This window comes from Dermacentor variabilis, chromosome 9 (genome assembly GCF_050947875.1).
Source record: "Dermacentor variabilis isolate Ectoservices chromosome 9, ASM5094787v1, whole genome shotgun sequence".
Taxonomy (NCBI): Eukaryota; Metazoa; Arthropoda; class Arachnida; order Ixodida; family Ixodidae; genus Dermacentor; species Dermacentor variabilis.
Genome location: NC_134576.1, coordinates 95,935,331 through 96,079,509, shown reverse-complemented (window position 1 = coordinate 96,079,509; position 144,179 = coordinate 95,935,331). Strand labels below are relative to the sequence as shown.

At 46.0% G+C, this 144,179-nt stretch overlaps 1 protein-coding gene across 1 annotated transcript; it reads left to right on the top strand.

Moving 5' to 3' along the window:
* Positions 1-38,947: 38,947 nt before the first annotated feature.
* Positions 38,948-143,726, top strand: LOC142557167 (glycine receptor subunit alpha-3-like). The gene is made up of 9 exons (XM_075668831.1): positions 38,948-39,450; positions 121,141-121,289; positions 129,273-129,379; positions 131,863-131,930; positions 132,634-132,860; positions 133,316-133,398; positions 137,022-137,156; positions 139,254-139,630; positions 141,142-143,726. Exons 2-9 carry the CDS (start codon positions 121,198-121,200, stop codon positions 141,322-141,324), a joined length of 1,272 nt encoding a protein of 423 aa, XP_075524946.1. The 5' UTR covers positions 38,948-39,450; positions 121,141-121,197; the 3' UTR covers positions 141,325-143,726.
* Positions 143,727-144,179: the final 453 nt, after the last annotated feature.

The window sequence follows — 144,179 nt, the reverse complement described above, 5'->3', positions numbered from 1 at the left end:
AGCTGTGGCCGCACTTGTGGTCGAGGAATTCTCTCTTAAACAGTCCATCGGCGACCCGTCGACGTCCTTGCTCGGCCTCGTACTCTCGAAGTTGGAGGCTAGCTTGCCTCTGCTGGCACTTGGCTTGGGTTGCCTTTTCTTCAAAGTGGGAGTTCGCTTTCCTCCACTGGCGCTTGGCTCTCGCTTCCCGTTCTCGATCCTCGGCGGTAGCGGCTTCCCTCCGCCGGCACTTTGCTTGTGCTGCTCGCTCTCGAAGCTCGGGATTTGCGTGATGTCGGCGCTGCCGCTCGCGCCGAGTGGAATCCATGGGGCGAAAATGCGCGAGCCGGCGAAACACCTGCTCCTATACCTCTCTTCTTCCCCCTCCCCCTGACCGCGCTCTGACCCCTGACCCCCTCCGCGACACGGGACGTGACACCAGTTTTAGCACCTCCTTCTCTCTTATGGGCGAAGAATACTGGCTTTGAAAAAGAGCGATAATAGCAGTAGCTGATATGCTCAGCGAAGTCAATAGTAGGATATACCTTAGGGTAGGTCATGTCACTAAACGGATTAGATAACCATTGGTCTACCAGAGTAACAAAATGCCGCCAATGGAAGAGATCTGACGCCAAGAATGGTACAGGATTCGGAGGTGTAATGAGAAGCGGAAGCTTTCAGCAATACGATGGAGTGGGCTCACGAGAAATAGGACTAAATAAAAAAGCGCGGACGAAAGTCTCCGTTCAGCAGTGCACATGAAATAAGCTAAGAGTGACGTGAACAGTTCCTTCAGTTCCGCGTTCTTCAAAGAATTGACGCACTTGAGGCTCGCATAGCACATGTTCTCCTGCGGCAAACCTTCACAGCGTTATGCACCGCCCCCTGTCGACCAACCTATGGGCGAAGAAAATTTCCGTAAGAACAAAAACAAACATGAGCCAAATTTTCATAGTATCACGCATCCAGTCACGTCGGTTGGCGTGGCTTCGAAATCTGACGTGCGTGGCTTCCAGGCGCCCATCCAGCGATCAATATAGGCTGGTCCCCATAGCAAATCCAATTTCAGAGTCGATGGTGCATGTATGAGCCCGGTAGTATGCGGTAGAATAGGCACTCAGTATTTGATTATCTTTTGCCTTACGTAGCCATTTTTTAACTTGCTTTTCGCCCGGTAACTTCATTTGCATTTCCTACGTTCGTTGTAGATGTTTCAGTGGCATTGCTTTTGCACACTTTCATTTTCTGTAACACGTACTGCATTGGCCGGGTTCAATTCTCTAGGTGGTTCGAAAATATTTTTCAATATTTCATTTGTTTATTTTTGTCATTATTGTACCTCCGGAACGCCCTTACTTTCCCATATAAGCGTTTGAGCATGTGCCACCAAAACAACGTTCGGAATTGCCGAATTAGCGGAAAAAGAAAGTGGCCTAACTGAAACGAATCACGTCAAGGGAATGCATAACAAAGTGAATAATAGACGCTGAACTAATTCAAATGTTTGCCGCTTCCCTTAAAGCAAATCAATTCGCAAAGTTATATTGGCATTCGTTCACAGTATGCCATTGTATTGTTTCACAGCATCGTTGAGATGAAGATACCTAGTGTGAGGCGACACAACCTTATGAAATGACACTTGCGCAATTGTTGTGCCGAGGTAGCTAATAACAGACATAAAACCGGGTTGAGTTATTGAGAATTATTTCACACCAAATGTACGTGTTTCTATTATTAGAGGCTTCATTTGATCGATGAGTGTCAACTCCACAGAAAGAAAGGAACTTTGCGTCCCAGTTCCTAAGGATGGCTTTGTGATAAATTTACATGTAAAACGATTATGGTAGAAAGCAGAATTCGAAATCGCTTTTAGTTGGTTTCTTAGTAGGTTGGCTCGATTTAAACAATGACCTAATTAGTTACATAAAGAAAATTCACGTAATGTGAATTGTAGCAACAGGCGGGTTTAGCCTGGCGATCAACGTCGGCTATTGCTCTGCCCGAGCGTCTCGCACAATACCGCTGAAGGATTTCACCTTATGTCCATCAAACCAGTCTCTCTTAAGAATTCGATGAGGAGACGTGAAGTTTCTTTGCGGGCTATAACTGATCCCTCGGGAAATATAAGGTGTTGCGCGCATGCGGAAGGTCCTTGTTTTGCAGATTCTTCAGGAGAGTGTCTCTTTCATCTTGGAATTGCAGGCAGGACCACAAAAAGTGCTCAATGTCTCCTGTCTCGTTGCATGCTGTACAGTTCGGAGAATTAATTCACCCCGTTTTAAATAACCAGGCCGGTGTATTAGCAGATCCTGTCCTTGTTCAAAATAGAAGTGAGGCTTCCTCTCGGTGCAATCTCTTGGTTACGCAGGGCATATGCGGTGGAGCCCAAAACGACGGAAAGTGATTTCGAATGTCAGATTTTTGCACTTGATTACTCTTTGGAGCCTTGATTTTGGGAGGATGATAGAGCGCTGCGTAAGCAAGCGCATCAGCTTTTTCGTTTCCTGAGATACCAATGTGGGAGGGAATCCACTGAAACTTTACTGTGAAGCCTTTGTTGTTGAGTTCTTTCACCATGGCTAGTGATTGGCGTGGGAACTTGAGGGATGGTAAAACACGGTGTACTTGTTGTAATGCGGCCTTTGAGTGCGTAAGGACAACGACATTTTGCGGAGGTAAAATCTTTAGTTTGCGCAGAGCAGAAGCTGTTGCTACGCCTTCCACAACTGTCGACGAGGCTATAGAGTCCAGACGACCACACCACGTATATCTTAGAGGGGGAATATAGAATGCAGCTGCGCAGCGGGTCTTAATCTGCCTTGACAGAGCCATCTGTGTATGCTTGTAGGCGATTCGGGTAAGTCGTGTTCACGTGCTCCAGGACTAATTACTTGGTTTCTGCAGATGGAATGAAGCTCTTTGATTGCAATCGTGCTATACTTAAGTTGCATGTGATGTCCTCGAATGTCCAGGGTGGTTCTATCCTTTCCCTCTGTCTCGAGCAGCGCAATCCTAATACGCGAAGTGTGTTCAATGCTGCATAAAAATGTGAGCGCGGCCTGTTACCTATAAGTCGTAAGAGGGCTCTACCGGGCGTAGACTCACTCAATCGTAGTAGCTGGATCATGAGATCCTGGGAAGCCTGAAGTCGTAGAGGGCGTGACTCAGCTTCGTAGAGCACTTTCTTGTTTGACGCTGGCTGAGGGACTCCAAGGCAAAGTCGGATACCTTTTCTGTGGATGGCTTCTAAGCGCTCGTATTGGCCGTCTGAGGGTGACATCAGAGGTAGCTGATACAGGATTCGACTGGTAACCAACGCTGTATGTAGACGTAGCATCGACGTCGGGTGGTTGCCCAAGCGTATGCCTGCGACTCGCTTGAGCACATGTAGCCTGGGTGACGATGACGCCACAACGTGGTCAATACCGCGGCACCAGAGTAGCCTGTGGTCTAAGGTAACGCCCAGAAATCGGACGTTGGTGACTTGTAGAATCTGGTATCCTTCCAAATTCAGCGTCAAGCGTGTAGATTTTCTTTTCACTCCAAGAAATAGTACGAATGATGATCTCTCTGCTGATAGTGATAATCCAATCGTTGCCAAGTGGCTCTGAATGGCTTTTACTGCTCCCTGGGCTATTCGTGCGAGGCGGCGATGCTGGTAGCTGGAGACCCATATGCAGATATCATCGGCATATATAGATATCTTCACTCGTGTTCGATGGTTTAGCACTCTTGGGAGGCTACTCATGGAAATGTTAAATAATAAGGGAGATAAAACACTCCCCTGTGGCACGCCGCGAAATATACGTATTTCATCGCTCAAAGTGTCGCCAATACAAACTCCGATGCGACGATCATTGAGGAACGTATGTATGAACTGCAAGAGATTACCCGTGACGCCTATAACTTGTAACTGGCTGATGATGGCTCTTTGAGACACGTAGTCGTAAGCCTTAAAAACATCCATGAAAACAGCAATTGTCGACAGGCCATCCGCACTGTAATGTTCTATGTGGCTTAGCAGGTCCAGCACATTGTCTTGAGCGCTTAGACGCTGCCGAAACCCAGTCATGCACGATGGTAGTTTTCGACCCTGCTCGACATACCAAGTGAGTCTTGTGCACGCCATCTTCTCCATTAGCTTCGCTGCACACGAGGTCAGTGATACCGGTCTGTATGAGTCTAGAGCTGCAGGATTCTTTCCAGGCTTCAGAACCGGTACCACCCATGCTACCTTCCATAAATGTGGGATAGCCCCACTGGCCCAGACTTGTTAAAAATGCCAGCAAATCACGTCCTCTTTCAACCAGTAGGTTAGTCAGCATCTGATTACTGATAAGGTCAGGTCTCACCACACAGCGACGTCGGAGGCTGCTCACAGCTAGTACCAGCTCTCTGAGTGTGAAAGGAGCATCCATTAGAGACGAAGATAGCAGCGGAGGCGGGTTGGTTGTGCCGGCTGACCTGCCTGAAGAGTAAATTTCAACGAAGGCAGTCGCAAGACAAGCGAGTGTCTTGCCTAACTTCAATGCTCGGGCTTCAAATGGCTTGTTTGGTCGAAAGTTTCCAGCAAGGTTGTTAACGACCAACCATATCCTTGGAATTGGCGTGAAGACTGATAGGCTTGCACAAAATGATGCCCATTGATCTCTTCTTAGTTTCCTTGTATAACGTCTGGAATCACTGCGTTAATCGTGTTATATATAGCCTTCATTGGTGGGTCGCCCTTCGTCCTCATCAGCCTCCGTTCCGCTCTTCTACGGGCAGCACATGGATTTTTGAGCTTTAGATCCGGAGCGGGGAAGTGGTCGGGTAGCTTCAGCTCAGCGGTAGCCAATCTCTTGCTACATAGCATGTCCGCGAACAGGTCTCCAGATAATTCGCTTAGGGCGTCCCTGTACGTATACCAATGCGTTCCAGGACAGGACCTTCGGCCGTTGGTTCTATATCCAGCAATGTTAACGAAGACAGGAAAATGATCACTGCCCATTCTACCTTTGCTAGTCGTTGACGATGCTAGGATGTCCGTTGAATGTAACGTCAAGTGAATGACACTGTGAGAGGCCGGTGGTCGAAAAATACGTTGGCTGTTTGTCATCTGCCACGCAGAGTCCCTCGGTGTTTAAAGCAATAACAATTTGCTTTCCACGTGCATCAGTCGCCTTGTCGCCCCAGAGAGTATGGTGCGCGTTAAAGTCCCCACATATAATCCTCGGAGCTGGGCAGCGGCTGCAGAGGTCTCCTATAATTTCTCCCTTTGAGACCTTCCGGCGAGAGCTCACATATACTGAGGCCACGCTTAGGCTTCTGTTCCCCAGCCGCACTTTTTACAGCAGTGACATCCAAAGCACTGCTGCAAAGGTCTTGAATTGGTAGAACGTAATGTGGTATTTCACGTCTCACATATAGCATGGCGCTTACGTTCTAAAATGTCGGAATACTTTGCTTTCCATGTGCAGCACAACCAGCAATTGATCTGGAACTTGGAAGACCAGCTTCAGACAGGGCCAATATTGGCACAGGCATGTTGGGTAAGAAAAGCGACAGTTCAGGTAAATGGCACGCAAGACCCGCACAGTTCCAAGTGATTGTTAAGCCCCTTTTTCTCGTTTTCTCGTGCATAGACTGCATCAAGATTTTTTACAACAATTTGAATTTAACCATGTCTCCTCGCTCGATATAACTGGCGATTCACATTGAATGCTATAGAAGGGTGTGCCATATGATGATGGCAATGCCATACGTCATGTCATGTTGTTGTTATCCTCGTAATTTCGCGTCGCCCATTTATTATTTTGGATTGTGTTCTTATATACACTTAAAATTATGGCTGCCTTTTTCATATCTTCAAGTGACTTGCGTCAGTAAAAAAAAAGTCATATTTGCTTTCACTACACACTTTCGGTGCGCTATTCGTTTATGTTGGCTGTTACCGTACGCTATTGGGCAAATTAAAGGTAGGTTACAAGATATCAGTTAAGAACTTTCTGTCACATATGGCGGTAACCGTGGATCCAACTTTAGTGCGAAGGTGCTTGATGGCTGTGCTTTTATTCTCCTTAACTTAAAAGAAGCTACTCCAAACTTTGGCTTGCTTCAAGCTCACCCGACTTCCAAGGAAATAGCGGCTAGCACTGCCAACTTTTTAGATCTTCCGGCGACTGCCGGATGAGATCTGCTGGCTTGATGACGGAAGTCGGCAAGGATACGGCAGGAGCTGTGTTAATTGACTCTCCTGGCTTGGGCATGTTTGACACCATGCACCAGGAAGCACCCTGTTTCATCATGTTTTCATAACGTTGGCGGCCACGTATGTACACGAAAAGCCTTCAAGCAACTCGCAATCAGTTATTTATCGTACAGTGTACTTGTGTTGAACGTTCTTAAGGCGCCGAATGTTAGGGCGAACTAATAAACTTTTATCAAATTGTACCAATGTGTATTGTGCCAATTTTGTGGTAAAGTTAGGTTCTTGCGGGGTAGGCGCAGTCCGAGGCATTTTCCCCTTTTCGCCAGCTGCCTAGGCACATGTACATGTTTTTTCCTAGTTGCCTGACATAAACTTCAACTCCAACTTCAAACTGGGGACTCTGTTAGCACGTGAAATGTGGAATTCAATGTGAAGCATTCTTATCCGAGTCAAGCCAGATTTTGGTGCGCATCTCAGTGTCATCCTGAACAGATAATGCAGTCTCGAAAACGCTTTTCATTGGGGCCACGGGGTATGTGCCCCTGTAGCCACTACTTAAGTGTCGTTGTGTATGTGCAACTAGACCAACTCCAGAAGCTGCGGCGTATGCTTCGGATTACGTACTTGTCTATTGGAGTTGAGCTTGATTACGTTTTGAAAGCGATTGCACTCTTAGGTTACTTCACGCACTTCTCTGGGCCTAACTATCTCATTATGTATTTATGTGTCTATTAATGCTTGCAATCCAGACATTTTCGCCCCTACATCGGGCACTGGGTCATCTACATTAGAAATGGTACCGCATCGGGCTGCTATGCGTAGGCAACAGGACTCCAAAACAACCATCGGACCAACCAGCGTCACCGAATATGCCGTAATGTGTACATATGTGCAGCTCTACAACGAGCCTCTTTCACGCCGACGTGACTCACTTAGATGGCGGGCTGGGTAGGTAGCGTTATTCAATGATACTTGTGATACTTGGGATTGTGATAGTAACTATATGTACACTCCAGGCGCACTTCTGCCGTCGCCGTGAGGTTCCGTATAATGTCCAAGACCGATAAAATCGTCGCCGCGCGCCGTATGCTGTATAGTTGTTAGTTAGTTTGGGTTTAGTGGCACAAAGGCAATTAAGGCCATGCTGCGCCAGTCACAAGACAAAATAAAGAGAACCGTTAGGGCAGGTAAACCTGCATTACATTATAGTTGGTGTAAATAACCAGTTTTTTCTAAAAACTCGAAGAGGTTAGGAAATGGCACTAGGGGGTCATCTGCTAGTAATAGGGTAGGGTGTAATGGGATGTGCAATTTATACAGGCTGTGTAAGAACCTCCGTCTCAGTGTATCGATGTGTGGACATGTTATTAAGATGTGCATGACTGTAAGAGCTTCATTACATTTTTCGCAAGTTGGCGGGCTTTCTTTTCGGAGAAGGAAATTGTGCGTCAGATGTGTATGTCCAATTCGAAGTCGACACAAGATCACCTCGTAGAATCGTTGCCGGTGGCTGCATGATTTCCACTCTCCAATGACAGGTTTAATTAGATGAAGCTTGTTGCTTAAACAAGTGTCCCAATCGCGTTGCCATTTTGACATCAAGGCCTTCCGAATCGCATTGACACTGTCTTTATATGGAAGTGCTGTATTTTGAATGTTTTTGTACGCTGCCATTGATGCGCATCTATCCGCCGCTTCGTTACCCAATATTCCAACATGGCTTGGTACCCACCATAACTTAATTGATCTGCCATATTTGTTTGACGTTAATGCATTCAAAATATCGCCTAACAAGGGTTCACTTTGGGATTTCATGTGTAGAGCCTTCAGTACGCTTAATGAATCTGTGTATATGACAGTGTTTTCAAGTTTGTCAGCAATGATCTTTTGAACTACCGTCCATATCGCATACACTTCGGCTGTGTAGACAGAGGCATGCTGAGGTAATCGAATACATGTTTCCCAATTTTCTGTTACAGCCCCTACACCCACGTGTTTTTCCGTTTTAGAGCCATCAGTATAAAATTCTATGTAGTTTATGTACTTGTCTTGAAGAGAGCGGAAATCTTGTATAATGTGTTGATGTGGTGTGTCTCTTTTCTTTAGATGTGTTAGTGTCCAATCACATAACGCTGTGAAATCACGCCACGGGGGTAAACGTTCTGGCTTTCTGGCAACCTGGAGGACTTCCCGAGGGATGTCATAATCCCGACAGTATTCCTCGTATCGCAAGATAAGCGGCCTAATCATGTTTGGTTTATTTGTGTAATGTAAGCGTGAGCTGCACTTTGTGACGATGTTGTAGCATATGTATTGTGGTGAGGATCGGATTCTGAGTATGTAGGAAAAAGTTAGTAGCGCTCTGCGATGCTGTAAAGGAGGTTCATTACATTCAACATGTAAGCTCTGTATAGGTGATGTTCTGTAAGCACCGCATGCTAGTCGTAGTCCTAAGTTGTGGACTGGATCAAGTCGTCGGACGTAAGATAGTCTGGCTGAACCATATGTAATGCTACCATAGTCTAATATGCTACGCACCAAAGTGCGGTAGATGTGTAGCAGGCATTTACGGTCAGAGCCCCACCGTTTCCGGGAGAGGATTTTTAGAATGTTAAGTGCATTGTTCGCTTTGATTTTAATACTATTGATGTGTGCGAGAAAGTTCAACTTTTTATCAAACAGAACACCCAGAAACTTGTGCTCTTGTTTCACGGGTAGTGTGGCATCCTGTAGTTTAAGGATAGGATCTGGTTGTAGCCCTCTTTTTTGTGTGAAGACAACACTAATCGTTTTTTCACTTGAGAAGCGAAAGCCGTTTTCAGATGCCCACTGCGTTAGTTTGTTTAGTGTAATTTGAATTTGTCGTTCGCAGGTTGCCATGTTCGATGCACGACATGCAATTTGAAGATCATCCACATATAGTGAATGCATTATAGAAGATGGAATTACATTATTGAGCGAGTTCATTTTTACCACAAACAGTGTTGTGCTCAATACGCATCCCTGAGGTACTCCGTTTTCCTGAATAAATACGCTGGACAGCACCGTTCCTAAACGCACCTGGAATGTTCGATCGGACATGAAATCAGCTAGACATTTAAGCATTCTGCCGCGGATCCCTAAATCCGCTAAATCCCTTAAAATACCGAACCTCCATGTTGTGTCGTACGCTTTTTCAAGATCAAAGAAAACTGTGAGACAATATTGCTTTTGTAGAAAGGCCGCACGTATCTCGTGTTCTAACCGAACTAGATGATCTGTTGTGGAGCAGCCTTTCTTGTACCCACACTGATCATTATCGAGCAGGTTCTCAGTTTCGAGGACGTATGCCAATCTGATGTTTATAATGGATTCATATGACTTGGCGAGACAGCTTGTGAGTGCTATAGGTCGGTAGCTGGTAGCTGTTGTAGGATGCTTTCCAGCTTTCAAGAAAGGGATTATAATGGCTTTTTTCCACGCATTCGGCATTTTTCCTGTTTCCCAGATTATGTTAAAAAAGCGGAGCAATGTCTTAACTGCTTTTGAAGATAGGTGTGCGAGCATTTGTGTAATGTATTCTGTCCGGACCTGGCGCTGTTTTTTTGCCAGTAGTGAGTACTCTGTTAATTTCGGAAAGTGGTAGGGGGGCATTATATGGTTTCTCGGAACTTCCTGCTGTCGGAAGCTTTTGTTTTTCTGCTGATTGTTTGTACTTTTGAAATTCAGTGGAGTAGTTAAGTGAGCTTCATATGTTATGGAAATGCTGCCCTAATATGTCTGCTTGTTCTTTTAAATTCTTCTGTGTACCTGGAGGTGAGAGAATGGGGATTGTATAAGGAGCGTACTCGCTTCTAAATTTACGAAGCTGATCCCACGTTCTTTTGGATGTTATTGAGCTATTGATGGTGGATACATATGCTTGCCATGACTGTCTTTCGGCTTGCCTACGCGTGTACCTGGCTTTCGCCTTTGCTTTTTTGAAGTACAGGAGGTTATCTTGTGTTGGGTATCGCCGAAAGATACCCCACGCTTTGTTTTGTGCTTTTTTAGTTTGTGTACATTCATTCGTCCACCAGGGTTTTAGTTTTTTCCTTAAGAAACCGGAGGATTGCGGGATCGTCTGTTCTGCTGCAGCAAGTATGGAGGCAATAATCTTTTCATTCATTTCGTCTATTGTTTGCTCATCTGATATGTCATCGAGACTGGCCTTCTCGCTGAAGAGAGGCCAGTCTGCTAGATGGAGCTTCCAATGGGGTGATCTTAATGGTACTGTAGGGAAAGGAGATGTTCTTTTAATAATGCCGGGCATATGATCGCTACCATAAGGATTGTTAATAACACTCCATTTAAAATCTATCAACAGAGATGGAGTGCACAGCGCCAGATCAAGACAGCTCATAGCTCCTGTGCTTGGGGAGCAGTACGTTGCCGAACCAGTGTTTAAAAGGCTTATTTCGTTAGTCAGGATAAATTCTTCAACTGTTTGTCCCCTGGTGTCAGTTGTTTTGCTACACCATAATATGTTATGAACGTTAAAATCACCTGCTATTAAAAAAGGTTTAGGTAGCTGGTTTGAAATTAACTCCAGATCTCTTACAGTAAAATGTGAATGTGGTGGAATGTACATTGAACAAATGGTAATGGTTTTATGTGCTAAAACCGTGACTGCAACGGCTTCTAAGTGAGTATTAATGGCAACTTCTCTAGCTGCAATGCCACTCTGTAAGACTATAGCTACACCACCCGAAAGCCTGTTCGCCTGAGTACGATCGCGCCGCACAACAGTGAAGCCTTTTAAGAAGTTTTTGTGCTTTTCGCCTAAGTTTGTTTCTTGTACGCACAAGGCCACAGGCGAGAAGTTACTTAACAAGTCTTTGATGTCACCTAAGTTGTGTAAAAGCCCTCTACAATTCCAATGAATAATAAAAGCCATCTTGAAATTGAAAGGTAAAAAATGGCACTACGAAAAACTAAGAGGTAGGGTTATAGGTGACATGGATAAAAAGGCTAATACAAATGAGCGATAACCTTCAGGTTATCGCTTTCTTATTTTGGGTGGTTATTGGGATCTTGTCCGTCTTACCGCGCTCAAGAGAGCGCTTGTCCTTCGGTGTCAATGACACCCGGTTTTTGGCGTCGACCTCCATCGCTCTCTCTGAGGCGCTGGAGGATCGAGAGTTAGGCGCCGAGACACGCGTCTCGAGCCTTTGGGTTCGCTTGATCTTAGGGCCCTGCGGGACTGGTGTCTGCAGGGCCGTCGAAGAGGGTGGAGCAGTACTGACTGCTTCCACCACGGGGGCGGGAGGAGTCACTGCGGCACCACTGCGCGTGGGCTCGGAGGACTCCGGAGGCCTCTGTGACGCTGCCCCCGCCTGCGTCACTTCGGCATAACTTCTTCGCGGAAGATACGAAAGCCGCTTTCGGGCTTCAAAGAACGAAATTTTTTTCTTTTACAGTTAGAGCAATGACTTCTTTTTCTTTTTTCCAGCAAGGGCAGGACCGTGAATAAGCTGCGTGATCTCCCTTGCAGTTAACACAATGTGGGGAAGAAGTGCAATTCTCAGATTGGTGTTCGTTGGAGCTGCATTTAGCACAAGTTGTTTGTCCTCGACATGCATGTGAAGCGTGTCCAAACCTTTGGCACTTGAAACATCGTCTGGGGTTTGGAATATATGGTCTTACATTGACTTTAACATAACCTGCATCTAGCGAGGTAGGCATTACGCTTGTTCCGAAGGTGAGTATAACGTGTTTGGTGGGGATTTCTTGATCGTTTCTGCGGATTACTATTCTCTGTACTTTGGTAACATTTTGTTCCTGGAAACCTTCCAGCAGTTCCTCGTCGCTTAATCCAATAAAATCTTCTTCAGATATTACTCCCCTACTTGTATTGAGTGTTCTGTGGGCGGAAACAGTCACTGTCGCCTCGCCAATACTGGTAAGTTCAGACAGCTTATCTGCTTGACCTTTACTATTCAATTCTAGGAGGAGGTCCCCGCTAGACATTTTGGAGGCTTTGTATGTCTGTCCGATTTTATCTTTCAGGCATTTGGCGACCATGAATGGAGAAAGCTTTCTAATAGGCGTGTTACTTTCACTGTGGACTACATAGTATTTGGGGAAGGATGGAACGTTGGTTCGAAAGGAGAATTGAAACGGTACTTCGGTGCGGCATCTTTTGAGACGCCGATCATGGACAACAGAGATTTGAGCTGCCATAGGAAAGTGTGTGTGTTCGGCAACAGCGCCGACCGCCCACCACGGAGCCCAACGAGGGGACGCGGCAGGGTTTGTGTCCAAGCCTGCACGACGCCAGCCGTACGCCGTCACTATAACCAAATATGGTGTACCCAAGGTAGGATATCCACACAAGGTTAACCCTTGCCGCCGTAGAGAAAGGAAGTAAATGGAAAAGAGAAGAAGACAGGAAAGGTAAAAAAGTGAGAGATAAAGACGAAGGTTTGAGGAGAGAGAGATAGGAAGAGGCGACTACCGATTTCCCCCGGGTGGGTCAGTCCGGGGGTGCGGTCTACGGGAAGCAGAGGCCAAAGAGGTGTGTTGCCTCCGCCGGGGGGCCTTAAAGGTCCGATCACCCAGCATCGGCTCAACCTCCAGGATCCCCCTTTCGCCGGACACGGCTAAGCCGCGCACGACTACACGTGGGAGGGTCCAACCCTCGTGTGCTCGGGTCCGTGGTGTCGCAACACACCAAACGCCTGCTGACGCAGACGCCCCTGCGGGGCCGTATGCTGTATGTACGAGTGCAAACGTGGGATGGTGAGCCTGCGATCACTGCTCAATCTCGCACACGCAAGGGAGGGAAATATGAAGGAAGCAGCTCCTTGGGGGAGGGGAGGCAGGGGGAGGGCACGTTCTACTCCGGGAGGCCCGGGCGGCCGCGCGCACCCTGCCGGGCTGCTGTATCCTGGTAGCCATCTGCGCTGGGGACAAAGTCCGCCACGCCCTGTCTTTCCGCGGCTCAGTAAGCATTGATGCCAGACGCGGCACGAAGGTCGGTCGCTGCTGCTGCCGCGCTTCCTCACTCCCACGCTTTGACAGCGAGTTTCTGCGGCGGTCATAGAGTGAGATGTGTTCATGTTTGCTTGTGCGCCCGCGACACCATGCTTGTTAATTTAGTTAGTATGGCAATCTTAACAACTTCACTCGGCCGATGAATCTAATCCACCTATTTGCTATCGCAATCGATGCTTCGCCTTTCGGGCGAAACTGCGACTGTTCTTGAGGCCACTGGGTATGTGCCGGTATGTATGCGCAGCTCTTCAATAAATACCTTTGAAGCCAACTACGGTAACTAGGTATATGCGACTGGAAATGTGCCGCTCTAGCTATACAATGACAAAAAAAGATGCTTTAAACTGATCGGTGGCTCGGAAGAATACAACTCACGTCAGAACGGTTCCTCGAGGACAGCAACCCGATGCTTTAGGAGACTGCACCAAAAGTTCACTGGGTATGTGCTTTTCATTGACTTCAAGCCAACGCTTTAGCGAGCTGTGCAATACATGGGCTAGGTATGCGCCACTCTTCAATTAACTTCTCGCTAACTTGGGTCACTCAGTATGTACCACTGGGTGTGCTCAAAATGGCACAGTGTCTCCAGAAAGAAGCGAGAGAAAGAAGCCCGGTGGCCGCATGACGCGTTTCTCACCGTCGGCAAGCACCGGCGTGCCATGCATTTCAGAGGTCACGCGCAAGCTTCACGGCGCCGGCGCTAGATGGCGGCGAGTGTTCTTAGGGAAACGCGAAGGAGAAATCTTTCCGCACTACTCGCCTCATACATAACGCTTGTCTATGGAGGCAATAAGTTCTGTCTCTACATTAATTCAAAGCTGAACGCATTGTCGTCGAGAGTCATCGTTTGATGAGGTGTGCGGAATTTTTTAGGTCTATGTAGTCTCAGTGACGCAGGCAGTTCAGTAATATGATGGGCGTGGAGCCAGAACACGCAAGTGATCTATTACAACACTAATTCAGCTACGCTAGGAATGTCAATTGAAGGTATCGTGAAAATTGTGGGAGGTGGAGAAAGGATAAGGAGAACGAGTGAGAGATATTAGCTTAATCGTCGAAATTAAAGTTTTTAAATTAACACCCCAACACACAACGAAAATTTTTTTGAACCTTGGCCAATCCCACTGAGTGCGTAGGTGCCAATAGCTTTAGGGACATTATCATCCTCAGCTACAAATTCATCTACCCTTACAGTTACATGCTAGCAACTGCTCCACCCGAGAGCGTTCTTATAAACTTGCGAAGGCAAACACACAGAATTAGCTGCGACGTCAGCATTTCACCTATCATGAATGCCGTCGCGAAGAATTAACAAGTCAACTGTAGGCGAGGTTCAGGCGTGTTACGCTGAGTTTATTATTTATTTGTTTGTACATACTGCAGCCCCATAGGAGGCCTCTTGCAGGAGTGAGTAAAACAGTGGTAAACAAAAAATGAAGCGAAATCAACAATGACTCTTACAACACTTGTACAACAGTCAAAGAACTGGAAAATTGTTTTCTTTAATTTTTAAAGGCAGCGAAACTGCGAAATGCATACACATCAAGGATAAACTAAGCCTAATTTAAGTAGTTACACATACTGGTTTTCATAGAGAGCACTTTCGAATTCGCTTATCGGGAATGAACGAAGGCAACCAGATAAGGAATCCCATACTTCTACAGCGCGGGGAAAAAAAGCTGTACGTGAAAGTATTTGTACGGGCATAGAAAGGGTTACGATTAAGCTCGTGGAAGTTACTTTCAACAAGCGGAAGTGACGTTTACGTCCAACAAGTCCACTCCATTACCGCTACTCAGTCAACTACTAGTACATTAGGCTATTGCTGACAATTTGCGAGCACTGTTAAAAGTCATTCTTCGTTAGACAGGCTGGCGTTTCTGAAGATTTAAGAAGCAACCACAAGGACGCAAGCGGCTTCATTTTAGGGAGTTTGTGTTTCAAGGTTGAAAGTTTCCAACGAGAACATAAAGTGTTGAGCACAAATAGCAAAACGACAAAAACAGGCTCCGTGTGTACCTTGTACTCGTCTGACAGATTCCTGCGTATTCACATTTATTCGCTGCTATAACTTTATTATGTCAAGTTTGAAACAAGACGTAGCCGAGCAGCGGCTTCTTACAATTGAATTAACACCATTCAAGTTTCAAATCACATTTCGAGAGCCCACTGCATTACTGGCAATGAGCCGGCATAGTGTAAATGAAAGCTTCTTAGTATTCCACATGTCGCAGCGCGCTGGTGCAGGAGGTAGAAGGCTTTCAATACGTGACCGGGAAGAGAATAGGCGCTTATTCAATCAACAATCGTATCAACCTTGTCCGACGACTGAAAATCCTGATGACCGCAAGCAGCATGAAACGACATTTGGGGTTGGAAGAACACGTCTTTGATTAATCTGGTTACGCGTTCTGGTGACAAACGAAGTTCCTGGAATGGAATTAGCTACCTCTTTTTTTTTTATTCCCCCATCGCTTTGTGGTGGATGAGAACAGAATAAGACAAGTGGAATATGTTGCTGGCCGACTTGTGTACTCCGCAATTCGTGCAACATGGATGGCCTGGACAAGTCAAAGTGGACACTGCCTTCCAAAAATACACCCTAATGGCCCAGTAACGCGTGCGTCAGTATGTGTTTAAAAGCAGTGGCAAATGGCGGTGCATACTATACTATCCTATTTAATACTATACTGTCCTTTTTTTGAATAAAATGATAAACCGTCACGCAACGGGAAGCAATTATTTCAGGTGAACATAACGCAATGTGCGCATCTCAAAGTTGAGGCTCTTTGAAATAAGAATGGTGTTTGCAGTGACAAGCCACGGCATACATCAAATGAGTTCACTGCCAATGGAATCAAAGAAGCTCGCTTATGTTTTTCGTTTCATGAGAACTTCATATGGCGCTGGTGAACATACCGTTACTGGGTCGCTTGTCTTTAATGCAATCTTAATAGGTGGTCATGCAGCAACTTTCGCGCCGTAGCCATGTCGTTATGATGAACTCCCTATATTTTCTTCGTCGGTATGGACTTTTAATTAGCTGGTGGTCTTCCGTATGTGATTAATAATCCAGAATTCTTTTTCCTTCTATTGCACGCCTGATGGCATGGTGAAGGCGCACATTTAGGCTCATTAGCATGGATTCGTATTACAGGGGTAGAACTTTTACTGGAGCAGCTTAGCATTGTTGAAAGCTACCGCAGCAATAAATTCCAAAACTGTTCAAAAACACCACTCCACTTTCGCTCCCTGACATTATGTTTGATACTGTGAGCACTTCCAAAAGAATAAAAAAGGCGCCATTTAACGAATGCTAAAACACTACAACGATCAGTAGTACTTGTAGAGGCAAGAGTGGTGCGCAGCAAACCCATATTTGCTAGAATATAGCTACCAAAAAAATTTACGCTGCCTCATGACCTTTCCCATTTGTCATGAATTGAATAGCCAAATTACCAAACTATCTTTCGCATTCCTCCGAATCAATCATCATTGGCTCTATCATCCTTACTTGGTACCTTTAATAGCAGTCCAGAAGCTTTCCATTTTACTTTCTCATGACTTCCTAAAAGTGGAAACACATATGACTGTATAACTGCAAAAAAAAATAAAGAATTCACAGAAGGGCACTGTTGCGCCCAGAACTATATGGTATTTATTTCTGAGAAACTTTTAACATCTTAACGTGCCTTCTACCCATCCAGCGTCAATCCACATATCCCAAAGCAAACAAGAACTAAGAAGCCTGCACTCAGTGTGGATTGCAAGGTAAGTTGTGCCAGACGAAATTGAAAAGTTGTATACGTGGATAGGCTACGTTCTGTGAGAGCCCCCCTGCTGAGCACGCACAGATGCCGCTGCAGGTTTTCAATGAGTTTCCCGAGTCAGACGGAAGCTAGGAGGCGTATACGCACTGCGTTCAAGCCACGTTTCAATCTCAGAAACTCGGAATTGCGGAATGGATGGGGTAAACAAGAAAGCTACGCCAACTTAGCAGCTCGTTTCAACAGAACGCCACCAGAAAGCCCGTCAAGGTTCACTGATGTTGTGCACAACTGGCGGGCGTGCTCTTGATTGAAAAGAGATAGTTCTAAACACCGTACAAAGCAATGAATTTTGTGCGCGGAAACTTGTGGCACAAACTAAACGCCCTGGCTCAAAACAACTGCGCTTGATGTCAAAAGACAGAAACGTCAATATTTCCTGGATATTTTCATTTCGGGAACATTTCTCAGTTATCCCTTCCCTTGTTGTTAGTTCAGTATACGCTGTAGTCCCCTGAAAGGAAATAAACTTGAACCAGTAGCGTCGCATTGACCACAGCAGCAAAGTTTAGCGCTCCGTTTGAACTCCTAGGCCAGTATTGACGTTACTTGGAGTGGACAGGTTGGCTCTTCATCAACCGAGAGAAACTGCAGTTCGCAGAAAAAAAAATGGCATCCTGGCGGGTACTGCGAGTCTGCCAGCGCTCGGCTAACGAGGAACGCCGTCAGCGCATAGCAGCGTCGCACTTGGATGGCGCATGCGTAAACGGTGGATCGGGGGCGGGGTAAGAAGCTATCCAGGAGTGCGCCGCGTGTTTGGCTGCATCAGCACCATCATCATCAGCCTGGCTACGCCCACTGCAGGGCAAAGGCCTCTCCCATACTTCTCCAACTACCCCGGTCATGTGTTAATTGTGGCCATGTAGTCCCTGCAGACTTCTTAATCACATCCGTCCGCCTAACTTTCTGCCGCCTCCTGATACGCTTCCATTCTCTTGAAATCCAGTCCGTAACCTTTAATGACCATTGGTTTTATTTCCTTTTCATGACATGTCCTGCCCATGCCCATTTATTTGCTTGATTTCAACTAAGATGCCATTAACTCACGTTTGTTCCCTCACCCAACCAGCTCTCTTCTTATCCCCCCCCCCCTCAATGTTCCACCCATCATTCTTTTTTCCATAGCTCGGTGCGTCGTCCTCAATTTCAGTAAAACCATTTTCGTAAGCCTCCAGATTTCTGGCCCGTAGGTGAGTACTTCTAAGACACAGCTGTTATACACTTTTCTCTTGAGGGATAATGATGGCAACTCGCTGTTCATGCCTGCCAAACGCACCCCAGCCCATTCTTATTCTGATTATTTCAATCCGGATCCGCGGTCACTACCTGCCCTAAGTAGATGTATTCCCTTACCACTTCCAGTGTCTCGCTGCCTATCATAAACTGTTGTTCTCTTCCGAGACTGTTAAACATTACTTTAGTTTTCTGCATTACTTTAATTCGGCTGCATTACTGCATTACTTTAGTTCGGCTGCATGGAAGTGTTATAACCAACTGTAAAGAAAAATCTCCGCGTCACGTACATGCATTGAGATTGGCAACCACGAGGACACTGCCATGTTGCAACTCATTGCAAGGGCGCAGGCGCAAACGGTGATAGGTGATTCAGACGAAACTTACAATCAACGTGATCGCGAGCCTCGTTCAGTACGGTTGCGCTTCAGCTGCCTGAACCAGAGTTCAGGCAGCTGCAAACGCATAATTTCAGGCAACGTTACAATAATTAGTCATAGCAACATGGCGGTGCCTTTGCGATTGCCACTTCCTTTCACCCAGCCTTTTCTCTGGAAGCCCGATATTAAAATTCACGCAGAAACTCCTTTGAGAGTGGTGGAAGTACGCGTCAGTACTGTGCCACTTGCTCATCGCCACGGAGCCCGGTGCCATTATCGATGCTATGAACCTTGATTCCACCAGTGTAATCGACAGGTTGCGGCGATAAGCACTGCAGCGGACGGCGACGCATGGTTAATAAACGGGGCACGCAAACTACTGCAGGCGACGGTGCCAGGTGCGCTGATGACATTCCGATCTATAGAAGCAGTGATCGTTCTTTAGCGTGTGATCTTTGCGCATCGAACAATTACTGAACGTGACCAACCGTACTACGGCGGCTGCGTAAGGCTGGCCCTATCTTGGCGGGCCCACCTTACGGATAGATAGGGGCCCGCGTAAGGCGGGCCCCTATCTTGAAAGCGATCTGCGATGGGGAGAGGGTCCGGTAAGCGCTGATAGCTTCGTGTCATTCGTTCGCGCTGTGTTCTCGCCACTAAGTTGGCGTTAAAGCGACAGAGAGCGCGAAGGTCAATTAGCTCGTTGCTGCAGGCATTCTCTTTAACGCGATCGTCTTACGTGACCAACGTACGCTTTTCTTCGTTGGGTAGACAGAAATGCTTGCGCATTTAAAACCATTAGGCCACGGACGTAGGCATCGACAAAAGGCACAGAAAACCCTCTCTAATTTCTCGAAGACAAGCAAGCGCGTTGACGCGCTTGGCGCGTTTCGGTTTGGCCTTCATCATTACCAGCCTGTTTTATGTCACCGAGGCAGAGAGAAGACGACGACGAGGACGGAGGGCGGACGCGCTCCGCATCGCCTCCGCACACAGACCTGTTCAACGGTCAGCGAAACCACCGTGGAACTCCACTGCCTATACCTCAATAAACGCAGCAAGGTGAGAGCTTCCCGAGGACCCCACATTTTTGGAGATCCGACGCTCTCGGGCTGAGCCGACAGCCTTCCTTTCTGGTAACGGCACAGCCGCCGCACTAGGCTTCGCGCGGCCACTTCCCAGACTCCAGCATGCAGGTCACACAGTGTCCGCAGAATACTTGAACCCGTCCGAAAAAACCCCCGGGACCGGAATTATGTCTTGTCCATGCACGCGTCCCGTCGGAACACGACGGGAGCCTCCAAATTGTCTCCCGCATGCCCAGGATCCAGCATGGGGACGCCACAGAACGCAAAGGCCACGACGCCATCCCTGCCCGCGTTCCAGCCTCGCCGAAAACAGCTGCGCGCTGCGACAGCAGTAGCGTTCAAAGGTCGCCAACTCGCGCCGTTGCCTGCCGACGCTTACAAAATTGTCTGCAGATCACAGGGAGGGCTCGCGCTTCTCGACATCCCACCGCGCTCGCTACGCGCCACAATCATGCAAGCAGCGCACCTACAAGGTCAACAAGACATCCAGATCCGAGTACATCCCACAAACAACACGTGTACCATCGCCACCACGTGCCAAGAGACCGCCCTCAAACTCGTCAATCTCAAGGAAATTACACTTCGCGACCAAAACATGCTATCACAGCCTACATCGCCTCACCAGCCGGGACGGTGCGCGTAGTGATCACGAACACATTTTGGGATGAAACCCCCAGCGAGGTCATCGCAGACCTTCAGGCCCGAAATTCCGAAGTCCCCATCATTGATGCCCGACGTATGGGGAAAACACGCTCAATCCTTATCACCTTCGCCTACGGACCAGTTCCGAGGAAAATCATCTACGGCGGCGGTGTTCATTTATGCACGGTCTACCAGGGACACATCGACGCCTGTGTGAACTGCAGAAAACCAGGACTTCGAGCAGATGTATGTACCCTGCCGCGCTCCCACCGATGCCCAAGATGTGGCGAAACACATGAAAGAATGGACCCCCCAACCTGCGCTCCACAATGCATTTTCTGCGGCGGAGGACACCGGAACAAGTGGATGCGAAACAAATCGAAGACGGCCTACTACACGCCAGCCGCTGCTCACTCAAAACAAGACAGAACATCGTCAACACCATCGATCCTGTCCCAGCCCGCGTCGACGCTCGGGCAGCACAGCTTCTCGCCCTTCGGACGCTCGACATCTCACATGGGCCGACCTGGCCGCCGGAAGACGTACCCCCCCCCGCTCACCCGGCCTCCCCAGGCGCTACAACAGGAACAGGAGATCTGGGCCCTCAAGGAAGAGGTAAGTCGCCTTGCTTCCCTCGTCCATACGCAACCCCCGGCACAATCAGGCCTCCCTAACTCCACTCCACCCCCCCCCCCCCGAGACCGAATCTCCCAGCTCACCTCCCACGAAAAAACAGCGATCCACACAGGAAATGCCACCCCCTCAGTTGACAGACATAGATGCCAAACTCGCAGCGCTTGAGCCTAAATTCGATCGTAAACTACAAGAACTCGAAAAACGCCTCGAGACTAAACTCACTCACCTCGCAGAAACCCTCACGGAGAAATTAGAGCAACGCATGGATGTTATGCTTAAGAAGATGCTCGAAAACATAGAACACCGCTTCACACAAATGCGCCCTTCCATACCCTCGCAACCGACCCTTCAGCCTAAACAATTCACCCCTCCTGACCAACACATTAAAATGGACACGCACTAACTCCCCCTCTCCGCCCCCCCCCACGCTCCAGTACGGCAGCGCGGGAAAATAATAACCTACAAATTCTAACTTGGAATTGCCATGACTTCCGCGGCAAGCATGCATCTCTGCAGCTTTTACTTCCTACACTCACTGCTCAGCCCCAAATACTTTTACTCCAAGACGCTGCACATTGCGCAACACTTCCCAGCTACACCTCGGTACGTTCGGACGCCACAGACAAATCCAGGGCGTCCACACTCATACACCGTAGAAGACAATGAAGACACAGAGCGACCTCCAACACGGGTGTTACACAAATGCTAAGATAAACGCTCAAGACTACTCAGGCAATGGAAACTACCCATGGAAAGAAACAAATGTTCTGAGAGACAGCAACTGACGGTGAGCTAACGCAATCACCATCCTTAAACAGTCACATGGCCACTGCCTCTACGATCTCTCTTTCCAGATGAGCATTTTTTCAGTCAATATTCTCAGTCTTTGATAAAAAGGTGAGCAACCCAAGCAGCTACGGCAATGAATATAGCCAATTTCGACCCGCCAGCAGCCCCCAGGAAACGCTCATGCTCACGCAAGCGATTGCTAATGCACCTACCGGTTTGTCCAATATAGTACCTGCCGCACTTAAGTGGAATCTCATATTTGTCATGTGTCGTGCAGGGCACACAGGAATTTGCACGCTTTATTTTTACAGGAGGCCGTGCCTGTGGCTCCCCTTACCACCATTGCAGCACAACGTCGAAAGTTTACAAGATGCTGAAAGGACATCAACCCAATAGCTTTCTTTGTGTCGTGTGTTCCTTGCGGTGACTTCCCAATTCAAAAATAAAATTAGAACTAGGTCAACTTGCATTTAAGTTTAGGACTCTTTCGTCTTGAGCTACAAATGTGGCGCAATGTTTTGTTTTAGCTGTTCTAAACTACGTGTACAAACTGCAAACATATATTTATTGTAGCCGCTAGACTAGTTTTGAAAAGGAGTATATATTCTCATGTGAATGTTTTGATTGCAGGTCAGCGGAGAAATATGTACCACAAACATCATAAGTTGCGTCGAGCAACTTTTCACAGATTTTCAACGTGCAAGTTCATTTACCTTTTCCTCCCCCCCCCCCCGCTGCAGGTGTTGGCTGCTGGCTCCTGCTATATTGCCGACTGTACAACTACTTGGACCACACAGTAAACGTCAAGCTAACTCTGTATAATCATTTCACTGGGCTCTGACATACGCTGTCGGTTGTCCGACGGTTTCATTTTCACACGAGATCGTTAAGGGCCCCGTGCCGAAGAAAATCCGGCGTCGGCGTCCCGCATCCAGCGTCGACTATCTTGCGAGCGGAATATCACTCTGAACCAAGCATGCCCAATCACGAATGCCTTCGGTGAAGCTCAAAGACGTTATTGAACTAATTGAATCGCGCAAGGTACTGTGCATCAGAAAAATCGAGAAATATGACCTACACGCAACCTACACATATGATAGCGTCGGGTTATAAAACAAACCTAATTATGTTACGCGGAAACTGAAACACAAACCCCTTTCCCAGTGTTTCTACCATTCATGCAGCGGCGCGCCTGGTTCCTTGCAACACCTCCAGATTGGGATCGCCTCCACGCATCGAGGCCATGTTGTGACTTCAGGGTGGAGGACGAAGGACAGACGCTTTCAGTAGATGAAGAAGAAACGAAAAGCTTCATACAGTATTTACAGATAGTGTATGATGGCGTACAGGTAGCAGTAAGAGCGCATCACACCGACTGGGTGGTGTTGCAATCGGATTGCAAGCCCCAAGGGTAGCGTTGACCTGGCGGCCTGGGGCACAACTGGAAGCATCCGAAGGTCCTGGCAAAGCATGAGTCGACTGCTAACAGAACAACTTGTTTATTCTAGCATCGCAAAAGAGCGGCCGGTCAGGTCGACCGAAGTGGAGAGACGGGAGACTACGTTACTCGACGGAAGAAATCGTAGCCTCTCTCTTGGCGTCCGGGGGCAGCTGATTTTATACTCTCGGAGTTGAGGGCGAGAAGGAACGCCTCGATAGAGGCGCACGTGACGGCGCCGCTCGGGCACGTTGAGACGATTAGGTGACGCATCCGCCGGGCCGGCGCCGGTCAGACCTCCTCGCTTCACAGTTGGGGGAGCTCCTCTCCCCGGCTGCCGCGCTTTGACAAGCGTGGGCACCAACATGCACACACACACACATACGCGCACATGAAGACACGTGGCATTGAAACATGCCTGGACGCGCTTGGCGGGGAGGCGTTGCGGCAGCGCTGAACGGGCCAAAAATGTCCGCCGCTTTGAACGAAGCCCCGGCGTCCGTTGCATCCGCGCCGGCTATACCACGCGTCGTTGGCGAAACGTAACAGTGGCTGGAAGCGACTCTTCTCACAGTAGGCCGGTTCTCCCTTAAATCCCGTCGGCGACCCCTCGTCGCCGAAGGAACCTGGCGGTGCAGGGTGATGACGTCGCCCGCGTCGGATTCTTGATTCGTCGCGGAGATGGCTGGGCGCTTCCTGAAGTCGCCTCCCGTGTCGAATTCTTGATTTGTCACGGAGAAGTGGGAGCTCCCGTCGCCTCGTGGTAGCCACGTGGTGCTTGTAGTATGGCACAACAGCACCCCCACCGCCAGATAATACAACCAGAAGGTGAGCTGTTCTATGCGGCTCGACGTATGCCATGTGCTGAGTGAGTGACGTCCTTAATGGGGCCAAGTAAATGGCTTTGCCACCCTTTCATCCGCAGCTCTTTCCTTTGCTTGGATCTGAGAAAGCTCACGGAGTAACCGAAAATCAACGCCAATCACTTCGGTGAAAGTGAGCAGCCTCCCAATGCTCTTCGCAACGCCTGACCAAACTCCATAAAAACATACGCTCTAACCTCATCTGTGCTCTCAAAGCACCATTGCGGTTATCGTACTAAACACGAAACACGCACCCGATAAAGAGCGCGGGATACAGACCTCCGCAAATAGTGCTTTCAAAGACGCCACATTAAAAGAGAATAAACAGCTAAAAGATAGATTGCAAAGCAATTCCTAACAGTCATTCGGGAAGGCAAGACACAGCTGAGGCGATCGAAGAAAGTTCATATTTTGCCGTGTCTCGCTCCGAGTGAGATTCTGTCACTTTTAATTGGAGTTACCAACTTCCTGATATGTGTCGCATGACCTAACAAGTGTTTCAACCTCTTTCCAGCATCCTGGCCAATAGGAATCTTGCGCTAGCCTAGCCTTTGTCTTCTTGATACCGAATTGACCCGCCCAAGCATTCCTATTCGCTAACTCTAAAAGCTGTGGTCGGTACTTTGCTGGCACGAGTAGTTGGTTGTATGTCCGACCCTTGGAATCCTGCTGATATTTCCGGTACTTGATACCTAACCTAGTGTAGAACAAGACGTCCTTTCGGGTCACTCCTTCATTCCCATTAGCCTGCAGCGCAGTTAACGAAGGGTCACTTTGCGGTGCCGCGATAAGCGCCTCTCGTTCAACCCTACTAAGCTACTCCGAGAAAAAAAATGCGGGACAGTGAACCTTTCACTTCAGCCCTAAACACCCGTTTCCCGAAGTCCCGAAAGGCTCATCACCCAGTTTCACTGATCCGGTAATTGATCCGTCCCAAGTCTGAGTCCTCTGCTTTTCATCAGCCGTATCTCCCGGCCTAGACTGCCGCTGTGAGGACGTTACATTGTCAGTAATTTGCTCGTTTGAAGATGAGCTTTCACGTTTCTTTGAGAGGGTGCGTGACCGCGATCGCGTTAATGCCATGTAAGCGACACTGGCAGAGAACGACCGGCCGTTCTCATCTAAAAGCTGATCCGATTTGAAAACATATGAAAAGCGTTCGGGTAAACTTGTACTCACGGCTGCTTCCGTTTGCAACCTTCCAAACGCGCCCTCGAGGATTACCCTGGCAACTGGCAAGCACGCGCTCTGCTCTTCTGTGACTTGTTCGATCCAGGCGCGTCCCACTGTATAGTCTCCGGGAGAAACACAGGACGGATGAGTAACAGTCATGGTAGCGGCGGAATCGCGCAGTTCCCGGCACATTTTCCCGTTTACCACGACCTCCTCGATATATGGCTCGAGCAGCCTCAGATTTTCGTCTGAGTGGCTAATTCTGCCAAACGCGGTTTGCTCCTTGCACTTTAAGGAAATACGGCTTGCCTTGTTGCAACGGAAGCAGGCAATTGGTCTCCGGGCGTCGAACGCGCGCTCTATATCTGCATTAGCTTTAGCGGCCCCAGCCGACTGGGCTATCTCTGCTAGCCCTTCCCTCGCCACCTCAGCCTTAGTCGATACTCCCTTGCTGAACTCGTCGTTCGTGGATTATTTCTTATTAGGTAAAACTGGGTTGCGAGGGGAAAGCCGCTTTACAGAATAGTATTTTTTTTTCTAGCCTATCTTCCCGAGTCGGTTTTCTTGGAAGTTTCGGCGCGTGCAATATTCCTCCGCGAGCTGCGCTGCCTTCTCTAGCTCTACCTCTGGGAGCCTGTCCTGCAGCCAAAGTTTAAGTTTTTCTGGAAGAACAACGTAAAACTGCTGCAGTGCTATGCATTCAAGCATCTAGTCATGTTTGGCATACACTTCTGCACTTTTGAGCTACTCATTTAAGTTAGACTTTAACTCGTACGCGAACTGAGTGTGCGAATCACTGCCCCTTTTTTCCTGTCCAAACAACTGTCAAAGTGATTCGGCAGAGAGGCGGTATTTGCGAAGAAGCCCGGCTTTTACCTTTCCGTAGTTCTAGTAGTCTTCTTTAGACAAGCGTGCGAGAACTTTCGCGGCCTCCCCTGAGTCAACTGAAAGGAGTTTTTGAGACCAAAGGCTTTCGTCCAACCCTATCTTTTCACACGTACGTTCGACATTCACGAGAAAATGTGCTATATGACCGCCTATCGTGTACGGTAGCATCAGGTCCTGCATTCTCAGTTTAGGCGTGTCGTCTCCACCGGAAAGGAGACTTGAACGCGCCGAGCTGATTCGAATTTGCTGTGTTTCAAGTTCTCTCATTTTAAGAGCATAATCTCGCTCTTCGCACCTTTCCTTTCTCCTTTGCCTCCTCGCTCCTTTTTCTCTCCTCTGCCTCTTCGCGCCTTTCCTTTTCTTCTGCCTCGTCGCGCAGTTCTTTCTCGCTTCTCCTCTCAAGAATTTCTCCCCAAACCTCTGCGACTTCCTCCTCAGTTACCTCTTGTGCCCTCATAACGTCCAGAATGGCTTTCTTTCGCCTTGCCGCGGCAGCCGAAATGCCCATCTGCTGACAAACATCAACAAGGTCCTGTATCCTGAGCTTCTCCATCGCGATATGACATCACGATCTTTTGCCTCTAAATTAGCTTTGCTTCCGAAACCGGAAATCTATGCAAGGCCTGAAGCGAACTAAGGCAAAACCACTACAACCCTTTCAGAATACTGGAGCAATGCCAATGGTCCTTTGCAATTACGTGTGCGACGAAGGTCTGGCGATGCGAAAGGCAAACGTCGGGAACTCACCCCCTCCAAGGTAGCTGACGCCGGTGGTCCTCGTGGCTGTCTTTGAGCGGTGTAGCGGGCGTTATCTGGCTTCGAATCCCACAGCTTGCCATCCACTGTTGTGACTTTGGAGTAGAGGACGAACGACGGACTCTTTCCGCATAGGAAGAAGAAACGAAAGACTTTATACAATATTTACAGATAGTGGATGATAGCGTACAGGTAGCAGTAAGAGCGCATCAGACCGACTGGGCGGCTGGAAGCGACTCTCACTCCTCACAATGCGCCAGTTCTCCCTTAAATCCCTTCGCCGACCACTCGTCGGCAGGAACCAGTTTGGGCTAGTTCTCGTCAGCAGAAACCAGACGGGGCAGGGTGATGTCGTCGCCCGCGTCGAATTCTTGATTCGTCGTGGAGATGGCTGGGCGCTTCTTGAAGTCGCCTCCGGTTTTCAATTCTTGATTTGTCGCGGAGAAGTGGGAGCTCCCATCGCCTCGTGCTAGCCACGTGGTGCATGTAGTAGGGCAGCACCCGTCGCCTCGTGGTAGCCACGTGGTGCATGTAGTAGGGCAGCACCCGTCGCCTCGTGGTAGCCACGTGGTGCATGTAGTATGGCAGCACCCGTCGCCTCATGGTAGCCACGTGGTGCATGTAGTATGGCAGCACCCGTCACCTCGTGGTAGCCACGTGGTGCATGTAGTATGGCAGCACCCGTCACCTCGTGGTAGCCACATGGTGCTTGTAGTATGGCAGCACCCGTCGCCTCATGGTAGCCACGTGGTGCATGTAGTATGGCAGCACCCGTCGCCTCATGGTAGCCACGTGGTGCATGTAGTATGGCAGCACCCGTTGCCTCGTGGTAGCCACGTGGTGCTTGTAGTATGGCAGCACCCGTCGCCTCATGGTAGCCACGTGGTGCATGTAGTATGGCAGCACCCGTCGCCTCATGGTAGCCACGTGGTGCATGTAGTATGGCAGCACCCGTCGCCTCGTGGTAGCCACGTGGTGCTTGGAGTATGGCATAAGAGCCCACGCAAGAGGCCGCGTTTCTACCAGCAAGCTCGCTTTCGTGCATTTCGTTCGCCGCCCAGCTTCCCGGTAAACATTACGGTTACATAAGCTGAAGTTGCCGGAAAACTTGAGAAACAGTCCGGGATCTCTGAATGCTATGGTGCTCGACTCAGAAAGGCGAAGCTTGATCGTGCTCCAAATTCTTGTGTACGTTCTAGGTCAAAGTGGCTTTGTCTGGGTGCGAAGACGGAACGTCGTTGACAGCGTTCGTGATCGCGCTTGTGCCGTCACGCGCCTGTTCCTGCTCTTCGAGAGTGCTGTTGCTGCAGCAGTTGTATCGAGTGCCGCGTTGCACCATGACGCATCCACGTATTGTTTAACGCCGGTTTTAGGAACCCGAACGTGACGCTTAAGCTTACAATCACTTTCGGTGCTTCGCCTACGGACGAAGCTGCAATTTCGTGCGCTTGCTTTGGTTTTTTTATCTTTTAACTTGGGTGAGTATTTGCCTCCGTGAGATGAAGATTTACAATTTAGGATGCGTAAGTCAACTCTCGAATTTCTGTTCTTTATGCTTTACGCGTAGTCTTTGTCAAATATAAAGGGATATATATATATATATATATATATATATATATATATATATATATATAAACGCACGGAGGTGTATATACGGGAAACGCTGGCAGCGAATGCTATGGCCAAAGGCAAGTTTTCTGTAGAAACGCGGCCTCTTGCGTAGGTCAATCTCCTGTTATTGTTTCGCACTTTTAGTATTTCACTCTCAGAAGAGATAACCTTAGAGATACGCGCTGTCGGTGTTTTATTTTTGTATTGCATTTGTTTGTGGCCTACCGTTCTCGAAACTCCGAGGAATAACTTTGTAAAGAACGAGAGACAACGTGTGAGCAACTTTGGTGGCAGAAGAGTGGTTGGGCATGCGTGGTTCGCAAATTTGGATAGTACTTCTTTTTGCCGTGGCGACATCGACGTTGGACGCCGGACGCGGGATTCCGTCGCCATATTTGGATCGCTATATATTGACTCAATACTAACGCATTGCTGTCGACAGTACTCGTGACACGGATTCTGCCGCAATTTCTTCTTACTCTTTGGCCACACACTGCATCTAGGAGACCATAATAACGGCCAGCGTCTGCAGGACCGCGTCGCCAATGATTTATTATATACGACGACTTCCATCGCAGAATCAAACATTTGTAATCTCACGTCAGCAAAGAATGGGTAACCTATCTGCGACGTAAAGACCGAGTGTCCGACGTGAATGAGTGCACGCGAACCCCCAAAGTGTTGAAAACGAACTCATCTGTCTTTTCATTTTCATTTCTGCTCGCACGCCCTCGTTCGCCGAGGCCGGAGCTAGGTGACGCACCTGAAGTTGCGCCTGCCGGCCGCTTTTCAGCAAACGCACGCGCATGCTTCTCTGAAAGTGTGTCGCCAGCAGCGTTTTAACGTCACACTAATGTACTCGCAGTAATGAAATTTTCATGATGGCCGGCCATCGCAAGGACTCCGGAAAAGGGATCCGCGTTTCTTTTGAATACTTTGAAATGGAAATACCAATTTTCGTGCGTTCGAGTGCTGTAATAAACTCTGTCCTAGTCAAACCTGCTTTATTAGGTTCGCCATGGAACTTGATGAGAGAACGACCGATGACGGTTGATAAGGATTTACACTGGTCGAATGAAGATCCGTAACATTGATAATGATACCGGGCTGCGTGGAAATGAGCAAGTGGCACAATGCTCACGAATACTTAGAGAACTGCCAGAGAAGATTCTGCACGAATATTTCTTTTATTTTCCCATCTGACCTAAACGCCCTTCAAGCCATATATTTTATATAAATATCCAACAATACCGTTTTCTAATATCTGAGGTGCTTATTTGTTTTGTGTTTGTGCCTTTAGCATAGATCTTTCTACGCTCAAACCTCCTAACGCTGTCCTGTGTCTTCGATGGTTCAGTTTTATTTAGTCACTTTATGCTGGCAGAGAGAATGCCTACGAGCGTCCTCTGCTGGCCTATACAATTTTCCTGGCTCTGACTTTCTTTAAGCTCGAGCTTTGCACTTTTATGTCTAGAGTCCACTCTCTTACAGACTGGTACAAATATGAACATTCATGATCTGGTGAAGCGGTGTTCCCCCTGAATTCTATGACATTAAACACAGTGCATTTCTTTGTGTTCATTTTCACCTCATGCTTCATATGGCTGTCAAACGTGTAAGATGTAATAGAATAACATGTTTACGCGCTACACGTCACTGCTATATTTTTTACACAGGGTTTATGCTGAGCATTACAGGTTCAAGAGCTATGTAAGCACGCAAACTTCGAATGAAGTGGATGCACAATGCGAGATGTAAACGCAACGATGTCACTAAATTGAAGATGCATCATGCTTGACAAAGGAGTTATTGTGACGAGAGGTGTATTCACGGACAAGTATGCGAACTAAGTAAACGCGTTTAAGGAATGTTCACACTTTGCGGCACAGTGCCATGCACGACTTCAAGAGGATTGGCGAAGGATTTGGGAACACATAATAGTCCAAGTATGGAGCGCTGAGGTATAAAAATTATGAGGCAATTAAAAAATCCGCTCAAACATATGCGTTACTGCATTAAGAGCGCGTGCAAACTCTGTAAACGTAGACTTAGGTAAACGAGAACAACTGCGTAAGCGATACCAAAACGACCCCCGATCATTCTGAATAAGCGAAGAGCGCTCCCTAGTGGGAAGTGGAGAAACGAAATGGATCCGCAATCAATACTTCCAAAGTACACTTCTCCCGTTGATATCGGCGGTTCATCATGGCGCAGATTATCGCAGCCACGTATTCGTAAGTGGCATGACGGCGTGACGAGGCAATTTACACTGCGGCGAGCGAACGCGCACATGGCAACCGTTTTTTTTTTAATTGTGAGGTTTTATGTGCTAAAACCACTTTCTGATTATGAGGCACGCCGTAGTGGAGGACTCCGGAAATTTCGACCACCTGCGGTTCCTTAACGTGCACCTCATGGCAACCGTCCGCTCAGCCGTCGCACAAGTGCGACCGGCCGACCCATAGCATATAAACATACAGACGCCAGAAAGCTCTCCCGTGACAACACGCTGGCATTTAATAGCTACTATATGGCGTTCGCCGGTGAACGTGTCCCACAACTTGGTTGCGCGGAAGCACGTTCCGTGCCTTTCGAATCGCCACCTTAGCATCCGCAGGGAAGCACCAGTCGCCGACCACGAAAACGCGCGGACACTTCAATGAAACTGGTTCGCTTTATAGATAAAGGGATTTTCTCAAAGGACACTCTGCGACGGCCGCGGCGTCCTCACGGAACGAGCTAATTCAGTGCAGGCAAGGCCGGAAGTTGACGCCCCTTGACAGTGTAGCGCTACCAGGAAACCCCACCTAGACAGCACAAGGCCTGTTCACTCCGATCCATGACGTCATGCTAGTGGCCCGAAATTTCCATTGCCGAGGCTGGCGCGACGAAAGCGGTGACGTCCAAATCCCTGTCGCTTACTCGGGAGCACCCGCATTAGATTCTATGGCAGTCGGAGCATGACGTCATGGATCGGAGTGGACAGGCCTTGCGTTATATAGGTGGTGTTGTATCAGGCCGAATCGGAGGAGCTCCCTGAGCAGCTCGCTGCTCGTTGCCGGCGACTCGATCCCGCCTTGGAGCGGCTGATCGTTCATCGGTGGATAGGAGAAAAACAATACAGAGGAAGAGAACGAGGACGACTAGTTCAGCAAAAGCGAAATAAATGACAGTATGGAAGCGGCTGGCTTTCATCCTATCGATGCGCTGGAAAGTAAAGCACGCGTAAGTAAACGAACGATCGGCGCGGCGAAGAGCGGCTATAGATTTTTTTTTCACGCTTTTCCCCGGACCTCTGCGTTCGCGTTCACAGCCTTAGAGAATAACTACCGCAGTTTGGCACATAACATACATGTGATATGCAGAGAGCAGAAGGGCGATAGTCTTGAGAGAGAGTGAGAGAGAGAGACGGAGCTCGTCATTCAAAAGCTGAGAGGTTAGCCGAGGTAGCAAGACTCGCCCCCACGGTGCCCTCAAATGGTGGCGAAGAGGGGCGGTGGAGGCCATAGAAAAGAGCCGAGGAAAGTGAAAAGCAAAATCCACAACAAACGCGAATGAAATTGCAACGTGTTATCTTGACTTCGTTTTCACATTTTCAGCGTTCAACATTCGCATCCGTGTTTCTCTATTTTTCAATTTCGACTTTTTTATATATTTAACGTCAGTATCCAAATGACAGGTAATGTCTTACAAAGCAGCCAACTTATTAAAATTAAGGACACAAGATATCCAAGCAAACCACAAATATCTATTAGACGTACCAGAAAAAAAATCCAATACATTTAGCGACGTATAGTTCACACCTATGAAATGTTCCCCTATTATACATGGCTGTTAAGGGTCATCCAAACGACGTCGAATTTCTTCGTGATTTGGACATCTCTTGCACATCCAAGCTATCGCGCATTAAACTTTCATTTTAATTATGCATTTTCCATCCTCTTCATCAGAGCGAAAAAAGAGATTAAAAATGTGCAAGGGCAAGGAGCCGAAAGCTGCACAACAGACGCTTGACAGGATTCCTGCCATTTTCTTTGGCAGTCAGTTGCAGCGAATAAATAATAGAAAATCGATTACAGGTGTACAAGACATATTCACATCTATAGATATACAAACATATATATTTAAAAAAATACATTTACCCTCGCTATATAAGGCAGTTTCATGCAGATTGAATAAACAAATGTAGATAGATGCGTTAATATTTACGCTATATGGGTATTTACTGTGAAATATCGGCATTATCCCGCGATACTTCAAAAAATTAATAAATGCCAAAAAAGGGAAAATAGAAAAAAGGTGCGAGATATGGTAAGCAGAATTGCGCATTTCTTATTTATAGAAATTTTTCATTATTCAATAAATTTGTTTTGGGTGTCTTTATTGCGTAGTGCTCAGCTTAGTATGCTTAGCATATAACAAGTTTAATATTCTCGGTACTTGGTTCTGGAATCGCATGAAACCATATTTAGTCCTTGAGAAAGGCAACACCCACTGATTTCGGTTTCTAAATTCATACGACAATCCTGGCAATTCAGTTACGTTACACAAATTTCTGAAAGCCGTACTTTTAGACCAAGAATATGCGTATATTTTATAGTCTTTAGTGCTTGGTTTTCTTCATTAAAGTGCTGAATAGACCAAACATAAGGAGCGCGAATTATTTCTAGTGTAAATGCATCAAATGGATCATTAATAATTTGCCGGACGGCTTACTGTTGTATTGTTTTTAAACTGTGAAAGTTTGTTTACTCGTACATTGATCGTATGTTGATCGTACATCGCGCGTTGTGGCTCGTTGAATGAACCATGCCGCAGAAATTTATTTATTTATTTATTTATTTATTTATTTATTTATTTATTTATTTATTTATTTATTTACTTATACATACTGCAGCCTCAATGATGCTATTGCAGGAGTGGGATGAGGAACAAACATACAAACATTTATAAAACAAACTTCCGTGAGTTGTTTCAGCGGTAGTGAACGGATGTTGCGCGGTAATGAATTCAAGACTTTAATTGTTGATGGGAAAAAACTATTTAAAGAAATCAGTGCAGCCAAAAAGGTTCCCATATTTAGAGCACGGCGACTCCTCGTACATAAAGGTATGGAAGAAAGTCAAGAAGTTATCTAGAGAGGAGAGGCGAGGAGAATCGATTAACGCGTGAAGGAATTTTAGGCATTCAAGTTTGCGAAGCTCTCCAAGAAGAGTGAGAGCAAGTAGGGGAAGAGAGGTAGACGGCGAAAATTCCTTGTCATATCTCCTACAAACAAAATGCACTACCTTTTTTTTTGCACTGATTCTAGTTTTTTGACGTCACAGTGTTCGTATGGATTCCATACAACGCAGCCATATTGTAGGATGGGGCGAATGAGGGTTTTATATGTAAGAAGTTTAGTTTCTTGAGGAGCAAGACGCAGCGTACGATGTAAGTAACCCAGTCGTTTAAGGGCCTTGTTACAGGTGACATCATTGTCGTGTGTTTGTAGAATACTTAAACATTAGAATGCGAAGACGCTATTTAAAGCAATATTGTTAAAGGCACAGGCAAAGAAGGAAGGGCATGAGCATCGTGTAAAAGACATGGAGACAGTTTTGGAGATGTTGATATTGCCACGTGGTAGTGACGATTAAGAAGGCAGCAAAACTGTGATTAACGAAACTAGCCTTTCATTGGGCGAATTTGTGCCCCCAAGAACAAGCTACACTCAAAGAACAACGGTAGCGGAACACGATCGGCGGTCGTCGAAATCTGATCAACGGGTCAAGCGCGTCGGCTTTTATAGATCAATCGTCGAATGTTCCAGACTAATCGCTGGGACCCGCGCGCCTTCCACAAAGTTCTACATTATTCGCCTCGCGCACACATGCAATCAGATTACACAAGGTTCGGTCACAGATAGTGGATGGAACGATCGATAACATTCCAAAAACTTCCGACACATGCAAGCGCGTCCTGCGCTGTGCGATAACATTTGTTAGGCGGTGAAACGTGTCGCCCGATGAAGACAAGTACACGTGTCAATATTCATGTGCCATGCTTTGGGCCAGTGACAGAAGTCAGCAAACTAATTGTTAAGGACCACATGACAAGTAGGAGATTTATTTGTATGATATAAAACGCAATCATCTGCAAAAAGGCGTACTTTAACTGAAATGTGCACGGCGAGATCACTAATATTAAGCAGAAAGAAAAGAGGACCCAGTACTGAGCCTTGGGGAACCCCTGATGAAACAGGCATCAAGGGTGAGTTAGTAGAGTTGAAACATATATATTGCGAACGCTGGGAAAAAAAGTCCGATATCCAGCCAACCAAATATGCATTTTTCAGTATAGCGAACAGCTTGTGCATAAGCTTAGGGTGTGAGACAGTGTCGAAGACCTTTGAAAAATCTATAAAAATAGCATCAATATGGTTACCTATGTGGAAGCAGCTGCCGATGACATGAACGAATTCTGTCAGTTGTGTTATAGTGCTAAGGCCACGTCTAAAACCATGCTGCAAAGCGCATAAAATTTTGTTAGTTTCAAGAAATTCCATAATATGTTTAAAGATAATGTGTCCTAGTAATTTACAGGAGTGTGCTGTTTAGGAGATTGGCCTATAGTTAGATAACAATTAAATGTTACGGACTTAAATACGGTCAGAATTGAAGCAAGTTTCCACGAGGGAGGAAGGGTAGCATTTGAGAGAGATTTTCAAAAGCAAATACAAGCAAATCGTTTTAAATCATAGCAATGAGACGCTGGGAGAGGAAAAGTCGCGCTGTTGCCTGTTCCGGCGCAGTGCCGGGACATTTCCTTAGTTTTTTACCCATCTCACGTGCATGTTCGCGATCCTGCGAGAGGTAGCATGTGTTCCTAAATGACGAAATGTTGAAATCTTCATTTTGAAAACATCCAATTTAGAGTATTAAAGCCGCGACTTTGAGGTATGACCACATTAACTCTTTGCAACGTGGTTATGGGCACCAATATTGCACGACCTCTGCATGCACTGGTAGACACCGCGTGTCAAAAGCCAAAACTCTCGCTTTCGCTCACGTCATTTTCTTCTGTTATGTGCATGCAAACTCTTTCTGTTTCAGTTATGTCTATTAGTACACTGCTAAAAATGCGTAATCTTGAACTTGCCGATATATTACGGTACATTATAAAGATAAATGAATCTTGGAATCGCAATTCTTTGACTTGACGTCGCCATTGATATCGATGTAGCGCGCCCCTCGACACAAGTGCAGGGTCATTTTCCGTGCGCCAGCAGCAGGAAATGTGCTTCATCGGCGTGTCTTTTTGAGTGTTGTCGGTTCACCATGGTCCAAGTACGTATATACAAGGCAGGAGTATAAGGTTGCGTCGACAAATTTAGAGCTGTGCTTCTGACCGATTTTTTATGTTTCTTCGTGATGCGAAGCGCTTATAAAAGTGTCCTGAGGGCAACGTTTCGGTGGTTCATTTTCAGACGTGTTTGTAACGCTTGGTTTCCGGAGATCCTCTCCAAATGTCAGGGATATGTCTCGTTTACGATGCTTACTTCTACGTACCTGGCAGCGCCGTGTGTTTGGCACTTTCGTGGTGTGAGAAGCTGACTGAGCAAGTTGTCTATCAAGATTGACATATCATCTCGGGATTCTGCTTGTTCAAGTTCAATTGTTTATTCACATTTCTCATGCGTAGACGATAACAGGATTAGTGATGTTATTACATTCAGTGGTTCCATAGTTATGAAACTGTCAGGGCGACCACCTAATACTATACACATCAAGTATGGATTGCCGCATGCTGAAAAAGGGATACGTGAGCAATAAATATTAACCGAAATGATAGGGGAAACGCAATTGCACAAAATTAAGAGCAAACGAATAGAATAAAACATTATATATAATTTTGAGACAATATACAACAATTAACATAAGCTAGAGAACGTACGGACCTGAAAAATGGCACAGACCATGAAATTATTTAATATAATGAATCCAATACCCGAATAAGAATATCACTGTACAAAGCGGTGCTGCAATCAGTTAAAGGAACATTGATGCTTCCAGGAACAATAGAAACACATTGATTTTACACGATTAACAGACTTATACGGAAGCAACAAGTAATGTAAATAAAACAAGCATATCAAAAATAATTACTGCAATTAGTGTTGCTTTTCTTTTAGTACATAGTGTTAGAAATAGGTAGAAAGAACTGCATTTCTATCTTGAATCTCGTGGCACCACAAGCATCTGCTGGCATGAAAGCCATGCAGTTCTGGTCAGTCTTTAGTATGTGATTTCATTACCTCATACTAATCTGTTCCAATGTTTTTAATATGATTGTAGCATTGTGATTGCTAGTCATTTTCTGAGCGTTAACACTTTTTCTCAATACTTTTGTTTTAGTGGAGTTTAATTTTCAAGAACATTTGTTGTTGAACTTCTTCACTTTTGATTACATCCACGTTTAACCTGTTCGTATAAAGTTAGAAATTGCAATCAATATCTTCATACATGTGATTGGTCTCGTTCCAGTCACTTTTGTAATGTAGCTTTATGAATTCTATAAATAAAAAAGTAACGTGCACGTGACATTGTGAGTCTTACTTGTGTTCTTTGCCAGGGGTAGCTTGCACGAACATTTCATAACGAAAATAATAACGAATTTAAGATAGTGTTCTTGTGCGGACAGGCGTTATGAATGGAACATTTAAGAACACGTTCTTAAGTTCGTTATTATTTTCGTTGTTAAATGTTCGTGCAAGCCTCCTCTGGTGCTTACTGAACTCCCTTGTTTCATGTAGCCATTACAGGAATTGTAATAATTCATAATGACCAAAATGCAGATTTACGATGTAGTCAGCTCCGTTTTCACATATTGATGACCGCTAGCAGTGTATATATAGTAAGATACATAATGAATGCTCCAATTTATGTTCGGAAATTTATATGTTCGCACGTTCACAAAACATCTCAAACAAGCTCACCAGCTACTTGCCGACAACGGTGGCAACTGCGGCATTAATGTGCCTCAGCAGGTGTACCACTGAGGACAAATGAAATGCGAACCGCGGATTGTGTGGCCTAAGTAGAACTAAAGGTAGAGTGCATGCCATCGGCCAGTCATTGTGCGCATGCGCGGGCATGTAGTTCTCGCGCAGAATGTGGTGCTGCTCGCACAAGTGCAATAAACGTGACCCGTACTTTGAGCGAAAGTAATTTTCTCATCCCCCCGCGGCAGTGCCTTTCCTACCTGGCAGTAAGCTGTTACGGTAGCTAGCACCACCGCCGCATCCGTAGTACAATACACCTTTCGAAGGCCCAGTTTCCTAACGCGCGTTGCTTTACTTTTGTTTCCGCCTTTTAAGCTGCCAGTGCCTAATCGTAACTTGAATAGCACGAAAATGTATTACACTGCAGGAGAAACAACAGCGCTAGTTACCTTAACGGCAACCACTGGTAGGAATGGCACTTGGCGGGGTGAAAATACATATTTCGAACAAAATACAGGTGACGTAATTTGAGTAGGACAAGCAGCCTAGCACTCTGCGTTCAAATCAAATGCGCGTGCATGTGTACTTACAACGATGGCTGCCCGACGCCGCGCACTGTGCTTTCAGTTGTGCTTCGGCCACACGCTCTCCTGCTTGCATTTGATTTCACACGCTCTCCTATTTGCGTTTCAACACGACACTGGCGCTGTCATTTTTCAAAACACGAATTACCACCAACCCTCCCGCATCTCCCTACTACACATCACAACACCCGTCCGACGTCATTCTTTATTCGGGACACCTAAACGCGACCGTGAGCCTTGCACGAAGAGGAGGGGAAAATTACTGCCGCTCACAACCGCGCCCTGCATTCGTACTTAAACGCGCGCTTTACCTCCCAGGCTCGCCGATACGACGGAAGCGAGCCGCTTCCCTACCGGCATTCCCAACCGGCATTCCTTTCCCTTTTGCCGAACACTTTCCCCCGCTCTCTCTTTCACCCTCTCTCTCTCCCTTTTCTCCTTTCCATCGCTGAGTGGAGCGCCGCTCCGAGGCGCGACCCAGTCGGCGGCACCGAGCGACGGACCGCTCAGATTCGTCCCGGTGGCGCAACAGTGTGGAGCGGCGTCGACTTACTCCGCGCGCAGCTATCCTTTGGATTGGCTCCATTCGTGAAGCCACCGGGCATTGTCGAGTGCCCCCTCATTGAACCGCGCTGCCTTTTTTCGGTATGCTTAAGTCTGCTTTCGCCGCTGCTCTTTGTTTCCGTCTAGTTTGAAAGTGGGCAGTGTAATTTCTCTTTCTTTTCTTCTCTTTCGTAGCCATCTAAATGTCGCGTAGTGTGAACAGTGGTACGTGTTGCCGTCCCTTCGTCAGACGTCTGAAAAACGTCTCCGCTCGCTATGTGACCTGCCAAGAATAGACGAACTGTCGTCATCCGGTCTCCACCGAGACTGTCTGCTCGCCGTGATTCTGTAAGCGATGAAGTCGCGCGCGTCGTGTTGCCACCCCCTGGACTCAACCTAGTTCCCCAAACTTCCCATTTCGTTCTCCGTGTGTCCCGAATAGGAACGAAAAAGTTCCTCCCGATCTGTCGTACATACTCTGTGGATACTCAACCGGCATTCGATAACGACTACGGAAGTAAATCCTGCTCGGAAGTGCTTGACTAAGGAAAGGTGTTAAGCCACCCGGTATCACCGCGGCACTGGGTTTGAATTTATTCGTCAATTACGTGAAAAACGTTACGGTCTCTGGAACTTCAAGTGCGTACTTGGATGCTGCTAGGGTTGTCGAGTGCCACGTGACGGGCACAACTCTAAGCTTTGTTTGAGGAGTGGACTGGGATATTGAAGACCCCTGGATTCACTGACGACGTTGTCTATGCGGATAAAAACCGGAACGCACAACTCGAACTCGGTGCGAAGGGAAGGTCCATCTTGCAAGCGTCTTTAAAAGGGTGAGCAACGAATTTATTTTTCTTGTTCGCAGGTTTCGGATGCGACAAGCAAAATGGTTTTTTGAAGGAGAAAGAACTGATAGCTTGCAGGGGCGTTCATGGTCCATATCTACAGGAAAAAAAAATATAAAGGAATCAGGACGATAATAAAGCTCCTGTACATTGTTCACTAAAAGAAGGCATCTATAATCTTAATGTTATTCTTTCCATACCCTCCATAAAGAGTCTATAGACAGGCGCTTAGCATTCGGTACTCTATGATTTGTGCGTTGCAATTACACATCGCCAGAGGCTCTTATCATCAGCAGCTGTGATGCCCCATGTATTTGCTACAATTTAGTACCTCCGCGCTCATACTTCCCAAATGTATGTTATTCGTTGTGGCGAATGTATGTGGCTCAAATGAATATTATTTTGGATGAGAGATACGGAATATGGAGAGAATGACGCAAAAACAAAAGCGGCGCTTTCACTTTTCGGCATTTTCAGTTGAGTCGAGTTACCAACTAAACTCGGAGAAAAATCAGCTTTGGCCTCTAAATTGGCAACCGCAAACAGCAAGATAACAGACGAAAATCTGAAACAATTTGTATGTTTATTTTCATAGAACTATCCACAACAAATCACGTTTGTTATTTATGCGTGGATTATATGAACATGAGGACACTTGCTACTTTTAAAGTTGTTGCTCGTGTTAATGCCGCAATTCAAAATTTTTTTCTTGGCTTCTTTTTTGTGACTTGCTGGCTGTAGGCAGGCAGTCTTGAACTAAATGTTTATCTCCGCTGATATAGCCTAGGTTGCGGAAAGAGTTGATAATTTGTCTTTGTTTTAGTTGTCAAATACGAACTTTAATATTTGCTAAGTGTAATAAGAACTATAAAAACAATTGCACTTAACTGCCGGAATGACTTCTTCGAATTAGAAATGATGGCGAATATTTGTCAACATTTATGCAGCATTAGGTTGCTCTGAGCGAATTCAGAGGACATCTAGCACAGCCAAAAACGATAATAAAGAACAAGTACAATTAAGAGCGTCCCAGTGACAACACGCTTGAAACAACCGAATGTACCGGAGGTTTTCCGACACTTCCTACAATAAAGACCATTTGTCATGAACAGAATGGGCACTAGAAGGACCAACAGAAAATGATGACGACACCAGGTCAACTAGACAAAACCAAAGAAAACGAATCAAGTGTATTTTTGTTTTTTATTGGGGAGACAATTGGCTTTTTTGGCGTAGCAGTATTCCACGTGACTTTTTAGTCGAAAAAAATATTTTACCTCGTCAGGTTTGACAACGCTCAACCATTAGTTTTGTTGGGCTTCCATGACTATTGCGTTTCGCTTTATATAATTTCTAAACACGTGCAGTATATCTTTCTATTCTGTAGACCACACACGGGTGATCTTTGTTCGAAAATGGATACTAGACTGCGTCGCCAGGCAACATAGTCAGCTTCTTAAGGGTAAACATACAAACGTTGCAGGAAAGTGAGCAGTACACCCATACAATTCGGTGCAGCTAAGCTTACGATCAAGTTTAAAAGTGGTACAACAGTCTCAGAATTCGTTCGGAAAGTCCATACTTCGAGCCCTTAATCGGTTGATCTGCGAAATCGCAATACGTTGGTTGCCACAATTAATTGAAAAAATATATTGGGCCAAATGGCTTAATCACCTTATTGCACATTGACAGTTCTTTCGTGGCTTTTTTATTGAAGGAATTTGGCACAAATGGCGAAACGCTGCAATTCGCAAAAGGCAATAATTTAAGAATCCTGTAAAACTTCTAACACACGCAGTATAATTAGAGGGAATGCGAAAACACTATGTGGGGGAAAATGAAGAGAAATGACGCGTTGACGTACAGTTTCGCACCCTTTTCGAACTACGAAAAAGAGAACTCGGCGTAATCAGTAACCACGTTAGTGATCGACGCCCACATGCAGTAAACTGTAGTAGCCAGGAGGCACAGGTGCTGTTAAAAAAGGTTGTTTCTAACCAACATTTTTTTTCCGAGCAGGTAACAAGGTCAGATTATTTACAGAATACAATCAATGCGGCAAAAGCTATCTGTTTCTGCAGGGTTTTTTACGATATACAGTGCGGAATATTGTAATAATGTCAGGAAAGTCCCAAATAGTTTATGCACCTTCACAAAGAAAAAAAAATGATTCGCGAAGCACGAACAGGAGATATTTCAGTTTGCCGGAGAAGACAAAGAGTTTAGGGACTCGACTTCGATCGGTTTTATATTATGTGTATGGAAATTAAAAATAATACTGCTACAAAAATAACACAACTTTATGCACATGTGGATGAAAAATTAGGTTAAATAATGTACGTAGAAACTTCTACGTTAACAACCACTTGAAGCACTCATGGATCAAGAAATCGAACATATTACTTCGTGCGAACCTTAAGCCATAAACTACAAATTTGTGAATTTCGTTTCTGTCCATACCTGTTCGAAGCATACCCATCACACATATATTCATTTCTTGCATATTGCACGTGCACATTTTTTAATGTCGTTTTTAATTACTGATCTTACTACTGTTCATTTTACCAGCGTAACAGTGTATATTTCCTTCGCGGTTATGTTATTTAGCCGTATTTCAATGTGCTCGCAATGCGTATACATGCATGTAGATGTATTGATGCCCAAGATAGTGCATGTATACTACGTGTTGCATTAACGAAGCCACCATTACGAAAAGCTTGATGTTTGTATTGCGGATGAGTGCACTGCTGTTATCAGGTGGTGCCCCCCACCCCCAGCTTTGTCAAGCTGCATGCTTACAGCTTTCTTGCTAAGGTGGCCTTCAGCACTGTACTTTGTGCTTGTAAATAAATCTTGACTTGACTGAAGCATCAAGTCAAGCATTAATTTAAGATACAAACATCAATTATCTGCAGGCATTAAGGCTCATGTGTATTGATGGACTCTGCTTGGCTAATTATTTTTTTTTTCAATATGTATCAAAGCGAACAACAGCAATAATTTGTGTTTTTGTGAACGTTTCATGCCCCGGCTTAGTACTAGTGCCACGGTGGCGAAGCGTGTTAATAATAGAAGACATTCCCAAAGCCAAGCGCACTCATTCCAAATTTCATCTTCGCTAGTATTTCCGGTTAAACAACCTCGACAGCATACGTAGTTTCCAGAGTGTAGGGCTTTAAGAAATAAACTGTCAAGATCCCATTGCAGCGCATAATAGTCTTCAATTCCTCAATTTGTCATGCTAGGAATCGCCACCAGGGGTGGAGTACAACTCGACGACCTTGCTGTCACTAGAAACATTTTCCCGTTTCCTTGAGAACATTTTTGAGCAAGATTGCCAACCCGGAGACGTTTCGAAGTGCATCTCCTCGAGATTCGGAATGGAACCCCTCTATTTTTAAAGTAAAAAAAAACAATAACAAGTGATTCTGGTCTAAGGGATGTTGTACTTTAAATGTACTATATGATGTCAAGAATATTTGGGTACCTCAGGGGCTTAAATTGATAACGAACAAAAAAATGTGTCGGATCCACACAATACGCAATCGTGACTAGTCGTCGCACCTTTCAACGAAATAGAATTGAAGATTTCTTCGGTATGTTATCACTCAATCAATATATCAATCATTAGAAAATGAGCCTTAAACAATTCAAAATAGTTGGACCAATAGCCTATGTGGCCATTCCCTGGTTCAATACAGAAAAGAACATATATAGCTCAACGACGTACATATTTGATAAACGAGTAAGAACACTGTATACACGAACAAGTATTAGTTTGATAAGGGAGGGTTATTACGTTTGACTAGACAAAAAGAAGTGTTTATATGCCTGGTAAAAGTTTTTCGTTACTTTTATGTCCACATGCACAATTTTCCAAGTTATACCGCCTAATAACTCTAATATAATCGTTCACCGTACACATTGCTGCAGTAAGGAATGTTTAAATTAAATTCAGTTGTTTGACCGTAGGAAGTTGAATATGGTGCTGGGTAAGGGGAAGTTGGTGTTGAGTATTTTGTGAACTAAGAAAGTGATCTTATATCTCCCTAACGCCTTATAAGAAAGGATATGAATGTCAATAAACACAGTGTGACGGGGGTAATGAAACTGAGATAATGTTATTCTTAGGCTGCGCATTTACAATTGCAGTATACGCGCTAACTAAATTTTATTTGTTAGGCCTTATATTACGCAACGATAACCCAGGTGGATATGAAATAAACGAAGATACATGCAACGAAGCAAAGCACGAGGAGAATATCGCCAGGCATGGGCCAGGGTGTAACGGCTGAAGGCTAGTTTCCTACAGACAACGTTAATTTGTTCTCTCCACTGCAAGTGAGTCTAAAGGAACCCCTAAATATTGAAATGTATCAGCACGGCCCAGAGATCGGTTCGCTAGGGTCAAATTGAAGTCACTGTAATCTGTAATCCAGGTTGGAGTTAAAGATGATACATTTAGTTTTATCAGCATTTAGAGCTATCTATTTTCTCGAAATCATTTACCTACCTTTAGCTGTTCGCCAGATATAATGTCTTGCAATGACGAGAGTGAGTCGCCCGTATACATTAACACCTTTGACAACTCAAGTGCGTGCGGTAAACCGTGCCTGGCGGTACACTTGTCGCCTCCGTGGTTTAATATAACTGTGGATGAACTGAAGCTTGTTTTCAAGAATACCGTAGGATTCCACTTCTTCTAAAACTATGAGGTGACAGATTTATCGAACATTTCGCCATTATTTTGACGATTGCATTTCTTTAAAATAAAGCCCAGCCAGTCCCTCAAGCAACTTCTCAGCTCATCTTCTAGTTTCAGTTGATAGAATTAGTGAATTTCCCCCCAACGTCCGTCTAAGCGAATAGCCGAAGTTGACTTAAGAAACAGAGTCGCCCTTTTAGCATTAACAACTTAAAGAAAGGAAAACCTTGGTACGCATCAAATAAGTGAGTCAAAGGATCATTCTAAGCTACGATCACAGCGGACCCTGTACTCTTAAAGTTTGTTTCATCGCACAAAGGGACGTCCTCGTACGCCGATTGCTATGACCTCAATCTTGTTATTTATGAAATGCATGACCTGCCATTTAACCTGCTCATGTAATTCACTAATCCACAGGTGTCAACGAAAAAGGGGTATCTGAAGTTTTAATAAGTCAAGCGATACTACGACCACATTGCAATGGTATTCAGATGAGAGGCTTTATTCCGGCTAGCACACATGCTGTGACGAGAGTTTAGGCCTGGTTATTGGCAAGCGTTGAAAGAAGGGTCAAGCTCCTCAGCCCGTTATTACCAGCTTAATCCAGTGATTTGTCAGCTTAGGAAATTTTAAGCAGTTTTCTTAGTTCAGCCACCTTTCTAGGCTTCAAAAGGTTTGTTTTTCTGTCTTCTACGTTTCTCAGCGTTCAGACGTATTCTTATACCACCGCTGCCTCTTTCTCAATTTTTATAAAGGAGATCATATAAATAGAATTCCCAAACGTTGTGGCCTTCCAGAAAATGGACGCACTTGATAGTGCGCTTTGTCGAGCATCATTGAGTGCTCGGAAACAACCCTGTGCGTGTGACAGTCTCGAAATATAGCAAAGACCACTCCAAACTTCCCCGAAAGATTTTGCGTCGACCATTATGGAAGCGCTTTATGTCAAATACAACCAGGGGGCGGGGGGATATTCTGTAAATATCCCCCTAGATGCCCGTTTCGTCGGCTGCTGAACTTCTGATTGACTGGGCTGGGGTACGCGTGAGAAGGAGACAGACGCCTTCAGCCAACCAGCACTTTAGCAGCAGTGGAAATATACGTGTCCACAAGGTTGACACTAACAGAGTGTCCCCCCTGGTTTTTGATCAAATGAAGTGGTTCACTGTCTCGTTGCAAGGCAGCAGCAGTGCAAAGAAAAAAAAACCCAAAACAATGAGACAGCTGAGAGGCTAGCTGCTACGCAAGTGGCAGCATTGGAGAACGCGTACCGGGCGTGTAGAAGGACTTGGTTAGAAACAACTTACTTGGACGGGTAGTAGCCGGCACACTTAATGAAGGAAACTTATTGATGTTTAAGCCCCGCTCAAAAGGCATGCAGCACAAACTTCCAAAGTTTTGGAAGCAACGTTACATACCGAACACTCATAAACAAACCATTCACCGAATTTTCAATGCATTGCAGAAGAAAAGTGTCTTGCATAAGTGTATATGAAAGTAGCAAAACATTTATCACAATATTGCCACCTGGTGTTATGAGCCAGCGACCATTCAGCATTGCGTGCCCAGCAAAACGGCGAAGACGACGACGAGGTCAAGGATCCCGCGCCAGCTGGAGAACCGTCGCTTAGTGCTTGGCATTTTTTTGTCTCTGGCTGCTCGTACTGTCACTTACTCCTGCGTTAGCACGTGACAAACTGGTGGAGGTGCGGGGTAATCTAATCTATGCACAACACCCCTCCGAGCAGCAGGAGCTCCAGCCCCGTACCGGTGGTTACGCCTGTACACCGCGCCAGCAGAAGGATCCGTGGACAATCCCCTGAGTTTGGACTCCTCGCAGAGAAAATGGCAGCTCCGACCACGCCAACAGGTATGGAAGGCCCAACGCCGATTCAGTGTACGCTACTGAATCCGCGAACGCCAAATCCCTTCCACGGCGCCATACATGAGGATGTTGAAGATTGGCTGGTCCACTATGAACGTGTTGCCGCGTTCAACAAGTGGGATGACGCAGAGAAACTGAAAAACGTATATTTCAGCCTGAACGATGGTGCACGTGTTTGGTACGAGAACCGCGCAGATGCCCTAAATTCATGGGCAGAATTCAAACGCCGGATTCTTGAGACGTATGCGAGCCCTGATCGCCGGGAGCGAGCTGAGCGTGATCTCCAGTCCCGTATACAAATGCCGAACGAAGGTGTCGCAATGTATGTCGAGGACATGACGCGTCTCTTTCGACGAGCCGACCCCATCATGTCGGAAGAAAAGAAGGTGCGGTACCTGATGCGCGGAGTGAAAGAGCAGCTGTTCGGCGGTCTCGTGCGCAGTCCTCCCAAGACTGTGTCAGAATTTCTTTCCGAGGCCGTCACCATGGAACAGACGCTTCGGCAGCGGGCACCATCATACGAACGCCAAGTGAACGCTGCCTCACCTACGGACTTCTTCGGAGCTCTCGGGGGCCACGTCGATTTCTTTCGAGAGCTCATTCGCTCCGTAATCCGCGAAGAACTCCAGAAGCTGTCGGTACCCCCACAGCCGACGCTCAACTCCTTGTCCAGCGTTCTCCGTGACGAAGTCCAGCAAGCGCTAAGAGAACCACCCTTCAACGCAGAAGCTCGACCGCTAAGAACTGACAGCTCCCGTATGTCGTATGCGCAAGCTTTGAGGCAACCTGCCCCACCTCCCTCCCCGCTTCGCACCGCGTGCCCGGCCATGCTACAGCCCGTCCAAGCGGCCTCGTATTACCAGGACCACCGACAGGCCCCAAGGAAATCAGACGTGTGGCGGGCACCTGATCGCCGTCCCCTTTGCTTTCACTGTGGCGAAGCTGGGCACGTCTACCGACAGTGCTCCTATCGAGAGCTCGGACTACGCGGATTTTCAGCAAACTCGCCGCGACCTAGGTTCGGCCAGCGTCCTCCGGAAATTGAACAATACGTTGCCCAGCAGTGCGGATCCCCATCAACTCGACACCAGTCACGCTCCCCTTCGCCGCGGCGGTTTTCTCCAACTCGCCGTACGTATTCGAGCATGGTGCGGGGTCGGTCGCCCAGCCCGCGCCGGGAAAACTAACCACAGCGGCCTTCGGGGGCGAGGCCGCTCAGTCTGGACGTACTCAAGGACCCCTACTGACGCGTACACGGACCGACGATGCACCGACGACGACAGTACCCGCTGATTACAGAAAAAGAATTTCCTTGGACATTCCTGTACTGCTCGACGGTCGTGAACTGACTGCTTTAGTGGACACTGGAGCGGATTATTCTATAATCAGCGAAAAACTGGCCACCCTTCTGAAGAAAGTGACGACGCCGTGGAATCAAACGCCAGTTCGTACAGCTGGCGGGCACATCATCACCCCACTCGGCATGTGCACGGCAAGAATACAGATTTGTGGCTCCACGTTTGTTGCCAGCTTAAGCATTCTCCCTCAGTGTTCTCGAGACCTAATCATCGGTATGGACTTTCTCAGGGAGCACGGAGCTATCATCGACATTCGAGAACGCCTCGTCACTTTCTCGACAAAGAGCGCCGCAGCGACGACCAACACCATCCACCCTCGAGCACCGCTTCGTGTCATCGACGACGCTGTCACGTTACCACCACGTGCAAGTGTCGTGGTTCAGGTGGCATGTGACAGACTCTTATACGGTGAAGCGGTCGCCGAAAGCAATCGCTCTCTCCTGCTTTCTCAAGGTGTTTGCGTAGCGAGAAGCCTTATTGATCTCCATGATGGCCACTGTGAGGTTCTTGTCACGAACTTCAGCTACGAACACCGGCACCTTTTCCCCGGTACTGTCATCGCCTACGCCGACCCGATCGCCGATGTCACTGAGTGTTTTGTTTCCGAGGCAATCGACAATGCTGAACCACCTATACGCAACGTCGACATTAGTCCAACGCTTCCTGAAGAGAACAAACAACCCCTACGCGAGCTGTTGCTCGAGTTCCACTCTTGCTTTGCACGGTCGTCGAAGATACGTCAAACGTCGATTACGAAACACCGTATCATCACCTATGACGACGTGCCCCCCATACGGCAACAGCCTTATCGTGTTTCCCCGACAGAACGACATGCGATTCAAACGCAGGTGAAGCAAATGCTTCAAGACGGCGTAATACAGCCTTCATGCAGTCCCTGGTCATCGCCAGTCGTTCTCGTTAAAAAGAAAGATGGCACGCTTCGGTTTTGTGTGGACTACCGGAAGCTAAACAACGTCACAAAGAAAGACGTGTACCCGTTGCCTCGTGTCGACGATTCCCTGGATAGATTGAGGCGCGCGAAGTATTTCTCCTCTATCGATCTGAAAAGTGGCTACTGGCAAATTGAAGTAGATGAGCGGGACCGCGAGAAAACTGCGTTTGTGACTCCGGACGGCCTTTACGAATTCAGAGTACTCCCTTTCGGCCTCTGTTCCGCGCCAGCCACATTCCAGCGAATGATGGATACCGTTCTCGCTGACCTCAAATGGAAAAGCTGCCTCGTCTATCTCGATGATGTCGTTATCTTTTCGGAGACTTTTGACGAGCACCTTCGACGCCTTCGGAATGTACTCGAAGCCATTCGATTGGCTGACCTTACACTCAAGCCAGAGAAATGCCATTTCGGTTACGAGGAACTGAAGTTCCTTGGTCACGTCGTGAGCGCGGCAGGTGTTCGGCCCGATCCCGAGAAGACTGATGCCGTAGCTGCTTTTCCCACTCCAACCGACAAGAAAAGTGTCCGACGGTTTTTGGGGTTGTGTGCCTATTATCGACGTTTCATTGAAAATTTTTCGAAGATTGCAGAGCCGCTATTTCGCCTTACACGTGACGACGTGCCATTCCTCTGGACTGATGAACAAGAGACTGCCTTTGCGGAGCTACAACATCGCTTGTCTTCGCCTCCTGTGCTCGGTCATTTTGATGAGGATGCTGTCACAGAAGTACGCACTGACGCCAGCAATATCGGTCTTGGAGCTATCCTGGTGCAACGGCAAGACGGAACTGAACGAGTTATCGCCTACGCGAGCCGCACTCTGTCACGGGCAGAGTCCAATTATTCCACCACTGAGAAGGAGTGCCTCGCGGTTATTTGGGCTACTACAAAGTTTAGGCCGTATCTCTACGGGCGGCCATTTAAAGTTGTGACCGATCATCACGCTTTGTGCTGGTTGACCAACCTCCGAGACCCTTCTGGACGATTGGCACGTTGGAGTCTGCGACTCCAGGAATTTAACATCACCATCGTATACAAGTCCGGTAGGAAACATGAAGATGCTGACACGCTATCAAGAGCACCTGTCGCATCTCCGAATCCTGACGAGGAAGACGACAGCGCCTTCCTGGGAGCCCTCAGCAGACCGGACCTGCTCGCTACACAACGATCAGACGCTGAGTTAAGGCCCATAATTGATCACTTAGAAGGCAGCATCGCGTCCATTCCTCGCCCACTTTCGCGACGGTTGTCATCATTTTGCCTTCGAGAGGGCATCTTATACAAAAGAAACACAGGTGCCGGCGACAAACCACATCTTCTAGTAGTGCCTCAAGCCCTTCGCGACGACATTCTATTAGCCTGCCACGACGAGCCGACATCTGGTCACTTGGGTTCCTCAAGGACTCTGGACAGGGTACGGCAACTGTACTACTGGCCTAGACTGACTGCTTGCGTCAAACGCTACGTGAAAGGATGCCGTGAATGCCAGCGCCGAAAGTCACCACCCTTCAAGCCTGCAGGCCTTCTACGACCCATCGACCCTCCGCGTACGCCGTTTGATCAAGTTGGAATGGACCTTCTTGGACCATTTCCCTTGTCTTCCTCCGGCAATAAGTGGATCATTGTCGCAACTGACTACTTGACGCGTTACGCTGAGACGAAGGCACTACCACGCGGGACAGCATCTGAAGTTGCCCAGTTTTTTATGCATCACATTGTGCTTCGGCATGGCGCACCATCATTCATTATCACTGACCGAGGGACGGCATTTACGGCGAAGCTTCTGGACGACATCTTCAAGTTGAGTTACACGATTCATCGAAAGACCACTGCATACCACCCTCAGACTAATGGTTTGACAGAAAGACTAAACAAAACACTGGCAGACATGCTCTCTATGTACGTCGATGTGCAGCACAAAACGTGGGACGAAATCCTGCCGTACGTAACGTTTGCGTACAACACTGCCACACAAGAAACTACACGATTTACGCCGTTTCGCCTCGTTTATGGTCGAGATGTTCAAACTATGCTCGACGCCATGATTCCATATGAAGACATCGATCAGCTCGACCAGTTAGCTCCTGACGTCGAGGAGTACATTCAGCGTGCCGAGGAAGCCCGTCAACTGGCCCGTGTCCACATACGACAGCAGCAGTGTACCGATGCCATAAGGTACAATCTTCACCATCGACAAGTTACCTATGAGCCTGGTGACCAAGTTTGGGTTTGGACCCCCATTAGACGGCGAGGCCTCAGCGAGAAACTCCTGAGCAAGTACTTCGGACCATACACGGTACTAAGGCGTGTAAGCGACGTGAATTATGAAGTGGTTCCGGACGGAGACCTACCATCGCCCAAGCGCCGTTTACCACGCGCAGAGACTGTACATGTCGTCCGCCTCAAGCCGTATTTTGCACGGTGATGTTAAGTCTACCGGTGAAACAAACTTTTGTTTTTGCTGTCGTCGCGTCGTCCTCCAAAGAACTGCGAAGTGGTTTTTTTTTCTATTTTTTTTTGTTCCCGACGACAGAACCCAATTTTTTTTTGCCTCGTGTGCATGCCCGTATGTGTGCTAGCGCTTTTTTCCTTTTTTTTAATGTCTTACCTAATGTGCGTACTTTCCGTGTACGTCTTGTGTTTGAGCATCGAGTCGATGCTTCATAGGGAGGGGGAATAATGCCACCTGGTGTTATGAGCCAGCGACCATTCAGCATTGCGTGCCCAGCAAAACGGCGAAGACGACGACGAGGTCAAGGATCCCGCGCCAGCTGGAGAACCGTCGCTTAGTGCTTGGCATTTTTTTGTCTCTGGCTGCTCGTACTGTCACTTACTCCTGCGTTAGCACGTGACAATATGTAAGCGGACACACAAGTGCTTCGCGCAACGCACAAACTCTAAGACACTATCATGAAAAAACATTTAACAGTTCTTGCTTACTTAATTTCCAGCATAGCTCTACTACAGTTTCTGCAGAAGGCGCCAGTGTGCTGGCGCTGGGGATAAAGGGAGCTGAATACCATCTTCATTTTAATGATCATTCCTCTTTGTTGTAGAGTAGCATGATTGTTATGTCCGAATTTACAGACGCGAAAAACCAAAGCCTAATTCGTAAATGAATCGCATATAAACAACGCAATGTTTCTATTCAAATACGTAAGCTATCACTTTGTCACATATTTCATTGACCAGAAATTCTTAATGCAAAATCGTACCTTCCTTAGGATCAGCTGCTGATTACCAGAGCTTGCGCAGTCCCATAAAACGGGACAGTTTCTCCGCTCCGAGCTGAGTTACTGAAAACAGTGCCGAGTGGCTGTTCCTGCATGCCAAGATAAATCTTGTGCACAAGGCTTCTGTAGTAGTTTCCATTCCAAAAGTCCTTTGTCGTGCAAATGAAGCAAACTCACAGCTGTTAAGTATACCGGGTGTTTCAGGGAACACTTTCAACATTTTTTTAAAGGTTGCCCCTGGCATAAAGCACAGTTCTAGTTCATGAGGTGGTCTACTCGAAGCGGCGCACACTACTAGCGCAAAAAAGTGAAATGAATAATCGACTAATAACAAAAATTCACTAATCAACTATCTAACTAATTACCTCATGGTCTATGTTGCAATTTACAAATTCTACCAGTGAAGTTCGCAAGGCGGGTGCACTTCAACGAATTCTTAGGATGACACCATTTTTCACATAATAATTTCCAAACTTTGCGGAGAAATGCATTGGCGTCCCGGTTACTTCCTTAACAAAACGTCCTTTTATGCATTCACGAACAAAAGTAGGTGGAACGCAGAGGAATGACTGGAGCTCGGTAATCCGACTGGCTTGGGAGTCCACGGTAAAACCACAAACGAGGTTGTGCAACGTGGCATGGTTTGGGCTTCTTTTGAAGTCTGAGTAGCGCAGGGCAATATTTGTTTCGAAAGAGGTCTAAGGAACATTGATAACCAGATATGGCCGGCTAACATGCACATATATATGTAGCTCGAAAGCGTGCGCATGGAATGTAGGAAAAGGTCAATTAAGAAAAACTTTGTACAGGGTAATTGAAAGTGCACGTAGGCAATTGGGAGTGATGAAATGAAAGTGAGTGCAACAAAGAAGGTGAGGTGGGATTCGCAAGGTATAAACAAAGATTGATTCTAGACACTTACCGAACATGCAAGAAAGAAATCAGGAGCGAAAATAGGTAGGATAACGCGTAAAGGAATACCTTGTTATTTGAGGAAAGGGCTGGCTGCCACAAGACAAAAACATACCTGAGCGAATGTATGTCACAGGATGAGGCATGCGTGTGATGCAGAATTCCAGAAGCGACTCGGCGCACGATAATCGAAAGTCGCGTTATTCACATAGCAAGAACCGTAGCGATTGCTCACCTTTGATAAGCTTTAGGATTCGATGACAACGGAAGGGTTAACTGGTCAACAGTCGAGATAAGAGATGATAAGAGTACTGGTCGAAGAAGAGCAGGGAATAGATTTACAGAACCGTAGTCATTGAAAGTGTAGGTAATGATGTAGGGTAGTCATAGAAAGTTTAAATACGATAATTATAATCGAGATCAGGTAGGCATAACTCCAGATAGCAAGAGACGCAGTAAAAGCTTATTAAATTAGGCAGGCTAGGGGTCTATTCGTCCCCGTCCCGTTTTGAAGGGGATGCCAATATGCATAATCATCAATTGGAGGAAGACCTTTGAGTCATGGATCGTTTGAAAATATGGGGTTACCTTCTTTCGTTCTTTTCCCAGAGGTTTAGGATAACGTTGTCCTACCATTGATTCAAACAGAACCACTAACACTGACATGAACTCGCCGAATTGAACACACGCGCACAAAATGAAAAGCAACAAATTGATCCTCGAGGCACATATTTTGTAACAACCCTTTTGATGCTTCATCCTTCTCGACATGTATTATTCCCACTGACGGCGCCGCTTCATTTTTATCGCTGAGTTGGGCCACATGGAACCACGCATGATAAGAAAGCAAGCATGAAAGAAAGCTTAATATATGACTAGGGAAATACGGACCCAAGACCTTTTTTTTTGTTACAAGCTTTCGGGCGATGTGGTCCGCAGTTGGGCAGCAGCGCTAAAACTCCAACGCACGGGCAGCGCAACCACCTTGAGAAACGTGAACGTTATGGCCATTTCACCAGAGCGTTGAAAGAGTAGGCGAACCGTACGGTGGCGAAAGGCATGGGCCGCTCATCCCTCCTACACCGCCGCTATCAGCGACTCGCCGCATTAGCGGCGTAGCACCGATTTCGTCACTTCTCCACGAACAGGTGCAGCTCGGCCTCCGCGGTTACTTGCGCGGCTACCGGGCACCGCATCGTAAATCAAGAAGCCCCGCACGGTGGCTTAAGCCACGGAGTGGCGTCACATACAACTTTGAAACTATAATGCGCGTTCTAGCAGCACAGCGCTACTTTGTCGTGCGGGAGATAGAGGCCTGCGAGGGCGGCCCTCGTACTCTAGGATGCCCCCCCCCCTCCCCCGAGCGTTCCAGCTCCCGCACAAGGCGTTCATTAGATATGCTGGGCGCGGCAAAGCGTGAAGCTGAGGCACGAACGAGCACGCGAATTCGGAGGTGAAGGAAATAGCAGTGTCGCCACGCTAAGAGCCTTTACAGAATACGTGAGCAGAGAGTTGCGCGTAACCAATTTTCATAAAGGAGAGGCTTATGCAGATGCGTCAGGTGCTCGGGACAACGACAACAACAACAACAAAAGAAAAAGCGTAGGACGAAAGCGCTAACTTGTCACTAAAGAAGTGTTTGTTTATAGCATTTGTGCGCGAAACCTGAAGGAATATCTTGTTGGCTGCGAGGACAGGACGTGCAGACGCAAGTCGTAGGGCTAAAAGGGGCGTGTGTATTCCAACCTTGTTCACTACACGGCAGGAATGAAAATTCAAGCGCCACTCGACGCTTTTAGCGACCGTTCCAAGAATAGCTGTGATCGTCGAGGCGAATTGGGAACTTGGCAATTCTGAGCATGACGTCGCAAGAAGAATAGGCTGCGGTACGGTATTGTGCGTGCGCGGAAACTGCGCTGTATATTCGACGAATGTGATACCTGTAGTTACATTCTGTAAACGCACATATTTACTTTGCTTTTTTTTTTCAGTCAATCGAACTGTCCATCGCGCAGGCTTTGGGAGTGTTGATGTCTACGCATGCAATATCGGAGGCCACATCACGCACTACTGCAGAGAACCAGAACGCCGTTGTGCACATTGAAGAAAACAATATTTTTTTTTAGATGGCGATGCCCATCGTATCGGTTAAGTTAAAGTGAGAGGAATCATTGAAGTATCCTAATGATTTTATTATATTAGAACAAATAAACGTTTTACCAATCCAACCTTTATTACAATAAATAAAGGCCACAATTTCTCCCGAGAGGTAAACTATCGATTGCGATAGAAAATTAGTACACAGTTATATGGAAGTAAGGATAGCAGTTTTATCGGCGGTATAAACCTGTAAACATTAGCTTACTAACTAAATGAACAAGCATGGTGTCACGCGCGCACAAGCAAACATGAACCTATTTCACTCGGTGATCACGCACACACACTGCCGAAACATTGGAGTGAGGCAGCACGGCTGCAGCAGCGAGCAAATAGACCTTCGTGCTTCTCTCGCTTCGACGCGAACTACGCGAATTACGCGACGAGAACACAGCGCACACGAAGCTATCAGCACTCGACACACTCTGGCCGAAAATCCAGACGCGCGAAAACTCTCTAATAACAACCTTCCAGTCAAGCTATTGTAAGCTTACCCAATATTCCAAACGTCTTTACTAAGATATTGGCCACTGCTCCTGATATGCAGTTCGGAAGATTTCAGCGTCACGTGCCCCAAGTGCATTTAGTTCGCAATAGACATCGCACGAGTAAAGGCCATAAATGTTAAACCATGAGTTAAATATATCGGGCAGTACTGAACCGACAATATACAGAAAGAGATGACGCAGTTGTTAGGGAAAAGCAAGCTTCTGCACCTGGTTTCATACACGTGAGAAGCGATTTTCCTTTCCCTTTGCGCAAACATCCTGCGACTTCATGTTTGACCAGGATCTTCCGAGGATGCGCTATTTTTCAGCTACCACCCTGCACAACATTTTGAGAGGCATCAAGAAGATTTCTCCATCTCCCATCACTGCATCTGTCACAGGCTACAGTATCCGTATATTCCAAGATGCATCTTGTAAGTCTAAAGACTGTCAGGTGCACAAACAATGCGGGAAAACATCCAAAACGGCGAAACAGAAAGGAAGGAACTTGAGGGAGATTAAAGTAGCCTGCTGCGAGGGATTCAAAGCCTCAAGTACGCACGGAACAAGACAATTGCGTATGCGTGAGTGCATCGAGAAAGACAAAGTACACTAATTTCGCAGTAATCTTCCGCTGCATGAAAGAAGGTAGCATCAGAAGGAAAAGTCAGAAGATGCTGCCTCACTATCTCGTCCTCATTGAATTAATGTCTGTGTGAAGTAAATTTAAGTGACGCTTTCTTTGCAACATTCACGGACTTTCCTAGCATGGCTGCTCGATGCGCCTGCTGTTTTGCCGCTTAGATCACACTTTAAAGATAAATAAATTGTGCGCCCGCTTTCCTCCCTTTCCAGCACAGCAGCTCGGTGCTCTAGCCGTTAGGCCACCGTTACACGCGCTTTTCTATTGAAACAGTGCCGTATAACTCTGGAATGATCGCCGTGTGTGTCACATTGCTTTGCACTGATGCTCCAGGGCGCATGGTGCGCCAGCATATTTCACCTCAAGTACGCAGGAACGAAATGGCCAAATTGATAGCTTTGATTCGCCTCTTCGGGAACCCTTTCCTTAGCACAGGTTCCAAGACGTGCGTTGAACTCACACAGCTTTTTTTATTTCGCAATTTGCTGTGAATAATTTTTCTTTCAAATCGTTTGCCTCAAAAATGCACTATCTTCCTTAGCCTTCGTGACGCCCAATAATGGTCTTGATACTCCCAGAGTGGCTTGCACCATTTCACTACAAGAAAGGATCATCAACCAACTCTGCAACAAGCCAATTGGCCAGCTGTCAGTAATGCTGCGGAAAAGGCTGCTCTTGACAGCTCTCCTTTGGCAGGGAAAGGCACACACGTAGGTACAAAAAATATATCACCACGACTTCCAAGGCTGTGACCAGCTCCATGTTTCTCGGCGTGCCCTCGACAACAGGAGAGCCGCATCTCAAGGTTCAACATGGGGCTGCCACACGTAAACTACAGAAAGTGCACGCAAAGCCTACGTTCATGTCAGTGCTGGAGAGAAAGCAAAAAAAAAAGACAGCAATAAGAAATAAAGAGCCAGAACAAAGCTGAGTTCGCTGAAAAATGTGAAAGTGTGCAGAAAAAAACTCGACGGCTTTTGAGACAGGGCCATCAGAAAGGCATTCGGACTGACGTCGTTTGTCCGGACGCCATCGGCAGCAGCAGCAACGTCGCACAGCGAGGACGCTGTCTCCCCAAAGACCACCGCGAGGACAACCATTAGCGAGACGTCTGGACGTACGGAGAAGATCGCGTCGAGAAAAGCAGGGGGGTGGCTTTGAGGCGACTCGAGTCAGATGTCGTCGGAGTTGTGCCAGCCGACTTCGCTCTCACGAAAACCGGCAAAGGCTCGCCGACGTCTCGTCTCTGTTCCACCGTTCCTTTGTACCAGCATGCAGAGTGAAAAAGGAAGGAAGCAAGGCAGGTGGAGAAGACTTCTGCCAGTCGAGGTGGAAGATGGCTGAGTCGGCAGAAGTCTCTCCTTTTTAAAACGCTACTGAGGCGAACTCAGTGTGCGCAGAGAATGGCCCGCTGTGCGAGAAAAGGCGTAACAAGCGGGGTGGGACTAAAGGTACACGCAAATGCAGCAATAGAGACTCTAACGAAACTAATCTAACTACTAAACTATTAAGTAATATAGATATAAGAACCCTCTCCTACACGTGAGAGAACAACACAAAAGAAATAAGGTTGTATTGAAAATCAGTCCAATGTACGTGCGTCGCACAATCTTAATCATGCAAATGCGCGAGATGCACTACTGTGTCGTTTTGTGCCTACCTAATGGTCAAGAAAGCGGGCGTAGAAAGATTAGAAATATTTGCCCAATAAAACATTTGCTGCGATGGGAATATTTATTTCTCATTTGTTTTGTGACCGAGTAATCCCGTTCAAAACAGCGCTGGCAGTCTGGACACCCGTAACGGTAGTAAAGATCCTAGTTCCGTAGAAGTGTCCTCGCGTTCAGCACAGTTTGAGGAAACGTCGTACCCGGAGCGTTACTGGCGCTCTTCAATAGGTGTTGCCTAACAACCGTCGCCACTCGGCGGCAAAACGGCGGCTCACGCCATTTTGAGACGCCTGCTCACCTTTGAACACGCGTATACGAGCCACTCGCGCGCGACGGCGCCGGAGCTCCGAAGACGTAGTTTCGCCACATATGCACCCACTGTCGCGTTAGATGTGCCTACGACGCTTGGTTTCCTCCTGCGCACTCTTCGCACTGCGCAGCAGCCCCAGGCCTCGCGTGCTAACTATCACTGTTATGGTTACGCCTTTCGAGTGAAACGAATGAATAAATTACTGCGCACATTTTTGGACTTGTATCAGTGTTCATGCAACGAAGCTGCCTCTACTTTTTAGAATGAATGTATCCCTTTTCCGGTATAACCAATTTCTCTGAAAGTGAGCTAACCATTATGCAAAAGTGAAGCTTTTCTTTGAGAATAACTCCGGGTTTTCGCGACCGTGGGCGCTGCGTGGCTCTTTTCTTGCGGACTATAGGCCACAACCAATCACAGATGGAGGACGCGTGCGGCGTTCCCGGCGCAGGGTGCCCTGGACAACCACCAGATGGCACTCGCCTTCGCGCTTCTGCGAAGGCGAGTGCCATCGCCGTGAGGGAAGGCGAGTGACGGAAGCTCGCAGTAAAATTGAGTATGAAGAAGGGTTGGGGAATATGGGAGAAAGTAAATGGGCTGGGAGGGTGTTCAGGTATCTGTAAAGGAAAAACATTGACTCACAGTGGAGGAAAAGAACTAGGAAGCCTACCAGCACGTATGCGGCCCGTAGGGTGTGCAACACAGCAACAAAGACGGTCAAGCGGAAAGTCAGAGAGGCTGAAATAATCTAATGGGTGGCGGCAATGGAAAAGAAACCTGCCATGAGTAACTACTTAAGAGGAAAAAACGAAATCAGGAAAGAAACCATTTATGATAACTCAAAGGGAAGCTGATTACTTTTCGAAGCGACATCGGGATGCCTCAGAACACGCACCTATAAAGCGAGATATGAGAAGGAAGAAGAAACATGTGCTTGCTGCGGTAAAGCTAGGGAAACAACGGAGCATGTTTTATTAGAATGTGAAGACGTCTACCCAGCGGTAGATTTAGGCATCACTAGCCTCCTTGAAGCCCTTGGGTTCAGCGGAAGCAGTGGTAAAGCAAACATGTCCGTAATAGGCATTAGCAAGAGGCGATTGGAGGATTGGTGCAAGAAAAGTAGGGAAAATACAAGATACGGAGACGTACAAAAGCACAGTTCGCAATAGTGGATCAGAAAATTTGGGCGTGGTAGCTCATAGTGTTTTTTTTTTTCTTTTTTCACTGTTTAACCTAGGTAGGACATTACGCCGTATAATAGCAAGAGCTTGGTGGCGCAACCCACCGCCCCATTCCAAAGGGGACGCTCATAACATCCATCCATCTATCCATCCATCCATCCGCGGCAGTGGCGGTGGCGACCGTGCGGGTGAAAGTAAAAGTTAGAGAACCAGAAAAACGCCAGGACGCCCTGCGATCTATTGAACCTGTTTGCTTCTCTCGCAGGACATTGCATTAGCCTCTCGACAAGGGCTGAGTAAAGCCTTCCGTATCAATTTGTGCGGAGATTCAATCAACACAAACTCGTATTTTAACTCTTTATGCACTCACGCAAAGCTTCGCTATAAGTAGATTCCAAATCGTTAGATGGGCTGCTTTCTTTTCTCGTCTTTCTCTCGCTTAGGTCTCCTTGCGACTCTCCTTAAGGGCTTAAAATATAGATGCCGAGAAACAGGCTGAGCTGATATGTCTTCCGTTTCACTGTACAAAAGTTGAGTAATGTTGCACGTTGGGCTTGTTAGCATATCATGGTGGAATGGAAAGGCGTAGCCCCTTATAAACAGAACGAAAGAAGAACACAGACGACACTCGCGTTTGGCGCTAAGTTGAGCTTCACAAGTTAGGCTTCTAAGTTGAGTTGAGCTTATAAATTAAGCAAAGTTCAGCTTCACACATCTGACATGTTAATAGATACGTGATTACTACAACAACTGTTCTAGCAAGCACGTGGGGCGACAAGGAAATTTAGTTTCAAGGGTTGAGTTTCAGCCTATATAGCTTGCGCACAAACATACAGGAAGAAGAAAAGAACTAAGGTTGAGAGTTTTGGCACACAGCTGCGGATTGATGAAAGGGACCATCGAGTAGGTTGCACTGCATCTTGCTCTTAGTTTTGGTTTCCCTTGCCTAATTTTTGTACCCTTTTGCGCTGCCTTCAAACCACCACGCCTGCTCCTAAACAAACACTCTAAGCAATCTTGGCGTCGGTGTTTCCGATCTTCAGATCATGCAATCCGGATTTCAAAGGTCACACAAATGTTGCAAAATCTTTGAGCTTTCGATCCTGGCTATTGCGTCCCTTTGCACAACTTCGTATAGCGCTGAAACGCCGAACCTAGTGCGATGCACAAAACAACGGACGGGTCCACGCGAGTTGTCAAGTGTTTTCCTCAGTGTTGAAACAATCACAGGCCGACTTATTTTCTCAGTCTCAGGCGGAAGTGCCGTAGTTGAATTACGACACTCCAAGTTACGCGCACGCCGCTTTTCTCCAATAACCGCAGTATCGAAACAAGATATAGGTTCTCGGGCAAATGAAAAATCGCACAGGTGATGTCCAAATCTCATCTCCAGCAACAGCTTTCACAGAGTAGCGGATTATAATCCCCAAGGAAATGCCTCTGTGAACTGCGGGCACCGGAAACATTTGTTGGAGTCCACAAGTTCTATTTGCCATGGTTTGGAAGCCACCAATTGATCAACCGTGCTGGAGTGAAACAGGTGCCTCTGGCCCACGTTCGGACAGTTCACTCCAAAAAAATTTGACAAGCTTTGAGACTTACACCCTAAAAAAATTTACACCCGTTGGGGTGTATATCTGCTACACAACAATAATCGTCATCAGCCTTGCTTGCGTTTCCTCTGTTGAAAACTCGGCGCACGCTGCCTTCCTGTCGAGAATGCTGTGTCTAGCTGATAACGCGCATGCCGTTCGTTGCTGGGAAGTACCCGGCTCGCAGCGTTAAAGAAAGGAAATGTGGTCAAGACAGATGAGGATTATTGTTTGGAAACAAAATACAACCCAAAGGGTGTAAACTTTTTTTTAGAGTGTTGTTGCCATGTCAAAGATAAGTGGTCCTGCTTGGCTCCAGAGACATATTTTGTTCAACCATGTTTGACGGTTGCAGATTGTACTACACTGTAAATTTCGCTGCACATAAGCTCACTTAAGCAAGCGGAACATTGTTGCAAATGCGTGCCGCTTAGTTTGCAATACCTGCGTGCTTAACGTAACTTGCGCCAAGGATTTTAAAAAAGCGGTTAGCAACAGCTGAACGAAACCAACGGCATATGGTTTGCCGTCATGTGCTGCTCCTTAGAGTATGTTCATATTCCGCTTAAATAGGTAATGAACTAAGATGCATTATTCAAAGTTTTTATTATTCACTTTAGTGCCAAGTGCGTTTCTATGCGTTGTAGAGGAAGTTCAGAAACAACCGATCCAATTTTTCGTGGCAACGTACGTGCTGCGTGGTGATCTTTTTCGGCGTTTAAAGAAAGCCCGCGAAATCTGAAACAAAACCACGTGACTGTGCTCAGGCGCTATCGTATTGCAGCGCTCTCAGTCACGCGCGCACAGGTAAATATGAACGCACATCGCTCGATGACAGCGGGAACTGTCTGTGAAAACGCTGGAGTTATGGAATCGCAGTAGCAGCCACAAGCCAATTGACCTCCGTGCATCTGTAGCTTCAACGCGTACGAAACGTCGAAAGCGCAGCGCACATGAAGCTACCGTCGCTACGAGCACTCTGCAAACATCTCAAATCGCTTTGAAGATGAGGCCCGCGCGGGTGCGCACTTACGCCACGTCGCGGACCGCTATCAAGACCCACGAGCGCTGGCAACGAATCCCTGCGGCGTCCGCGATTCGCGTGTCCAACGCCGTATCAGACGCCGTGGTTTTCTCCACTCTGTACGGAGCGGCGGGCGACGAGGACATCGAGGCACCGTAGCAGCCGGCGGAGAGGAACGCCCCTCCTCCCTCGCCTGACCACCCCTGCCTCGCCAAAGTGGCTTTGGCCTCGCGCGCCAAAGGAGAAGGCACGCATCCAGGCCGCGTTCCTCGCCCGCGCACGCCAGATCGAACCGCGTTCGCCTGCCCACCCTCGCAAGCTTTGCCTCATACAGAACCTCATGGCGACGGCAGAAATGCGCCTGGAGTGACCGCATAGTTGCTATCGCAATAAAAGTATTTTCAGCTTTTAGCGAATAACATCTGTAGGGGGTACCAGCTAAACACAATGGACGCGCACACAAGGCGTTAGACACGAACGGACGCTGGGAAGTCCAGCGTCCGTCCGTGTTTAACGCATTTTCCTTGTGTGCGCGTGTTTTGTGTTTCGCTGGCACACCCTTTTTCAAGGTCATCATGCACCAACTGGCCCTAGAGCTCGCGCTAGTGCATCTGTAGGATTGTTCGAGTTGCAGTGAACCCATTGCTTCAATGATATTGAACATCCAGCTTCACTGACGACCGCGTTTATTTGACCAATGAAGCTCAAATATTTTATTCCATCACAGAGACATCTATTACCGTTCATATATTTACGAGAGAAACTACAGTGCCTTTTCTGAAAAGGTTCTGTAGCAAAATAGCTTTTCATTCAACGTTGCAAGCAAAATTACAAAGCCACGTCCTTGTGCGCCTCAAATGCGCTGAAATGCATGCGTATGCATGAACAAAACGCGCCTCTGCTATACGCCACGAAAACCACGAAAGATTTCTCTCGGGAGCCTACAGTGCGCTTCTCTACTTTCGCATACTCTAGGCAAGTTATTCGCCCCGTCCTCAAACCCGCCTCTTCAGGCGCCTCGGTTATGGCGCATTCGGCGCAATTTCTGGTCTCCATGATGTACATGATACGTTCTTATTCCAGGCCAATTGCAAACTTTGGTTTCTCGCTCTGTTCTTCTTTTTATATTTTCCCCTTAGATGCTTCAAGAAGCTTCTTGTTTCAAATTCTTTGTTTATTTCGGCGTTCAGAAACGATACTCAAGACGCTGCTACAAACACGAAGACATATATCAGGTTATGAGCTGCATTTCGGGCTTGCCTTTGCTGCGATCCGGAAGAATGGTGTTATTAGACTATATACAACACGTGCGCGCTTCTTACCGAAAGAGCAGCAACATCGCTAGCTCGTCTCTTTTCTATTCGTCTCAGCGATCCCGGAACAGGACATAAAAAGAACTACGAGGGTATTTTGCCTGGAAGCTAGAGCTATAAAATTATGAACAATAAAATAAACCTTCCGAACCCGTCCTTTCATCATGGTTCGCAGGTCGTCTTTTTTGAAGCATATCCTTCGGCAGTTTTGTCTGATTATACACCACGCGGAGACGTCCCACTGCCCAGATTGCGGCTGCCTTGTGGCATAATCGACGAGAGATTGCCTCCCTATTCTTTCTTCCGCGGAGTGTTTATAAATCAAATTTTGCGATGCTATTCCAACGCGTACTTTTCGTTGCGCGCCTAGCAACCGTTCTCCGCTCGTCTAATTCGTTCAGTTCCAATTCGCTACGACAAACATTACGGTTGAGAGATGAAAAAAAATAATCTCCGCAGCCCGCACCATGTGGGCGACAAGATGCCATGTCTTCGTTATGCGTTCCTTGAGTGCTGCCAAAGCTACGGGCATGTATGTGATGCAATCATACAAGGCTGTGTCGGGTGCGAAATCTCAAACACAAATACAAAACATTCATTTAAAAGTTGCAGGGTCACAAAGATTACATGCGTTAACGTCAGGTAAAAGGCTAAGAAGTGAGTTTTTTTTTTGTTCCTATTGTAATGAAGAAGAAGCGCAGCTTAGTCAGGCGCATCACCAGCGCTTTTACGCACGGGGCCGCTTCTGACTGCTCGTAGCGTTTTTGACTACCGCACCGAGTTCGACCTCTATCTCTTTGCGCACCCTGTCACAAAACACCTTGATACAATTATTAACATCTCAGCAAATGTAGTTTTAACGCGACAGCGTTAAGGAGCTCGTGTCGCAGAAAAGCCGGTGTCGTCGGCGTGGGCGGCGTTGGCCGTGAGCGATAAATCCCAGCAGGCACTTCATGAATAAAAAAATTGGAGGACGCTTAAGCTTCGCCTTCAAGAGTGGAACGCGACAGCGTTCCCATCGACCCGCCAAGGGGTGTAAGACAATGGGCTACGGCGCAGCGACTACGCGCCCCGCATCGGACGCGGTGAGCGTCGAGCAACGCAGCGTTCGGCGCGACAACGAAATGTGCGCCTGAGCAAGCGACTCACGCCTGAGCCATAGAAACAGCTAGTTTCTAAGGCAACACCGCGTTCACTAGAGGCGCTTTTGTACCGCTTTGAAGCATCGAACTCGTGGCTCAGTGGTAACGTCTCCGTCTCACACTCCGGAGACCCTGGTTCGATTCCCACCCAGCCCATCTTGGAAGTTGCTTTTTATTTATTAAGTGCCTGCCGTGATTTATCGCTCACGGCCAACGCCGCGGACGCCGACGCCGACACCGACGCCGACGACACCGGCTTTTCTGCGACACGAGCTCCTTAACGCTATCGCGTTAAAAATAACTTGCAAGATGGGCTGGGTGGGAATCGAACCAGGGTCTCCGGAGTGTGAGACGGAGACGTTACCACTGAGCCACGAGTTTTTTTTTTCTTTATTCTGACTGAGCCACGAGTTCGATGCTTCAAAGCGGTACACAAGCGCCTCTAGTGAACGCGGTGTTGCCTTAGAAATGAGCTGTTTCTAAGGCTCAGGCGTGCGTCGCTTGCTCAGGCGCACATTTCGTTGTCGCGCCGAACGCTGCGTTGCTCGACGCTCACCGCGTCCGATGCGGGGCGCGTAGTCGCTGCGCCGTAGCCCATTGTCTTACACCCCTTGGCGGGTCGACGGGAACGCGAAGCTTAAGCGTCCTCCATTTTTTTGTATATGCATACGTATGTACAGTGCTCAATGACAAACGCCACAATTATCCCACTAGCGACACGCACTTCTTGCTGGCCAAATGCAGTTGCAGTTTTCCAGAAAGTTCCTCGCTTCATTTGCATACCCCAATGCACCTGATCGCTGTCCCTAGCGTCCACCGGCAGTGGAGAAAGCAGCCATGCGGCCTGCTTTTCACCTTTGAATCGCCGGGAACTGTTCGTAGCGGTCGATGATTAGAGAAAACATAGTGCACTGTATGCCGAAATACCTGCGAGTAAAATGTACTCTAAATGAGCTGTCCTCTATTTTCCACGTGTTGTTCGTCGAGAACGTCCCGAAGCAAGGACTGCCGAAGACAACTCACAGAAATTGTAATGAATGCGGGAGATATTGTATCCCGTTCGAAGATTACATGTTCTACGCTTAATCCAAGCGAAAGCTACGGTTCGTAATAATAGCAATCCCGTGCGCTGGAAGTAAAAGAAAAAATAATGACCGCGCACAACGTGATTGTACATCGACGTCGAACAATAAAGGCTCACTGCATCCAGCAAAGCTGTGATTGTCAGGTCCAGCATATGCGAGAAGATTAACTTCTCAGTGCCCGTAATCAGCATGCACAGAGGACGAGATGCGATTAAGACGAGACACGCAACTATCGCCATATTGCGCCTTCGTTGTTACGGTAGCGCTATATAGTTTCGTTACTTGCATGCCCACTATTTTACGCACGAAAAGTTTTAAAAATAGTCATCGGACCTTTCTAAAATATACACAGAATAAACTTTACAAACTGCCATTGCTGCCAACCTATGGAAGTGTACCTGTATATGGAGATTTCAGGCCCCGTTTAGAAAAAGAAAAGAACTAAATCTAGCGAAATATTGTTCTGGAAAGAAAGATTCAAAGACGTAATGATCCCGTCCTTCAGTTCCGCGGAGATCAATACGTGTAACTGCAGGCAACCCGGCATGTTTTGGTTTCGGTCAGTGCAAATTTCCACTCGAGTTGGCATGCGAAGAATGATTTGTGTTCGCACTAAGGCGCAGTGAACGGCTCTTTCAATCCAAATGACAAAGTGTGGATGCCCTGGTCTGATTAATGGAGCACAGCTACGCTGTAGATTTGTGCGCCGTTTTAATTAAATATGCGCGAGCATCTGGAACCGGCCAAATAAACGTATGCTTGAACTACCAAACAAAGCAGGGCATGACAATCTCACCATAAGCGGGTGATCGAGACTGCCCAGCGCTGAGCACGACAATGCGGTTGGAGCGCTGTGTAGTTGAATATGCACGCGAATTTACCCAGAACCAGCCATAGGCAGAGCATCTTTTCAGAGTCGCATTGTGCAGTCCCAGCGGCGACGTGTTTGGGTGAGTTGTGGCATGTAGGAAACAAAACTACAACAAAATTCACGCGCATATGCATGCTTTGCTGCAACAGATTTGTGTTCGGGTTAGCGTGATTCTGCTGGTTCGTTAGGTCACGGCATGAAAGAAAGGTTCATTTCACACATTTGGTATCGCTACGCGGAGCGGCACACAATTTTGACACTGCTACCTTCAGTAAGGGTCCTCCAGTGGCGGCCTCTTCACAATTCGAATAAGGCTACGTGTCAATCTTGCCGTTTTGCTTTTGTTCAAAGGCGTTTTACATGTCGATCGAAGTATAAGCGTGCCGACTGACGTCTCGTTTTGTGAATATAGTTTCTAGCAAGAGGCTGTATTGTTAGAACGAAGAAGCCGGAAAGCGCAACTTCCACAGTGACATCATTTCTGTTCGAGTGCAACGACTTCACTATTTAGGTTTGTAAAAACGGGCTTGGAAATACATTTAAATTAGAAATTAGACATCTATTTGCGTGATAAAAAAAACATTAACAAGAAGCATACTGATAACGTGAAGAGTTGCGTCCGATAAACGCTAGAAAAGCTAGGGAACACCTTTATTCGAGTTAGGGGAAAGATGGCGTCAAAGGTTGGCAGCACTGCACACTGTCCCCTACTTACTTGCTTCGTGCAAATGATCGTGTTTGCATGATATTTTCGTTATGTTTAGGGTAACATAAAGCCTTTTTTACCCATTCCTGAGATAATTGCGCTGTCGACAAGGGAAGTTACTAACATGGTAGCGCCTAAGCGCTTGTTACTAATATGGCCTCAATTTTTACTCTATAGTATATACAGTAACTATTTCGAAAGCGATAGGCATGAACACATGCGGGGCATCTCGTGGTGAAGAGAGAGAGACAGAGACTGGTTGAAAGGGAAGTGCAAGGGTCTGATGCATTTTAGCGGAAGCTTAACTGCCTCGTGATAGGCTGACATGAACATCATGAACATTATCGCGCAAACGGAACCCAAAGGCGACAGAAAGGCAGCGACAAGTAGATAAATGAAAAGGAGGATGACAGAAGGAAAGGAAGGTGATTGCGGGCGTACAACAGGAATTTGCACAGTCCATATAGTTGGCATCTTTCCCTGCTACGTATGCCCACGAGACGAAAAAATGCGCTCAATGAGAAGACCGAACGCATAAAATCCCACTGAGCCTGCCTTGTCGCGTTCATGCAATAAAGGTGTTACCAATTTGAGTAACTCGGCATGCGACATTGGGCGTATGCCGTCTGCAATTAACGTTTTTGGCACCAACTTGGGTCACTTAGTATGTCGCACAGGGTATGTGTCACTCTTCCATTATCTTCTATCACTACAACTTGTGTCACAGCATGGTTACGTGCCGCACTTCAGGGCATCTCTGTCACGCCAGCTTGCGTCACCGGGTATGTGCGGCTCAGTACGTGCCAATCTTCAATGACAAACGACAATGAAAATGCTGGGAACTCCTTTTCATTTTCTAGGTAATGGCCCTACAAATCAATTTCTGTTAAACACTAGAATTCATAAAGGGTAAAAGTAAGGAGCAGGCTGCTAAATTCGTCGCCTTGAGCGGGTGACCTTGCGCACAAATAAAACTGCCACGCAGACAGAAAGACTAAATTAAAGCTATACCTGTCCTGTCTGTGCGGCTTTGGTCAAAAATTTGTGCCGTCTACCATTCACTGCTCACAGTGGCTGCGAATATAGCGGATGTCTGAGCCGTGACTGTGGCCGCCGTGGCGACTGTGCACAAGCGAGCAAAGACCGGCTAAATTGTGGGTCCTGTCGAATGAACAACTATATACGGTGGCGCCCATAGGTACGAAGTGTAAAATGTCTATATCACTGGTGTGTCAGGGACAGTGCCATCTGTAATATTCTCGTCAACTCTGCTATACCATATGCCACAGCAAACAGTGTGCCGTTGCGATGATGATGACTGACATTTTTGAAAACATATTTTTGTTCTATATACAGCCCCAAGTTAATTTTTCAATTTTGTCAAACTGTCATTCCAACGTTTCCTTGCCGGGTGACATATGGCTATTTCTTAGGCCACTCGCACGGAGTGCAATGTACACTTTTTCCATTGTCGTTATCAAGTACTGTACAAAAGGAGGCAGTGATTTTTGCCCCTTTCGTCTGTTAGACCTTGCACAAAATATTGATTATAAGTTATTTACATCAATATAGGGCGTCGCAAAGCACGGCAGGTCAGTACCTTCCAAAACTTTGACAAACTTAAACGCACGAGCAAAGTTGACTTCGCACGATTAATCGGTCACCCTCCCCCACTCCCCACGCGAAATTGCCGACGATTTTAAGCCTGCGGCACCTGGTTTTCTGTATCTTCCAGAAGTGTTTTTTAGCCATAAGCTGTATGTAGCTATAGCAACAGAATAACAGTAGTGAGGCGATATTTTTTGCGTCTTTGTAACATGCAGAGCAGTGCAAGCTCGATAGATTGCAGTTTTTTTGTTTTTTTGTAGCGACAGCATTAAGTGACATAAAGTGGGCCTACGTAATGGAGCAGCTAAACTAGCTTTCGTGTCTTGAGGATAAGCTTATGTGATTTATCTTAGACACCCATAAATACGTACAATGGGTTTAAGACACAGTAGGTCTTTAAAGAGAGTAAACGCAGACATATTATTTTTTTAATTTGTAGTTTTCACGGACCATTAGGCGGCGACGACTCTAGTTTTACGGGTGAACGGTACTCAATTTACCGTCAGTCTAAATCGCCGTTGTGCATTGATATCATTGTTATTTTTTTTATTAAATCACTATTTTTTTCATCAATTGCTTCCGGTCCGCATTGAAACAGATTTTTTAATGAGGTGTGATTAGGGACACGTTGGCACCTTTAAGCGGACTTGGCTAATCCTGTTCTCATAGAATGAATACATGCTAAAGTTAAATACCAACCCGGCACTGAAAGGAAATGAGGTAACAAGAACGAAAAAGTAAGACACAGTGTTAGAGAACAGCAGTTTACTAAGATCAGCTCTCAACACAAATCACATCAAGCACACTGGAACACGAAGTCAGGTTGAATAAATGCAGAAAGGATAGCTCACAAAACTGGCAAAATCAAATTTCTATACCAGGACAACTGTTGAAAATATGGATGTTTAGAACATGTCGCTTATCACTGACACATTAGTGATAGCCGTAGCTTAAAATGTTACGTGCGAAGTGATTAGGTAAAGCGAGTTGAAATATTGACGGCTCGGCGTTTGCACTTGGAGTGAGTACGTCCTCATTTGGTGGTTTACTTTTTTAAATTGTTAAACGTCAAAATTATTTTCAGATGGCTGGATTGCTGCTTTGAGAGTATGGTGCTTATGGAACAGAATAATTCTGACATTTTCATGCCTTCAGGAAGTTGTCCTATGGCAATCCACATTCAGAAACCTTGACAAAACGTAATAAGAAATTCAAGAACTGTTAACTTCTCCTGAAGTTGTATGCTTTTCACGATTATGAAGTTGCAAGAAAGGTGCCGAAACTAAACTTTCAGCAGAGAAAATTATTAGGCGCCTGAAGAGGGTCAGTCCAGGTGCTATGCTTATTAGGTTTTTCACCTGCACTCGTATTTCCAACTTTTAATACGCTTAGTATTCTTAAGGCATTACGCGCATTCATGGGGGACTACCGGCTTTTCGGGGTAGCTCTCCAACCAGCCTGCCCGCACCTTGGGTGACTCAGTATAATACAGGGCGACGCAGCGTACTTCAGCCAGAGCTTAAATATATGTGAATGCCATGTAGCTGGGCAGAATCAAGGTAACGCAGTTTGCCATCGCTTGGAGATACCCAGTTAATGTTTTTTTCATTCTACCTAATTACGTAATTAGTCCAAATTAATCATCTTCTCAAATACTCTAGTTAGATGAAAAATCTCAATGAGAAAATTGTAGAGCAACATTAAAAACTCCCCATACAGCTTTCTGTTGCTCAATACGTGCTGCGTAAAAGTGTTTTTCCAAGCGTCAAAAAAGCCCGCGAATACGTGCAACTAGTATCTCGAGTGACCAGTCGCACGGCAATGTTGCGTGCATTCGCGGGCTTATTTTTAAACTCTGGCTAAAGTTAACTGGGACACCCTATATAGTCTGATCGGTAAAGCATTGGGCGCTGCTGTTCTGAAGGAAGCGGGTTCGAAATTGACCGTCGAACCAACGTGGGTCACTTTGTACGTGACATTGATTATGCGCAATCTTCAATGAACGTATTCGATGCCAATTTAAGTCACTAGGTATGTGCCAAAATACATGCACCACTCTTCCATGAGCCATTTTCACTCCAACTTCTGCCTCGGTATGTGTAGCACTTCAAAAATTATCTCTCAGATAAGCACTGGTCATTAGGTATGTGAAACTATGCTTGTGTCGCTCTTATATTAACCTTTCTAACGCCAACTTAGGTCACTGCATACGTGCAGTTGGCTACGTGTCGTTGTCCAATGATAAGAAAAAAGCATTAAAAATGTATTTGGCGTTGTCAGGTACCGAACCCACGTCGAATGTGTTCGGACTATCCCATCGGAATTCACACGCTCCACTCGCGGACTTTGAGGCGGCGCCGCTAGATGGCACCGCAGTCCAACGATGAAGCGCGGGAGAGGAGCCGGGCAGTATAGGCGCCGGTCACATGGTGCGTTTCGATGCTGTAAACACGGTAAGTCTCTGCCTTCCTTCGATGCTCATCGCAGGAACGTTAACATTCATCGCCAGACGGGTCATGCCGAATTTTTTTTCACACATCGCGTAATTGTACTCCTGGGCTTCCCGCTTGCCAAAGTATCGGATGCGTTACTTTCCAGTGTCGTGCACGTGAAAGCACGTGCTTCTGATTTGTGTGCAAGTTATCTTGAGGGTGTTGGTGGCTTAAAATCCAGTTGGGAAATTCATTCTTGTATATTGTCCTGGGTGACCTTGAAGGGTAACCTTGGTGCCGCAGACATAATATATACAATCTAATTCGTCGCTCAAGTTTATATACACTCCTTTTGCCATTTATGTGTTTTTTTTTTGCCGAGGCAATGCATAGTACACTGTAGACAGTGTAACGTAAAGCTATGTGTCAGATTTCGTCATTTCCGTCAGAATAACAGGTCTCCTTTATAAATATAGACTTTCTTTATAAACATAGCCATTGCACAGATTAAGAACTGGGACAGCTCGGTCATCACAATATGCCAGTGAACTGAAAAGAATTCTCGACTCTCATAGACGTTCAAACACATGATTGTCGGTTGCGACCCAGGTGCTGCGACAACTGCAACACGGCAGATTTATTTAAGGGACGAAATACTGGCAGCATGTTGCGCGTGCATCTATGTGCCAACATTACGAGACGGATAGGCATGCGACTAGATGCTTGTTTTGCGCAGGACTAAATAAAGTCCATCCTCGCAAGCAATGGAAGCGTGTGTGTGTGTATGTGTGCGTGTGCGTGCGTGCGTTCGTGTGTGTGCGTGTGTGTGTGTGCGTGCGTGTGCGTGCGCGCGTGCGTGTGTGTGTGTGTGCGCGTGTGTGTGCGCGCGCGTGTGTGTGTGTGTGTGCGTGCGTGTGCGTGCGTGCGTGTGCGTGTGTGTGTGTGAGAAGACAGGAATGGCAACCTTCAATTGCGAGTGTTGTAAAGCCATTCGCGACAGCGAAAAATCAGCTGCCATTAGACGCACGATTTTGAGCATGCTGAGTAGATGGCCACAGTCTGCTGCTTCACGCACTGGAACACTACGCGCAGCATTGAGAACGTGGATGGCTTTTCGCGTGCGCCCAATTACTCCGTAGGGTGAATAATTAAATCTCAAACAATTTTTCGAGAAAATGTCACCGAATGAAAAAGCCGTACGCATTGTATCAAGTTGTCAACAGAATGTAAACGACATAAGTGAGTTGCATAAATGTGTCCTTGTCTTCACAATTTAGTCATAACGAATGTCTCGATCAGTGTTTCAGCGGTACCTTCATCTTCGGCGGGTATCACATCCCATGACTTGTTAAGCCACATCGACAATTCAAGGCCCATTATCTTCAGTACAGCGCTCGGCGCGTGGTGGAATTCGAGCGATTGCCCTCGACCAATCGCCGCTGGAAATCGACGCCCACGTGACCAGAGTGGACACTATATAGATGAGCGACGCTTCTGCCTCGTGGGATTCGGAGCCGGCACGCTGGCAGACATGCAGCTGATTACCCTGTTATTCACGCAGGTTGGTTTGCATTACCCTATTCGTGTCAAACGACTATTGTGTGCGTTGCCGGCTCCTCCCACTTTGGTATTTGCTGATGCTTGTTGTCGTAAACGAGCGCGTGCGCCTCGAAGTAGGTCTTTTCTATTTTTGAACAGATTTTTGTACGTGTTCCTGCTTTTGTTGCTTTCCGGCGATATCGAACTTAATCCGGGTCCTGTCGAAATGGAAATATTGCAAAGCCTGCAAAAAGGGCAGACTGCAATCTTGAATAAGCTAGATACTATTGAATCCAGGATCGCCGTACATGAAGGAATGATAGCGGACATAAAAGGCAGCCTTGAAGCAACTAAGGAACAAGTTCAGGACCTTGGTAGAGCTGTTTCAGAACATAAGGATGAACTTGAGACTCTTCAGAAAGTATTCAGGGATTTGCAGGTTAAGAATATTGACCTAGAGAACAGAGGTCGGAGACAAAACCTTTTGTTTTACGGAGTGGATGACAACAGGGCGGAAACGTGGGACCAATCAGAGGAGTTGATTAAAAAGATTGTTGGCGATAAGCTGGGAATTGAAGTTACATCACTACAAAGAGCACATCGGATTGGTGTATACCGAGAACAAAAAAACAGGCCGATTATTGCAAACCTCTCTTCGTATAAAGAAAAACAAGAAATTTTGTCCAATGCAAGAAAATTTAAGGGGTCAGAGATCAGAGTTGATCAGGATTATGCGCCGGCTACTCGGGAAGTACGGAAGCGATTATGGGAATACGGTAAGGCGCACAAAGGCGAGAAAACAAAAGTTAAACTGAATTTTGATAGGCTTACTCTTGGTGAAAATACTTACGTATGGGATGACGAAAAGAAGGTAGTTGCCCCACTAAAAAGAAAGAAATGATGCTTGCCTGAAAAAAAAATAACACGGCACAACCTGGTCGCCGTTTTAATAAACTGTAGAAGTGTAATGAATAAGGCAGAAGAATTGGCAGGACTAATTGCGACGGTGAGAGCTGACTTAGTTATTGGCACGGAATCATGGCTGAGCCGTGATATCGGCGATGGCGAAGTCTTTCCCAGCGAATTTGTCGCGTATCGTAGAGATAGGTCGAGCCATGGGGGCGGTGTATTTTTACTTGTGCGAAGTTCCCTGAAATCTGCCGCCTTAGACATCCCGTGTGATGTCGAATCTGTTTGGTGCACAGTAACCCTAGATGATAATTCTTCGTTTGCCGTAGGTGCATTTTACCGACCACCGAACTCTGATTACAATACACTTCAATCGCTGAATGAAATTATCTCGGAAGTTTCAAGCAGACCATTCATTCTTGCTGGTGATTTTAAACTGCCAGACTTAGAATGGCGTGATGGAATATGTGTAAGCAGCACTGGGTGCCGTGTAAACATAGAAATGAAAAATATTATTGACAATTTTGGTCTTATTCAGTTTGTTACTTGCCCAACTCGAAATAGTAACGTTCTAGACCTCGTGTTCTCGAATAACCCCAGTTTGGTGAATAATGTCAGTGTTATTCCAGGTATCAGTGACCACATGGCCGTTGTTGCAGACATTAAAAAAGAGAGCAGGAGAACCTTAAGTTGTGCAACTAGAAAGGTTTTTCTATTCAGCAAGGGTGACTACTCAAGCATAGCTCAAAAACTAGAAGATTATCTGCCCGTGTTTGAGTGCCTTGCTGAAACCGATGGTGTAAACGATTTATGGCTTAAGTTTAGGGATAAGGTGTTAGCCCTTGTGGATAAGCATATACCTGCTATGCAAGAAGGCAAGATTAATAAATGCAAGAAGCCATGGATGACGTCAGGTATTTTGAGAGAAATCAGGAGAAGGCGACGAGTTTTCCGTAAATTAAAGAAAACTGGAAGCAGTGAGCACGCGAAAGAATTACAAGCATTAACGGAGCAATATAAAGCAAGTGTCGAAAAAGCAAAAGTGAGATATTTTGAAAGGCTCAATAATAAAATGAAAACTAATCCCAAGTCGTTCTGGCATTATATCAAGGAGTGCGGATCTGATAAAGTTGGAGTCAGCGAACTGAATTTTAATGATACGGTTATAGTCGATGAGGAAGCTAAAGCCACATGTTTAAATACGTATTTCCAATCCGTGTTTTTGCCTAAGCATGACGCTCCTTCCCAACGGCACCCAAGCACGTTTCCACTGATGCCGCCGGTGGAACTGAGTGTTCGTGGTATCCGTTCTCTTCTTGAAAGCCAAGACGAATCCAAAGCAGTTGGTCCTGATGGTATCTCTCCTCGTGTACTGAAGCGATGTGCTGCGCCCATTTCGCTGTACCTTTACATAATTTACACTAAGTCCCTTTCAACAGGCACTTTACCCGATGATTGGAAAATTTCCCATGTTGTTCCGGTTCATAAGGGTGGCTCAAAAAAGGATGTAACAAATTACCGGCCCATTTCATTAACATCGATATCATGTAAACTCTTTAAACATATCCTATTTAAGCACATATTGACCCATCTTACAGATAATAATGTTCTGATAAATGAGCAACACGGTTTTCGCAAAGGATTTTCTTGTACCACGCAACTTATAGAGTTCTTTCATGAGTTGGCTTCCAACGTGGACGAGGGTGGGCAAACAGATTGTGTCTTTTTAGATTTTCGAAAGGCCTTCGACACCGTGTCGCACTCCCTTCTCCTCGTCAAACTGCAGATTCTAAATTTTGACTAGAATGTACTAACTTGGATAACCAATTACTTGTTCGACAGGCGTCAATGCGTGCTTTTAAATGGGAGGTGTTCATCCTATGTTGGTGTAACGTCAGGTGTGCCACAAGGCTCCGTCCTTGGACCGCTCTTATTCCTCATTCTTGCTAATGATATTTCTGTGGGTATTTCATCGCGCATGCGTTTATTTGCCGACGATTGTGTTTTATATCGGCAGATTAGGGACGCAAGTGACGGCATTTCTTTGCAGGACGATTTGGATCGTATTACAAGGTGGTGCCAGAAGTGGCAAATGTCGTTGAACCCGAAAAAGTGTGTGCACATGCGTGTTTCCAAAAAAAAAGAGACCAATTGAGACATCTTACAGCCTGAATATGTATGTCATTGCTACTGAACCAACATGCAAATATCTTGGTGTTGTTTTATCGCATGATTGCTCATGGAATGCTAATATTGATTATGTTGTTGGTAAAGCAGCAAGGGCTCTTAACTTTATCCAACGGAACCTAAGATGGGCACCCCAGAATTTAAAGAACACAGCCTACCTCTCCTGTATTAGGCCGATTTTAGAGTACGCATGCCCTGTATGGGACCCGATGCAGGCCAGGTCTATAGATAAACTTGAAAAAATTCAGAATAGAGCTGCGCGGTTTGTTTTAGGGCGGTACAAGCGGACAGATAATTGTACCGCTATGAAAACGGAATTAGGTTGGGAATCGCTCTCTTTACGCAGAAAAAAACTGCGGTTGAAGTTTTTCTTTCGTATTTTTCATGGTAACACTGGAATTGCTTATAATAACTACTTGTATCAACCCAATTACATATCCAGTAGAAATGATCACCGACACAAAGTGAAAGAGTACCGTGCAAGAACAACTATGTATTACAATTCCTTCTTTGTGATGACCATCAGAGATTGGAACCGGCTGCAAGAGACGCAATAATAATAATAATATTTGGGGTTTTACGTGCCAAAACCACTTTCTGATTATGAGGCACGCCGTAGTGGAGGACTCCGGAAATTTTGACCACCTGGGGTTCTTTAACGTGCACCTAAATCTAAGCACACGGGTGTTTTCGCATTTCGCCCCCATCGAAATGCGGCCGCCGTGGCCGGGATTCGATCCCGCGACCTCGTGCTCAGCAGCCCAACACCATAGCCACTGAGCAACCACGGCGGGTGCAAGAGACGCAAGTGTGCTGTATAGATGAAGAAGTGTTCTATTTAAGTCTGTAACCCCCCCTGCTGTAACGCCTTACTGGCAAAGCGGGGCACTCACTGAATAAAGAATAAAGTTTCAGAAGTGAAATGTTTTTTAGTCATTTTTTGCTTTTGACGGGAGGAAGCGAGGGGGTAGCGGAATAGAGAAATACTTGCATTTGTTGTGACGTAGTTACTAGCGCCAACAAGGCTAACGGAAAAATCTTGCTACAGGAGAGAGCGCTAGTGATCCCAAATTTTCTCCGTTAGCGCTGTTCACGCTAGTAACTATGTCACAGCAAACAGACCAAGACCAACTAGTCCAACTCTCTTCGTTGAGAAATGTATACACATTTTTGTGCCCGGCATTACATCTCTAAATGATAGCTTAATTTAGAAACGGGACACGCCTTCGTGATGCAGAGGTTTCTCTCGTGATCTAGCATCACAAAGCATGCATTACGTCACACAGACTTTAGAAGTCAGATTTGAAATTTGCAAGGACAGCCAGCGTATTTCGAAGAACTCCGCTGAGATAGAGTTTCTCTGCTGAAAATGCGGATGCCAGCGACAGGTCATTAACCAAAAAGATCGAGTACAAGGACGAAGCAGCCACTGCAATTCCGCCTAAAGTGCTGTTGACCTAGCATAGAATTTGTCTTACTCAGTTTTAATACACTTTTTCTTTTCGTTTCAAAGACATGTGTCAGAGTTCTGCATAGCGACTGAAACTCAGCTGCCCTTAAGACCCCTTAAGTACCAAAATCTTTGCAAGGATGAAAAAAAAATGCGTAGAGAGGTTACGCCACATTTTATGGCTTCTCACTGTCAACATCGTCCCGAGAGGCTGGCGGAGACGGGCGCGTTCGCTCGATTTTCCAGGAAGCTGTAAGTAGCTCGGCATAATGTCTCTGTTAAAGCTGGGTGGGTAGTCAACTCGTGTTTTGTTATTTGCATGCTGGCACTGAGAATACAGAAGCGAATGATGTATGGAAAGACGAAAATGGACCGGTCTGAAGCACCGCTAGCGTCTCATTCTCCTGGGATTTAGCCCGGAGCCGAGTCGGAGGAAAGGGCCGTTGCACTTGGCCATGAGCATTAGTGGGGGATTTAACGTTAGTCGGTGATAAACACGCTTTCCTCAACAGTGATACAGTGCGTGAAACCGAAAATGCGGAGGTTCAATATATTTGAAACGTGCGTCATTTCACGAGTGCCTTTAGAGTTGTCGATTATTTACGAGTGGCGCAAGTAGTGGTCGGTGTAAGCACTGGCACACCGCCCCAACTATCTGGCTACTGAAACAGCACCGAATAAAGATTTATGGCCTATCGTGGTCTCGGATAAGAGTGCTACTACTTTAGCTGTTATCGGAAACACTTGTAGAATCTTCAATGCCATAGCAAAAACGAAGCATCCACATGATAGTGTCTTGCCAACAAACACGCACAACTCTTTCGCGTCTGTTAAAGTGGCTGTACACGTGCAATTTTGTGACCTGACGATGACTGTGATATCTTAATTTTTATGGCGAAAGGGCCAGGTATGACCAAAGAGCGGCAGGAAGATTTTCTGTAAAACGAAAAGCTTATTTTTGGGACGAAGGACATCTATTTTTCAAAAGCGAAACATGTAACGTGGCTGTTTTGTTGCCTGTTTGGTCAAAAAATCTTTATACTGACCTCAGTACGTGGAGGCGTGGTTCTGTTCCTGGCAAAACGACCCGCAAAAAAAGCGAGGGACATACCATAAATAGCCTTGAATGGAGCCAACTTATAAAATTGCGTAGTTATGTCAGCCAAAGTAAAGGATCTTGAATTAAACCAAATGAAGGACATGTTAACGCGGAGTAGCTACTGCATGAGCAATGAAATGGATGTTCCTCCTCATGCTCGACTCATTGATGGCGATAGCAATAATTAGCAGTGCGCTAGAGCCCCTTCTCCGGTGCTCTAACTATGCGCGGTGGGACATCATGGCCAGACGCAGCACCCGAAGTACCTGCGCACCACTAACAGTGGCCTGCACTGTGAAATAGATCACACCTTTAAAAGTGAATAAGAGTGCAAATATGGTATGGGTATGGGTATGGGCAAATTTACACTGTTGTTCACTTAAGTGCGTAAATTACTTTACAGCGCGGCTGCAATCACGCGTGTCGCTTCACTGGCGTAGTGTTCCTGTGGATTCTCCAAAAGTCACGGCTGTGGTTTCTTCTGCGCCGCTCGCACCGTTGGTCTCCGAGCGCCATCACGTACGCAGCCTGAAATGACGTTAAATATCCCGAATAAGGTAAAATATTCTGTCGTGTTCGTGAAGCCAGCTTCAGGAACGCGAGGCTTACTTTTAATTATTGTGCGAGAGTAGAAAAAGTAACGTTGCATGCTTCTCTACGTATGTTGTGTTGGCGTTGCGAGGAAACGCACCAACTCAACTCACAGGATTTAGGAAGCAAGTCCAATAGTCGATATTTAAGGTAAAGTGTCACTAAAATGCACAAATGCACGAAGGTCTGTCTAAGCTAAGGCGCAGCAGGCTTTAGCAAAGTTTCGTTTTGTGCAGAATACAGAAAATTTGTGTGTTCATGCAGCCTGCGTTTGTGGGCCATTACGTGCTGAGTGTCACATTCTCTAGGATGGATGAAGCGAGAAATTGTGCACCAAGCTTGAAATAAAGAAAATGTCATTATTTACTGAATTATTGGTATATGTAGTTGCCGTCCAAGGAGACCTTAGTACAATTAAAACTTCATGATTAACATTTAGATACATCGAACATGGGTGCTTACCGGATGTTATTTTGAAATATATTCATCTATGAATACCTTACATGTCGCCACAAATGCATTGGGTAAGGTGGGAATGCGGTTAAATCAACGCAAATCAAGCGTGATTCAATAAGGCAAAAAAGTATGTAACAGAAAAATTAGTCGCACAACGCAAAAGTACGCAACATCATACTAACACAGGAATAGGTACGTACGGGGAGATACCAGTAAATATTACACGAACATTTTTGCACCATAATGTAGACGTACAAATGCAAATGTTGCCGTATCAATTGGTGAAACAATGCAATACGAAGTGCAAAAGAAAAGGACAAAGCCAGAAAGCATGACTAGCCAGACAACAAGAAAAATGCATCTTCCACCCAGGATTAGCTACGAGTTCGCAGGCAATGGATGGTGCGTTACCATACATATATTTGTTTGTTTGAAAAAATAAACTCAATGAACATATGCACGGACAATAGATACCACAAAATTAATAGATAAGTACATAAGAAAAGTTAGAGGAAAGATAAAAAAACAAAAATCACTAAACTGCAGAGACCGACAAATGTTCAGGGAAGAACTGGAAACATGCCCGAGATATTTCCCTGCGAAAGCCTTCCCCAACACGTGGAAAGGGAGGCAATGCGCACGTTGAGATCTCTCTGTCTTCTACGGCTTCCTCCACAGACGCCAGAGCCCTAGGCTAACAGCGCCACCTCTTGGAAGCCTGGCGCATGGGCCGCATTGCACTTTCATGCCGAGGAGCGCGCCAATGAGGAAGGGCGTTATGCACAACCTGTTTCAGTGCGCGCAACCTCGGAGGCCATGGTGATAGCTAGGACACAGTTTCGTTGATTTGTGACACCAGTGGCCTCACAGTTCATTGGCCTAGAGAGCAATTCGAGCGCTTTTTCACTACCTGAAGGCAACAGACTTGAGTGCCCGACTATAGACATCCTACACCTAAGTTTTCTCTCTCTCTTTCACTCCCCATTCCCCTCCCCACGTGTAGGGTAGCAAACTGGACTCAGTCTGGTTAACCTCCGTGTCTTTCCTTCTTCCCTTCCCTCTCTCTCTCTCTCTCTCTCTCTCTCTAGGACACAGAAGATATATTAACAGCACATTAACAGCAAACAAAGTTAGCATAACCCCTCCAGTCATGCAGGACACCAGGAACATGTTGTTACCGAGCTCTGCGCTCTGCCGGTTTGGCCATGGGTTTGACAGCGAGAGCTTACGCCCGAAATTAATAGTATACTCATTCCAAAGTGACTGGCTTCCATTGGTGGAGCAAGGAGCCGTAATTTCAGATGAAGTGATGTGGTGATATCGTTCTTTCGATTATTACAAGAAAAAAATAAGTAAATGTTTCAGCCTCTACACACGCGAACAAAACGAATAACATTGGAAAGAGAACAGAAAGCTTACAGATGGGGCTGAATATGCGAAATATTTGCAGTTAGTGAGTCTAATTCTTCGCTTATAGGCTACCGATAAGCGCGTTTGCGGACAGTATAGAATATAAGTATGTATGTCTATGATGCGTTCAGAAGAGAAGTTAGCACACGAAACAGGCCACAAAACAAGGTGCTTTATTTTTTACGGGCTAACGTTGAAGCGCATTTCAGCGTGAACAAAACATAGTGCGTCGCGTCGAAAAGCGTTGAGGATAATCGACGGTTGTCTTAAGTCACCGAGCGATTTCCAACACATTACACATATTAGAAAACATGTTTTGATTTTTCTTACTAACGTTAATAAGATATAAAAATAGGTTAGGGCTTTCTGCTTAGCACGAGGATTGACGTAGCGGTTCAGTATGGCGAAAGCAAGACAAATATACACAAAGTAAGTTCCTTATCCGTGGCTAATTGCATGATCACCAATAACCATAGCTAATTCAGTCATCCTTGTGATTTCTATGGATTTGATCGTCACTAAATATGGCCGCCATTAACAACAACCAAAGAGCGCTCGCATTTCCCTTCGTAAGCGCATATTCGCCTACGTCCCGTTTCCCCTTAAGATCCCTTAGCAACCTACGCAGGAAACGATTCCCGCGTATCCAGCACCGAAAAGCATCGCGCAAAGATCGAATAAATATGATTTGCAGCGCGAGGCACCCAATTGCGGGAAAAAAATTAAGGAAGGGTTAGCAAAAGAAGGACATCCGCTCGCTATTTCCTCTCAGCACTTCGTTGGTCCGCATTGCAAATTACGCCCTACATTTAGAACAAATGGCTATTTTTTTTTTCGAATAAGCAATGTAACCGCTCCCCGAGAGACAGTTTCTTAGATTACGATTCACGGTAGGTTTTGCGGCCGCAGGCATCTCCCCCTGTAGCTCAGAGTTTTGATTGCGTTCTTATACATCGGCGTGCTTAAGAGGCACCGAATCTTACGAGGCAGACTATACATACGTATATATCACTTGCTAGCAGAACAACTTACTAATCAATATACTATATTGGGCTCAATTTCTTCATTGCTGTTTCAGAAATGTTTCATTTGTTCCCTTTAACGCCACTTCAATCGCAAATCACCGCAGAATCGTAATTAGGTAAACAACTGAAACAGTCATGAGATAATGCACTAGAAATTTGGGAGGTAAATAACCTGACAGGAGCGCCATCATTGTATTCCCAATGACGAGGACGCCGCAGGCCACAGAAAATAAATCACATCGCATTCACGACTCGTGCAATCACGTGCTCCTTTCCGTTTACGGTGCATCTGATACCGCAGTTTGTCGCCACCGTACACAGCGCAAAGCAAATTCCAAATTGTTGCGCAACGCCTCCGCAGCGCATACTCTTCGACTGCCTTGGGTAGTCGACTCGCGCTCATTTGACATCTCGACAGCGTGCGACGTGGAAACGGCAGCCAGCGTGATTAGTGAACAAGGGAAAGCCGAGCGCGTTGCGGCTCCAGATGAAGTGAAGCAGGACGCAAATCTGCCGCGAACACCTGTTAGTGCCGCTGTCGCGGTCAACTGAACGCGAATTTCCGCAACAGCGACCTCTCTTTCTCCTCGTCTACTTTCAGTGTCCGCTTTGGGCAAGTGGCCAGAAGTAAACGCCCCCTGATTTACTTCTTCTTCTTGTTTAGCCTTGCGCGAAGCAATCTCGACGCCAGCTGGTGCGGCGGACAGCCCGAGACCTCCTCGATTCAGGCACATTGCGAGCCTCGACTGCAGGAGAAGAGACATACGACCACTTGGTGGCGGGTGCTGTGTAGTATGTGTCCGCGGCGTTTGTACACTAGAGTGCAATATAGGTCTATGATGAAAAAAAAGAAAGGGGGGGGGGGCGGAGGGTGGAGAGACAAGTAACCTGACATCAGACTGCGCGAAGCCACACGCACAGAAACTCCGGTGTATGTCCGAGCAGTCTGTGCCAAAATTTATGCGCTCTACTGAGTGCGTCGCAATGCAGTTGACAGCTTGCGACACCGTGGTACTTACGAAGCATCGCGAAACTAGTTGTGTGCAGCTGATAATCGCATTCTTCAAGGACATCGTATGCGCCGTAGGAGCTCCAAAAGGCGACACGAAATAACTCGCCTTTTTGACATTTGTCGTTGGCAATTTCGACTTGGAGCATAAAGCAGCCTGAAATACTGAGGGCATACTAAAAAGCGACAACAAACCGTTCCGTTCTAATCGAGTGGACAACAAGGAAGTATTAAAAAATTATATCTGGAGTACTTACATGCCCGAACCACGATCTGGTTATTAGACACGCCGTGCAGCGCACTCGGGATAATTGTTGACCACCTGGCGTTCTTTACCGTCACCTACTGCACGGTACACGACCGTTTTTTAGTTCCTTTCCCGTCAGTATGCCGCCCCCGTGGACGGCATCAAACACGGTGAGGCTTATAGCGCGTGCAAAGACAAGGCCGAAAGGAAGACGTGACACACGCAGGCGCTAACTTGCAACAACCTTTATTACGAGCAAAGGACCCATACATATATACAACCTTTCTGCATACATCATCGAACATGCGCTGTTTGCGAAAAATACCTGACCCACCATTAAGCAGGTAAGCTAACTCTTTGCGGGAAAGGGCAATTGATGGCTTTAAAACACAGTTATCCCCTAGCCTATCTATCTGTCTTTTCTGTCTTTTTGTCTTATCAAATGTCTTTTCACGCGCTATAAGGCTCACGATGTCATACCAACAAGCCCAAATCACTGCATTAAGGATTAAACACGGGACCTGGAGCTCAGCAGCGCAAAACAAATAGACTTGACAGGAGGACCAAGCGAGGAGCGATAGGACATGAAATAATAGGCGCAGGTTGAGGAGACAGAAAGCCGGTGCCACTGAATAGAGAGCAGAAAGGTGCAGCTGTTGTTCTTGTTCATATTGCTGGGAACAGATAAGCCTTAGATAGAGCAGGGTTGGTTATGAGCTGCGTAGAGCGAGGTGACTGGTGGCCTATCAGAATTACCAGAGTGTGTGTGTAGAGGGAACAATAACGCAGCCAAGGGCTGAAAGGAATTTTTGGTTGGTGCGAGTTTAGCAAATTTTCATGCAGAAAACAAAGTCCACTGACACGGAAAAGTACAGTAGGTGGAAATTATCAATGAAAGGACATCTTTCTGCAGCGACCGTGACGATGAAGATGTAACCAAGTTTACTACAGATCACGTGTTGGCTTGTCGAACAATGTTGCGAACAACGTTGCAGTAGTAGCTACAGACAATGCTATGTAGTGACATATAGAAATTTACCTGGTTCTGTCGTTGCGGCACATACAAGAAATTTGTTTGAGTTAAACTCACCCGATGTAGAATACAATTTTTTTGTCGAGTATATGTAAATGACCTCGAAGGTCACTAATTTTCGTTGAAATTGGTCAAACGCTTGTCGCAGAGAATGCAAATTCGGCTGTGAGACGATGCCACTGTGTGAGACCATAATGTACCTGATCAAGAAAACAAACGGAAGAAAAAACTAAGAGCATGTGTTACGGTGGCGCATTTGAACACACTGCGTTCAAACGCTGAGATGAAGGTAAACAACACTTAAACGTCTTCTAATTGAATGAACATGTACCCTCAGAACTTCAAGCGCGTAAATTGAAGGCCGCACAGTTCCAGGGTCACCAAATCAAAACACGCGCAGCGTTTACTTTACAAGGTAGAAAGAAGCGAGGCGAGGGGGAAGAGATGCCACATATAGCTGTACTAGTCTTGTAGCTCTATCGGTGATATTTGTGTTCTGCCATCAAAGCGATACCTCTGCAATACTGATGCGAAGCTTTTATTTGCTAAGAGGAGACTGCGTGTTTGGGTATACTTTCAGAACATAGTTCGCTAACCCCACGTCTTGAAGGAAAAAAATGTTCCGGAGAAGAGCCCTGAATGTGCTGCGCCTTTTGCTATAGTAGAAACGAGTGCACAAGATTTCTGAGCAAGAACGGAAAGGAATGGCGGGAGGAAATGGGAAAAAATTTCAATGCTGAGAACCACTCCTAATCGGAAGTCCCACTGTCCCATGGCAATCGTACAGACTGTTCATGGCAATCGTGTCCGCGAGATTCCGTGTAGTTGATGCTCACCCCGTTTTAAGGGCAAGGTTCCCCATCATTGCTTCTATTTATCTACTTCGTCGACAGTACTTCAACTTCCCTTGCCACAAACCGAACAGATATTAAGGTACTCCAGCACACGAGGACAGTCCTGCGATAGTAGACTGATGTTGCCCGCCCACTTGCAATGAAGTACCGATTTGCTCTCTTCTTGACGCAATTTCACAATGTTTTCTAAGTGCGCGAAGTCGATATAACGAAATAAAGAAAGCTATCCCTTGAACCCCGGATAAAATAAGTCAAGGGAGTCTCGCAGCTGACCGTAACAATCGAATTTCCGCAGATGCAGTCACCTAGGGCAATCGCTACGTGTGGCTATCACATCTCTCAGATGTAATGTAAAGGGCTCCATTCAACCGAGAAATCTCGTTTCCATCGTTCCACGCCATCCGGCGTAGCGGAAGGTCATGTAGAAAGAGGGCGAAGCGTATTTTGATTGCATTAGGCTGCGCCTGCCCTCCAATTGTTTCTTTTTTTTTCGTTTGTTTCTGTTCTGCTCCGTTCAATTCTATTATACAGGTGTCCACACGGAGAGATTGAGATAGAGCTCCTCGGCTGCTCCGCTTCCTTATGTTATGGAATGAAAATATAAAGGAAACATTGATAATGTTCAGGTAAGATATCAGTAAAGATGGATTGAAATAAATAAACATAACACGGAAACAGATGACAGACGTTTGCCCGTGTCGTTAACCGAATAATCAACGCACTTTGTGGCGATTGTACGACAGTACAAGAGTCTTTCATGCATTAAATTGGTGATCAAATCACACACTTACCTCCTTACAAGTTCCGTTGACAGCACAGAGCGCAGGCACGTCACTTCATAAATGACTGAACCGTACTACATTTCATAAAGGCTTATCTATATGTGCAACTGCTAAAATAATTGGGAAAAGAATATGCGCATCCCACGCACTGGGGGAGTCGATGTAGGAAAAGTTGTGTATGCAGTTTGCTTTGACTGACCAGAATTAGCGGTGGTGTTCGCGGCAAATGTGTAGTTTATTCCGTGCTTAGGCCAATACGAGAGTGGTCAGTTGATGTTAAACGTTAGCTTGCGCGTACATCACTGCTGTTTGTCTGCGTAGTCTGCGTAGAGCCCACAGGTGACATGTTTGCTTTAGTCATTCTTGTGCGACAATGTTTGTAATCTCTGCGAAGTTTGAGCATTATGATTACCTGATACGGCCCATCGCCATCGTTGCAGAAGTGTTAGGCTTTTATTGCATAATATGACCTTAGGTAACTCATTTAATTTTGTAATTGTACGTACACACTGTATACACATATCCGCGGTCTGTACCACGCTTTGCTGCGTAGTGAAGACTCTCGTGCTCCGCACGACGCTTCTTCTTTCGGGCCTGCTCGTCGTCGATGCTGAGCGCATGCTTTGGAGCGACTTTGATGGCGCGTGCTTACATTCTCCTTCTGCATACGTGGCCAGGACGCTGTTGAGACGCCAGCTCCAAGTGCTCTCTTCATGCTATGGAAGATTGTAGTCTTTAAACTATCGCAGCCCTGCGCGCGACCTGCACAGCCCCGCACCTGCATTAACGCGATTGCGTTAAGAGCCCCGCGGCGCGGGAAGTCTGGCGTCCAGAGCCGAACGTCACTTAGTGAATATTATTTCCAAAACGTTAATACTGAACCACGCAGGCCCTCCATGGAGAGCAAAGAAGTTGCTGAACTAACTGAATTTCTCAAAGTAAAACAAGTAAAAATACTGTGAAGTACGACATACACACAACCTACAGGCACGTTAGCGTCGGATTGCAATTTGAATGTACGAGAAAATAAAATTACGTTACGCGGACACTCAAACACAAGCCTTTCGACTCGATAGCGTTAAGCCGCCCATGTCGCAGAAAATCCGGCGACGGCGTCGGCGTTGGACACCGGTTCGGCAGAAATATTCTCTAACCACTCATACCCAGGCCGTTTATGTGACGCAAGAAATTCAGGCAACTAATTGAATTTCTCAAGCTAAAGTACGTAGGAAAAATTGTAAACTACGACTTGCACACAACTTACAGATATGATAGCTCTTGGATTGTAATTTGAATGTACGAGAAAACATAATTGTGCCGCGCGAAAACTCAAACAAAGCCCTTTTCCAGCGTTTCTATAATTCATAGACCGGAGACGGCGTCCGCCGTTTGCGCACGCCGGCGCGTATATCTCTGAGCCCACGGAACGGAGCGCCCCCTTCCTTGAAACACTTCAAGGTGGCGCTCTCCTCCGCTGCATCGCGGCCCATGCAAGAGGCCGCGTTTTGACCAGGAAGCTTAGCGTTCTTAGCTTTCGCCGCGTTCGCTTCCCGGAAAACATTGTGGTTACATAAGCTGCAGTTGCCGGGAAGCGCGACACGCACCCAGAGATCTTTGTATGCTATCACATTCCACTCTTAATGGCGAAGCTTAAGCGTCCCCAAAATTTTGTGTCCCATAGGAAAGCAAGCACAGTACGTGTCATACGTACCAACTCTGAAACCCTGCCGCTGCGGCGCCGGTCGGGATGGATGGATGGATTGATGGATGTTATGAGCGTCCCCTTTGGAACGGGGCGGTGGGTCGCGCCACCAAGCTCTTGCTACTATACTGCTTAATATCCTACCTAGGTTAAACAATGAAAAAATAAAAAAACACTATGAACTACCACGACCAAATTTTCTGATCCCCTATTGTGAACTGTGCTTTTGTACGTCTCCGTCTTTTGTCGTTTCCCTACTTTTCTTCCACCAATCCTCCAATCACCTCTTACTAATGCCTATTATGGACATGTTTGCTTTACCACTGCTCCCGCTGAACCCAAGGGCTTCAAGGAGCTAGGCCAGTGGTGCCTAAATCGACCGCTGGGTAGAGGGCCTCACTTTCTAATAAAACACGCTCCGTTATTTCCCCAGCTTTACCGCAGCAAGCGCTTGCTTCTTCTTCCTTCTTATATATCGCTTTATAGGTGCGTGTTCTAAGGCATCCCGATCTCGCTTCGAAAAGTAATGAGCTTCCCTTTGATCTATCATAAATGGTTTCTTTCCTGATTTCGTTTTTTGCTCTTAAGTAGTTACTCATGGCATGTTTCTTTTCCATTGCCGCGACGCATGAGATTATTTCAGCCTCTCTGACTTTCCGCTTGTCCTTTTTGTTGCTGTGTGGCCCAACCTACAGGCCGCATACTTGCTGGTAAGCTTCCTGATTCTTTTCCTGCACTGTGAATCAATGCTTTTCCTGTACACATACCTGAACACTCTCCCAGCCTATTTACTCTCTCCCATATTCCTCAGCCGTTCTTCATACTCAATTTTACTGCGAGCGTCCCTCACTTCAAAACTAGCCCAGCCCATATTACCCTGCACAGTTTCATTTGTAGTCTTCCCGTGAGCGCCCAATGCGAGGCAATCCACTGACCTTTGGTTCCCGTCGAGTCCTGCTTGTAGCCCTGATTTATAGCAAACAACCGCATTTCCAAAAGTAAGTCCTGGAACCATTACATCTTTCCACATACCTCGGAAGACCTCGTACCTATTGTATCCCCATAGCGCTCTGTGCTTCATTATGGCTGCATAGTGTCGGGATACGCGAGGGCGAGCGACATCTGGTGGTGTTGCAAGAAACCCAGCGCTGCGCGCGAGCAGGACCACACCAGCGCGCGTAAAGTCGAGAGAAGAGGCAATTAAAGAAAGCTTAAGTTCGCTTTAAAAAATATTGTTACGTGGCCCCGACCAGCTCCGACCGGCTCCGAATCCTGCAGTCACTGCAACGACCCACGTTGCTCCTCCGCTCCCCATGAGCCTGGCGTATTTTCGGGAAAATATGTGGAAGACGCCGAGGACTGGACCATCCAGCACGAACGCGTCAGCACCAATAACCGGTGGCACCCTACTGAAATTCTCCGAACGTAGTCGTTTGCCTCGGTGCCAGACCTCGAGTTTGGTTCCCGCCACATGAAGATGAGTTCACCAGTTGGGATACACTTAAACGCTGCGAAACTAGTTCAGCAACCCTTACGGTCGCCAATTTACAGCGAAGAAGGCGTTATCCAGTCGTTTTCATACGTTAACAGAGGCCTAAGGCACGCACATTCAAGACGCCGTGACTCTATGACGCCATCAACTTGCTCGTCTTCATCAACGTGGCGACGGCAGACGCAGTTATCAAAGAGTGCCACCCCCTGGAAATGACATAAAGGCGACGCATCGACCAACCGTCTGCCCGTCTACCAAACACGCCGACAACGTCTTCCTGTGCCGACCCTCCTCGTCCCAACACCACTGCTGATGTTAACAAGATCGTCCCGCGAGAGACTGAGGCCGCCTGTCCGGCTGCCTTACCTTAATTAGCTTAACTTAATTGCCTCCCCTGCAGTCACGGTTTCCCTCATTCAGGTAGTTGTCTGCGAAGAGTTCGTCAACATGGGTCTTCAATCCGTGCACTTGGCCCATCGCCCTGACATCGACCCGAATGCTTCGATTACGTCCCCTCCCACATCTTATTACCCCGCACCTCCACCAAGTATGTTCTGTGGGAACACGCAGACGAGAAGCTATATAGAAGTACATTTCCAAAATGAATATGCTTCCCGTAGCCGAAAGTCAAGAGCCCACGCTAAACGCCAATCGTCGTCGTCGGCTTCACACCGCTAGCCTATTCATCATCGTAAATACTGGTCCGCTGCAATATTGTAACAGGCTTTCCATTTACTCTAGTATATTTGCCGACCATGGTCCAAATACTTTTTGCATTGCAAAGGGGCCGGTCGACCAAACAAGCTACTTTTTTCTCTTAAAATAATTTTCATTCGGTCATCCCCCAGTGGCCATACTGTGGAGAACACCTATCCCTCGCACGCCGTAATTTGCCTCAACTGTGTACTTCTTGCTTCTTTTTACGAGATTTGCTTACTTCAGTGGGAGAGCATGCAAATGCGTCATAAAAAAGATTTAGTATCGCTTCTTTCTAAGGTAAATGGGGCGGTAACTCAAGCTTTCAAGCATACGCATAATTAATTTAGGGTAAGCGATGTTCGCAGTAGGAATGTAGTGTGAGCCGGCATGTAATACAAAGTGAACGGCCAGCGCACATTGGAGCGGCGCTTTTCACGGCTGTAGCTATGCGTGGCGGTTTCGCGTCGTTGTCTCCAGGGGTCGCTAGGTGACTGCAGAGCGCTCCACTTTCGCTGGTGTAGGCGGCGTAGTAGAGGCTGCTGTAGAGGTGAAAAAGAACCGTTGCTCCCATGTCCACACCTCGAATTTTTTATTTCTGCGCAGCGCTTTTTTTTTTCCATGAAAGTGAAAGTACGACTTTTCTGTACAGTTTCATAGGGTCATATCTGCTCCGACAATGCAAGTGGTTTAGACATACAGTATGAAGGCATGCGTAACATTTCTCTATATCGCGTTACTGCTGTTCAGAGGACGCAGTGAATCAACTTGTCTTCGTGGTTCGGAAAGGTAGTTAGTTCTGCATGCGTGAATGTTTTCTATGCCAGTGAAAAGAAGTCAAGACGTTCTATCAAGAGCGTGCGAGTTCCAAAATTGGTTTGTTTGAGGTCTGGTTTAGCCTCTATCAGGACACTACACCAAAACTCACTTGGCGGAACGACCTCAACAGACCCTATCATGTATCTATTCTTCTTATTGGTTTATCTAGCGCCTGCATCTACTAAACTTTCTGTTCTTGCAGTCCGTCATCATACCTTTTTATCCTCAAACCTGCTTCTCGCCCACAACAGTGCAAGGCAGCAAACAAGGTATACCCGGGTAATTAACCTTCCGGCGTTTTATTTTATTTCTTGCTCTCTTCATCCGCACATTTCTTGAGGTCGCAGTAATTAATCAGAGCGTGGTACAAAGTAACTCCCGTGGTGCTAATTTCAGGAGGGTAAGCTTTGACCATCGGGCCTCCGTAACCATCGCATTACATATTGAAGACCCTGCGACCAGGTTGCAATTCACGACGCTTGTAACAGCCTGGCATCGCCCATGTTACCGGTGCTTACTCATTTTCTTGTGTTCGTTGCCTGCTGCTATTTCTCCAATAATTAACTTTTACATTAGTAGCGAACGACTTCTTCCTGCTTTGTTTGAACTAATGCCGTCAGAACGGCCGCACTTTTTGTGTGCTTACTCCTAGGAAACATGATGTGTTTGACTTACTTATGATGTAGAGCGATAAAAGAAAGAATTGCCGTGGGAAGAATGTTGCAGCAGTTGGTTAAACATGAGCAGAAAACAAGAAAGCCTGGCTAACACAAGCTATATATATTTTTTAAATTTTTTATCACGTTGTTATTTATTTATTTATTTATTTATTTATTTATTTACTGGTACATCACATCTTGCGGTCGGAGCACTGAGTGATTAAGTATTACACAATAAAATACATAATGAACAGAAACAAGGGCAAAGTAACAGAAGGCAGAAAAAAAAGAAGGTATCCTTATATATTCTTACCTCGAATATGTGCATGCAAATGCTCGCTGGAAAGTTCGTGGTTGGCGATTGAAACACTGGTATCTGGAAAATCGTTCCGAATTGTGATGGCTTGTGGTAATGTCGAAGTACTGAAAGCTTTAGCCTTACCAAACGTCCGTTCAATGCTGAGGTAAATATGAAGGCACCTGGAGGTGCGTAATGGTTTGTCAAGTGACTGTGGGGATGGCGTTATGCTAGGAAGATATTTCTACATTGAAAATGAAAGACCAGCAGAACGACGACTACTTAACGTCTGTAGCGTATTGTGTAGCTTAATTTTTGTTACACTTTAATGACCGTCATGGTTGCATAAAGTGAATCGAGCGGCTCTATTTCGTACGGCTTCCAGCAGTGAAATTAATTACTCTTCATGAGGCGACCAGGTGGGCCAGATATGTATATTTGGATACATTTATAGTCCTCTTGTATTCTGACGGTTTGTTTTCATTTGTTCCCTTGTCTTGTTGCCCTCATGGTGCTTGGCAGCAGGGCGCCCTCCTCGCCCAAGGAGGACTACAAAATTCAACAAAGCGATGCACTATTCAGAAGGCGCATACGGCATCAAAGATGTTTGCGCCTCCCTGAAGCTGCGCGCGCATTAATGTCAGTACTAAGTGTAGCTACTCGTCGTTTCTTATTTAAAACTCGGATGTAGTTCCCAAGATTTCCAATTAGCATGTAACTTCCACCTCACGTCCTGGCATGCTACGCCTGCCGTTCCGTGTGTGCAAGTCTAAACGACAGCGAACAAAGAAGCGCAGAGGCATAAAGCGCACCTTGGGGCAGGTGCTCATTCCAGGTTTACGGCCTAAGCCGTACATTCCAGGAGGTTAAGTCGGATGACTTTGGCTTGGCTCCAACCAAGCGGATAAAATCACCGTGAAAGTTAGATAGCAGGAGCTTGACTACTAAAGAAAAAATACAAAAACAAAAAAGTTTTGCGCCATAAGTGCGAACCGCACGTCAAGGATGTTAGAACCACTTCCTCGTAAATGTGGCCGTAAAGTGATTCCTTCTTCTCTTTTGCTTTTAGGTGCACTTCCAGGTGCGTCGATCGTTGTTGTCCATCGTTTTCTTTTTTTTTTTGCCTGTCGATACTTCCTCATTCAAGCCTGCTGATATCGGGACCGTCAGGCGTTTCAAGACAGTTCTATTTATTTTTTAGAATGTTTCTTTTATAGCAGTGATTGTTCTCACATTTATTGCATCTCGATTCGCAGCCAGTCGAAATACCGTCTACGATAGTTTTAGCGATCAATGTTGAGAATCAAGGAAATGCATTCAAAGGGGCAGTGAAACGTTTTATGCACAAGGTAAGAGAACGCTCCCTATCTGTAATCAGTGCTGCCATGAACATGCAAGCCAAACCCGCCGCGGTTGCTTAGTAGCTAGGGCGTCGGATTGCTAAGCACGAGGTCACGGGATCGAATTCCCGCCACGGCGGCCGCATTTCGGTGGGGTGCGAAATGCGAAACCACCCGTGCACTCAGATTTAGGTGCACGTTAAAGGACCCTAGGTGGTCCAAATTTTCGGAGTCCCCCACTGCTGCGCGCCTCATAACCAGATCGTGGTCCTGGGACGTAAAACCCCATAATTTAACATAGAAGTCAAGCATTACTCCACCGCATGCACTAGGGTGCCTACAAGTTAGGCCAATATATAGCTTACTCTCTACCTCAAAGCAACACCTAATGTGTTGCCAGTGACACCTCGTATAATCAGCTTAATAATGTTAATGCCTCTCTCACTCCTGCCGCATTCGAGGTCACCATTTTCGTACAGCGAAGCTGTTAAGAAACAATTCGCAGCCATATTCGTGCGGTGGCGGGCGCTGGAATGCTCGGTACACATCTGCAACGCGTCTTGAACAGCAGTCCGAAATTTTTACTCTGAAACGTAAATAATAATGGCCATAAATGACAAGTTAGCTTGCGCGCTTTCTACACGAATAGACATCCCTTTCCTTGCGCCTCTTCTTTTTTTTTTTTAACAGTAACACGTAATTTTCGTTTCTCACGTCGGCTTTTGCCAGTTCCACGGTCATAAGGAAGGGAGTTTGTACGATTGGGCGGTGGTAAAGATCAGCCAGCGGATCGGCCTGTGTGGAAGCCCCAAAGCGGCCGTGTGACAAGGAGGTAAGTGAGGGCTCATCACTAAGAGGCGCTAGAAAATAGACTCCTAATACTTTCGAAGGCCGCGACAGCACGGTTACAGCTTGGCTGCATTTGGTGTATCAGTGTCTGCGATCGGCATACACGAGCGGAAGGATTTCTTCCTGCCGTATCTTACGTCGGTGATCACGCTACAGGCACCAGCCAATGAGCCCTTGAGCGAAGTCGTGCCCACCTTTGCAGACATCGTAGGAAACGAGAAAAACCGAGGTTTTTAACGCGGTTTTGCTAATTTTGTCACGACTCTTTTCGGCAGACGCCAACCTCGAGAGCTTGCCATAAGCGCAATAGACAATGAATAAACTGAAAGAAGTGACGCTGACAGGGCACCGATACCGCCGCAGCCCCACAGAGGATAGAACGGGTCGAGGGAAAATGGAGAATTTAAACATTATGCTCAGTATAACGTTGTTATTATTAGCTCCTTTTTCTAAAAAACAAAATTGGAGAATGTGTTCCTTGAAAAGCACTGTCATACTGTATGTACTACCTCTCCTTCAAACTTGAAGAAAAGGGTTTCAGTAACAATTTAGGTTGCTCAGCCCACGACCATTCGCATAAGGTTGGCCTTCGCACTTGTTACAGAGGAAATGAAATTCTGGGGAATTGCGTGCCAAAACCACGCTGTTATTATGAGGCACACCCTGAGACTACGGAATAATGTTGACTGCCACCCCGAAAGAGGGGCAGGCGCGGTCGACCAAAGGGAGTAGTGCGGCCACGGCCGCAGTAGAGGCGCCACACGCCGGGAAGACGTCATGGCCGCGTCACGGTGACGCCTCCCTCACAGGGGAAGGCTAATCGTTCTGCAGGCATTCGTAATAAAGTTGCTTCACTCACTCACTCGCTAGCTGCGGTTCTTTATTGTGCACCCAATGCATGGTACATGGGCCCTCTCGCACTTTGCCCCCATCGGAAGGCGGCCGTCACGGCCCCGATTGTTCCAGCTGCCTCGATCTGAGCAGTGCAACGCCAAAGCCACTAGTCGTGATCCGAAGTACTGAGCCATCGTTTAGTTTTTACCCTCGCGAGCAGCATGCTTGCAAGATTATTATACCAAATGGTTGGAGAGTTGGTCTGCCGTGCTGGAAGACAGAAGTTTCATCCTACCATCGGTCTGGTACGTCTTTATTACAGTATAGACAGTCTTCACCCACACCGGGGTCTCTAACAGAAACATCGAGGTGTGCTGAGCATGCGTAAGCGCGTCACAGTGGGCACGAAGTCATGCTTGTTAGAAATACGAGGTACATAAATATCCCTTTGAAAAATGAGAACGCGCAAGGACGCCCCTACACGCAGCTGTCGAGACATCACAATACAATTAAGTTACACCATATTTAATAATGTTAGCATTCTTTGCCCACTTCAGCTGTTTTGAATCAATCTATCTATCTCTCTATCTATCTATCTATCTATCTCTCTATCTATCTCTCTATCTCTCTATCTATCTCTCTATCTATCTATCTCTCAATCTATCTATCTATCTATCTATTTAACGCCAACCCAGAGGCCCAAGTTGCGTACGAGCTTCACCCACTAGGTATGAACTCGTGTTCGTGATGCCGTCGTGATGATGGTATGGTCACGTTGAAGTGACGCTGAATAACGATGCAGTGTTAAAATTATGAGTTACAAAGTTAACTCTTTATTGGGGCGAACATTTGCCTCGCAAAAAAAGTGACACTCAATCACAAATACAGCCGCCAGCAAAGTCGTCAAGCGTCGAACATCTGATTCTTCGGATCAATTGCGTGCGCTTTTATGCCTGGCTCGTCAAACGTTCCAGCGTAATAGCTGGTGATCGCGTGCCTTGCGGAAAGTACTACACAATTTGCGTCGCCCGTACAATCAGACTACAAAAGCTTTGGTGACAGCAGGCACCGCATACAACTATCGCTAACATTCGGGAAGCTTCCGATACATGCATGCTCATCATGCGCCGAGCGATAACATTCATCATTTGTTAGCTGGTGAAAAGAGGTCCCCAGAGAAAGATAAAAAAATATACAGCTCCTACTCGCTGGGGGAATCGATGTAAGCAACGCATTCCGTGCTGGATGCTTTGATTGACGATAATAAGCGGTGATGTTAACGGCTAACGCTTAATTTCTTCAATGTTTAATCTAACACGAGTGTGGTGAGTTTATGGTAAACGTTATCTTGCGGGCACCACTGCTGTTTGCGTAGTACACGGAACACACAGGGAGAGGTGTTTGCGTAAGGCGATGTTGTGCAACATATTTCATAACCTATGAGAGGGTTGGGCATAGTCATTGATTCCCATGTCACATCGCATTGCGGCAGAAGTTTGAAACTTGAATTGGATTATCGGGCTGTACTTGCCAAATGCAGAACCGGATTATGAGCCCCGCCGTAGTGGCGGACTACGGAGTCATTTTGACACCGTGATGTTCTTTAACGTGTCGTAAAATCTAAGTTCACGTGCGTTTTCTATTTCGCCCCCGTCGAAATGCGGCTGCCGCGATTGGGATCAAATCCACGACCTCTAGGAATGCCATTGCCGCAAAGCTAACGCGGCGGCCACAGAAGTGTTTATTTGACGATCGAGTGCTTCTGAAGTATCACGTGGACCCTGCAGTGCGCTTTAAATAATGCGGCTCTCCTTCTGCAAGCCCAGCGTAGTTTGTCCACTTGACATATTTGCATGGTGTTTATTTTTTGGAAATAACAGCAACTTACTATACCGTACCTTGAACTTAAGGTTATCCAGTTTCTCCGCAATCGCCGTCATATAGTGTAGGGTCTGCTTGCCTTCTCACATTATTCCCTTGTATGGGAACTGCCTCTTCTAATCCCTCCTTACAGTTTTATCTACATCCCCTCTTGGCGGGCACCTTAGTAGAAAGGGAAGCGCTGTGGTTTCTGCAATGTGTCTGAGGGGAGTAACGGATAATGACAGCTGTCAAGGGGCTAATGTGGCGACGGCCAGGGAGCTCCAGAGGGCATTGTGCACATTCGAGGCGGTGGGGTGAAAACGAGTTTTAGCGTCGCCTTTTCTCTCTGACTCCCTCCTGTCATGTATGCACACGCTGCGACCCCCCTCCTTCGACGCGGTGTGCCTGGCAGCAGCAGCAGCAGCAGCAGCAGCAGTGGGAAAGTTGAAGGAAGAGGCAAAGAAAGCTTCGCTTTAAAAGTACACGTATCAAAATCGTCGGCATTCTAGTTTCGTCATCCGACTCTCTTCATGCTGTAATCGGCACACCTTTTAAGACAACCCACTCACCCAAGTTGTCTTATACATTCAGCCACTATAGGTATGCGCTCGTGACAAGATGCCGTCGGGATCGTTCTATCTATCGTTCCGTAGTCGCCTGGCCGACCTCATCACACACTCGTTCTGCATTCGTTCTCAAATTATTGTTCTAACACAGCCGTAGTCATTCCACCATCTTCACCCCAGCCTCGTCATCGGACTCTCGTCATGTCGTAGTGGTCAGGCCTATCACAACGACCCTAACGCCTATCACGCCTAGCCCGCTAATACACGCAAAGTGCCTCGAGCGGCCACTGGCGCGGCAGTTTTGCGTGTATACACAGGCTGCCTTCAAGCTCGGAAAACTCGTTCATGTAGCATGCATTGAGCAACAGAAAGCTGTATCGAGGGTTTTTCATGATGCTCTACAATTTTACCATTGACACTTTTAGTCTAATTATAATATTTGAGAAGTTGAATAAATAATAACTACTAATTAGGTGATAAGGCAGAATGTGAAAAAATAAACTGTCTGAGTATCTCCAAGCGTCGGCAAACAGCATTACCTTGGCTCTATCCAGCTGCGCGTCATTAGCACATTTTTAAACGTGGTGCGTGATAGTTGGGAAACAATGTATAAGTATGCACACTGTCAACGAGCTTAGAGAATCGATAATAAATCCATTGTGTTTAATGTAGCAACGTGTACAAGTAAGGCTTGAAAGCATGCGATGCGTTTCCTTCAAGGGCCAAGTAACGAAAAAATGCAGAGCCCATTTCCCCACGGGTCCCTCGAACAAACTTCAATTTACTTACTCGGCCTGGGCAAAACTCTAAAGCTTTAAGAGATTACTTTGAAGTGGCAACAAGATAAACAACAAGAAAGAAACGCAGCGTTATAAAGGCTTTGTTGCCGTCGAAATGTTAATGCCATCGGAAAAACAGAACACGGTTTTTTATTTGTGTACTTATGTTGTTTACGTAACGCTCGGTGCTTTTCGCGCGGTACCCCAAGACTTTTCTGAAGCTGCGTTTGTTTTCTTGTTCATATCGATTATGTTTCTGCGCTAGCGGCCTTCTATTCATTTGAATCCTCTTTGCGGCTATATGGAAAGTGTTATATATCTTTCCGACTTTTTTTTCATGTACAAGAAACTACTCCGAGTGTGGCATGGACAGAGGGATGGAAAATCCTGAAAGAAGCAGTAGATATGGCTATGCAATTAGACACAATTAGGTTCTTTGTACCATGCATAGAGGGAGTGGTGCATCAGTTTCCTACCACGTGCGGAAAACATTACGTTGGCCAAACGCGACGATGAATTTATATTAGAGATTGAACGAACAGAGGAGGTCGCTATCCGAAAACGCGCGTAATCGTTTTGTGGAAATGCAACTGCACACAGTGGTTTATACCCCTTTGCTCAAAACAAAAGTCGCAGTTTCTCCCGAAAGCAGAACATCGCTTGCAAAAGCAAATTATTAGACAGCCATACGAAGTAAGCATAGTAGCTTAATCACCCCTTTAAACATTAGCTTACTAATTAATTAACGAGTGTGATGCCATGCGCGCACGTACAAACATATACATCTCTCTCGAGCAGCGTGGGCACTCCCAATCTAAGTGCTGGTGAGAGAAAGAGCGGCAGCAGCAGCGACTAAATTGACCTTCGTGCTGCCTCTCGCTTCAAAACGAACTAAGCGGCGAGAACACAGCGCACACGAAGCTATCATTCCTCGGTGCACTTGGACACTGCACTCATCGCAGATTGCTTTGAAGATAGGGCCCACGCGGCCACGCTCAGCCACGTCATACGCAACCGCCGCCAGAGTAGAACATGGGAGGGGGGGGGGGGTGCCCCGCACGCGATGGAAGATGCCATGCTACCACCCTTTGCGCGCGAGAGATCGAGCCGCCATTCACGGCTCACCCTCGCACGCTTTCACTGGCATCCACAGCATACGGCGCGGGGTCATCACGTTACTTAATTATTTACTTCGTGATACTGTGAGCCTTTCTCAGGATCTCACAGGAGGGCAACGAACAATGTGTAGAAACAACAGGCGTGGCGTTCCGAAACATGAATGAGAAGACACACAGCTCACATTATTCATCGAATAAAAATAGTGCATTACTCCAGAATCAGTTACTAGATTAGATCCGTAATCAAGAAAGCAGTGCCTAACAACAGATTCACAAAAAAGACCACTCCCCAAAGAAAGATGCAACGTTCGCAACAAAAGCCTCAAGTGACACATTATTCATGTTATGGTGGTACAGGTTATTGCGTTATTGTACTAAACGAGGAAAAATCAAATATTAAACACGTCACATATAGAAGCAAGCGGTCGTATGGTGAGGTGGCTTTAGGAACGTCTCTTTAGTTATGCTGATACAATTATGATAAAACAGGAAAAGAAATTTCATGCACGCGGTCTGTCGTCAGCATTCTAACGTTGAGGTAGTAGCCCTTTTACTGTGGAGTGTCACGATATCGTAATGGAAGTAACGGGAAGAAATAACACGGAGTGCTAGGTTTTGATTAGAAGTTTCTCAATCAGATAACACTGATGTGGGTTCGAAATAAAAATGAAATTATGGGGTTTTACGTGCCAAAACGAGAATCTGATTATGAGGTACGCCGTACTGGGCATCGGTGTCCCGATACGGTGTCCCGCTTCGGTGTCCCACTTCCGAATAATGTCGACCCCCTGGGATTGTTTGATGTGCACCTAAATCTAAAAAATTAAATTATGGGGTTTAACGTGCCAAAACCACTTCCTGATTATGAGGCACGCCGTAGTGGAGGACTCCGGAAATTTCGACCCCCTGGGGTTCTTTAACGGGCACCTAAATCTAAGTACACGGGTGTTTTCGCATTTAGCCCCCATCGAAATGCGGCCGCCGCGGCCGGGATTCGATCCCGCGACCTCGTGCTCAGCAGCCCACCTAAATCTAAGTACACGGGTGTTTTCGAATTTCGCTCCCACTGAAATGTGGCCGCCGCAGCCGGTATTCGATCACGCGATATCGTGCTTAGCAGCCCAACACCGAACTATGTTCCCAACTATGGCTCTGTACTCAAGAATGAGTCTTACCAGGTTCTTATAGGCATTTAGCGTTACATGCGTGGATGCAGCTAACGATTTTCGTCGGACAAATTCAAGTTGTCGGTACGCTTTTCTAGATAAATTACAAGTGAACGTTACCTCCCTATGTTTTACTCCATTATTACCGGTCATAGCAGTTCCTGATAACAGGTTAGCAGAGGTAAGTAATTTACCGCACGTTGACTTTTTGTGGTATATCACGGCGATGAGGATAACGACAACGACGTAAATCCTCCTGGAGTGTCCATACAACTGCGATCGCAATGAAACAACAGCTCTGTATCGTCACAAAGCTAGGAGAGCGTGCCTTGTCGAGGATGTATATCACACTTTAAAAAATGAGCAAGACTGCCTTAATCAGCCTCGAGGTGCCTTCCATGAAAAAGAAGTCTAGGTTCTTCACTGCAGATAACGTGATTCTAGCCTTGTATGCCGCGCCCCAATTTTTTTACTCTTGCTTTGTCCGGCTTTCTTTCACTTCTCAAGCCATGCATGCGTGAATTAATGTGTTAGTTAACCACTGTTCTTCCAAAATAAAGTTAAGGGGCCAAGTAAGCGCTTATTTCGTCTACTTCTAGTGTCCCGTGTTGTATGCGCTGTTCGCGTCGATGTATTCAACCCTGCTTTTCAGACTATCGGTATTATTTCGAGTGCATCTCTGGCTGCTGGGTCCTTTGTAATTAGGCCAGTGTGCAGCATCCAATATTACCCTCTCAGTTGTGGCGTAGGCTACTGCATAAGCGAACAGATCTTGCCTCCGAAGTTGACAACGGGAGTCTACTGGCATTCAGCCTAGGTTAAAATGAAAAATCTGCGTTGTTATTGAGCCCTCATTGCACATTAACATGCCGAGTGTTATGACGCAACTGAGTGACTGCACAATAATTAGATACCAACAAGTCGATGATTGTGAGGACTCACTATAAAACACACGAGGCTTCATCCTATTGTCTATATTTCATCCATCGGAGTCTCCAGCACATTAACATGAAATTAGGTAACACTGAGCCATCTGTTTAGAGTGCATCATAATGCGTGGTCGAAGAGATTACCCTTGAAAACAACGTCTCCCACACTGTTCTAATGTATAGATTAAAACAACTCTACCAGATTTGTTAGGACGCGGTCTCGAGAAACGGCAACCCTCGTCCTGGTAATCACGGTTGCATCCCATTATCACTCATGGCACAAGGATAGTAACACCACGCTCAATCTTTTTGTTCCTAAGGGGAAGCCCTGTTGTTCTGCCTCGGGTGGCAACTACGTTCTTTACCTACCCAGAGTTACAGCCATCCAGCCTCTACCCCTGTTCTTTCGGCGACACACGGCTGTTTCAAGAGCGGCCCGTACTCTCGTAGTCGCAAACCGCTCGTCATACACCTGCCTGCGGCGTTGTCGACGTTTGCACAACAATCAGAGATGTCGTGTCGGCAAACTAATGTTCAGCCAAAGAACACGTACTCCCACCCCGCCAGAACTGTTGTGCAGCGAAGGTAAGCGTTCAGCCGCAGGGCGCGCGTTTCCGCGCCGTCAGAGTCAGCGCGTTTGTTCTCTACGAGCAGGCTGCATATGCAACGGCACGCTTTGTAATTAGGTGGCTATGCGAGCACGTCGTACAAAGATTCGCGGTTTTCGCTTCGCTTTCTTTTGTTCTCGGCTTAGAGTGTTGTTGATGGCACACCGTCCTCCGGGGCCGAAACGACCGTTTCCTCGCACTATTGTCGCGGCCTCTTTCACCTTTTCTGTTGTCATTTTTACTACATCCTGCAAACTAACCTGGGTAAGCGAGTGTACTGCTGTGTGTTTCCTAAACTACTACGTTACTACATTACTGCCTTAACAGAAACTACCATTAATACATTTCCTTTCGGTATCCCACCACAAGTACGATTTTTTTTTCGCTCACTCTCTCTCGCTCGCGGAGCTCCTCAGAAAAGGCCATCAGCCCAAAACCACAGTCATGCAAAGTAGCTATTAAGCCGAAAGCCTTAGATCTGTTTAAGGTCGCGTTGTGAGGTACACAAAATGGCAGCGTTCCTGCCACTGCTCGCACGTTCGACGTCTTCTTCAACATCGCTGCCACATTGCTGCCACATCGATTCCACATCGATGCCACACCGATTCCACATCGATGCCACATCGATGCCATATCGATGCCACATCGATGCGTTAATCGTGTCAAAAACGCACAGTTAATCGAGCGCTCGTCCCACTGCTCACGCATTCGTCGTCATCCTCCACATCGCTTCTTCTAGATCGCTGTCACATTGATGCCGCTAATTATGCGAAAAAAGCACAGTTAAATAATATAGGGCAAATTAAGGCACTCAAACCCGTGGTCTGAGTTGAGCCCTCGACCTTCTGTGGGAGTGGAACCCACGACTTTGGTGTTAATTAGGGCGAAGTTGATTGAGGTACAGCAAATTAAGGTAGATTTAATGAAGGCACCCGAACCCACGACCTTTGGTGGGAAAAATAACGAAAAAATGTAATGAAAAGTAACAACGCATTCAAATGAGAATGTCAGGTAATTTAATGGATGTCTCTTGACCACGCAGGCTTCTGCTTTCACTCTCTGTGGCATATCCTAAACTGACTCAATTGTTTATTTGGTATTGGCGGTTTCTTTTTTACTGGTAGGAGGAAAGACAGGGTTGTAAGTTGAAATAACTATTCGTAACGCCCCGAGCTTCGCCATCATCATCACCAGCATACGCATGACACAAATGCCTATGGTGGCCTCGCGAAGCCTTCGCCAAGCCACTATACTCTGACAGCAGACTATACCTTATTTGTGCAAATAGTCTAATATCTTGAACATAAATTCTCCAAACCCCTATTGCAAATCTCTCTTCTAAAATTTATTTCTCTCTTTAAATGTTTTGCTAAGTATATTCTACTCACATCGCTCCATCTCAACTTCTGCCACCTTTGAATGTGTTTTTCTCGTCTAGAAATTCATCCTGACAATCTGGTAGTCCACTAGTCATCTCTTTTACACGTGACGTGACTTCCATAAATAGACTTTATTTAATCTTAAATTCGGTATCTGTGCCAGACCTCTAATACTGCAGCCTTCTTATGTCTTAAAGTTGCACTCGTCATTTTCCGTTTGATTGCGCGTTGCCGGAACTTTTGCAAGATTTTAAAACATTTTTGTTTATGTATTTGTTTGTCCGGTGCTCCCAGCTGCCTCTTGGAAGCAATCGAAGGAGTGGGTACATAAATTTTATAAAGAACAATAAATTATACATTGCAATCATTCAAGTCGACAAAATTGATAACACTAATAGTAGTGCATAAAAATACTGTGAAAGCAGATGTGACTGAACGCCAACTGAAGGTCAGAACAAGAAAAGGTACTAAGTTATTAGTGCTGCACTAATCTCGTACTCTCACGAAATGGTAGTTCTTCTGGGACAATACCGCGGGCACAAGAACACCGAATAAAATGTGCTATAACATGTATTTGTTTGTTAGCCAAAATGCGAAAGAGCTATCCACAATGAAGATAACAAGACTCCCGAAGTGAACTGTAAGCGCCATATGGAAACCTAAGGAGAAGGTAAACAAGCGATAGCTATTTAGAAACGGATACATGAGTACAGGATTAGGTTCATGGAGCCTTTCCGCTAATACAAGCATACTGCAAAAGCGGCAGAGAAAGTAACAGAGTAACAGCCTAGGGGGCAAATAACAGGGTACACGCATACGATGCAAGCTACATGCACAATAAAAAACACACAAGAAGTACTCTCGATAAATACCACGGGTAAGGTTGCACGGCAAATGTGAAGGCATCGGCTGATGATAACCCAACTACGTCACATGGAGACACGTTCCATTCTGCTATGGTTCGAGGAAAATATGAATAACGGTACACGTTCGCTTTCACTCGTGGCAACAGAATCGCCTTGCGCTGTTTCCGCCTCGTTAAACTTCGTGTTTCAACCCTATAAGCTGGGACGAACAAGGTGTATTCAATATAAACTCTTCAAGAATATTAGTGAGGTTTCACCATCTCATTACGCCTCCGAAACTTGCTCTACGCCACATTTATATTTGCCTGCACACTCTGTTTCACAATACGTGCGCACCGTGAATATCTAGCACAATTAATCACGTATATATACTTTTAGAGGTTCCTGGCTCCATCGCGATCTTTTGTTGCCTAGCCGCATTACTGAATCTTGCATTTGCTATTAGTAAACATTAGAATACCCATTTAATGAGCGGTACAGACCTGGAGCTTATATAGATTATGTGCGAGTGATTGTGCAAGAAGGAACGTATTTCTTTTTCATTACCATAAGGTTGGACTTCACTAATGTAACTGTCCTGTGCAGAGTGCAGCAACAACTCCCATAACGCATTGTTGTGATCAAATTCTCACCAGCAGCAGGTGTTCCTGTCCTGCCCAAAGAATAGCCACAAACGGTTTTGGATTCCTCGCATCCTCTGTACAGTTCGCGTTAGAATATGTCCTTCTGCGAATTATGAAGACAAAGTTGCACTGAAAACTAACAGATACAAAAAAAAGGGAAGGTAAGTTTTCTTTCGCTCTTAAGCACGTTGCTTTGAATGAGAAAATACAAGATCTTGGAGTTGCATGAGTGATATAGAAGTCATCGAACATAAGTGTCACGACAATTAGCATTTTTCACAAGACCTCCGTGCTTGAAAGCCTCTGATCCAACAGCGCGGACAGGAATGTGCGGAGCATGTCAACAAGTGCACATTGGATTAATTTTAATTAATCCCTACTTCTAAGTGGACGCATCATGAATGCGCTGCAAGCTCCGGCTATAGAAGTTCATGGCATTCAACAACAGTTGAAATGAGAAATGCGTGGCCTTTTCAAGTTTCCAGTATCCATAAGCTACAGTTGATAATCTTCAAAGACTCAAATACCAGACGTGCCAAACCTGCGAACGTTGTAATTACAGCAATCCCAGCCGAAGCACTTATTAAAAAAACTTCAATTAGAGCTGACAGAACCATATCAAGGTAGCTGAATAGCGCTTGCTTAATTAAACATGAGCCACACGATATTTGATAAGAAGACATCGGTGCAATACATTTCCAACGGTGCACCTGTCCTTTTCATGACTACCGATGCTGCTACTCGCTTTGAAGAGGCTCTCGCATACCCGGACAGTTTTACTCCCTTAATGAAAGCTTTAAAGCGCGCACAATGCAGCAGCTGCTCTGCATTGAGTCAATGAGTAATCAGGGTATAGAACTTCCAGCGATCTCTACTTCGCAGTATAGGCTATACCGGTTAGGAACATGTCAGTATTTACGCAAACTCTTTGGAAGCACCGCCAGAATTCCAACTGTGGAGGGCAACCTGACATCTTTTCAAGCTACCAACTTGCAGAACGTATAGGTGTGTGTCTGTGAAAGAGAAAGCAAGAAGAGCATGAAAAACAACTGCTGAGGTAACAATGCGGAAACATTAAGCAAGAGATTCAATTGCGTCTACATATGTTATGGTCGACTGGCACACGGAAGCTGCGCGTATTTTTCTGCTTCGGATTATCGCTCAGATATGAAATGAAGGCCCACACAAAAACATTTTGCGTACAAATATAGAAGCGATGGATCTTGTCAGCACCTTTTATACAATAAATGTACAACGATACGTTCCAGTTATATTTGTCTCACTGCAAGCTAGGTATTGCCCTTCATAAGTGGACCTCATTGTAGGCTCTCAACATACTTGCTTCGTTCAGCATACTAACTTTAGTGCAATTTGCCTCTCTCGAGCATTTAATTAATGCATTCAATACGTTTTCTATGATTTTGCCTTAATTTGCTTTATTTATTCCAAAGGTGCCCATACAGACAAGCACCAACGCTGTCGCAGTACCCAGAGCCAAGGCCAAAGTTATTATGACAATAAACTCTACACCGCTGTAACGCAAGCAAAAGTCACGTGAAGCGTGCAGTTATTTTGGAGCTCTAACTTTATGCTCAAGGGAAACATCGCTTTTATTCACACATATGATGTTATAAAATAATAAATGCGCTACGAACTTTTCTGTTTCCGTGCTGACTGGTCTAGTTCTGCAATACAGCGCCTCAATACAATATACGCTACAACGTCTCGGCGGCTGTTCTCAGGAGGAATGTACTACCTTTATAAATGAAGTAGCCGAACCAATGATAAGGCTTTCTCGTCTATTGTGGTAGCCGCTAACTATATCCCAGCAAGAGTTAGCGCAAAATAGAACGCGTTTTTTTTCTTTCCGCTACCGCAAGTTCATCCGATGTCGCCTTAATTTTAGAGCGCGCTTTATTGCCGATCACACACGACTTTTTCTATCAATTCAGTACGTATAAGTGTGAAAGTACTCGAAGAGTGGTTCGTACCAGTAATATCTTACTCTGTTGGCCAGAATACAGGCGTTAAGAAATGCCCGAATAAAAGAACAGACACAATGCATATCTCGCTCACTTTGAGAATTGATGGTATCTTACGGGCGACCGGTTATCCGGCGTTGTTTGTGGTTATTGAGAACATTACCTGACGAACTATTATGATTGTGTAAAGTCAGACATTGTTTGTATGCGTGTGTATTCCGGTGCGACATATGGTTCCGGGAATAAGCACATTTAGCAAACGTGCCTAAATAATAAATACAAAGAAATGCTAGCACCGGAACGACATTTTTCTACGTACCAGTGAAGTCATCGTAAAATAAAAAATAAATCAAGGCATACAGAAACAATGACCACGCTAAGTGTTATTGTTTACATACAATATACCTTTCAGTAAAGAGCAAATTGCTGCAACGACGCTGTATGCATCATGACCCGAGCAACCTTTCTAAGCACTGAAAATGGGATAATAAATGTTATTTCGCTTCTTACCTCAAAGCACATCTTCGCTGCCCAAACTTAGTATGGCTTTGGCGACCGCAACTACCGTTCTCTCAAGAATGTCCTCACGTGCACACAAGGCATAGCATAAGGACACCTACGATGCAAATAGCTGCCTGTGTATACGTCAATTCCAATCTAAGGCGAGGGATCACAGAATGTATGTAACCTCCAGCGCCAGGAGATGGCGAAAACTGCAGATGGGGGTCGACATTGCTCGAAGGACTGCTCCCAGAATTGGCATCAAATTAAAAACAAACGTTAATTATATGGCTGCATAACAGTTTCGATCCAATTGTGCCCATCAATTCTTGGGAATTCGAACAGTGTGACAAGAGCGCTATAATGCGGGCCTTCGTGGCTACTCTGTGGGTTTTAGGGTTTCCTGCCCTACTGTGTGTGATCTGTACTGTGTCCTAACGCTTCTTCCTTCGAAGATGGGAAGTGGCGGGTTCAAACACCTTGTAGTGTATATTGTGAACCGACTACCAGTGAAACGGTGATTGCGTGCAGCTATACTTGGCGTCTCATCGTGGAGCGCACAATTAGCCGCGTAGCAAACTAGCCATGGATGTGATAGATAATTGTGGAGGCTGTTCGATGCGGCGTCACTTTAATTCCGGCTGCAGAGTCGAAACTCGGCGGAACAACGTGCTAGTGTACTGTGTTCTACTTTAGTCTTTAGATTTGTCCTGTTGCTCTTCCTTTCCTCTTTCCTCCCTTCCTTCCTATCTTCCATTTCTGTGTTGCTGTCACCTCCCTTCAGAAGAGTAGGCAGGCGTTGTGCCCCTTCCGGTGGCAGTTGCCAGCCTGCTCCTCGCTTTCCCTTTCCTGTTAACTGTATATATGTGTATATGTGTTCAAAACAAATAATAATAATACCGAAAGGTCCAGCGATCGTTCCCAACTGCATTTGATGCCCCCACGACACAGCTCTATCTAGCTACTTTGATCGAAATCTGAGAAATCGTTACTGAGTTTAAATCATTAGAGCTCCCCCATCAACTCGTCTACCCAAAGCATGCGGGGGCTTCGAGCAGTATTTGCAGAAGGCTCGGGCTCTTAAGACGAACAGCTCAGCCGAGTCTCTTGGTGAAATTCCACGCATACACTAGGCACTCAGACACTGGAGGCATTTGTTCGAAACAATCAGGATTTACAAGAACAGCAGCAAGCCGAACAAGAATGAACGACTGTCTCAGGCTTTCAGTGTATCGCGTTGATGCTTTATTTTCCTTCGACCTCTTCATTTCCATTCAACCTGACTCTCTCTTGTTCAGTTTCCAAGTACTGTGCGCACTTTCGCTTTCTATGCTATTCAGAGCCTTGACATTTGATCTTCCTTGTTCAAAAACATATATACAGCAGATCGCTGTGTCTTTCACGTGCATGCCGATAGAACCCGCATTTTATAAATTCCTGCGCTTCAGTGCGTTGCCTTGCACCGTTTTTGTCTGAAAGCTGTCGTTGTGAAGTTCTTGAACACATCGTACAAAGCTTCCGTTTTTTTTAGCAACTCTTACGCTGGCTGAAGTGAAATTTTAAGAACTTCATGTGCTGACCCAAACAACAAAAGCTTATTCACACTGAAGGGTAAAGAAAAAGGTATTATAGTGCATTTGCAAACTTTATTTACGCGTGTCCTCAGCAGCGGTGGAACACAGGCGCTTTGATTAAACGCACAGGACGAGTGTACCTTGAGGAGTAAAGACACTGCGCAAGGTGCGCTCTGAGAAAAAGGTTCTCTTAACAGGACAAAAAAAAGTGCATGATTGAATTCCTATAATTGCTTACAGTCTTTGCAAACAGCCTAGAAAAGCACACAGCAGCTGCAGACAGCTGCGCCACAACATTTAATCGATATCTTAGAAAGGTAAGTTGTATAGAAATCAGTGTATTACGCACCAACGGGTCCGTGAAAAAATAGGATGACGACAAATAAACTACAGGGGATAATAAATGGGGGGAGAGCGATTGAACAGGAAACAATAGGCTCAGTGTTCTGCAAAAGTGGCTCTTTGTATTAGAGACTATATGCCATGGCAGCTGTCAACGTATTTCAGAATAAAGAAAGGAGTGGAATTGAGCGGGTCGTGCAATGCATATCGCAAATGGGCGGCAGTCTATTCTAGTTGGGGAACGGGTGCTGAAAGAAGGTAAATAAATTCTGGGACATCAGAGGATTAGGTATTGTTATAAAATTTCAATGTGTGTGAGGAAAAGTCAGTGGTAGAGGCCTTGATACTGCAGTGGGGGTTGGCTGATGATCATATTGGTGGTCATCATGGTCATCATATTGATGATGAAACACCTTGTGAAAAGAACTAAGTGGCAATCTGGTCTGCATATTTATTCTCGCACAGAAATACCGCACCATTATTGTAATTAGGAGTCCGGTACTTGTACGCAGGGAATCTATGAGATAATTGTGGGGTGATTACAGTGTGTATTATGGAAAACAAGCTAGGGCAATGGAACTTAGCAAACGTGGACGTTTCAAGGAATCGATATAATTCGGGTTAGGCGTTTATTCGATCGAATTACTTGCACTGATATGCGACTTCGGCGCTCATCCTGAAATACCGGTCGGAAGTAGCATATTAAATGATGACGGCAAGTCTAGTGAAATTAGAACCGCGCGCACGTCGCAATGCGCGAGTTATTGCACGCCTGTGGTCGAGATCGTTCAAAGTGAACAAATTCGTTCTTCCATTTGCTGCTATTTCTTTGCTGACTGGGCCATAGTTAACAGACTGCACCAACTTTGTTAAAACGTGGCTGGACCTAGACGGACAGCGGTTCTCAGTACGTGGCAAATGAATCGTTCCGCATACTCTTCAATTACCCTCAACACTTTCCTCTTTTGTCTACACCGTGACGTAAATTTTAATATTGATTCTCATAGAACGCCCGGTACGCATCAAATATATGGTTTTAAGTCATTATTGTTTTAAATGTTTATCAATTCTCAATGGAGAACGACAACCTCGAAAACAAACAAAACACTAGTTTATAAAGAGATCTGGGAAATCGTGTGGAGAGGTGAGAATCGAGTACTCTCTTAAAGCGGCTCACGCAAGCTTAATATCTGCACCCGCCAAGCACTACACTTCGTATCCAGAGCGGAATAGAGCGTCTACGAAAGACAAAACAGCGGCATGGGGGGCTGCCGCGTGAAGACGAGGTCAAGTGCTCCGCTTTGGAGCGCTAGGTTCAAATTGAGGGGCAGTAGCGCGAATTTCGACGGCAATTTCCTACGCCAAAGAGTTATATAGTGACATACAGAATACGATCATAGACTTCGGAACGAGTATTATGATGATCTAGCTCGACTTGATATTTTGCATAGGTGTCCCTTTAAGAACGACACTAAACGAATGTTTCGCATCCGGTAAGCACGCAAATTTGACGTTTAGAAGCAGGACCGTGTGGCGACATCAAATGTGTGCGAGAACTGACACTGAATAAATTCTAGCACACTAAAGTTCTTAACTGTTCATAGTGCAATTATGTTGGAGCTATACACACATTTTTTATTTTCAGTTTAGTAGCCTAATTTGGAAAGCCATTCGCTCGTCTGTGACAGATTCATTTGCTAAAAGGCACTGTACCCACAACACGCGAACTTGCTTTTTTCCTGGTGCTGCAGGAAACGCTCATATTGCATAGTGTCGGCGCATACTTTTTCAGGTGTATTGCGCCACATCTTGCTTCACATGTGCAGTGTGTTATCCTATACAATCAGTAAAGTTGGCGCAAGCCTGTTGCGTTTTCCAGGTGACTTAGGCTGCACTTCGAAGGCGTCATATGGCGTCGGAGCTGGTGGCTCCATCTCTTTTTCGTTCCGCAATATAACCGCAGCACACAGTCTATGGACCCTTTTCGCGCCGCAGTTTGCTCTAGGCGAACGAGATGGCGCTTTGGGCGGCGCGCCACACGATGCTTCAGTGAAAGCGCTAGAATACGAAGGCTTTACCACTTACCCTGGTTCTGCCCGATCACCTGTCGGAAATGCAACATGGTGCTTGCCAACACACTGTGCTCCACACATGCTGCAAAATGTGTAGGGGTAGATGGAAGATGCGTGCTGTGGTTGGCTGCAAAAATATAGGGACTGGCATATTAAGGAAGGAAATGAATCTGTCTGATCATGTTCATGTGTCGCTGCTATACACAATGACCTCCCGTGTTTCCAGGCCTTCGCGATTCACGGCTTTTCCCAAAGACACAAAAATTCCCTTATCCACCGGAGTTGCATCGATAACCTAGAAAGAAAGGACTGTAATCTCGGAACGTCGGTAAGAGTGAGTGCTGCTCGTTACACAGATAGGGGTTAGCGCCACTTCGTGACATATTTCCTCAGACGTTATGCACACGCATCTATCCCATCTCACACGCAAACTTAAGCCCACCCTATCGCCAATGTATCAAGAATAAGTGAAACGGCGCACACCTGAATAAACATACCGACCGAAGCATTGGTGACGGCGACAACACTAACAGCACACGAATAATCTAAAGTGAACATTTTGTGAGGGTCCAAAGAGTAAGCATGTGAATGGCGATAATATGTATTTGCCACAAGTTACAAGAAAACACACGTCTCACTACGTGGTCAGACATGGTGGCGCCCACAGTATCGCCGTGAAGGTGGTCTATAGACAAATCTGGAAGTGATGCGCGCTTTTAGATAAACAGACAGAGACATTCGCGGTGTCGAATTTTCTGGCGCCCCAGATGTTCGATATGTCAAGAGCAAGGGTGTGTGGTTGGTGGTAGGACAATGATAAGGAAAATAACGTCTTCCCAAGTGATGTCACGCACACACGAAACGAAATAACATGCAGGCCGCACATAAAGTGATTCGAGCCAGCAATTTGCTGAAGTACGTGTCGACAAGCTACTATATCTGACCCATGCGCTTACGTGGACAGTCATACGGTGGCTTCGTACCATAATATACACGGTGTCCCAGCTAACGTTAGCCAAGGTATTCTGAAAAAAAATGAAATTCATAAAGCACGATGCACGGTATGATTTTACAACCTGCCGTGAACGGTCGTCAGGCCTCTGACGACTAAACACGGTAGATTGCACTGTACGCGTATGTTCGAAAACTTTTTTTATTAATTGAAATGCTTGGCTAACGTTAACAAACACATGATATGCCGTTGCAACAAAATATTTGCGCAAATTAGGCTCACCGAGGAAAGAGCAAAAGAACAAAGACTCTACGCCTTCTCGAGAGGCCCAAATAAGGAGAATTCCAACTCAGCAGGGGTCATCTTTTAGTAATAATAATAATAATAATAATAATAATAATAATAATAATAATAATAATAATAATAATAATAATACGAGGATCGTTTTTTTTTTAACCTCCGATCGCTCCGTGCAGGCGCTACGCGGGCAGCAGAAAGCGGCCATTCGCTGTAGGCAACTGCGCAGCTCTCGCACTACACACTCCGCCATTGTTGACATTCAGGCGTCAGTCGGCATTGTGCTACAGCCACGTAAACATGGCTGCCATTATTGTTGCTCCCGCAAAGTGTGAATTGCGAAGTGTTATTCGTTTTCTACAGGCTGAAGGCCATGGTGCTGCAGAAATCCATCGGAGAATGAGTCGAGTGTATGGGGAAAACTTCATGAGTGATGGTGCTGTGCGTGAATGGCGTCGAACTTTTAAAGATGGACGTAATGATGTGCATGATGAAGGGGGCCAAGGACGCAAATCTGTCGTTTCAGATGACCTCGTTGAACGAGTTGACAGAATGGTTAAAGAAAACCGCAGATTCACCATCACTGCTTTATCTACGGAATTTCCAGAAGTTTCAAGGTCTGTTTTGTACTCTATCGTTACTGAACAGTTACGCTACAAAAAACTTTGTGCACGTTGGCTCCAAAAAATGTTGACGGACGGCCACAAAACTCGACGAATGGCGTCAGCTTTGGAGTTCCTTGAGCGTTATCAGCATGAAGGAGACAACCTTTTGAAATCAATCGTGACTGGGGATGAAACCTGGATTCAATACGACACACCGGAAACAAAACGACAATCACAACAATGGATGCATTCAAATTCGCCAAACAAACCAAAGAAATTCAAAAAAAACCTTCAACAACAGAAAGACCATGGCTACTGTGTTTTGGGATCAACAAGGTGTGTTGCTTGTGGAGTTTATGGAGCCCGGAACCACAATCACTGCAGCTGTTTATTGTGAAACTTTACGACGTTTGCGCAGAGCCATTCAGAACAAACGAACAGGAAAGCTGACCACTGGAGTTGTTCTGATCCATGACAATGCCCGTCCACAGACTGCTGGAGAAACTCAACGGCTTCTCGAACAGTTTGGATGGGACATTTTCGATCATCCGCCATACTGTCCAGACTTAGCACCCTGTGACTTTCATCTTTTTCCTGAACTGAAGACGTGGCTTGGTGGGAAGCGCTTTCAAACCAATGGCGACCTTCAAACCAACGTCAAGGACTACTTGAATTCATTGGTGGCCACTTTTTTTGAAGAGGGTATTGCAAAGCTTGTCCACAGATATGACAAATGCCTCAATCTCTTCGGTGATTATGTCGAAAAGTAACCGTAACTGTACTAATCTTTTGGTAACAAAATTATTGTTTTAGATGAACTTGTCTTTTATTTATAGCCTATCGGAGGTTGAAAGAAAAACGGCCCTGTAATAATAATCTTTATTTCCATCTGCATGATAGAGGAGGCTGTGGGTAAAAGCTGCCCGTAAACGCCAACTTTACAAACGCCCACAGCCCCCCTCTACAGGGCAACAACAGCAAAGCAGGGAACGACACACACAAGTACACATATAATCTTGAAGGGGCAGCGCAATAAGACGATGACAGAAGGCAGGAAACACAAACAGCGCTGTTCTGTATGTTTCCTGCCTTCTGTCATCGTCTTATTGCGCTGCCGCTTCAATATATACATATAATCTCTTCGCAGTTTAGCTCAGCCAAAAATAACAGGAACATTGCATAAATAAAAAATAGAAATAAAGAACATAAAACAACAATCAATATAATAAATACAGAGGGTATAAAGCAGTACAATAAATACAGGATTAAATATACACATTATAGCAATACAGCTGGAGTTTTTAAGAATGTGTGCAGTGAAGCTGTCGTAATTCATGTTTAGATATTTTAAGTAGGTCAGACCCGGATTTTTTGTAGTTGTTTATTAGAGTGGGGAGTGTGAAGGATAATTTTTCCATTGCGTAGTTAGTTCTAGAAATTGGTACAATCCACTCCTCTTTATGACGGGTAGGGTAACACACAGTGCTCTCTTCCAGTAATGACAATCCATGCAGAGATTCAAGATCGTATTTTAGTTCGCGCTGGCAAGCAAGCGCTAGCTCATAATTGTAAAGATTGAATACTGGTATTATTTATGCTTTGGAGAAAAGACCTTGCGAATGACTGTTGCATGGTAGATTAAAAAGTATTCTGATAAGCTCTTTTTTAAGTACAAAGATCTTTTGCAAATTTGTATACCTGGTTGTGCCCCAGACCAGGAAACAGTAATTAAGATGAGAGCAAAACAGGGAATTATAAAGCAGTATCTTTGCTTGATACGGCAGATATGATCCGTTATGGGAAATAATGCCCACTGCTCGAGCAAACTTAGAACACCATCAATGTGACCATCCCATAACATGCTCTGAGAAAATGTAACACCCAGAATTTTATTATTATTTGTGATTTGTATTGGTGCACCACCAAAAAGTAAGCTTACATGAGAATTTAGCTGCCTCGATTTAGGCCTAAATATTACAGTTTTCGTCTTATTAACATTTACGTTTAAATGGCTCAATGTTGACCACGTTTTAAGCTTTTTGTTTTAAGCCACATTTCATGAAATGCACTCATTCCTGGAATTTAGCATCACGACTATTCCTGGAAAATGCTGTTAAGCGTTCTCGAAAAGAAAATCCAAACATAAATTTCAGAAATGTTGGCTTTCTTTCGCTTTCCTGACGGGCAAATTTCGGAAGCCAATCTCGGGCGTTACGACATCTTTAAGACCGCTTCTCAACCGGGACATTAATTAAAGCGTATAGCCTGGACCCATACTTCGCGAACCACCTCGCTAAAGATGAACACAGCGGTCCCGCCAATGTCGCCTATCTGTGCTACTTGATCCCGTCATTATTAAATTGCGGATCATCGGGAAGGCGAGCGGCTGCCGCCGCACGCTGCTTGTCTCGGTCTACAAGCGTGAGCTAAACCGGGGAAGCTTCGCAAAGAATTTATTTCACACGTGGGTGACGCATACAAGCTCAGCGACTTCGGTTTAATGGGCAGTTGCGCAATGTTACTCGCAGCTTTCACTAAGCTACACGTGCAAATACCAACAACCTTGAACGCTCGTGAGTCATTTGTCTAAGCGCAGGAGCGACCAATTAGGATGTTAAGTAATCCCGTCCTGAAAATAACGAAAAGCATATTAAAAAAAGGAAGTCTAAATATGCGAGAAAATGGGCTCCTGGAGATATGATTCATGCGAGAGAGAGAAAAAAAATTAAACGCGTTTTTTTAGTAGGAAAAATAAAGAGGCAATCCTGAAGAAAAAAAGCTTGCAAGAAAATCACCCAGCTGGCGCCCGTTCCTGAGCCGCAATATAATGACGCCATATTTCAATCCTCCCATTACGAAAGCAGGTTAAGGATAACGACCTTCGGTGTTATTTTCTTTATCACGTTGCCTTTTTTTTTTATTCCACACGGTGATCCGAAGATGAGAGGCGCATATCTTTCGTGAGAACAAATTGCGCAACTAATGAACGACGAATCCGACCATGACTTCACCTTAGCGCCGTTTGCAGTTGTATTACGCGGTGAATCGGGTGAAACCAGAGGAGCGTGAAGGTTACCTAATGCGCTACTGTTTCGCATGCACTTGCGGTTATAGAAATATTTCTCGAGATTCGCGTACCTATTATTAAGTTTGCTCCGCAGGGTGTACTCTGACACCAGACAGGCTAGCCATGAGGTCATGCTTATGGTAATTACATTTGTGTGTGTGCATGGAAGCTACACTTCTTTATTCGCGCATAAGCAGAAGTCCATGCCCTAGTCCTCAGATGCAGTACTGCGCTGCTCAATCCTTCAGTAGTCAGCCACACCCGAAGCAAAGTTCGAGCACGCTTTTGTGCTCTATTAGAAAGACGCGTATGTGAGGTATTTTTCCTAAAGAGGTTGCCTTCTTCAGATAGCGCATTTTTAAATTTTAACATTATTTTCACAATATATAAAAGTACATCATTTAGCAAAATATTAGTCTTAAGTATTTAACTGATTACTTTACGTCACCTCATGTAATTTATGAATTGTAACCGGTGAGTTTGCTATAGGCTTATCCACCTGGAACAAATTAGGGATGACACCGGTTTCGAGAGATGTGCCGCGAAAGTTGCTGTAAGAATGCACGGTTGTTCCACTTAGTTTCTTAACAAAAGACAATTTTATACATACTAAAGCACAAAGATAACTGAAACGCCCATGTTTATTGTCGCAAATTTTCGGGGGTGAATATCTCCGAACCGGTGCAAGCGCGATAACTTCTTTTGAGTTGATGTTCCTTTTAAACTTCTTTCTTTCCTTCTTTCCTTCCTTGTTTCTTTCTTTCTTGTATTTTGTCTAATTTCTTGTTCAAATCCCCAATGTACCTTGAATCGAAGTCTCAAAGTCTTTCGACCGCAAGTTAGGACCACCAAGTGCGTTTGCGTTATTCGTACTCAATTATTAACGACATGTTACCTGCATTGTGAAATAAGCACGTACGCTCTAGTATTTTAATCTTTCCAATTTGAACTCACGCCCGTGCGACAATATGCGACGAAGAGGTGGACGCGGGCTAGCCACTGCGTTACTGCGCCACTTTTCTTGTTCTTTTTCATATTTCGAAATCACGCGGAGAAATAAGCAAAGCACTACAGTAACGGTCATCCAACAGTCAGACAAACAAAGACATGCATCCAACAAACACCTACACTCTTTTAGTTGCTCTTGCGCCTTTAAAGGGTGGTATTACGGAAAGATGACCTTGTAGATCTATACTGTCTCTACATGTCGGTCACACATGCGTCTTCGCCAAAGACTGTGCAGATCAGCTGAGGATTTTGAATGATATAAAACGAACCAAATGTGGTGTAAGGTCAGTGTCTCCTGTTAGTATCCGAAGTTTCGTAGATTGATCAGCTGCCTTGTGGCCCAACACTCACGCCGTCTAAACTGTGGAAAGTTTCCCGCTCCGCATAGAGCGATTGTGGCGGCGTCTGTAGCTGCGTTTCTGTGGCCAAAACACGCAGTACTGTAATGGACAATAAGGATCGACACTGAGTGCATTTATCTCAAGACGGTATTCTTGAGATAACGGCGATTTCCATTGTAAGAGCCTTCCGCTGTTAGAGAAATAGGTTAATCACCCGAGGAGTCGGTAAGTTTCGTTTGTTTGGTGTTTTTTTCCTTCTCTCCTGAACCATAACATCATACGATTCTCCGTTGCGATGTTGCGAAATTTCGCAGTGAGGAAGCTGAAAGCTTTCTACGATCGAGACTGAAATAAGCTGTCTTTTTACTTGACTTCGTTTCACAGACGAACACTTCAAGCCACAGAGTTGGTATGACATCCATCGATCAAGATACCTACACCAAGTTTCGCAATGGCTGGCAACTTCAACAGAAAACAACGATTCCAAAAGTTGAGTTCCGAATGACAGACTAAAGATAAACTAAGCAAAAAAGGAGAGAAGAATGCGCGTATCTTGCAGTGATCATCACGTTGCAAGAAACTCGGCAAACGCCAAAACAGCACGCCCGGAGAGTTCCGAAAAAACAAAAAGATTACGGTGTCCGTTGCGGCATGTGCTGCATAGAGGCGTGCATGGAAACTCACTCCGAAACAGAAAGATCACGTGCGATCTCATGGGACCGTCTGGGCTGCCTGATTGATTATTGATCTTTCGTGAAGCAGGTAAACAGGGAAAGCCAACCAGATGCACTCTCAACTGCTCGCCTCAACGACCGTCGCAGGTCTGGTATTTGTCTCCTCGGCGTTCCGTGGGCTCCGCGTTTTTTATTGTCCACTACGGAAACCAACCACATCGCCATTTTTTTTTATTTTCTTTCTTTTTTTTGTAATTATAGCTCAGGTTAAGGTGGCGTTAAACCTTATACCTTCTCTATCAGCTACCGCGGTTAAAAAAACACACGCATGTTCCGATAAATGTTTTCACTAGGAAGTCACGTCCCCTACAAATCAAGAAGGCTAAGCAAGCGGAAAACGATTTCTCGGCATTCAGAGTTCATTTCTCTCTGGATAACATCGACTAGAATGAGTCATGCTTGTGAAAAATGTAACGAATAACGAAGCCAAACGGCGTGCAATTCAAGTGATGATTTATCGGCGCACACTTTATCATCCGCGCTACGGCTGCAGTGTCATTTGCAGCGCCACAAAGCATGCCGTCAGGCATCGTTCCCTCAAGAAAAATATTGTTTTGTTCTGCACAGCCAACTTGTATTTAAATAATGTGTTTAATATAAGCAACAGATGTGGAAACTTTCGGCTTCATTGCATTAGCCTGTTGTGGGCATTTGACAACGTCTGGAATCATCCCATTATAAACACAAGTTGAGTGGCGATACAGGCTAACCCTGCTTGTGCAAATGACCTTGTGAAATTGCTGATTGGTAGGGGGTCAACTTGAAACACAATATTAATATTTTTTTTCCAGAAAGCATAATAGCAGAGGTGTGTCCTGAATTGCGCCTTGCCTACAGTCAACGCATTAAGCACGTTTTGCCATATCATTGTTGTGTTTGTTAGGGCTTCCTTTCTCGTCACCATTGAATTCACAATACCTTTACATGAATTTGGGGCAGTTTATTTGCTTAATATTTTTTGCAAAGCACTGAATCATACTGCCACACACATATATACACGCGTTTTTTATTACTGTCAAACGTTTCAGCTGGTGGGCCAGACGTGTTTATTCATTTGTGCTATACCAGCGGAGCGAGTGTGCGTTTTTCTCCGCCACAATTATATATATATATATATATATATATATATACTCGTGCAGGGCAGTCCACTTTTTTAACCCTCTGGCTAAGTTTCACGCGCATAGCTTTAAGCATGAAGGTACTGTGGCAAGCTTACCGGCGGCAGAAACGCCATTGAATATAAAGCCACGGCCATAACATGGCAAGAACCTAAACGCAACGCTCGCGTGAGATAACAAGGCTTGACAGTCTAGTACATCAAAGCTTAAAACTGCGCGAGGGAACAACAAGCATACCCACCACCAGAGCATGAAGTGACAGCCAGGTAAATCCGCCGACACGGGAAGCAGAGCCCGGAATGCTTCAGTTTCACCGGATTCGCGAGAAAACGCAATATATCTCACGCATTCATCCCGACTCAGACAGTGTCCACTCAGCTGCCGGTTGACAGCGGCCGGTACCCGCAAATTCTGTTAGCGCACTTTCTCGTGCAAATGCGTCCGCAGGAATATTCGCAGCTGTAGAGGTGGCTGTTTGTAATAGGTGTGGCATTTTCCCGCTTCCACCGCGCTGCTTGTTTATTTACAAGACTTACATTTAGAGTCGCCTCTTCTTTGACTTGTTGCCTTGCACGAAGCCGAATTCTGGTGTCGCACGACGGGGCGAAACTGAAAAGAAAGGGTATGCAGTCAAATTTTCTGAAAGGTTGAGGGAAAGACGAGTAATGCTTAGTCCGTTTGAAGTGGGTATGATTGGAAGAATTGGCGATGTTTTAGAAAGAAACCAGGACGCTTCCGAGACGAGCCACTTTTCTTTCGTTTCCCACTCATCGTTTTGAAAACGTGCACAAAGGCTAGCCTTCTCGCCTTGCATGAAGCGACACACTATATTGTCATGTGACGCCAGACTCCAAACAAAAATCAAACAGAATTGCTGACAGTTCGAATGAGCCACGCGTGAAACTCTTTACAGCTTGGAACATTCGCACACACTCAACGTCTGGCGGAGGCCCAGAAGAAATCGCGAATGTTTCCTAAAGTCACTTTAACTTAGGCTCCAGCACCTCGTTTTTACAATGTATTTTCTAGACTGAGCCCCCTCACTGTTTGATTACTTCATTTCGTTTTAGTGCTGAGCAACATCCAATACCTTCCTCTTACTTTCTTATTCGTGTTCCATTTCACAGCTGAAACACTGCTTGCTTCACTATACGCACCGTTCCTATGCAGGCATAAAATACATGATGCTTATTTAGTTGCGCAAACCGCTTCATAGTTTCGTGAGCACTCAAACTTTGACGGATTCCATCCCTGGGTGGTACATAGGGATGAAAAGTGGCACATTGGAAGCATCGCACGATGAACTACTTCTATCCCTACTGTAAAAACAAGCTAATGATAAACGCTGATAACATATTTTTTAATGTTGGGAGATAGTCATACGTGTAATATGTGTCTGGGAGATCAAAGCGCAAGAACAGCATCACCTTTCAAAACCTCGTTAGACTGCACCATGGCACCGCATTCCAAGTTACTCGCTAGACGGGATTTAAACATCCGGTATTTCCATTATGTCTTGTTCCGTGCAACTGAAGCGAGCGCTTGGAGAAATTTATAGCTTGCAGGTCATTTATTCTGACCCAGCCTTTAATAACGAAGAATCAGGTCTCCTTTTCATCTGGATTGTAGAATTATATATTCCTGTCTTGTAGTCCCTTATTAAGGCTTCGCTATTTTATAACCTGACATATTCAATTAGGCAGTCTTGAGAAAATTGTTGTTGCGTTATATTCCTCTATTCCTTTATGTCATCAATTCTGCCTAAATGATGCATTGTCTAGCTTTGTTTTTCTTTTGTTCACAAGATGTAGCCAATATCGGACTTGAAACACTGTTTGTTCCAACCTAACTTTTTTGTAATTATTGAATTTTGCTACAGGTACAGCCGATTTATTTTTACGCTGGTACATTAACGCCAGACAGGACACTAGTACTTAAGGGTTCTACAGCTGCGAGTGCTACCTGCATTCTTGTGGGGCCAATAGTCTTTGCTTCCGGATTTGTGCATGACTATGTTGATCCTGTGACCTACGTCGAGCCGAACGGCCTCAGTACACCTCATTTGTGCAAATTGGATGGATGTTTGTTTTTGAAACGCTATGCAAAACATCAATATTTTGAATTTATGGCATTAAAACTTTCTTGCCCCCCTAAGTATGGCTCTTTTCAAAACGACAGCTTGTACTCCCTCTGGCACTTTTTTGAATTCCCGAAGCCTATACGCACCGAAACAAATGCTAGGGCACTTTCTGCCGCAGTGAAGCGACAAATACACGCTAATACTCCAAATTCTAAACGATTCGGAAACATACCCCTCAAAAACGGAGCGAAAACAGTGTTTCCGCACAATGCTCCCCAAATGGCTTTCGGATTTTCTGGAAACCGTATTACCCTGGGTGTCAACAAAGCCACAAAGCGTTCAAGAAAATTTGCAATGCAAGCGTTTATCGTGACGTCCATTCGCATTTCCTGCAGTACCGCGCGCGTAAGCACACACACATGTACTCGTGCTCCTGGAATCTACGAATTATTTATTTATCCAACGTATGAGTGATTAATTAATTAATTTATTTATTTATTTATTTATTTATTTATTTAGTTAGTTATCTATTTATTTATTTCTCTCTCTCTCTCCCAGGATGAGGCCAAGTTCCAGAGCGCGGGCCAAGCCACATGCGGCCCCCTGTCGGGAGACATGAGCCGCCCTGGTCGCTTCCCTTGGAACGTGACAGTCGCACTGTTCATCGCCGCAGCAACAGCAGCATCAGCAGCAAGCTACGTCTCGGCGTACGTATCTCCGACGCTCTACTATACTGTCTCTGGATCTTAAGAACATTCGTTCATTATAGCATTTGCTCTTTGTCAGGGCGTTTTTTCTCTCTTTTAAAATAGAAGTAAACAGAGGAAATAGAGTCGCATTGCAGTTGTGATGATGCCGACGTCGATGTAATGAAATTAGACGATATTACAATATCACATGAAACGCTACAAGTTTGACAATTAGGCAAGAAGAGAGGGGAACAGTGTAAACGATGTTTCAGTGTAACTCGTAATATGAAAGAGAGCCCATTTATCACCAGGAATTTCGAACATTGCTCCTTCGGCATTATGTCAAACTTCCCCGCAATGTGCCAGTGTTATTAAGTGGGCAGCATGTTTAAAAATAATATTTCGAAATGTCGCCCGAACTTGAACCACACCAAATCTGATGGAAATTGAAATAACTAAGCCTTTGTCTATCAGAGTATTAGGTTCGGGCAGGTGGTGCACAGCTTATGAAGGACGTATGACGCAAGGTTCTGGCGCTCTTTTTGTCTCCTCTTATTTCTTCCGCTGATTTTAACTTTGCGTCGTCAGAACCTTCTTAAGTCTAAGCAACTTCGTAAGCGTACGCCCTTCTAATAGCGTGCGTATTTGCACAATTATTCCTAAATTCCATGGGGCATTATGCCAAAATTTCAGTCAAGAACTTGTAAAACTAGCAGTTATTCGCTGGACATATGGCATTAGTGCTGTGTAACGACCAAGGTATAGCGAACAGGTACATTTAGGTGCCTCGATGCACGGATGAAGTGAATCATCCTTTCGAGGCGCACGTTTTCACAGAGCATTCAAGGGGCTTTGAAGCCATTACAGTCGCCGCCCATGTGCAGGTATCACAGGTTCTGTGTTAGATTTTAAAAAAAAATGACGAATAAAAAGAATACCACAGTCTTACAGTCATGAGTTATTTACGAAAGCCTGCTATTTTGTAGTATAACAAACGCTGTTATTAAACGTTTGCGCTTTGTTCCTACAGTCGAAAGATATGACTCTCTTTGTTGTTGCGATAATTGTTTCTTGTTCGTGTTTTTTTTTTCGCGGAGCGCAGGTTTAGGGGTTAACCTTAATCACGATAGAAAAAGTACTTTCGCACATTCAGAGCTCACCGGAAGTCACGCGTAAGATTTTATCCCTGTGCGTGAGTCTCATCAGAAGTAACATTCATTCCCAGGCTCATTTGTGGACGATCTGCGACCTACTGAAAAGTGCGTCGCACGAGTTCCAGCGCAAGAAAAACGAGCCCTACACCACGGCCGCTTTCCATACGCCCTACATCGGAAAGCCCCACAGCTCTTCCACTTCACAGCGTCACAATTTACCGCAAGTTTTAACTGAGGAACGCGTTTGCTTTGTTTTATTTTTAAACGCCTTCAAATACTGCACCAGAAACATAGTTTAACGAATCACCATGCGAAGCCTGTTGTTATTAGCTTTTAGGACAATTAATCAGTAAAGGAGTAATTAAGTTTCCCTAACCCCAGCAGAGCGCAGGTTCGTTACAGATATAGCAAATTCAAAGCCCTTTCCTTGAGCGAAGCGTGTCTATAGTGTCCACGTATCGTGCGGCACGCGCTCCGAATCTTCTCGGCTCACAACACGCTCCTGGCCTCGCACGCCAAGCGCGGGCGAAAAAAGAAAGATGAAATCCAGTCGAACGCGTTTCGTTTCGGGCACTTTTTTCTTTTCTTATTGCCTATCGCGTTTGCACATCGCGTTTACACATCGCGTTTTTTTGGTCGGGCAAGTAGCTCCGCCACTTTATCACGCGAAACGTGCGGGCCTAGAACGTCCGTGCCTTCGAGGCTTTGTTTGTTCTCCGCTGAACCCCGGGCCACGGACTGCTGTATGAATGAGCGGTGAACGCCGCAGACCAAAGCGCGAAAGGGAAGACGAGAACAAACGACTGCACCAACTCGCCTTATAGTTCAACCCGCGGGCGCCCTCTCGCTAAGCGGGAGTTTCTATATGTAAATATATGTATATATTTTTTCGTCGTTACCGCTTATCGGGTGCGGGCAGCCAGCGCAGAGAAGCACGGCCTGTTGTGCCCGGGGGCGAAAGGTTTGGGCACGCGCTCTGGCACTTTTGAAAAACAATGAGATGGCACGCAGGCACACCGAGCAGACCGAGATAGCGCGATGAAAGAGACTCTTCTGCGCTTGCCCCTGCTTCACGCTTGTGTTTCTTTATGCGCAAACGTATCTGGCCAGCTCGTGAAATTGACGGCGTCTGTCTGAAGCCGCGAAGCAAGCGAACGAGGAAGGCACCTGCAGGGGAAGCGAATCGCGCACCAGGTAAAGTACGAAGAAGCGCGCGACAAGGTAACCCCACCTAGAGTAATGCATCGGAAACGCTGAGCGAATTGGGATAGGAAAAACGAGGCGAAGGGTCGCGGAAGAGGAAGGTAGGTGGAGGCACGCTGGGTTGACCTCCTCTGGCAGTTTCTACAAGTTTCCTTTGCGATGCATGCGTACCGGGTTGGTCTCGTGGTAACATTGTCATCGCGCACCGTACGCTGTGTGCGCGAGGGAAAGCGTGCGACGGTGACCCGATGATGGCGGCTCAATCTCGCGCGCGCAAGGGGAGGAAGAGCGCCGCATTCCGTCGCGCGGATGGCACAGGGGGAGGGGAGCGAGCAGGACGCTGTACTTCAGCCGTGCGCGGTCGCGCGGGCTTTATTTTCAGAGCGATCTGCTTTGGCGACACAGTCTCGGTGGGCCGATGGCTCGTAGCTTTGCCGTGCGCTGTCTTCTCGCTGCTCAGATTACGTTGAAGCGAGAGACAGCGCGGAAGTCCCTTCGCTCGCTGCTGCTGCCGCGATTCCTCAAGCCAGCTCCTACCAGACCTTGCGCGGACAAGGAACACACGGATAACACAGACTTGGGAGAGCGAGGGTGACCTGGCATCGCGGCAGTGCCTTCTCCATTCACGCAACACCTGGCACACCAGTGGGGCAGCAGGTGTTCCCCTTCGCCCACTTTGATTCGTCGAAGCGCGCACGTCACGTGGCGTCACAGCCAATTGGAATTTAGGTGCCATTTCACGGCTACTGAAGCCGGCTTTTTCGCTCAACGGGCCATACGATGCTTTCGCATCCAAACGGGGACGACCGCACGGACGTCGGAAACGCTTGCCTGTCGTCCCAGTTCTTCCTTTGCGCTACACGTTTCGTAATACTGCTTTTATTAGACTGGCAGTGGCTCATCACTGCGCATCGATGCAGTCCTTCGAAGGTTTGGCTGTCATGAATGGGACTGGAACTATGAACATCGTCCTATGTAGTGGAACGCGTCACGACGAGTTGCGACGAGGTAGGTGTCATCACAATTGAAAATACAAAACAAAAATCAAAGCGAAGCGAGTGGCACTAATATACAGCCCTCTATATCCGCGATTGACAGTCAACTAGCCGTAAGAGCTCCCAGCCGATCGCAGCTGGTTAGCTGTTAGTGTTAATAGGACCGGATCGTTCGCATATAATCGCCGACAAGCTCTAAAGACTCAGGACTGAGCGTGCTATACGATCGCTGCATATTCCACTTTAGGGAGAGCTTTATTTTCTTATTTCGGTCGTGGTTGTAAAGCAGGCATCTGTTGGCACGGTTCAATGAGTGTTCGCACGCTCCATAAATAGGTGAGGGGGTGCAAAATGAACGGCGCGGTGGTAACAATGGTTGACTGCGTGCGCAGTGATGTGGATGGCAACTACTGTCTGCAGCTTTTTAGTTTTGAGTAGTGCCCATATTAGTTTACGATTCCTCGCGAGGATAATACGCTTGCGAACACTTTTTGTTTAATTATGTACGCCGCGTTCATAGACTGTAGTGCTTTTTTTGTTATTAAGAGGAAAGCCTTAGATTGCTCATGGGTCGAAAACTCTGACGACTGTCCGACGTTATGGCACCAAAATTGAAGCCCATGTGCCAGTAGGCCATCAATTTCTTTATCGATAAAAGAGTTCGATTATGTTATTCATGTTCAATGGACACCATTCTTAATATTCAGTGTGGCCACAAAAGTGTCTACGTGCGGCTTCCCCGTTTTATTCATATTTTCTGAGCAATGTACACGTGTCTTATGACGTATTGAGGACTATAACTACGCCTGCGAGAACCGGAACAAAACCTGTGATAGTTAGTGCTGTGCGTTTGTCTAATTCGCCGTCCCCTGTCCCTGCGCTACAAGAAAGTAGAAGGCACCATATATACAAGCCCAGGTAGCTACTTTCGTCGATGATAGTGTTAAAATAAAAGAAAAGATCATTCAATGAATTTGCTTATGTGTCTTAATGATCTACATAGACTTGCCCGACCGTTATACCGTGCCATTAAGCACGCAGAACCGGTGGCGATGTCTAGGCGACCGAATAAGAGAACAAGTAAAGTGAAAGACAAGAGAACACAAGTAATAGGAAATGACAACGCATTCGAATCAGAATGACAGAGTAATTTAATGAAAGTCTCGCGACCACGCAGGCATTCGCAGTCCATCCTCTTTAGTGTATGCTAAAGTAATTCAACTTTTTAACTCGTGTTAACACCAATTTAACACGCTTAACGCTGATAGCGCCTGGATTTGCATAAAATGGTACCATAAATGTCACGATCATGTCTGTTCATGAAGTGAATAGACATGTAGGATTTCTCTTTCTCGAACTGATATGCTCTGCCCGTTTGACATGACTATGTCACATCAGGAGCACTTGCATTAAGCAATCTAAGATCAGCTTCTACGACGTGGGTTTAAAGACGTCGTCTGATAATCTCGCAAAAATGCCTGTCCCAAGGGTAATACTAAACGACGGAAGAATATTGAGCAGCGCGACTTTGTTGGGAATGAGAACGAACCGATCAGCTTTGGCAAAGCGGCTTAAGGAAGAAAGCTTCCAGAGCTTACATTGACAGTAAAAAAAATATGCGCAGCAATTAATATACCGAGATAAACGAAGGCACAGACACGAACTGGACACGAATTGCCTCATGTATATTTTGCACTACATATTTCGTTGAGCCTAATGAGCAAACTTTGTCGAAACAAAATGTCTATAAGCTCCGAACATTTACTACCTGTATAAGCTTCGAGACTTGCGCATCCCCTCATTAAGAGGTCCTTTTCCTTTGAAAGATCGTCCCGCGTGTCAAACGGTGATGTAGGAAAAGTATCAGGTTACAGTACTAAAATGGATGTGGATGTATACTCGCTTTCTTTTTTCTAGTATCGTGTTTCTCGCCCGAATTTTTTCGGAGAGTGGGAGACCACAGCCTGCCACGCTAAAGACTTTCCCCGAACTTCTGCTTCTGCGATGCATACTCGGCATTCAGCCTAGAACAAGCAAGCGCACGAGTGATTTCTATAATGAAGACAAATGTCTGTTCGTCAGCTTCAATTATCGACCGAATCAGCCTGAACACAAACTTAAAACACTTACATGACGCCAATAGATAACAAGGCCGAAAGATGGGGACGCTCTTGGACGTTTAAATGTAGAATCTAGAAGGTTTAATGATGATAAACTTCACAATCCCAAAAAAAAGAAAAATTGAAACGAAAGTGGTGTTTCTCCGTGCAATCTTCTTTTTTTTTTTTGTAGTGGGCGTGTATGAAACATTGTCCCAATTGAGTTGCCAACGCCGCTCTTCTCATTGGCGCGGATGTGCGCCATCATCACAACCACGTGCATCAAGTGCAGTACGTGATATCATAAGCACGCAACTAACTATCAGCCATAAACACGTCGCATGCTATCCTAAGGCATGGCGATAGCCAGTGTTAAGACCATTGCTGTGCGATGAATGTAGGCAACCACGTGAAGCTAGCCTACATTGGAGCCAAGAAAAGTTTGGCTTGCTTGACGGTCTGTTCGCTTCTTGATGTCTTATATTGAAAATGGAGCTCCACCGTACTCGTGATTCTTTTAGCCCATATGTGAACAATGGATTTCGACAGTTACATAAACCAGATGCAGCACATTTTAATGATGACCACTGATTAGCACACAATCTACCTTACTGAGACAGCGCTACCTCAACTTCTGAATAGCTTGAGATCTGCCGACAGAAAAAGCTCACAAACGGTGGAGCGACGCTCAATGGCTAGAATGCGCCAGCTCTTTTGCAGAAGCTGCGCTGTACTGTCGTTGACACTTGTGTTCAGCGCTAGAGCACCGCGCTATCAAGAAAACAAAGAGCAATGTCAAAGCAGCTGCGGCTTTTATTAAAAGCGCCAAAAGCTGGGGATCTATGTGTTCAGGTGACTGCAGCGGCTCGCAAGTATTGGGGGCGAGCTCCAACACAAGAACAGCTGGCGCCGCCCTCGGTGTGACGTGGTATGTGGGATCACGGGGACGCAGCAGCCGCGTCGGCAGCTTCGAAAGCGCCAAAGCAAGTTGAAAACGAAAGTTTAAAGTACAACCTGCACTGTGCTTCCGATCAAGTGGGGAAGCTTTCCCCTTGCGGGTGTCTGCTTGATAACACTTGAAAGCACTATAATAGGTAGTGGCTGCCTTCGAGGGCGTCCTACATGGTATGCCATTGCTCGGTACCGCAGTGCGGGACGTACTCGACGGTGCCGGCGTCAGCTGTCACACGTACCCACGGGTCACAAAGCTGCCTGAAGCTTGCATTGCGGAACTTAGAACTGGCAAGCAGCCATAGGCTACAACTCGAGTATGCAGCAGGCACTTTCGCGAGGAAGATTTCTGCTACGGCGTCGGGGCTGCGATGTTCACAACTGTTCCGTGAGTAGCAGAAGGCGCGCACTGAGACGCTGGCCCGTGCGCGCTCCCCGGCTAATGTCATGAGGCTTTGGTCTATAATCTTTTTCATGCTAGATGCTGACAAGTTCACTGGAATAGAAAGCGAACGGTAAGAAGCGCGTTAAAAAAGGCATGGCATATGCTCACGCTTGTGTTAGCACGTACCAAACAATGAATGCACTTGATTAAGAATAAGTAGCGGGAAATTGCTCACTGAGAAGAGCGATAGACATACAGTGCAGTGCAACTTCAGACGTAATGATATTGAAAAGTTCAAGAATTTAGAAGAAAAAAGAAGGATTGAATCTTCGCGACGACATATCACAAATCCCTGCAAGCGTCGAAGTCCCTAGTAATAGCGAAATTATTGTTGAACAGCTCTCGTAGCGTCCACGCAACAATGGTTGCTTGTGCGCTCTCAAAATCTCATATGAGGTGGCCTAAAGTTCACGGCACCGTGCAAAAACGCGTTCGTAGAGAAAGGCGAACATTGGGCGTGGACATGCATGCAGACGCGCAGTCGTTCGCTGCGAATGCGTGCGATCACTGCATTGAGGCTTCAATACTATGCTCCATTTGATTATACAGACAGCCTACTATAATAACATACCACACACAGTTCGCCCACAGCGATCGCCAAGCTTTCACGCAAGAACCTTTCCAGGGACTCCATCGCGGCGACCACGCGCAGTAGGCGTTCACTGTACGCATTCAGTAAGCGGATGGCATCTGTAGGTCATTCCGTTCTTTATTTTTGCCCAAGTTTATTATTTTGACAGCAAACAACTTCTATCGTTTCGAGAGTACTTGCATAAATGTGGAGAAAGGCTTGCGCGTGGTGTTTTTCTTGAGCGCAGACAGCCAAATCTATGAGGAGCGCGGCGCGTTATCTCTCATACAACGCAAGCGAGGCGCTCACGACAGATGGCGACTCCGTAATCCTCGCCGCCAGTACTAGTCTTTGAAAGTGCTCTAGGCAGGAGTGCGGATGTCTGTAAAACCACCGCCGGTGCTCAGTATGTCTGCGTAGTATCAGACGTGGGGCGCGGTGAGAAATCCAGGAAGTCCGCAGCAATCACAGAGTATCGCTGTACCTAGTTTATTGGGTCTGTTGTTTACGTGTTACTTCGCCGAGTATTCCAGCACTTCGGGGAAGCAAAAATGTTTCAGTTGGTGTTTATCTTCCATTTCAGCGACACGAACTGGGACAACATGAGGGGCGACGAAAACCTGGATATCTCCTCTATACTGCCGGAAAACCCACAGGATTACGACAACCTTGCTCCCCCAAAGGAACATGGTAAGCTAATGTCTAGAAAAAAACAAGCGGAACTGTCCAGGAAGAGGCGAATTCTCTCGGCCGAGAGGAAAGCTACTTCACAAACTCATTCCCATAGAGTATGCAGCAGATCCACCCTACCCATCCATGCTCGAAGCCGGCCCCTTTCGAGGGCCGCAAAATTCGAAACCGGCAGCAGTGGGAGACACTGCTGCTCAGCTGAGACCACTGAGACCAGATCTGGGCCGTCGAACTCTCCAAAGCAGCCGCTGAGACCTAAGGGATCTTGGCCTTCAGCTAGGCGGAGGGATGCTGCGTCCGCCTTCGGCATTGCTGGCATCAATAAAAATTGACTCTCTCTCTCCGACGGACTCATTTGCAGTGCATGCAATACCCGCTCGGAAAAATTTACTGTCACTTAAGTATCCTTACATGATTTGAATGAGAAAGCATTATGAATTTTCAAATTAATAGTTTACGTCCATGAAAGGTAACGTCACACACTGTCACGTGTCCTTCCCCACTCTGCTTTAATCCGCCTAAATGCAACTTGTTCTTATCTCTACTAACCTTAATCCGCCTTTCTCTCATTTGTAGCACCCTTAGTCCACCTTAACTACTTCAATGCACCTTAATCCACCTTGCCCTAATTTGTACCAACCTTAATTCACTTTAGTTTGCCTTCGTTCACTTTTCTTCACGTTGAGGCCCCTTACTCTAACTTGTTCTAACTTTAATTCCGTGTTACTGCTGATGCCATACAAAACGGGGATGACGTCACTGATGATGATGACTCTTAGCACCACTCGTTGCCTGCAACGCCGGCCTTTGTGCCCCACGGGACACACAATGCTTTCGCAATAGTAATACGAACGTTGACAGTACTAACAACACCGGACGCGTTGAAAAAGACGGCAGATGTATCCAGTCTGAAATGTTTTCAAAAGCACCAGCAAATTTTTGTGAGCGCATTTTAGCCTCGTGTGCGGCCGCTTGAAAAGTGACATAGGAGGGAAGCAGGTGTCTGTGCTGACCGCTGTCGAGAACTGCGGCTCCTACGGCGGCGAAAGGAAGCACATAACTGGCCTATATCGAGCGGCGAACGCCTGTGTCGCTGCCCTGTAAGTTTTAAGCAGTTGAATGAGTGCGCTGTTCGTCGATACGCGGAACGTTTGCGAGAACATAAATCTCTGCGCACAAGGGCGCATGCCACGTGTTTTTTTAATTTGGCGGGCTTCCTTTAGGAGGCCGAAAAGATGATTACGCAACCTGAAGAAACCTTAAAGCAGCTGAATTAGGATATTTATACTTTATCATTGGAAGTAGTGCGCTAAATTTATAATAACTATTGAATTTGGTTATTATTCTTGAGTAACTGTCAATTAAGTGAAACAGAAAGAAACGTGGGATTTGGTCCACATACTAGGTAACAATATTCATTTGGTCGCGTCCTCCTTGAGTGCTTCGGCATATTAATAGCTCTTTGGTAAATTTACCTGGCACATCTTGTATATCAACCTCCAGACAATCAATAACGCCAACAATAACCTATATTTGAACGAGCATGAAAACCTACTTCTCCTAGAAATATCCTCGAGCTGAACTCATGTCACCAGACAAAGGCTTGCGAAGTCGTTTCCTTATTTTGAATGTCTTCGAGAGTTTCAAATTACTTTTCATTCGCTCCATTTACCGTTCAAGCGCACACGCCTTCTAATATAGCGACCGAGGAAACAACTGCGTCACAATGTCCGCACGGGACTACTATGTAACACTCGTTGTACATACGAAACGAAGCTCTGCGTGTTTTCATACACCACATATTATTGCTTTATACACCACATACACCGCATATTATTGCTAAAGCCGTTATCGGCTTTAGTGTAAGCCGATAACGGCTTACACTAAAGGAAACACACGAAATAACGTTATAAACTGTCTGGAAGAATGTAGCCTGCAAACAAATTAAACAACTACATGAAGCAAGGCACATAGCTTAATCAGTTTCAGAAATTGTAGTACATGTTCCTTTACTAATTAAATTACCATTAATAGTGCCACGTGTGCACAAGCGAATATGAACAAATCTAACTCAATGACCGCGCACACTCGATGTCATAGGAGCGCGCGCAGCGCAAAGCCACCGCTTCCTGTAGTCTGACCCTCCACCGCGTCTCAAAAACGTGAGATTACGTGACCACCAACCGTACGAGAACACAGTGGGCACTAAGCCACCAGCCATCTCGGATCGGCCTTCGCCTTGCACACCAAAACGCCATAATAACTGAAGCCTCACCACGGAACAAACTGACGAAATAAACAGCAAGGAAAGTCGAATCTTTGAACTATAACGTGCACAAACGCCCCTTAACACTTTATCTACACGATTATCTTGCAGAACTGTTTTCCTGGGAATGCGTATGGTAGTGATGCACCTGTGGTCATTCAAATCATAGCCCTCGTAAATGTTCTGATTACGGGCATAAATATTTTTATCTTTCCAGGAAGGGCAACATCTGTCAAGTTCCACGTTACCGTCCTCAGCCTAGATTCCATCGACGAAGGTTCCATGGTGAGTAGTATCTTTTTTTTGTCTGTCGTTTACCTTACCCCAATATTCAGCAATGTAAATTTTTGGTTCATTGACAAAAACGTAACGAACTAAGTTCACGCGTGTGCTCAGCGCCCAGATACTATGGATATTTAACTCAGAATGTAGTCTTTCAATCAAAATCACGCGCCCACAGTGCCAGCATTCTGTTCTATCTAACTCTTATGAACCTAATGCGCCTGCGTCTGCCGTCGATAAAAAGGCGTTTAGGTGCACAAAGTATCAAATTATAAACGCGGAAGGTGTCGTAAGTATCATTTCCCCCAATGAATACTTAACCGAAATATCATTCCACTAGTCCTAGTAAACGTTACTTACTTAAAATAATGAAGGACAGAAATGTGGACTGAGAATTTAGCAACATACAGTCGGTTTAATTCGCAAAGAGGCGTAGGTGCGTTTCAACTCTGTGCCGCATTCAATTTTAGCAGTGTGTAGAGTCGATTTCAGCATCAGTGTAAGCTTCGTGCTTTCAATATCTTGATGAAAAGGCTAATGCATTCTTAAGGTTTCCAACATCTACCTCGGTTCGGTCTGGCCTACTTAATACGTGGCTTCTATCGCCACACGGGTACCTGTCACTAGCAACGCCAACGTAAAATACAATATTCGTACTCGCTCATCTTACCTCACCATCCTGAGTTTCCTGCGGCTTCTCACACAGACCTACGTGGCGGACATCTTCATGTCACAGTCCTGGTACGACCACCGGCTGAGGTTGCCGCGCAACATGACGTCCAAGTACCGTCTCCTGCCCGTCAACTGGCTGCACCAGATGTGGCGACCCGACTCGTTCTTCAAGAACGCCAAGCGCGTCACGTTTCAAGAGATGACGATTCCAAATCACTACATATGGCTCTACTCGGACGGCAGCATACTCTATATGGTGAAGTGAGTGCAATCAGCCCTCAGCGTGCGTCGAATAGCTTCACCGTGCAGACTTTCAAATAAACCAAGTGCACGATGTTTATTGTTGCGCTACTGTCACGTGTTCGCGCCCTCTAACCTCTTGTCGACGCCTATTGGCAGTGACAGTGTAGCCCGTCCAAACTGGCGACACATAACGCATGCTCATTTCACGTAGTACAAGTGATGCGGGAACGCATCGGGCGCAACTGTCTTCACACTGTGCCATAGGCTGTAGGATTCAGACTACTGGCCATGTTTTCTTTTTTGCAAGGCCACAATGCGCATGCGTCACGTTCATTTGGCCCAGCGACGTTTAAACGGTCGTAACCTTCAACGGTGCTGACAACAAATTTAAAAAGAACTCACGTTCGCACGCAGATTGCTTAGTACGTAGAAGGTTGAATAGTATGTTCAGTAAGGGGTTCTTTTTCGTGCAGGCTCACTCTCCTCCTATCCTGTGCGATGAAGTTCGAAACGTACCCACACGACACGCAAGTCTGCACGATGAAGATTGAAAGCTGTGAGTGGACTCTAACGCGCTCTTTACGCTGTGTTGTATTCCCCTCTGCCTGTGATTTATTGCATACGCGTGCGTGCGCGTTTATGTTCATGTATGTGCGTATTTCCAGGCCAGGTATTTTCCTCCCTCACATTTCAAAAAACATTATACCTATTCGCGGAGAACAGGGTAACTATCGAATACGTGCTATAATTTGCTAATACGGACTTTTCTTGCGTATATATAACGCAATTCGTATTGATGCTACGCTCGGGACCTTAGCGTTCGGCTGTGTGCGAAGAAACCTTCTACTTTTTATGCAGATTAACTTCCCGCACTTTGGCTTTTCTACAGCACTTCTTTCATGCAGCTGATCGCTGGAAAAAGTAAGGCATATAGGCTCTGATTAAATTGGGTAGAAGCAACGATTATTGAGCGTGTCGTTGCTACGCCGTCACCGCGGTCTTCACATATTTGGGCTGTGCCAATCGCCGCCATCAAAAACATTCTTATCGCTTTGCGCAATAAGAATGAGTTCTCACTATGTTTAAATAAGATGCGAGACTAGCTATGCCTTCAGCCTGCCACTGCTTTCGTGAAACATGACGGTCTTCCGCTAGAACACAAGAAGGTGTGTCGTGTGAGAAATATGGGTGCGCTCTTCACGGCAACAGCTACCCGCATCCTACCTGCTCAGGCAAAGTGTTTGTATAGTAATCCGTAATAACAATTTAATAAAATTTCAGTAGTATATGTCGTTTCCAGTCAGCTTTATCAATGGCAACATAATAGTGGTGTCTTTCTGCACTTCTTAAAGGTTTCTAGGGGAGACAAAAGAGGCGCTCTAAAAGGAACAGGAGAAAAATTAGACTCTTCCCTATGACCTGAACTCCGCCAGGCATGACGAAAATAAGAAAGCTTTTGTTTTATATGTAATTTTAATGAACATACGGGCATTACCTCACTTAGGACACAAATATTCGTTCGTTTAGCAGTTTATGAAATCATAAGCACTCTATGCCAGCGCAGGAAGTCGAAGGAATTAAGTTTCCTTATTTCATATTTCCGCGCCATCTACCACTCAGACATGCATATAACCCAAGGAACAAAACAAGAGCTTTACCCGGCCGCGTTTGAGTTTTAGGTTCTAGAAATCAAACCTCAAAGTCAGTTCAAGCTTTTTACTATAATTTTTCTTCTTTCGGTAACGTCGCCTTCACACAGTCATTTGATGCAATAAAGAACTATAATATGACACAAAAATAATATGAAATGAAGCACAATCCTAGCCTCCAGAGAAGAAATGCAGGTTATCTGATTCATAACAAAACACTAAAACAAACGTACAGAACGCAGCAAAAGAAGATTATAACGCCTGTGATCGTATGGAATGGAATTGCGCTTGGAACGCTGTGATATGGTCTAAGCAGGATAGGCACGACAAGCAACAAGGAGATGCTACAGCAATTCAGAAAATCGTCTGCTAATGCGTAAGTACACTCTCTGGCTCCGGAAAAAATGATGGGTAGACATGCACAAGCTAGCAACATAAGTAAGCTAAAGCGAAGTAGCATCCAAGGCAAAGAATGATTATGCATTAGTAGACAATTCTGAGACCTTCTCTAACATCATGTTCTTTTTTTTTTTAGGCGAAAACGTTAGCTGGGGGGGGGGGGGGGGGCTCATTGCTCCAGAGAGAGAGAAACTTTAGTGACAAACGACTTACGTGCAGTGGTCGGAGACCCTTTAGTCCAAGATCCCGCTGGCCTCGGCCGCCCGCTTGACCTGTCTTATAAAGGGCTGTTGTCCCGCCAGGTCTGAGCTGGTTAGGTGTGCCTCCCATTGCTTCATTGTGTGGTGTGTCTTATCAAACGGGTGTGATTCACAATCCCAAGTAATACGCTGTACTGTTGGTATGCCTCCGCACCACGGGCAGTCGGGTCTGTAGCGTGTGGGAACGTGGCATTCTGTAATTTCAGGTGGGCGAATAGCCCAGTCTGAATTTTGCGCCAGCTGGCGGCTTCCTCGCCATTTGCCCAGAAGTTGACAGTCCGGTAGTATGACATCAAAATTCAAGCGCATGCGCCCGTATTTCTTGATCAATAATAAAAGTACCTCGATTATCTCTATTCGCGTTGAACTGACACCCTTATGAATAATCAGTGTGGCCACAAAAGCGTCAGCATGTCTTTTTTTTTCTTTCCCAGCTCTGTTCTTTGCCGAGCAATGTAAGCCTGTCTGATCACGTTTTAGGAGCATAAGTACGCCTGCGAGAACTGGAAATAAATCTGCTGTCAAAAAGTTGGCGCTGCGTGTTTGCCTAATTCGCCTTCCCGCGTCCCTGCGCTACAAGAAAGAAGGCACCATATATACAACACCATGCAGCGGCCCTCGTGGATGAAAGTATTAAAATAAAAAAAAACTTCCTTCATTGAACCTGCGTATGTGCCTTAACAGTCTTCATAGACCATTTTAATGTCCCATTAACCACGCAGAACAAGTGGCGATGTGTTGGCCACTCGAAAAAGTGATCGAGTAAAGGAGAAAAAGAACAAGTATAGAGAAAGCAAATAATAGGAAGTAACAACGCATTCGAATGAGAATATCAAAGTTTTTAATGAATGTCTCGTGTGCGCGCAGGTGTTCCGCTTCATCCCCTTTAGCGTACGCTAGAGTTACTATCAACTTTTTTTATTCTGTAGCCATGCGTTAGCACCGAAACCTCCAGCGCGCCGTTACACGGCCCAACCTATTCATTCAGCTGTAAATTATTGGTTATCTGTAGAATGCACTTGAGGATGACGGGTTTGTGTGAAAGTCTCTGACTATGAATAACCGTGCAGGAAGGGGGTTAACCGAGGTGCACGATTTCTATTAGTCATATCATCAAGAAGCCAGCAAACACTGACCCCAAGGACAACATAGGGGAAACTACTTGTGCTCAATAAATGAAATACAGAAGCGGTAAATTAATGGAAATGAAAGTGGATGAAAAACACAACTTGCCGCAGGTGGGGAACGATCCCGCAACCTTCGCATTTCGCGCGCGATGCTTTACCAATTGAGCTACCGCGGCGCCGTTTCCCCGTCCACTTTCTTGGATATCTTTATGTTTCCTTGTAGAACCCGGGGAGTGTTAACCAGCACCACCACTCAGAGACCTTGGCGGCGGACGTGAAACGTCCTTTGTGCCGCAGGCGTCACGAGAACGTGATCTTTTTGGTTGAAGGCAACCGTTCAATTCACCAACACATGCTACCTGAAGGCATCAATGTTGCGGGATTCAAGACCCTCGTTATGTAATAAAGGAGAAGAAAGGGGGTTAACCGAGGGGACCGATTTTTTATTAGACTATAACGCAATTTCTATTAGACCACACACGTCAGCGAACTCACCTTTAATTCTCTTCTTTTCTTCCCTCCTCTCACTCCCAGTCATCTTTGTTTTCCCCTCTCCCATTCCCCCGGGGTAGTGTTATTCTGGGTTCTGGGTAGGGTTATGAACGCGTTATTCTGGTTAACCTCCCCGCCTTCTGCTTTTCTCTTTCCTCTCTGTAGAATGCAATGCTTTTGCGTGGAGGCAAGCATATATGCTTTCGAACAGCGCTAAATAAACGTCTAATATTGCTGCTTGAACGGACGCAGTGTCGTACACAACGGATGACCTCGTGTTCATCTGGGACGACAACGTGCCCCTGGTGGTGGATGAAGCCATCGAGCTGCCTCAACACAACCTCGTCGAGACTGCACTCAGTGACTGCACAACCGTTTATTCCACAGGTACTTTAAGTTCGAAGGCAAAAAAAAAGAAAACAGAGAAATACAATCTTTAATGATATGCCGGAGTTGTTAGCGTGACTGATTGACAGGCACGCTTGATGGTTGGTGAGATATGGATGTGCGTGTGATTATGATATAATACACTGAGATCACATAAAAACAGATATAGCACAGGGTCACAGATATGCACAGACAATACATACATCATCAAATATGAGTTTTGTTGAGGAGGTTTGTCGCGTGCCGCACTATCTTGAGCGCAGAGCGAAACACTCTGCACGCATGCGTTTGCGCTCGTGTCCTATATTAACACGCCCCCAAAGCTGTAAAAAAAATATTTGTTGTGGACGACCGCTATTTCAGACAACTGAGACGAGAGAAGCCATGGTTCAAGACTGCGTAATAATTCTGACCACCTCTTGCTCACTGAAATGTATTCCTCTTTAGTTTGACAACAATATAAATTATCGTTATTTTTATGCAGTTTATGTGCCCGAAGCAGCCGCTATCACCATGCCGACTTGCTGAACAAGTCACCAAAGAAGGAACCATTTTTGTCTGATCTCAAGACTATGATCTTGCATTTGAAGGGTAAACGTTTTAACCATGAGAAAAATCCGCAACCTTCTGGGAGTACACGTTCTAAAGTATGGTTCGTAACATATTTCCTGCTCTTATATTCATTCTGTGGTAACTAATCTAACCGCTCTCAGTTGTTCTGTCCGCTTCGTTGCCTTGCACGAACATGCGTAGGAAAATGTGCATATTAAACGCTTTTCTGAAGTAAATTTTCAGTTGATGATCAGCGCTTGTGTTGTGTTGCTCGCGTTTGCCTTGGATATCGCACGTTGTGAATTTTAATCATGCGTTATATGTAAGTGCTGCAACACTTCGAATCCTTACCAAGTTATAAGTCACAAGGACGTGACACAAGCACAATAAAGGATATCAAATGAAACAGTTACTATATGTGAAAGAGAAAGAAAGTGTTATTGAAAAAAAAGAATACATCTCATTGAAGTAGGATTCTAAGCTGCAGAAGTTGAATACTGTTAGTGATGGCGTAATTGCGCGGCATACAAAGAACGGGTCGAGAAAAGAATTACGTGCTATTTTTTTTCCCTCACCTTAGTGGTTTTGAAAACCTGCCCAACAGTATGGCGCAAAATATTTTTCTCTCGTTTCACAAGCAATGACAATGGTTGTCTTTCTAGTGTAAAATAAACAAAAGCTAAAATTTAGGCAAGATGGATGGATACAACATTATTGTACGTCCGGCAAGGTTTAACGCGACCAGGACTCAGGTCTCCCACGGCAGGATACTAAATTTAATAGAATTCTACGGTTGAACGTGCCAAAACCACGATTTCATTATGAGGTACGCCGTAGTGGGGGACTCCCGAATATCTTTAACCTGTCCCCAATGCAAGGGCATTTTCACATCTCGCCCCCATCTAAATGCGGGCGCCGCGGCCGGAATTCGACCGCGCGACCTCGTGCGTAGCAGCACAACACCCTAGCCGCTAAACCACCACGGCGGATAGATATTATACTCAGCTGAGCAAGGCAGATAATGTTCGTGGTTCTAAATAGCACAACAGACAAAAAGAAACACATATTAAATTACATACAAATAAACAAACACAAACAAACACATACTACCATACTAACACATTACATTACTTTACTAACAAACACATTACAAACACATACTGAATATTTATAGACGTTTCTTTTTTATTTTTGCGTCGCATCTTTATTTGCGCTGTTGCACCATCATAGTTGAAGCGTCGCTTTACTGATAGGCGCAAAATATTGTTTGACGTTTAATAAGCAGTAGTGACGGTTGTGCATATAAGGTTCAACTTTGCAGTGGACAAGAATTTGTCGCAAAATACGTAAGCTGACATGTTTGTTTAGAGTGGATTTATCGTGGCCCGAAATCGCAATACCGGGGCTTTACACAACATGTGCATTCGCCATCTTTCACGCTCAAGCGTCCAGTGCCTTGGGGAGATGAGAGTAAACTTCGAGCTTCGAGGTGGATGGAAACTGTTGACTTGTTTCAAAATCGCCTTCCCCTGTGCTGTCGTGCAGGTAACTTCACCTGCATCCAAGTGACCTTCACGCTCAAGCGACGCCTCGGTTACTACATGTTCCACACGTACATCCCGACCTGCCTGATCGTCATCATGTCCTGGATATCCTTCTGGATCAAGCCCGAGGCTGTGCCGGCCAGGGTGACGCTCTGCGTGACCAGCCTGCTCACCCTGTCCACGCAGCACGCGCAGTCGCAGAAGTCACTGCCCCCGGTGTCCTACATCAAGGCCATCGACATCTTCATGTCCTCCTGCACCGTGTTCGTGTTCGCCTCGCTCATGGAGTACGCCCTCGTCAACATCCTCATGGGCGAGACGGACGAGAGTCTCGTGTACCGAAAGGCCAGGCCCGTCAACCTGGCTGCTAAGGTCACGGTGAGTCATCATCAGCATCAGCATCATCAGCCTGGTTATGCCCACTGCAGGGCAAAGGCCTCTCCCATACTTCTCCAACTAGCCCTGTCATGTACTAATTGTGGCCATGTTGTCCCTGCAAACTTCTTAATCTCATCGGCCCACCTAACTTTCTGTCGCCCCCTGCTATGCTTCGCTTCCCTTGGAATCCAGTCCGTAACCCTTAATGACCAGCGGTTATCTTCGCTCCTCATTACATGTCCTGCCCATGCACCCCCCCCCCCATTTCTTTTTCTTGATTTCAAATAAGATGTCATTAACTCGCGTTTGTTCCATCACCCAATCTGCTCTTTTCTTATCCCTTAAGGCTACACCCATCATTCGTATTTCCATAGCTGGTTGCCTCGTCCTCAATTTAAGCAGAACCCTTTTCGTAAGCCTCCAGGTTTCTGCCCCGTACGTGAGTACTGGTAAGACACAGCTGGTCATATACTTTTTTCTTGATGGATAATGGCAACGTGCTGTTCTTTATCTGACAATGCCTGTCAAACGCACCCCAGGCCATTCTTATTCTTCTGATTATTTCTGATTCTCAATGTGCAGAATCAGATCTTGAAGCGCAGCGCCTCTGCCAAGCTCTCCGTGATTTGGCGCGTCCTCGTGGTAGCAGGCGTTCTAGCCAAACAGGCGCTGTCGCTACTTTAGCCAGCGTACCGTCACTGTCGGAGCTACGCTCACTTTCACGAGGTTCATCGGCACTCAACGCTGGACGTGTCCGCGTAATTTCACGAGCATTCTATTGTAATTCGCTCCAAGCTGGCCTTTTGCTCATAGCAAAGGACGATCGACGCTCATTTCCAAGATTTTCGCTCAATTTGTTCATCTGTCGCTGGTGAACAATACTCTATAAAATGTTCCCATGTTCTATAATGCTCATTGGTTAATATTACTCCATATGATTAAATGATGATGGCAGGGATGACATTAATAATAGTAATACTATAATATAAACATTAAGTTATCTTTCATGGGTGCGCATTCCAGGTGTGAAGTGCGGAAGTATCTGTGTAGTTATATTTGAATATTCGTTAAGAATAAGATTTGAAAAAAAAAACAGAGGTCTAGGCATCGCCGTGCGCTAGGGGCTGGCGCACCTCCTGAATCGTAAGCTTCAACATGTATTATGTGTTATGTGTGTTCACAAAAAGAAATAGTAATTATACATTATGCCCAAAATGATTAAGTAAAAGAAGAGCACGTATACGAAAGAAAATGTACGTCCAAGATGGTTTTACTTCCACCGAGTAAAAAGTTTGTGATAGAGTTACACACTGTCCTCCCTTGCAAAACCGAATTCATAGCAGTTCTATTTCTGCCCCACCATTGGGCAAATGCGCACGCACGCACACACATACATGTCGGTTTAGTTCAAAATTATTTGAGAGTTCCTATATTTCACGAAGTATGCCTACCCTCATCTGTTTGTTAACCCGTTTTTCTGTCTTCTGTTCTCTTTTCTTTCTTTTTTTCAGGAATCAAGGCGGCTGTCAAACGGCGCGCCCACTCAGAAGATTGAGACGGCGCCCTCTTCTACAGGGCTGCCTCGCCGACGAGACCGCGCCTTGCTTGTGGACAAGATCTCAAGGGTAATCTTCCCCCTGTCATTTGTCGTTCTTAACACTGTCTACTGGTCCGTCTACCTCGACTACCCCTGAGGTACTGCCTCGTGTGGAAGAACTGCCCGTCATACAAGATCACCTTCAGCGTGAAGCGCAGCTTGCGCGCGACGCAGCAAAGGACATCAAGGACATCGAGGACATTCACTTCCTTCTGCCTGCGGGACATAATGCCGAGCGGTAGCGTTGCCCTGTGGTCACCTGCGTTTAGTCAGAGTCCTAAGACGCCGCCAGATTCCGGTGGCAGCTGCGACACCACTCGGCGTATCGGCGGCACTTTCCAAACAAGCAACCTCCATAAAGGTGCCAGCAAGATCGATCATGGATCGACACCATCAAGGCATAGATCCTGCTTAACACCAAACCAGTCATAGCACATAACCCCCAAGTCTCAATGGCGTAGCCGTCTTCAACATGGACAGGCATATTTTGGCGGTCGACACAAGTGAGTTCACAGACTTTCTCCGTGAAGGACCGGTGTGAAAATGAAGTGCGGCATCCTTTCATCTGTGATCTGTGAAAAACATTGCTCTACATCCGTCTCATCAAAGCCCAGTGGTGCAGTCTGTGTACTTTGTGCGCGAAGGCGCAGAGCAATTGCTGCGGCAGTAAGGCGCCCAACGTCGACTGTTACCTCAGAAAAAGAAATGAGAGCAACAAAGATGTCCTTGAGCATCAGACGGTCGTTCTTAACCTGTAAGCAACATTCTTCACGCACTGTCGGCATATCGTCAATGGAGGACATTAAGAAGCCCTTATTCCGTGTGTGCGTAGCTTAGATTTATTTGAAGTGTGCCGAGTGATGTGCTGCGCATACGCGGGCCGATAGCCTCCAGCACCACCGAATTTCGACCACGGCAGAAAGACAACGATTACGAACAGCAAATTGAGCGCGGACGATCTTGTTGCGGTCGCCTTGCGCGTAGCGGTTAGCGCACAAAGTTCGACTGAGGGAAAGTGCGAGACAGAATGAGGGCGATGCGCGACTGCCTCAAGGGACAAGGCCTCTTGAAACGAAAGTGTTGTGCTCGTGTGTTAATGTACATAGCAACGGGTTGTGACGCGCTCAGCGCCGAGCGGTTAATCACAGTTGGTGTATACGAGGACAATGTACAACGTGGCATGTGTGAGGGAAACGTTGTCTTGTTTTCTGGCGAGGAGACGAGCACTTCCCATTTCCATCTTAAAACTGACATTTAACTTACGGGAAGACGTTAAAACTCCGTCAGGTACTAATAGAAAACTAGTTTCTCTAGTCGTTCTCTTACTATCGCAGCAGTCAAGTTGTCTCGTTTCAGCTACTGTGTGACTTCATTAAGCTCAGCTCGAGCGCTTCGACGGTGGAGTAAGCGTACTGAGAAAACGAGAAAGCGACCCTTCTATTGCACTCGTTGACGCGGTACGAACTAATATTTTCATGATTATTTAGACGGCTACTCGCCAAGCGCGTTGTTGCTGATACAATGAACCTTTGCCCGTCATCGGTATAGGAGCAATAAGAGGATATTTCTGTACATTTATTCTAGGAGAAACCGGATGAAAAAACATACATAAGCGGCATATTTTACACTACAGAAAGCACAACAGACACAATTACGCCATCCGAAATACTGGTGGAAATAAGGTAATTCCTAAGTAAAAATTACTCTATCTCATCCCAAGGCCTGTTCCCTAGTTAATACTTAACTATGGAACCAGGCTTTAGGGAAAATTGGTACCTAATATTAGTTTATGTTTCCAGAACCACCACAATATGTGCCACACCTGCAAATTAAATCTGCGCCTGATTCGAATATCGCAGATCTCTCTGTTTGAAGCCCGAAGTCTCTGTAACTGTTTTCGGTAGGTAAATCTTCAATGACATAGAAAGTTATGCTCAAGTATAGAGCCCAGAATTATAGCATAAATTTGAGCTCGGAACAGTAACCAACTCGAAAGAATTCCGAATTGTCAAGGAGATATATACCTTCAGAAAAATGATTGCACTGCCGGCAAGACGTGGAGCAGCCCACAATCGCAATCATCGCTATCCAACAAATTATGGGTCCTGGCCGCCATGCAGTGTCTCTTTTCCTGTGGCCAACTTCATATACAGAAACGCTTAAGAAAAGGTTGGTGTTGCGAGTATGTGCGTACATTGCGCCTTTTTTGTTAACTATCTTACAGAGGCTGAGAAATTATTTAACGTTGCATCTACCACTTTGGATAACGTTTCTTCCGCGTCACAGTAAAAGAAATATAGATGCTCATTACTTGTCGAAGTTTAACGGAGCTAGCCACTGTCGGTAGTACTTAGAAATAAAACGCACAAAGCACGAGCACATCCTAGAATATCAGCACGTGCAAAAGCTGGCTTCTTTTCAGAATCTCTCCAACATGATCATTTCATCTCAAGGCGATAACTTCACGACCACTCAGGTCATAGATGCTCAGTTAAAAACTCTGTGAATAAATTCTCTTTTCTTCTTGTTTATGTGTGTCGTTCAAAGGGAAACGCCGGAAACACACCACATTCAACAGGGCAAGTCTGACGTTCAAGACTACTCGAACAGCTGTAGTCTAGTTTTCTACCGCAGATCTGGAGTATCGCAGATTTGTTCTTGCTGGGCACAAGGTTTGGAACGTAGACATTCTGTACTTTGTAATAGCTTGTAGCGAAAAACGCATCATTGCTAATCACTCGCTTACTCTGTGGACCATCACGTTCAGCTCCAAAAATTCATGCGTTGTCGGCGTAGTCGCCATTACTCAGATTTTGGCGCGCTGACTCAAGTGCACGCTTATTTACTTATCTTTGATACGGTTGGGACAGGGCGCGATTAAGTTTGCGTGTGAATTGCGGGGGAGGCGTGTAGAGAACGCGCTTGAAAATTAATATATGCCAGGAAGCGGTT

What these genes read in the sequence shown, in the direction of transcription:
- LOC142557167 (XM_075668831.1), top strand. Translation starts at nt 121,198, where the DNA reads ATGAGCCGCCCTGGTCGCTTCCCTTGGAACGTGACAGTCGCACTGTTC. An exon ending in TGCTCCCCCAAAGGAACATG is followed by an intron (nt 129,380 to 131,862) that starts GTAAGCTAATGT and finishes TTATCTTTCCAG; the next exon opens with GAAGGGCAACATCTGTCAAG. An exon ending in CACAACCGTTTATTCCACAG is followed by an intron (nt 137,157 to 139,253) that starts GTACTTTAAGTT and finishes GCTGTCGTGCAG; the next exon opens with GTAACTTCACCTGCATCCAA.